This window comes from Lepisosteus platostomus, chromosome 21 (genome assembly GCF_059453375.1).
Source record: "Lepisosteus platostomus isolate fLepPlt1 chromosome 21, fLepPlt1.hap1, whole genome shotgun sequence".
NCBI classification, from domain to species: Eukaryota; Metazoa; Chordata; class Actinopteri; order Semionotiformes; family Lepisosteidae; genus Lepisosteus; species Lepisosteus platostomus.
The window spans coordinates 12,213,251-12,357,429 of record NC_142631.1 but is presented as its reverse complement, the minus strand read 5'-3'; positions in this window follow the sequence as shown (position 1 = coordinate 12,357,429).

The following is a 144,179-nucleotide window of genomic DNA, read 5'->3' as shown; positions in this document are numbered from 1 at the left end:
CAGATGAAAGCAAACTCCATAAATATAAAAATAACCCCACAGCTCCACATTCCTATTATCTTACTTTTGTTATAAAGTCATTACCTATTTTTTTATGCTAGAGAAATTTCCCCTGCAGAGCAGCAACAGCTTTTCAGTTCCATAAATCTTTATCTGTATCACTGTACGGCAGAAGGTGCAGTATAATGTGGTGTAGAAAATATTTGTTCACTTGTTCATTTTTTCTACCCATAATCTGTATGCCCATTAGATTTACAGTAAATTTTAACTTCCAAGTGTCTTTACATGAGTAACAATGTGAAATTATGCTGAGTTACTGTATATCTACACCTTTTGCAAAGATTTAGCTGCAAGGTGAAGATGGGATGGAGAAGGGATGGGAAGGGAGGCGCTTCAGTTCAGTATATATAGCTAATTTAGTTATGATGGCGATTAGATACAACTGTGTGAGACTGAACTGTTGTTGCAATCCTTACCGAACTTCCATTTCTTCACATCTGGATATGGAGTCTTTCTGAAGATTTTGTTTTTATAAGAAACAAAACAAAAACAAAGAACAAAACAAAGAATCACCCGGTGGATCATGTATGTTTAGTCGTTATTGACTTCATAAGCCTTGGTAAGGCCTCATTAAATGTTCTTGGCTTGTTGTTTTTGCTCTCTCAGACGTGGACAATTTTTAAATCATGTCAAAATAACTGTTGCATACAGTATAAAACCTCTTAGTCAATTTTGACAATTTTAGGTGTCACTTCATTCATTGACCAATAAATGGTTAATAAAGTAGTTAAGATATTTTGAGCCATGACACATACAGTATAAGCATGGTAATATGCAAATAATTTTATGGAGATATTGTGCTTTGTGTTGTTGATATACTTGTCATTGAAGTATATAACTGCATTTATAACATAACAATAACATATTTGTAGACTTTACATTATTTATTAACAACTGTTATAAAGCATTAATACTGTATTTTTAAGCAACACCTACAGATACTGAGAGGCATTAAAAATACAGCAAAGTCTATGGTTCGAATGCTAAATTGTAGCGTATTAATGCCTCTTAAGTTTATAAAGCATTACAATCTTTTATCTAATCACTTAGGCCTATGCTATGCTAACAAGCCTCTCAGTTCATTAGGCCTAGCCTACCGAAGACAAGTGAGATGAGGTTTACTTTTTTATATAGCACAGGCCACATTTATGTACAGTGTAGATCGCAAACACATGGTAGCGCTCAACATTAATGGTTGCACATTCTGTTTATATTTTTATAACCTGTAATATTGAAATAGATAATTCATAGAATGTCAATTACTGGGTACAATTTATTCTGTGTTAATGGTTAACTTCATGTATATTTATAATACTCATTTTTCTCATATATAAATGTTTATTAATACACATTTGAGTGTTAATAGCTTGTTTATTATCCACCCTTACCATTTCATTTGCATGCTCACAAAGGGTAAATAATGATAAATGGACAAATGGACATTGTATTTTATCATTAGCACACTACAACAAACAAACCAAGGCACCTGGATCAGGCCACCATTCCAAACTAAGTTAACAGACAAGCAGGTAACTTTCAGATTTCAAATGCTCAGGGATATCAAAAAGATAAGACTTGCTTGACAGTTTGTTTATACAGTAACTGTGATAAAAAAGTCTCATCAAACTGATTTTTTGAGGGATGCTGAAGGTTTAGCAAGAATGCTATAACAAACTAGGGATGTAGACAGAAATTACCACATTTATCCATGACTGTTATTTGTTCATGTACATGAAATTCAGGCATGAGAGAATTGCATATCTCTGCAGCAATAAATAAGATCATTGTCACAAATGTCTTTCTCACTGTAGCAAATCCATGATTTAATTCTTTATGGTTCCTCAAGGTCTTCATGCTTAATGAGATTTAATTAAATGTGTTTTCTGAAACAATTCCATTTGAGGGCTATTTTAGATCCATGCATTGGTATATGAGGAATTAAGTTAGAAAGTAAACTTTGTAAAATGTTATGCCTTAAAGGGGAACTGCAATGCTATATTCATATTTCGGAGTTAGAAAGAATCAGCATTGATGAGTGCATTTCAAACTACAATAAAAGTAAAATGTTCACAGTAACTTGTAAAACTTCCAATTTGCACAAAACAAAAATAGATTAAATTTCCAGGTATGCGCAGCGCCATGATCTGCGATTTAGAACGAGGCAACAAAACTCCCTGTGTCATGTATGGCCCAATGAAATTTTAAACAAGTAGGCTTGTGAATATGTCTCTTTAAATCCAATAGAAGTATGACTTTCGATTTCAACACAGTTTGGCCAACAAATGCTATGCAGTGAAGTGCTGAATGCAGAGAACAGAACTGTAGTTAACCATAGAACAGAGCAGAACCATAGAAGAAAATATACATCAGTGTGCTTTCCTCTGACACAAATTTTGACACACATTCTAGATGGCTGCATATGTATAGTGCTTAACTACAAACTAACACTTTTAGTAATTCTCTACAATGTGATACTCAATGAAAGGTCTTTGGCATACAAAAAAAAATATTACCTTGGTTTATTTACTGCATTATTTTGAGCAGGGCTAGCCTATTGTTTTCTTGGAAAGCTCCCACTCTTGCCATTTCTAACATTTTTCTTACTTTCTGCTTCCTGAGAAAGCCTTGTTACTGTAGTTAGTGTGCTGTTTGTGCTCTATGCTATACCCCGAACTGCACAACAAAAAATGGGTTGCAAAATGCAGTGGGTTGCATATGACTGAAATCAACCTCCATCTGCCGGGTGAAGAGCAAACTGTTATGGGTCTGTTCAGTGCCATTTTTCTTGGGACATTTGCACTTCAAAGTTCCACTACTTTCAACATCTTAATGTCCAGGTTCCTGAGTTTGGGGTACTCATGATGATATTAAATCACAATGAATGTGGCACTATTATTGGCATAAAAAAGTATCAATGGCATAAAAAAGTGCATAAGTTAACACTTGGCACATCCACTGTGACTGGGTAGAATCATATGGTTAGTACCAGCAAGAGTAGGCAGGGTATTTTTATGTATTAATTTCAGTCAAGCACTGCTTTCTGGAATGCTGCAAGTCACAGAGCTTAATTGAAAGGAGTGGAAACTTATTCTTGGTAATCTGCAAATAACACACTGCTATGCTTCTAAACCATTAAGAAAAAAAGCATAGAAGCCATTATTGTACAAACATACTTTTAAGCTCCCTGGTTACCAAGTGCTGGGCCATGAAATTCAGATTTTTTGCAAAGTGCATGCGTTTCCATGAACTGATGCGATCACAATAACCATGTCAGCTCTACTTCTCTTCCAATTATTTTCTAATAAAAATAAACTGAAACTGGGGGTCTCTAGAGACCTGTAAAAGCTCCCTTCTCACTTTTCCTCTCACAGTGCTGCTAGCAGCAGAGACAGATGAAATCCAAGATCAAGCAGTCACAAACAATCAAGTATGTAAGATCACAGTGCCCCCGGTCGCATTGAAAAGCAGGTTGTTGGTGACTGATGGATGAATGTTTAGAGTCAAAAGACACACTTAGCTGTTGTCTGAGTTTTGTGAGGACAACAGAAACAAAAAGGTTTAAGGTTTCATTATTTAACATGTTGCTTACCATGTTGTGCTCCACGCCACACACAAAAAAGTTAAACCTTAAATTGTGTCACAATGGCATGTTAAACTGAAGTGTTGTTGACACTCTTTCATTATAAAGATGTATTGCAGCTCTGCAAGCTCATAAATGTCAGTATTCATATGGATAATCTGTGAATTTGTGTGATTGCACTTAACAAAGCATTTCCCTAATTTGAAACTGATCTAGTCCCAAGGGAAATTCAAATACATTTTCTTTACTTCAGATAGTTAATTAAACAGATGTTGTAAGGGGAGATCATCAACTTTACTTCAGTACTTGGCAAGGAAGCTTTATCACTTTCTACATAATCAGAAGCAATTTAAAGAACTTGAATGACAAGGGATCAATGTTGTCTTATTTTGTAAAATAAACTCAGCATTATGCAGCATTGATCTACTACTGAAGGGTATAATTTTCCACAGCATATATTTATTTTCTAAAGTTTGGATCTAACTTTGTTAATACACAGTATTTAAACACTTTTTCAGTTAAACTCCCTTATAATAATTCTGATCGTCTGATAGGTCAATCCTAAAGTAAATTGTTATTCTTAATAAACTAATATTAATCTTTCCTATAGTGACATAAGTGTTCACTGGCATATAATTGTTATGATATGTATTGCTGTGATAAGATTACCCTCTTTAGAATCAGCTCTAGCCTTTAACTAGTTTTTTTTTGTCATGCATAATAAGTTGTTTGACTAGCCTGAAAGAAGGTCATATAAAAAAACAAAGGGACAAAAAACATAATGTGATGAAGAGAAGAATCCTAATTTTTTAGATAATATGAGACATTATTTTGAAATGCTTTAATTAGTTATACTCAACTTGCATGTAAAAGGGTTATGTTTTCATCATGGAAAAAATCCAAAAATGCATCATTATATTTTTCTTATTAAGATTTTTTTTAGGTGTATTTAATATTATCTCCAACTGCAAAATAACAAAGAAATATGTCTGGTTCTGTCTTGCAGTGACAACATTCAATTCTCCAGGGGACACGTACAGAATGGATGCTAATGGGCCTATTTATTTTATAAGCGCCATTGACCACAAAACTCTGGGTACTATTTCTAGGACCTTTGGTGTTTATACTTCATTACACATTTATGCATAATTATACACAGTCATTGATTGCCTATACTTATTAAAAAGAGTTGAATTAAAAAAAATACTATATGTAAATAGGAAGATGGAAGACAGAATGTCAGAATATTACTGTAAAACAAAATATTTTGAATTTTATTTCTGTCATTGATTTAGCACATTGGTAATCCATCCATCCATTTTCAAACTGCTTTGTACGGGGTAGTTAGGGAACCAGAGCCAGTAAGCAATGGATGCGAGGTAGGATACACCCTGGACAGGGCACCAGTCCTACGAATGGCACATACAAACACAGATAAGCACAGACCTACACCAGGGCCAATTTTCCCAGAAGCCCATTAACCTACAAGTATGTATTTGGACCGTAGGAGGAGAAAGGAGCAATTGGAGAAAGCCCACAAGAACACGGGGAGAACATTCAAACTTCATGCAGTTAGCAACACAGGTCTGGAATTGAACTCAGGGCTCCAGTGCTGTGAGACAGAAGCATATTGGTTATAATATTACTTTGCATATTAATAGTGTACATAGTGGTAGTACATTCATAGTGTATTCTATGAATTACATAGTCCATTTTAATAGCACATTCAAATTGGTAATACATTGCAAGTACTACCAATTACTGGTAAAAAAAATGGAATGGGAAGCCAGTTTCCTACTCTAAGTACTGTTGGTGGACCAGTTGGTGGTACTCTTTCCCCTGGACCAGTGCTGTAGGAAGTGGTATCCTTTAGACCTTTTCGATAAGATGCTTAACTGATAAGATGATCTAACTTCTTATTAATAAAAATCCACAGGTATTATTTATAAGAGTAGAAGTGTTTGTTTTTTTTCGGTGTCCTGGCTAAATTCTGCCAACCCACTGCATAACCTGGCCCACCTAAAGTTCTCAACGTCCAAATGGTAAACCATTTTCTTTGCTTCATTACTTAATGTGCTGTCTAGCTGGGTTGCTGGAACAGAATGCTAAACTTCAGTGGGTAGATGAAGTGGGATCCCCCTATATGTAAAGAGCTTTGGAATCATCCAGAATAAAACCATATTAATGCAAGGGGTTTTGAATTTATTCAAAATATCAGTTATAACTTATATTAAATAGAGTGGTTCTATTTTCCAGTACTATAATGCACTTATTTATTTTTACATTTAAAGCTACATAAGAAAGCTTGGACTTGTTATTTCTTTTTCTTGGAATACAATTATTTAAGGAATTATTAATACTATTAAGTGTTGCCTTTCTGGCCAAGATGAGGTGACCAGAATGTCCAGCATTACAATCATGGAATGGCCCAGATAAACTACTCAATGCAACTGTTTTACATTGACTTCAATTAGCCATTCCTCTGGTATCACCATCCCTCATTCTTATCACCCTTTACAACAAGGGCAACACCAATCTCTCGGTGTCTTTTCACCAAACCAAAGAAATGTGTTTGTTGTGAAGTGGAGATGAGGATGTTTCTTTGTAAAGCTTCTAAACTGAAGTCTCAGCACGTTAATTGTGACCTCTTTAAACCATAAATGAAACAAGCAAGTAGTTATATTGCGGAGTTTAAAATGAACTCAAGTGGAAAAATTCTAAAAGATTTTTTGGCGTAATCTCAAACAGTCCTTTATCAGTCATACTATCTTCTGGCATAAAAGAAAACTAGAGAAGATCTACCTGGTCACTGTTTTTTGTGTGTAGCCAATATTTCATCATTCTCTTTTATATACTGAGAGTCTAAGGCCCAGTTACTGTAGGCGTGTCTCACAATTCCACATGTCTGCTATGAACAGTGTGGTAATTAATGAGTGCCATCACAAGTAGGAGCTTTGATTTAGGAGGAAGCTCAAAGACAATGCAAGAAATTGGGAACCACTGGCCATTCAATAATAATTAATATTAATTGCTTACACTTATATAGTGCTTTTCTGGACACTCCAATCAAAGCGCTTTACAGGTAATGGGGACTCCCCTCCACCACCACCAATGTGCAGCATCCACCTGGAAGATGCGACGGCAGCCATAGTGTGTCAGAATGCTCACCACACATCAGTGGGGAGGAGAGCAGAGTAATGAAGCCAATTCAGAGATGGGGTTTATAAGGAGGCCATGATTAGTAAGGGCCAATGGGAAATTTGGCCAGGATGCTGGGGTTGCACCCCTACTCTTTTCGAGAAACGCCCTGGGATTTTTAATGACCACAGAGAGTCAGGAGTCAATGCAAACTTAAAGTCAACATAGTCCCTGATGCCTGTTGTTTCACTACCCTTTTTCCCCACTCTGTGACACTATCTGTTGAAATGTGTCTGCACCATGTATTTCCATTCTCATAGTATTATTATGAACCAATTTGCACATTCTGAAAGCAAAACAAAAGCATAAAGAGCTTGCCACAAAAAAAAAAAAAACATTTTATCCACATTTCTGCTCTTCCAGCTCTTTGAAGTGCAACTGACAACATGAAAACAGGGCTTAAAATCCAACTATTTATATTCAGTGTGAGGCAAAACCTTAAATTAATTTAACATCAGCTGGATAAACTGAAAATGATGATAATTTCAGTTTCTGTGTATTAAAACCTGTAAGTTAGTTGAAGAGGAACTGCTTTTCAAGCTGTCTTCCTGGCTTTTCATTGGTTTTTTTTTGCAAATGAAAGTCGTCTCACACAGAATTTAAGAAATGTATATGCTTTGCTAGTAGCTAGATTCTAGATCCCAAACAACTAACACTAAGCAATGGTTTTGGAAAAAATGGAAAGGCTGAGAAAAGTAAAAAAGCTGCAACATGAAAAAAAACTACACCCATTGCTACCAAGCAACTTTCCCTGCTCAATACTTTTCCTTACTGCCTAATGGCCCGTTCTCAGAGTGTTGGGAGAGTCCCTTAGCCTGGAGGTCAGACTCAAGGTCTTTATATTCACTGACTTGGACTGGATAAGGCAATGACAATGACAGCAGGAAGCTTGGCTGAGCTCTGCAGATACTGGGCAAGGTGAAGTTATCTGAAGTATTTTTGACTTACTTCTCTCTTGTGTCATTATCATCAATACCCGTATCTCTTCATGTTGGCAACAGAACTGAGAATTTCTGTTTTATTATCACATTGAAAAAATAATCAAGCAGGTTGGGTTGTCAATGCTTCTCATTTCAGAAGACATGAACACCTTTAATGTCCTCTGGGCTTTCACAGCAGTAGTTCCCCGTGAATAAATACTTTCATATTGAGTTCTCATATTGAGTTGGGTCTCATCTTTTTTTTTTTTTACTTTGTGATGTACTTCATTTAAGTCTCAATTTCTTTTCAATTCAAACTGGTATCACTTGATGGGCTCAAATAAAGGAAGACATTTTTTGTTCAAATGTTGAGAGGGTTTTAAAAAAACCCATGCACATATATTAAATCCAAAGCTCTATTTGTACTCATAATTGCTTTACTAAGTATGACCACTGAATGATCTTTGCAATTTTAGATGTTGTTGTAAATCAACATGCTGTTCTATTATGATGCTAGATGGCAGCGACTGGCTAAATCATCTTAAATAAGAGATGTTTATTAGTAAGAGCTATTGCTAAAATTCAGAAAAGGTAATTACAGGGCTCTTCTTTAAAAGACAGGTCCTGAATCTAGACCACCTACTATCAAAATTGATTAGTGGAAAAAAAGCACAGACTACATCCAATTATAAAAAATAAAAATTTTCTGAAACAGCCGTGAGACAATACACTTACATATATGAATTATTTCAATCATATAGAAATAACAAGTGAACTGAAGTCATTTAGGTAGATTATTAGGAAGGTTGTTCCTCTATAGATATAACTAACTTTCCCACCTTTTGAAGAAAAAATCTTTTAGAAAGCCGACATGAGGCTACTTAACATTTTGTTTTTGTCCCATTGTCACATACAGTATAAGATTTTTTTTTCTGTGAATGTTGTCAACCTCTGTGATAAATGTGCGCTGCGTTTTAATTTTCAAGGCTTTGCCAGCTGTTTTCATTATCATATTATGATAATCTGTCAAAGCTGTGGATGTTTTTTGCAATTTAATCAAGTCTTTTTTTATCACAGTGAATGTGTCCCTTTGCCCAGCCAAGTGCAGGTGCAACGTCTTCTAGTTTTTGGCTCCAGCTAGGCTGGTGACCTTTACAACATCAGAATATTTATTTTGAATTGAATAAAAATTGCCACCTGTTTCTTATGTGGTGTTTCCATTGTGACACACAATAAAACGTAGCTTTCTACCATAATCTTTTCTTGACTGGTGTTACCAGTTTACTGTATATACAGCACAATGACATTATTGCTACTGGGTTACTCATATGTCTGTAAAGACCTGATAGAAATACATCGTGTATCTGTAGAAGAAATCAGAATCATGTTCTTTTTAATTTGCGTCTTTGTGTATGGGTGCTACAGAAGCTTTTCACAGACAATACATGTAAAATACATTACAAATGCCATTTTTTGTAAGATCTTTGCTTGGCAGCATGCCCAGATGAAAAAAAAACGTTTCCCAAGTGCTAAGTATTTATTAAAGGTTCTACATAAACAAATGTGAGATTGGCATATTCATTAAATTGTACTTAGGCTTTTGTAGAAATAATTTATTAAAACTTTTCATGAGTTCTTGTGGGGTATTTTACAGACAGGTTATACATTAAAACAGTGGCATATCAAACACAAGACTGTTTAAAATAAATTGTTAAAATTTTTATCACAATCTTGGGTTTTATGTAATTAATCCATGAGCAAACCTTAATTACCTTCTAGCATGTATCACTAATCTCCATTTCTCATTGGTTAGATACAAATTACACAATTGTGGGATTGCTGCAATTTTTTAAATGGCATTGATTGTTTTAGAGCTGTTTTAGGTGTTTAATGAATATGTAGAAAGCAGTACCAATTTTGCAATCAAATATAATCTACATGCTCGAACAAGTGCCACTTCTGACATTACTCTGGGATTAATAATTAAAGAATTAAAACACAAAGGTTCTGGGAGGCTCAATCAGTAAAGGTGCAGGTTGACTTCTAAGATCAGAGTTTGAGCTTTGGCTATGTCAAAAGCCAGCTGTGACCAGAATGTTGCTAAATGGTGGAACACAATTGGCTGAAAGCAGGTGACTGTAAAATGGTATAATATAGATTAGTGCTAGAACTCTGAGATACAATAAGAGACAGATGCCATTCTCTTTTGAAAGCTTTTCACATCACTCAGTGCATTCAAGTGTTGACAATGTAATGTACAGTAATTCATTTAGGGTTTAGATCATACAATTGCACATTCTAACAAGAAATCCTGAAAAAGAATAACTTTGAAAACATTTGAACTAGAACAGCAGGGGATAATTCAAAAATAATATGCCAAAGAAATCCACAGAACATAGATTTAGAAAAAGAACAGGAGGGAAAAATAAAACATTGAAGGACCAAGTACAGATGTATTGAACAGGGAGGGTAAGAAGTTGTTTTGGTTTTGGCTTGGATGAAGGAATTCTGACCAAGTAAGGGGAGTTAATGAGACCAGGCTGGTTTTCAGTTTGTTTGAAGATGAAAAACATTAAACAATTACTTTTAAACGTTTTAAAAAATAGGAAAAGAAATTACTTAAAAATAATTATAAATGTCCTGCCAAATTATATAATTCATTGGTAAGCACAGGTATAAAAAAGATTTTAGAAACCCAAAGGCAAAAGAATAAAATAATATTACAATGCAGGCTAATTAAAAAGTTTTTAGTGCAGGAAAGCACTAACAGTTTAATAAACATTTAATACTGTACTGATTTCTCTGCCTACCACACACAGCTGTGGTATTTTAAGGATTCAATGCACCACCTGGCACTTTAACAGAGTAGTGCAGTCCTGCATCAAACACCATGATTTGGTGCTGTCTGTGATACCACGGTGCTCATTCTAGATAGCTTCATCTACAAGTGTCTTTGAAATAAAAATAAGAAAAAGTGAAGAGAAAACCATATATTTTGAATGGATATTTTACTCAGCTGTTTAAAAAAAGAAATTAACAATATGCATCAGTCTGATTTACGACAAAGTTCTACATTAAATGAAAATGGCAGAATTGTTACAGGTCTTAAAAGCTCTTAAGTTAAAAACACGTTTAATGATACTCTACCAACTGTACAAAGGAAATGAGATGGATATTTTGTTACCAGCCTAACTTTTTTTCTTAAAAGTTTGGTAAGATCCCCAGATCAATAAGCTATTGACATACAAATGCACTACAGTAGATTTGGCCAACTTCCTCTTTTAATTTGTAAACTTTCTTATGTAATTCTCTTGCTTAAGATACTTGAATAAATTGTATGCGTAAATAATTTGATGTCATTGCAGTTCACTAAGAGATAACAGTTCTGGAACAAAGCATAACATAAAAAGCAAGGAATCTCAAAATATTAACTTTATATAAAAGTAAAAGGGAAAATATAGATTCACAAATTACAGATTTTTGTTTGCTACTTTGACACAATCTTTAATCAACATTACAGTTCCGTTTCTGAACTAACTCTGGGTTGGAAACATAAATAACAGAAACATGGGTATGTCTTAAAGTCAAGCATTTTGGTGGCTATTTAAAAGTCAAACAGGTTTACAAAATCAGAGTTCCAAAGATGTATGCATATGTAGCGGAGCTAGTTCAGATATGGTGATGTAAATGCAACATGGCTGACAGTTGACATTAATCACTCATCCCTGAATTTGACTCAAGTTTTTTGAAAATTTGTCGCAAAGTTTCCACAGCTCTTTTGCCATGCTCTAAATTTTGTGTTCTGAATCCTGCATTCCTGCCTCAAAGTTACAAGACACTACAAAGCCATAGCAGGTCGTCACAGATGCAATTATAATAAATAACACTCCTTGTTAGCAAACCTATTTCTTGGCTCAGTTCAAATTGCATTGACTTGCACCTGATTGCACTGAGTGATTGTCAGACGAGGATGCAATTTGAGTTGCTATTTCAAAAAATGTTATTAATGCCTGGCACTCTTGCGAAATAAAGAATACTTAAGAATAATTATAAATGATCACAGAGTCGTGGTGTTCAATCTGTTGTCATTGTGTGCAATTAAATCAACAAGAACATCTTGAATGCTCTAACAAATGTGTGCCGCACTAAGTCAAATGCAGCAATTAAAAGAAAATTAGTGAACAGCATGAATTTAAGCTTGTTTTAATAGCTTTTGAACCAGCAAATAAGAAGCGAATGGATGCATACCTTAGCAGGATACAGCAATTATCAACATGCATTCTGCATGATAAATTCTCTCCTCAATGCTGTTAAAGAAAAATATGTCATAACGAGAACTTGAGAAAAAATATACAAATATTCCCAGTTTAATCACTGGAAGATTAGTCATGTCTTACATCAGCTATGCTTAAACCTTTGATTGCACTGCATGTGACAGTAGGATAATTATTTCATGCAACTAATGAAAATTTTCATGAAAAAAAATATTGTGAGAACAGCAGAAAGTTGAAGGGTGTTAAAATTGGCAGTCTGGAGTGACTTGAAGGCTGTCACAATATATAAGCAAATCATTTCGAGCTCCAGGAATGCACAGTCAAACTTTTAAAATTGGGAGAAAGGGACCTGCACATTACCCCTTGCTTGTTGTTCTAGAAGCTCTGAACTCTGAACTAAACAAGAATGTTTCATTACTCACTTCTCTCGAGTCAGCTGCAGCTAATACTAGCTTTTGTTTTCCATTCATCAATCCATTCTCTCACTGCTCTCTCTTGGAAAGCATCACGGTGGTAACAATTTCCAGTGTGCCCCCAGGCCAGCTGAAAGATATAATCCCTCTAGCATGTCCTGAATCTCATCTGGAGTCTCTTCCCAGTGGGTCATGCTCAATACCATTTTTTTTTTTGTATTTTTGAGAACTTTGCTTAATGCAGTACAGTAATAATTAAATATCTTTATAAAAAACAATGGAACAATGTCTTCCAAATATCCATAGCCTTTTAATTGTGCAAATGATAGAAATTATAGTAGAACTTTCTAAGGGTTATAACAAGCTAAAAATGTCTGCATTTTTTGCATTTACTATTGAATATGAGCATTTCATATCTTATATACTGTAGGTACATTAGTGCCACTGTTTCTGTTCAAATTACATGTGTGATGTTCTGTCAAGCCATAGATGTAAAAGGTACTCAGTAGGACTTGTCCACCATTTTATTTGCTATTAGGATCACTATCTCAGGATTTCTTGTAATATGCTAGCATTACCAGTATTGATCTATGGGTATTTAAACATGTTTAACTTTATGATGATGATACCTCTGTTGCATTCAAATACTTCTATCCCTATATCTTATGTTACACACAAAATAACTTTAGTGATATCTCTGGATTTAAATAAACTGGTGAAAATCAGTTCTTATGCCTCTGAATCCTACTACTTTGATAACTTCCCCTCCACCTCATATTGCATTAAATGTATATTCCTCGGGTCTTATACGGTACCTGTATATTTGGGGTTCAAGATCCTCACTACTAGTTCAACTATTTGTGAAGAAAATGAGATGTGGTAGATTTCTTATTAACAAGTTTGATTGCCACCTACTTGTTGTTTTCTTGTTAATAAACTTACATGTGTTAAGGTTATGTATTTGTTATGTGTTTTAGATTATGTTAGTAATAAAAAGTGTTTAAAGTGGAAATATTCTAAAACATAACATAAATGTTGGTCTATATCTTTCATTAATTTAAATTCAGTAGCCTTTAAAATACTGGAGAATATGCTTGACTGGTAGTTGCCTTGTAAAGGCCCTCTAAATGGTAATGTACTTGGTGTTTAGCTTGTGCAGCTACTGTATAATGAACATTTAGACTTAGAAGAAGGCTCCACAGCAGAAACGTTTCGTTTTCTTTCTTCTCTTTTCAGCATTTAATAAATCTATTACTTGTTCTTTTGAAGCCTATGCATCCTGATATAGCTTCCCACCTGAATTACTATATGAACATGTATTGACTTCATTGTTCAAACAAAAAATGAACTACAATATAAACAAGACTGTAACTAAGAAATATATTCAAAAGTGGTCTTTTCTTACTGCATTCATCATCCTCTGTTCCATTCTCGGTGTTGAAGAAAACTCTTTACTCAGGGTCAGTATGGTTCAGCAGAGTCCTTTATTCATGCACATGGAAAGGATACAATCAAACAGATATGAGAGCAGCCTCTGATGATGATGTCAAAGGCAATGTGTTTTATACAGCAGGTTCGTAGTAGCATATCTCATTTTAAATTACCATATTAGGAGTTGTTTTCTCATACAAATACTTCTCTGTAACTGACCACTTTATTCTTAAGAAATGCAATTTTACCTTTTATTTGGTCGGAAGGAAGTATACAAATAGAATGTGTGAAGTTCAGCTAAACATTCTGTAGTTATAGCATTAGTACAAAAGATCAAATGATGTGCCTGCAATTTATTCCTTCTTACTCTCGCTAGGCAGAAAAGGCATGTTAGCAAGAACAAATAGTTACTATCTTGTACACTTATAAGGTAAATGCTCAAATTCTTCCTCATCGGCAAAGGCCAATGGACTGATTCTATGAACTGCACAGTGAGATAAGAGTATTCTTGGGATATAAATGTGGCTGAAAGAAAATGGAAATGTACTTCCTCAGAGTGCTGCAGAAATGTATAGCTATTATTACATTATCAATGCAACATTTTCAATGATATACTTTGTTTATTTAATTTTCTTGTCTATAAATTTTATATAAATACAATACAAGTTATCTTACCCTTAGAAATCTCCATTGAGTGTTCAAGTTTAGAATAAAATGTGTACATCGTTTTGTATTTCCACATTTTAGGTCATCCTAGGAAGTATAAATACTTTTGTTAATGTTCTGTATGTCCTAGAAACCAGCACATCACAACAATATTGTCATGGAATTTGGAAAGGTATGCCGTGGAATGAGAAGGAGAGCAGTAGAGACCCTATGCGTAGCGGTAAAAGGGGCAACATGGGGGTTAGCCCAGGCTCAGGGGGTCAGACCGGAGTGACCTGGTGCTAGGCGGGTCTCAAGACATCCGTACCCTCAACCCCCATTTTGCCGCTACACAAAGGGTCTTTTTTGTATGCCTGTATAAATGCTGTGCTTTTACTAGTTTGTTTACCAGTTCTTTATCCATATACATAGTAGATGATTTGTTGTACTGTACCTATGGCTTTTAACTTAAGAATCAGCCTTTTATTAAAAAGCTTACTAAAGTTTTGAATTAAAACATATCATGCATAGTGTTATCAACAGACCTTGTTTTTTTTTTTTACTAGGAATTCTAGTGAGTTAAACAAGACCTTTCCTTGTAAATCTATACATACTGTCTCTTATCTCTTATTCATATCTAGTTCTATCATTTCCCTTACTTTACCAGTAACAGGAATAAGAATGAGTGGTCTATATTGTTCAGTTTTACTTTTTAAATGAACTTGTGAAGTATTTACTCTTGCTGCCCTAAAGTTATAAGCCCTACTTTTAGAGATTCAAATGATACATCAAAATATACCATATTATGATCACAATTACCTAGTGGTTTTATCATATCTCTTCCCTTAATTATATCTTGGGTGGATGAAAATATTAGGTCAATTAGAGCTCTTACTTATTTGGGGCTTTTACAAACTGGGTCAAGATGCAGACATTAACCATTTAAACTATATCTGTTTTAGTCTGTTACTCATTATAAAATCCTAATTTATTTATGGTGTTTCTAATGACTGTAATGTATTATTCAGGAACAGATGTAATCATTGTTATACCAAGTTATTTTTTCCAAAGGGGGAACTTTAGTGGCTTATTCCAAATAGTAAAGTCTGGATTAAACCTGACTGTAGTGAAGATGCAAGAACATCTTAAAACTTACAACAGAATTTGATTTAAGCCAGACTTGAAAAGTTACTGAAATAGTTAGGATGGAATTACATTTAATTTAAGGACACCAGAACCAAGATAAAGTAATTATTTTAATGGTATTTCAGTGGAATTACTCTTCTCAATTTCAATTTGTAGAAATAGAGTTGGAGTTCATTTTGTAATATACTGTAATTAAATTGCAAGGAATTATTTTATTAAATTAGAAGCAGACTGCAAGTGTTTGTGTTGTTATGGATAGTTAGATTCTGGGATCATGAATTTTCCAATAAACTTTATTGACAACAGAATCTGTTTTTAAGAACAGATTTAAAGGTTTTTCTGCGACAAGAGATATTACTGTATCATGCTGGGAGTTTCCTTTATATTAATATGGTCTATGAACAAGTGGTGCATATTGTCTGAGAAAAGTCTGGCTTTGATAAAACCAGTCTGTTTTGGATTTATCAAAGAGGGTATAACTGATTGTAATCTAAATGCTAATGATTTTCAAATCTGTATTGAGAAGTGACAAAGAACAGTAATTACTACATAAAGGAGGGTCGTTGTTAAGCTTTAAAAATCTGTGATTAACGGTGTGTTCATTGACCTACTGTAGGCTGAACCAAGGTAGAAAAGATTTCAGTGACCATTCTTTGAAGATATTGGAGATATAAAAGGCCAAAAATGCTTAAAGAAGTTGCAGGGTAGACATCACTCCCTTGAGGTTTATTGTTTAACATTGATTGTACTGCTTTTTCTAATTCAAAGATTGTAATCGGGCCATCCAGATTTTAAAATTGGGACCTAGTTAATTGTAGGTCTTCCATTAATTTATTTATATGGGTTTGAACGTAAAGCTGGACATGGCTATTTTTACAAAGTTTATTTTAAAAACACATAAAACTTTTTTTTTATTTCCTTTTCAACACAGACCACATTACCCGTTAAGAAATTGATATGGTATAACTATTATATTTTTTTATTTTTCATAACTGTTCAGATAAGAATTTTCCCAATTGTGAAATTCAAATTTTCTTTGTCTAAGTCTCATTACAAAAATACTTTTTTTCATAAATTAATTCTTCTAATCTATTTTTTGCTTTATGAACATTACAGTGATTTTCTAAACTGGGGTTAGTGATATACATACCTTCCATATTTTTCTTGTTCTTGTTTTTCTTATCTTAGATGTAGAATATGTAATTATACTTCCACAATGTAGTGCATTTGCGGTTTCCTATAGCAAAACCTATGAAATATTGGAGGTGTCATTATATTTAAGAAATGATGCCCACTCTAATTGTATTAAAGTTATTATTAAATTGACTGTCCTGTAGTAAGGAAGTATTGAATCACCACCTTGAAGAATAGTGAGACGACATCTCTAATGGCATAACCACATGGTCTGAAAGGGTGTTTGATTGTATTTTAGCATTTAATATTGATAAAATAAATGAAATTGGATGAAGGAAAAACATCTGTTTGACCAATGGTTTAATACATAGAAGAGTATTGATCATGTCATATAGGTACAGTATTTTGTTTCTTCCTTAACTTGATCATTATACATCTAACATTATTTTACATTTTAGTATTGTTTTAGAAAAAAATATTATTATTTGTATCCACCCGAAGAAGGCCCCACTGCCGAAATGTTTTGTTTCTTTTCTTCTCTTTCAGCTTGGAATAAACCTTTACTTCTTCCTTTGCAGCCTACACATGCTGATTCAGCTACCTACTTGGGCGTATTATTGAATTTTTCCTCAATAAACACACTATAATATAAAATGAGGTGAGAAGTTCTTGGCTGGACTATTTTTTAAATGTCTTTTATATACTGTATGAGTTCTATGGATTCTGCTGTGAGCTTGTTTCTGCCCAGAGAAAGGGTACTCAACTCAACTGATATGTCGAACATCCATGTGTTTGGCAAGGGCAAAGCAGGTGCTTTATTCAAGCAGTTCACAGAGTTTCCTCTCAGAATTCCATTACTTCCATTCCAGACCAAATACGAGTCAACATAAGACCATATTGACAATTATAGATTTCAGTGTTACCTGTTCATCTTTGACTCCACTTTTAGAAAAATATTCCAGCAATTATATTACAAAAAATAAAAATATTCCACTCACATGAACAGCCTTAGACTCCATTAGATAGGCCATCAGAGTATGCATCAGAAACATATTATACCATGCCCACATGGAATAGTACCTAGAAAGCAACTCTTATTTTTTCAGCTAAGGAGAGTTAACACCAAAGTATTAAGTACGATATCCATATATTTGTGTTTGCTCATTTAGTCATTTTAACTTGATTAAAGTACTGAATGTACACTTTGACATGTTAAAATAACTCAAATGTGGAAGAGTCAGTCCACACCCTCATTTTCCATTCATGCAACATTACAAACTTCAAAGCCGTGAGTTGAAAATAAAAATCAAATAAATGGAAATTGTATTTACTATAAATATAGCTTTTTCATGCATTACAATTTAATGAATACATTAATGATGAGGATTAACTGATAATTACAAAGATTTATTTCCTGTAAAAAACCCACAATAGTCCTCATTGGTCATTTTTTTTTGCGACTCCACCTTTATCATGCTTCTCATATAGAGATTACAGTAATGTACCTTGCAGTGCTCTTAAACAATTTTACCAAAATATTTAAGAGGAATGCATCAGTCTGTGGAAATACTGGAAACAATGTGACAACTATATAAACATGTACAGTATGATATGGATCTACACACACACATTCTAGCAAAAACATTGGAAAACCATAAATCACCAGCTACCAATTGGTACAAGTTCAAATTACAGTCTTGTTTTGCAATGGCAATTTTTCATAAAGGAACAAATTATGTATATACTGTGCAGTGAATTTATTTGAGAACACAAGGTGATGACCTTCAAATTCAATAATATTGCATTCTGTATTATTTTTTATGTTACAGTTCACTGATCTTGAATCTGAGTCATACAGTATAAAGCCATCAGCAAATATTGTACATGGATTTTACCAATATTAATGGCACATACCAGCATGCCCTAATTGACAATCAGAAACTTACTTTTTGTCCTGACAACTGAGGTTACAGCTTCTTATAAATTCAAAGAATCAAATAATATGTCCTTTTGGAGTCTGAAGTATTAATTACAGATTCATACATTAATGAAGAAGAAATTTTTAACTGCAGAAACCCACAATCCCACTAGATCCCTTATTAAAACTCCAAAGACCCTCCGATATTCATAGCTGACTATAAAATCAATCTGTAGTTTTAGAGATAAAAATCAGAACTAACCTTCTACTGTATCTTTTTATTTAACTTCTCAGGTCAACTGAATCACTAAAAAGAAAAGTGAATCATAAGAAACAATGCCAAACAATAAGAATAACATTGATTTTGAATTTAAATTAAAAATCAAAATATATTTTTGATTGTTGTCCATATTGTATCTGGAATTAATTAATTAAACTTGAAAGCCAGGACGTTTGCAGATCACTTGGATATGTACAGTAAGAATGAGATAATCAGGTTTAACATTGCAAAAAAAAGGTTTAGAATCATCATTATTAGTGGTACACATTGGTGGTTTCAGTGAAAAATGCACTGTGTAATTACATTTTGTCTGTGAAGTACACACTGAAAAAATCTATTGTTTTAGTCCAAATTACCATAATAATTGTAAATGTTCTGAAATGAAAATATAAATATCATGAATGCAATAATAAATAGTAATTGAATGTGAAATAGTTTAAATGGCAAGGATCCTGAAAAGGATAAATAATATGGAAATAGGTTTTAACAAACCTCTAATTTATGCTGAATTACTTAAAACATTTCATGACAAATATATTGATCCTTCTGGTGATTTGCTGTTGCCTGAATGCTTGACAATAATCCAGCTGCATTTAATTAATTCTACAAAACAACAAGAACAAAACAATTCATTTGTCTCAGTTGAAGGGCATGTTTGTGTTGAATCTGAATGTTTATTGTTTCAGCAGTAAACAGCAGAACATATGTAGAGCTGTCATAATTCACACTGAAGCAGATACCATCCAGCAGAGTTTTTCTACACTGTGCATTCCTCCCTTCACCAGTTTAATTAATGCTTTTCATTAAGGTTATTAGCTAAGTAGACACCCACACTCCAGATGTCCTGGTTTCACATTATTTTTAGCACTACATAGCCAAGTTAAAGAAAAGGTCTTTCTCAACAGAGGCACTTTCTGAGCATCACATTAATGGAAACACTCTGTACTTTTTGGCTTGTTAACGGCTGATAGACTGCCGATTGCAAATGTGCTCAGTGAGAGAACCAACTTCTATTTTACAGAGGTTCACGGTGTTCTCCAGCTTCCGAAGCTTGGAATGGCAACATTTATTTTAGCCATTTTATTTTCAGCATCTGTTATGATATAACAGCTTAGTAAAAAATATGAATAGGGAGAACGATAATCTGGAATATAATGTCTGAGCTGTTTGACTCTACATACAGTATATGCTGTACATGTACAGTATAATGGAAGATAATAATCTGGTGTTTCATTTTGCTTTACGTTTGTATTTCTGTTCAGTGTCCTTTTTATGAAACTAATCATTATAGAAAGATGTTTTTTTAATAAATGTTTTATTTATATTGCATCTCCAGGTTTTTTAATACATCAAACTAATTCGTATTTGTGATCATTAGCCACAATATAATGTACACTGTGACACCTTGGGGTGTTGTTGATCACTACTGCTGTATTCTCCTTGGCTTCTAACATTCTGTACTGGTTTGTATTCTCATTACTCTGCTGCTATAAGGACCCATGCTTAACTGTCATCATGGAAAAAAAACTACTTTCTTTTAAAGGCTTAACTTTACTTTTCCAAAAACCTTAATCCCAGAAAAGGGAAAAAAATCTGTATTTATTTTTCAGTAAATCAGTATTTTCTTGAAAATAACATTTTAAACCGAAAATAAACCTTATTTATTTGGCTGTTGGAAGAACTCAAGTTGATGTGCAAATAACTAACCTCAAACGGATTCCTCACTCCAATCTGCCACACCTTTATATGTATACCAAGCACAGGACATTCATTATCAGCAACTGCGCTCAATTAACTCAGGGCAGTTCTACAGTTGGCTCTAATTGATCCTTTTTGATGAGCACTTTTCTACTACCAACACGAAATGGGGAAAAGCTGCAGGGGGTGGACATTATTTAATCCTATTAGAGCAAAAACATACTTTGTGTTAAATCCAGAGATTTCAGGTGATGAGAATTATTGGTACACCTTGACTTTATAGTAACACTTAAAGTAATTAAAGATCATTCAAACCCATCACTGGAACTAGTTCATTAATCTGTATAGGTAATTTATATAATTGTGGCAGCAGTAGAATTAATTCTGACGTTTAAAGACATGGTTTGCTCTTAGAATATTTTACCCAAAGGATATTTTACTCTTTTTGTAAGTGTAAGAGATTTCAGATTATTTTTTCTAGATTTAAAAGAGAGGACAGGAGCCCAAGCCAGAATTTGTAAAACCTTTTTTTTTTAATTCTAAAAACTACAGGAATATGCCTTGTGTCCACTGCTTAGTAGGATAGGCTCTGTTCCCCCCACAACTGAAGTGATAACAAAATGGATGGATGTACTACTGGAATATAAATACAATACAGTCAATGCTAAAATAACATTTAGCACCTACAGGGAAACCTGTAGAAGAGGTAGTAGTAGAAGAGGTGTTCTTAGAGTAGATGCCTTCTCTCCTCTCTCTCTTTCACAAGGCAACAGTAGGTTTATGAACCCCAAATAATGTAATTGAAGCCTACCAATCTAAACCTGACAGCAATGTTATGATGTTTAAAACATGTGTGGTTTTCATCATATTAGGTGATGAAATATACCAAATCAGACATACACATTATGTCACTAACCGCATTCCTACGAGCACCTCTCACCGCCAAAACCCACGCACTAATTAATCAAGTGTCATCCCTCAAGCTCTTCCCTATACCCTTTCACTCCACTCAGTACCCACTCAATTTTGAGAATAACCCTTGGCTTTCTCTTGTGCGCATATACTACTCTGATTTCTGGCTACCCGAACTTGTTCTCCTTCTGACTTGAATTTGTCTCGTCTCGTTTTGAATTTGGATACTCTTGACCTGACTCTTGTGATACCTGACCTTGCTCTTCTACCTCGACTATGACTTTTGCCTTTGGGATTTGGACGCCAAACACCAGCTACCTATAGTTTCAGCGCCGCATAGGGTCCAATCAGGTGCTCCTAATGCCATTATACATTGACTAGTTTTTTTTTTTGTTTGGTGCACAGTTGAGGTCTAGTTGAGCTTTTCTCGTTAGTTTGTGTAATGGCCATGGCAGCCAACAGGGTCAGTACATGCCGTTTCTTCTACGTACGAAAGGTCTTAAAGGGTGGTGATGGTCTGGCGCACTGGGGTGATATCTCTTGGCTAGACTTCTCAAGGAAGGTCTTCCAGAATGAGTTAGGGTTTAAGGTTTTGGACGTTAATTGTTTGATTTCGTTACCTAAAGGTCTTGGGTTTGACATTAGCTTTGTGTCGCCAAAGTTATTGGCAGAATTCTGGGTTAAAGTAGAAGCAAAAAAGAATGTGAGTAATTAGCAAATTTGAATGGCAGAAACTGACAGATCTATCTAACAGAGTTGTGGTTATCCGGATGTTTAACAAGAGTGTGATGAAGGAAGATATTGTGACATGGTTGTCTAAATTTTGCTTCGTCAAAGGGGATCGTACAAAAGTCCTGGATGATGATGGCATCTTGACTTGTGCTTGGAGAATCTCCGTTTCACTACATGAGGACAGAGATGGGTACGGTGGATTCAAACACATTCCATAATTGATTGTTTTGGGTGAGAAGGGCAGCCCAAACTGTGCAGAAAGTGTGGTGAATTAGGTCACTTCGTGGAAGCATGCACAAAAATAGTGTGTAGAAGATGTAGAAATTGGCCATATGTACTCTGAATGCACAAAAGTTTGCGGGAGTGAAGACCACTCGTTTAAAGACTGCCCAGATTCCTTTGCTTACAAAATGAAACTGGGAAGGCCATTACAGAGACAGGAACTGTTCGAAGAAGCTTTTAAAGCCAGAACAGTAGAGATAGAACAGGAATCAGTTAAAAATGATGATAGTGAGAACAGTGAGAAGGTTGAGAGGGCGGAAACTCCAGAAAGTAGTGAAGGAGAAGGACAGGTTGAGGAAAAGTATGATAGTGAAATGGACTTTATCGATAACATTTTCCCTGACAGTGTGACTCCTAGAGTAGTAGAAGAAGGTCTAATGGAATTCACAATGATCTAACTCCTAGCGGGAAAGTGAGAGAAGATAACTGGCAGAGTAACCCAAGTCTGGGAGGGGTTGATCTCAAGATGCTCAGGAGGTTAATTCTAACAATTAGCTACCTGACAGGCCTAGAATTGAAAATACTGACCTCTGAAGACCAAAACAAAATTTCTGCCTGCTGTTTTTTGGGTTTTTTTTTCATATGTTTGTCTGCTGAGTGGACAAATTAAGAAATAAAAGAAATTTGACTGTTCACACTCGAAGCCAAGGGGGTTAGCTTCAATTTAAGATCTGAACCAGGCTCCTGCTATGTTATACTGCAGAGATATAACAAATTGTTTAAGGGGAGTAAATTCCAGGCGGACATTGGCTAAAAGGGTCTACAGCAGTAAGAGCAAGGACCGTGCTATCGGCCTTGGGTAAATTAGGTGCTGACATTGTATTATTACTAGAATGCGGGTTACCCTTTAAAATAGCTACAAAGACATGGAAGAACTATGGAAATTTGGTCCATCCATCTGGAGTGGATCAAACAAAAGCAAATCACACGGCGAGGCTGTTTTAATTAACATAAAAAAGTGGCGATAAATCATTACTTTGTAGTAAAACCTGGAAGAGCATTAGTAGTGCATCTATCTCTCATGAATGTCACTTTTAAACATGTATTGCCCAAACAATAAACATGAGAGATATATTTTAATTCAAGGTCTGAGGGAGTATTAATAATAATAATAATTGCTTACACTTATATAGCGCTTTTCTGGACACTTCACTCAAAGCACTTTACAGGTAATGGGGACTCCCCTCCACCACCACCAGTGTGCAGCATCCACCTGGATGATGGGACGGCAGCTATTAGTGCGCCAGAACGCTCACCACACATCAGCTCTCAGTGGGGAGCTTGTTCTTGTTCCAGAGCAGAGTGAAAGAGTTAGAACAAAGCAAAAAACACATGAGATTCTTTTTTTAAGAAAATCATAAAACAAGAGGGTATAATGGTGGGGCTGAAAGGTCAGGATGGCGTTTTGAAAACGTCATTTGAGGACATGTTAACAATAACTTAGGACTTTTATGGGGAATAGTTAGAAAAGAAACCAATCTCGAATTAATTGTTAGACTGTGTAGTGGAGCTAGTGCGGTGACATCAGTGCCCTCACTGCGCGTAGCAGGGTCCTCAGCTGCCTGGGCTGAGGGAAGTCTTGTTTAGCTCACGGGGTTGGTTCCCTGTTGCGTTACGCCGGAGACCCGGGTTTGCGCCCCAGGTGTGCGGGATGGAACAGGTGGCGGGGGGCACGACCCCACGCGGAACCGCGACGATCACAACTGGACGTTCTATCCTTCGAGTTTTACAAAACTTTCTGTGATATTTTAGTAGGGGACCTTTTAACCATTTTAAAACAGAGAAATCCCCACCTCTGGCAGTAATGAAGAAAGCAACACACCACCTGAAGGACTACTTTCTGTCTTATCGCAGAAAGTTGGAGAAAGAGAAGCGGCAGAATTTTGGAAAATTGCATTGTGGCTCAAATATGTGGCAAAATGTCTGTAAAGTGTTGAAAGCTTTGGATGCTGTCCTTTGTCTCGTACAGAATGAGTGTTCTTATTGACCCTATGTAGAATTTATTTGTAAATGGATGCTTTTGTATCAATAAAAGTGTTCAAAAGACAAGGAAGATGGTGGTTAGAGAGAAATCTTCTTGTACAACAGATTGCAGAAGGTTTATAGCTGGGTAATAGGGGTAGCAGCCTTGATTGTTTTCTGTGTCAGGGTGCTGGTAAACAAGAAGGTGGTTAATGAGTGTACCTGGCCAACCGGAATTGACTGAGAGAGGCTCTTCCCATTTTTATTGAGGAAATCGTACAGTTATGGTTCATGTGGTGGGAAAACCCCTTGTCACGCTATAAGAAAGGGGAATCTTTCACTGGCCTTTAATGTTTTCCATTTTATTAAAAATTGTGTGTGTGGGGGGGGGGGTACTTGTATTCATTAAGTTCTAGGTTTAAGAATAAAATAACTAATTAAAGAAATGCTATAGTTCACCATGGTACCCCAGTTAAACCTGAGGCTTCACAAATTCACATAGGAAAACGAGTTTATCAAAGCAGTATTATTTATGTACTCGTTGATGTTTAAGGTTCATCACAGTCTTACGTTTTGTCACATAGTAACATTTTCTATCTGTTGCTCAAACAAAGAGGATTTCATAACAACTACATAGAAAAAGTGAAGGGAAATAGATCTCAAGGGCCCTTGAATTAACTCAGTAAAGAATGTAGATTAGCTTTAAACATTGTAGGTATTTTTTATTTTAAAAAATATAAACTTGCCTGCTTATAAGCACGTGATAAGAACTAAAACATTATGATGCTAAAAATGTTGAAAACTGCACAAATAGCAGTAATTTCTTGATTGCTGAGATGTTCATGAAACCAAAGCTGACTGCTCTGAAAGTGTTCTAATCCGATTTGGGAATTGTGTTCATCCCAGTAATTAGATTCCCTATAATCAGAGATGAGCATATAGATAACCTCTATAATTCTTTACTTACATCTAATGTTTAGATGAAAGTAAACAGTTTTATCTGAAATGTCTGCCTATTTTACTTTTGTTGCTTGTTTGCTTTCAAGGACCGGTTTACTAAATAACACAATAACATTGACAAGGTACTACTTCAGAAGCATTACAAAGAGGGAGAAATTTCTAGATGGTTCTGATCTGCTTATTTGCATTGATTTTAAAAAACCCCACCAAGGTATTGTTTTTTTATCTTTTTAAGATTTATTAAATACATAAAACTGCATTCTGTCTTATGGATTTAGGCATTTAAAGAGCACATACAAAAATACAATCGTCTACTAATAAGCTGTAGATGGATGTTAAAAAAAACAAAATGAAACATATAGAATAAATCTCTTTTCCAAATAGACCATGATAGAAAGATCTTTACATATCCTATCTCCTTGCGGCACAGAGTTATTTCCTCTTCAAGCTGTTAGTGGTTTGTGTAATATTTAGTATGTGACTGTCAACAAAGTTAATTTTAACACAACATGACAATAAATAATATCTTAAACATGTTGAAGAAAAATGGAATTTCTGTTTTCAACATTTAAGCTACTGGTGAGCTCAAACTGTTAGTAATCCATTTTGATATCTATTGTATATTTCAAAGGCGTACCTTTCTATATTCATATGGATATACAATATAGCTGGTAATGTCATGGCAGGCTGTTGGGGGATGATATAGCCTCCACTGACATACTATTATGTCCATGCTAAAAAGGAAGATCTTGAGTGGTCTAGAGAATCAGATCCTTGTCATTATTTGCCCCATATGACCCTAATTGGCAGATCAGATCCTGTGGTTATGGCGTGCTTGTAACTTATCTGCCCATGAGAGCTGCACCAGTGAAGCAATATCAGTTCACAGCGACCTTGCTCAGAGCACTGGTCTTTTACAAAGACCACTGCATGTTCAGTTCTAAACTGAAGCACACATGTTCCATCTGGCTTTAACTTAACCTCTTACCTTTAGTGCTCCCTCTGTGAAATTCTCCTTTAAATGTATATTCTACTCACTGTTCTCTTCTTCTGAATCTTTAATGTATGCTCTATAGTAGTACAGCTGATTCCCAGTTTCCTGATGTTCTATACTCAATTAATGTAACGGCAAATTCTGATTAAACTATAACAGTAATCTATTCAACATAGATTTGTAGGATGAAAGATTTAACTTTTGCAAAGTAATCAATAATTTCTGTAATGGCAATCATGCAGTTCAGATTTTTGCCAATTATAATAATCTTTCTATTATATTCAGGCTTTTCTGGTTTTGCCTTCTTTCATGACTTTCTGGATGTGTCACATTCCACCTATCAAGTTGTATTTCTTGTGCATTCCTACCTGTTTAGTCTGTTTACATAACTCCAATAATTGCTTTGCTCATGTTGGACAAAAATAATAAATCTTTATCACTGCAGGGTAGGAACAAAAAAAAAAGAAAATGAATTGTATTGTTACAACCCTGCAGGAAATAGACCTGTCATCATCTCTCCTGCTTAGTAAATCCCTTATGGCACTGTAGGAAGCACTTAAGCAGACTCAAAATAAAAGATAATGAATTCAATGTGCCCCAAAGTGTAGAGTTTTACCAGTGGCTGGTACCAGTTAGTTTTTTTTTCATTTACCAACTAAAAAGTTTTGTTGTCTTTTAGACCCTAAGTAACAGGGGATTTGCTGGCTCAGCATTCCGTGAGTGGCAAATATTACCCACCTGTCTGTTGTAAGAAAAAGTACAAATACAATAATCGCCTTTGTGTGAGTGTGTCTAGTAAGATAGCTTCCAATCTTTATTGTGCATTTCTCTTTCAGCTCCAGTGGTCTAGACTCCCAACCTCCCAACTGGCTCAAGCAAGAGCAGGTGTCAGAGTTGTCTAATTGGTACTTTGCTGCTCTAGACTGAAAGGGATCTGCAGGGGAAGGGCACCTAAACAGAATAAAGAAGGAAGGCTAAAGTCACAGAATTTTCAAGCTTTATTCTAAAAAGGTGTATTTTTCTTACATCAATGTAAGACGAGTGTATTGTCTGAAAAGGCAGTTGTAGAGGCTCTTTGACTTTGGAAAAGTACAAAAAAATAGCAGTGAGTGCCTAATGCAAAGGGAGCAGTACAGTGACAGCTATGGAGAAGCTGAAGATAGGATTTTAAATTGGGTCCAGTGGAGGGTAGAATCATGGAAGATTGAGGTTGAATGTTAGTAGGAAGGTTATTCAGCAGGATAATGCTAAAGAAAGCAAGGCCTTGCAGAGAGAAAACTAAAAACCGTAGTTTATCTAATCTTTCTTCAAATATGCAGCAGTCCAGTCTATAAAGCAGCACAAACAGAAACTGTTACTATTATCACATATCACAAAAATAAAATACCCTTGAGGAATTAAATTATACTAACTCTTCCTTTGTCATTTTTTGACATGTCATTGATACATATTGGCCCTGCAGATTTAACATTCTGGGGTGAGGTTCCCAAAAGCATCGTAACACTAACAGCATCGTAAACACGATCTTAAGATCTTACCTCTTGCACCAACCTTAGCAACAGAGATCACCACAGAGCACATCACATTCACGTCACGACAATTCTCTGGAAATTGAGAGTACTAAGATTTTATATTAAGGATTTTGAGATTTTGTTGTATTATGTAAGAGGAAATTCGGAAAAATAACATTTAAACAGCAATGAATTTATTAGTCATCCTAGGTAAATTGACTAATGTATTTATAAGTCAAATGGTCCAATAATGCTCTGCTTTTAGTACTTTTTAGGCGGAGTTGAAAAATGCTAAAGCAAGGAAAACATTTGATACAGTATATGTAAAAATATAACTTGGTCACGTAAATATTTTCTTCATTATCACTGGCAGTAAATTGTTTTTTTGTTCTCTTTGTTTTCTTTTTTTATTTATCTGTATTTTCTCCTCTATTTGTATTTGTAAATTATATTGTAACGAATACACCCTAAGCATAATAGGGAGCTTGGCTGGCCTGGCCGATGGAGGTCTCTTAGCTTAGCTGGCAAGTTCCCTGTTGCGTGACGCCAGAGACCTGGGTTTGATCCCATGCAGTGGCGGGATGAACTGGGGTGGGAGCACTGAGTGCACAAGCCCAGAGAAACCCAATCTGTTACAATACATTTAATTTAAACAATAAAAAAGCTAAGATTTATACTTGACTAGATGATATGATTTCATGATGAAATGCAGTAATGCATTATTTAAATTAAAACATTGGGACTAATATTTATTTACATTTAATGTTCGAATACCGTTTTATGTTCTGTCGTGATTGTTGATGGTAACGCTTAGACCTACTTGTTTTTAAATTGATTATAGGCCCTGTATTTGTTGAGTGACACATGCCAAACTTAGTAGTTCATTTTTCCAGATATCATGTTAATAAGACCAATTAAAATGTAGTTCCAATACACCCAATAACTATAAATAACAGCAGTATTTTCTCATGAAACGCTGTGATTCAAAAACGCCGTGCAGGATGCATACACAGTCCACGCAGTCATTTTTGGTTTTCTTTTACGGCCCATCAGTCATTTATTTTATTTTCTCCTAGAAACAATAGGTGTCCAATTTGGTGCCTATCTATACGCTTTAGCTTAATTGGTTGTTAAATTATGATGTCATGTTTACTTCATATTTCTTTTCACAACTTTATTTAATTAAACTGAAGGACCAAAAACGACACCATATAATGAAAGTATTGTCAATCGATTGTTTTTCAATTGACTTGTGATGCTTTTTGCTTAGCGATTTCAGGGGCGGGGTTAACAAAGAAGTACTTTATATTCGCTCGTAAAATGACCGATTAAGAGGGGTTTTGGGAAACACTCAAAAAAGTAGCACGTACGTACATTGTAAAGTTGCGCGTTAATCTCTAAGATTAATTGTTTTCGGGAAACTCGCCCCTGGTACAGTAAGTATTGACTCATTTATTTGATATCTTTGATACAGGTTTCTATATTAAAGAATAATTACATTTGTGAGAGATACACTTTGGTTGAACAATGGAAGTGTTTTACCCCTAGTCATCTTGCTATAACATCTTTTGTAGTTCTTGGCTGCAACTTATTGGCTGAAAACACAAGTACCAGGAAGCTATAGGGCTATTAAAGGCCAATTGTTAGTTTCAGAGGGATGATTGAATGCAACTGTTTCCCATTATCCCTGAGGGCCTGTGTATATCAGGGCAAGGCAAAAAACAACTGCAGTCTTTTTGTTGGAGACCAGAACTGGCATGGTGGGAACAAGCCTTTGGGAAAAGAAAATATTTGACAGAAGATTTGTTGATGTGATGCTTGCAACTTAAATAACAGCAATCTTCTATCAAGGTGAAACATTGCCTAGGAAAGTCAGTAAAGGGATTAGCCCCATGACCGGTCACATGGAACTTGCAGAGCAAGTGGTACAGTAGTTAGGCCCCTTCTTGCTTTCATTTTATTAATATTATTTTTTGAATGAACAAATGTTGAAAAGAAAACACTGCTGTAAATAAGCACTGAGAATTCTTGGCCATGAAAACTTCAAGACTTGAGTCCTAGCTCTACTTCAAACAGGCCGATACTGTAGCTCTAATTTAATTTATAAAGTGCCTTTACAAACTCAAGGGTGTAGTACAAGTGCAATAAAAAAGTAAAAGAAAACACAACAACACATCAAAAGGATAAAAGATAAGGCAATCAGAGATGAGTTTTGAGTTTAGATTTGAAGCAAGTAAAAAACAATTGTCTCTCGAAGAGTCAGAGGAAGGACATAACAAAGGAGAAGTGACAGAAGAAGCATGGTCATCAAAAGTCATAGATTTACTCCTAAGTACAGTGAGCAGAAGACCGGCCTCAACTGAACGGAGTTTACAGGAGGAAGTGTAAACATGGAGGAGTTCAGAGGTGTACTCTATGAAATCACCCCTTGATGTTATATACAGTATGCATGAATCAGGCACTTCTCATTGGCCATTAAAAGAAATCTAACACAAGCAATATTTCTAAGGTGAGAAAGAGATTCATTAATGTTTTCACATGGGGCTCAAAACACAGAAGAGAATCGAGTGTGACTCCCAGATTCCTGACTATGGCTGATGCATGAATGGGGAAGTACCTTGGAAGCCCCTTTATAAATTCTCCTTCTGGTGGTGTCATGCTACATAATATTAGTTGGGGGTAAGCTTATGGGAATGTGAAATAAACACCTCATAGAGGATATGTACAATGCAATAATAAGTCATATCTCATATTACTATTGTTTGAAAAGTCATAACAGGTACATATGTAAGTATTGTTAATTAACATGAACAAACAATTTGCTATATCAAACGTCATAGCATGTGAAAGGATTAGAGCTTGAGGTGAGGTTTGTTTTTATGGGTCTTCTTGAGTAGTAAAGTTGTAGACACTGGAAAAATGGTTATAAATGATGATGTATGTGTGGGTTGGTAGCTTCCTTGTAGGTGTGATTATTTAACCAATAAGTCAAGACAACACAGCTGTACTTCATACTAGGATTTGAACCCACAACCATTCTCCTATGAGACAAATCCACACCTAAAATGATAAATTGCTCTTTCCTCAATGTGTAACACAGCTGGTAATACTACCAGCAGGGAGATAGTAAATTACAGAATCGTCATAATTAACCACAGGACTGTCAAATAATTATATTTCTCACAAAACCCTGGGCTTTTGAGAGGGAAAAAAAAGTCAATGTATCATAGCTGTAATTCTATGAATCACTCTTGAAATCAATAAAACAAGTGACTGAGAGTGCACATGTCATTTAAAGATGACTCTGGCAAATGCTAGTACAGTATGTAGCATTTTCCTGACTAATGGCAGACCTGTTTTTGTCTCAAGTGACTATAGATTTCCCTGTTCACGATTTGCTTTGTTTATATAGGAAAAAAGAATCCTTTTGAGAAATTGAGAGTTTTTAAAACACCATTTAAAAAAACACTCAAAAGTTGATTTTCCCCTCTGGATATTACTTGGCTTTTTTACTTTGCTGTACGTATGTACAGTAGAAAAACATGTCTATTTAAAAACCTATGAACGCTTATCTCTTCCACTGTCACTCTATTTGTTTGTGGGATTATTATCTGCCTACCTCTACTCAAAGATGTAGACCTTTAGCTTGTAATACTGTATATACAGTAACATGTATTTAATGTAAAACAGTTACCTAATAGTGTGTCACCCTAATAGTTATGGTGATCCTTACTGATAATTAATTGTATAGTTATTAACTTATGTCAGATATTTCCGTCCATCTAATTTTAATCAGGATCCTTGACTGGGTTCATGGCAAGGTCTGACAGGTGTTATTGATAAAATACTTTGGCTACTTTAGTATTAGAATAAAGCTATACCACTTTTCTTCAGTATCAATCCTCAAGCTCATGAAATTCGCATACAAAACATTCAACCCGTTCTTATTGTATAGGACAGTGCATGTATTTTATTAGCAGGATTAACATTGTTTCCACATAAATTCCTTTAAATCTCAATATTATAGTGTGCTGTACTGAGATACTTCAATGTGAATCAATTTAGAATGCAATGCCCAAAATCCATAAAAGGAAAATTGCATCTTTGATTTTGAAATACAGACACTACACAGCTGATAAGGTGAGGAAATAAGAAATGTCTTCACAAATTGAATTATTAAGGAACTTTAGTGAGGCCAGATTGTGCAAGCCAAAATGGAAATTGTCTTGGACCCCAAAGGTTAAACCTCAAGTCAATCGTAGAAGAATCTGTGGCAAACTGATACATGAAAAGAAGTGAATTGGACGTTAAATTCTAATAGAAGTAGAAGATAAAATAGATGGTAACTCTTGACATGCCATTTTCAAAAGTTTGCCTCTGGTCTGTAAATGCTTGATTCAGTTTTGTCACCATTGTGGAAGAGTTAACAATTAAGAATTAATATTAATAATTGTCCAGTCCATGGGTACTACTCCTATCCGCAGTGGCTGTTAGAGTTTCTTCATAAGATTCTGAATAATATTTTTGTAACTCTTTTTATTTTCTTAAGGTGAACATCAATACCCCCACCCCCAACCTGTGGCATTGCAACATATGGTCTTGAGTTCTAAATCTCTACGTACACAAAATGTTAACTAGAAAGTACTGTAGTGACCAAGGAGGAGTCAAGTAGTCAAGGGGGTGTGAAAAACAGGATGAATATACAGTTTGTAAGAAATGTCAATGCGATCAATTTATAAGCATTACAGTACCCATATTCATAATGATTTTAAAGTATTTTTCTTTCACTTCATTTGATAACAAAAAATAAATCTCAATGAAACCAGGAGTAGTAACAAGTAATTAAAGAAGAAACTAAGACAGATGCTGGAACATTATAGTATCTGAAAAACAAAGAAACAGGTTCCAGTTTTATTATATTACGCGACATCAATAACATCAATAAATTGTTTTTTAATAAACATTTTTAAATCTCACGTTATGTGGACTGCACTGGCTTTGTTATGATGGATACTATCTTGTGTCAGTATAAGAAAGGACACGTGCAATAGGATCACTAACAAAGTATATAATATAAAATGAATATTTTGAAAAAAATAGCAACTACAATAAAACACTTGCAGTTATAGTACTGAATATCTGTAGTACTAAATATCTATTAGCTGTTAAATAACATCCAAAGATGATAAATGACTTTCAATAAAATGCAGCACAAATTAGTAAAACTATATATTTCTTTGAGATGAAACACATTGCTTGCTGAGGTCTGATGATGATTTGATCATTAATACCAGTGTCTTGATTCAAAATTACCTGACCTTAATTAATTAATGACATTAATAGCTTTTAATCTTATCAGACAACCGCTTTAGTACAGCAGTTATACTTTTTTCTCCAGCACTCACTGTACTTTACTATCTTAGCCACATCTCTTTTATTTTTCTGTTGTATATTTCTTTTTACAACTCCTAATCTTCTGTAATGGAACTAATCTCCACCATTTACAATCGGATCATCTTTTGCTATAAAAAGGAACAGTCTCAAAATTAATGTATGCATATCAGCTTCACAGCCAATTTGATCTTGTTTATTGAACTATGTTTTGTGATAATTGTCATAGTCATCTGATATTGTTTACAGAGGACACACAATTATGTGAATAATTAGCATTAGATCACAGGATTTATCCTCCACACTTAATAACTATTTTTGTATGTGTCTATATGCCTTCTAATTAGATTCTACCGCAATAGACTCTATGACATACTGTATGCTGGAAAACTTAATGTGATGTTGAAAGTACTTGCAAAGATCTATTATATATAGTATTGATTGCATTTTGTTTTTTGTTGTTGAAAGATGCACATAATTAATGATTTCAAGACAAAAAATCAGTAATGTTTTCACAACTTTATGAAGTTTACATTGTTATGTCAAGGTAAAAGATGCAATATGACGAACTGGAGAAAAGCATTGTACAAACTTTCGGAAAACAAGGAAGAGGAAAGTAAACTTATAGGACACATAAAGAAAAAACAAGGGAACATGGCAAAATTACTATGCAAGCATACCATGGTAAACTTTCACTGGGCTATGACTATAACTTGAAGTCTTATAGGCCTTTTAAACATCTCTCTGCTTAATTCACTTGTCCTAATCATATCAGTGTCTGGATCACAATAGGCAGAAAAAATAATATATTTCAAACAATTGATTTCAAGCTTGTAAAACTGGGTACTATTACATTCAGAACAGAATTTTTATTGCATCACTCAGGCCTCCTCCACTGTCTTGATGTTCCATATAAAACAGAAGACAGGTGCTACTTACAGCATCAAACATCATTTTACAAAGTGTATAATACAAGTTACAAATGAGTTGCAACCATTTCCTACATACTGTACAGTAGTTGATGCAGTCAGTACCAGCCAATAAGAATCTTTGTTCAGGGTGCTACAGATAAGATGCCAAAGAGGTCGCGTTAAAGTTTTTTTTTTACTCTTATTTATTTCTCAAAACTGTATCTCTGCTACAGAAGCAAACCTTTAATATGAGCTTTTATACTTGTTGTTATTATTCTGGTTGCTTGTTTTAAAACATCTTCCTGTCTTTCATCCCCTTCAGACATCTATTACTTTGGCTCCCAAACAGCAAGACTGTGTTGCACAGTGGGCTGTCCAATGCACAGCACTGTTTTATGATCATTAAACCAGCATGCAACCAGAGTTAGACATATTGTTTCCACGTCTGTCTTACTTATTTCCCTTTACAGCAGTACAGGGTTCATTCTAGAATATTTTAAATATATTGTAAAGAAAGCCACATAAAATATGATAACCAGCAGCATAAACATGTTGCATTCTTACTTAATAATGAATTACTGTATACTGAGATGATTCCATTAGGAAATACAACTGTTTGATTAAAACATAGATTGCTTGGGAGGAAGAATGGGCTTGGCATTAAGAGTGGTCTGTCAAATTGTGTGAAATAAAATTGCTTGCTACACAGTATATATGACTTGAGTAACTGGAAAAATACAAAATCTTCCAAAAGCGCTGCAGACTTAAGTAGTCTGGAAGCACACTTATGGAAATAAAAAATACAACAAAAAGAAAAGGCCTCACTTTCTTAAATTGTTTAATGTTGGTTATTTGCAGGGCCTTTTGTTGAATTTAATTCATTTTCCAATTATCATATATTCCCAGTTCTCAGAAATATATATTTAATAATAATAATAATAATAATAATAATAATAATAATTATTATTATTATTATTAAATATATATTTAATGTAGTTATAACCCATAAAAATTAAACATATTATTATTACCAATTATTAGTATGAAACCAACTATTTTTTTATTGTGGTTTCATCAAAACCAGCAAAGTCATCCAAAAGATTTTGTTTCAAATGACTGTTCATGTTCACATCTTGATCAATTGGTCAGATCAGTGATATAATGGTGGTAAGGACTCAGCTTTAACATTTGGGCATCAGTCTGATGTCATATGCAATAGCACTGTCTACATGAATAATGTTTAATATTAGATGTTGCTCTTTACAATATTTTTTCCTCATTTCCAGAACAAAATAATGCAGGATATTCCACATACCACTTATAATCCTGGCTCTGGTGCCTTGAAAACCAACATAAATCTCAGGAATATTTACGTTTAATTTCTCGATTCATCAATGACGTATAGTAAATACAAACCAATGTATTGTGGGAAGACTGATGTCAAGATTCCGTTAAAAACATATTGCAAAATTTTCAAAGGTAAGCACTCCCTCCCCCATACACAGATAAAGGACATTAAAAAACAAACTACTGTTTATTATTACCATATGAGGGCTCATGAATAACAAAGATATAATTAATGATTAAGTTAATACTGTTGTAATGTTTATTAATGTATAATTAACTCAGTCAGTTCTTTCTGTATTTAACATAGCTATATATTATACCATTATTTGAATTTAGTAAAAACAAGTGTAGTGTATCACTTTGTGAATGACACCAATGATGGGCACCAAAGTGGCCTTCCACTGACAAGGCTGGTGGCCCAAAATCTGCAGACTTCTGGCAAATAAGCACTTGGCATGCTGATGAGTTTTCTTTTTCATTCAACACCTGTTGTTGAGTGTGCTCCAGTAATTATTATGCTTTTTTACCTTCGGCAGTTTATACTGCTGTAATCTCTCAAGGTTTAAGGCCGGTTAAGCATGTTTTAGTCTACCTCGACCTTCGTATATTAAAAACAAAGCCAACAACAACTAAAAAAGCATAGTATGTTGACTTCCCATTTATCAAAGGCCCTCATTAGTTGAGACTGTATTGATCTGAGACACTGAAGCAGAATGCCTGTGGGAACAGCAACCATCTCTGTTCAGCATTCTCCTCAGAATCCACGTTTATCCATCTAATTAGTGGCATCAGAGGTTGTTCAGGATGTTGGTATTAAGGTCCCAGTGCTGGAGTGTTCCTGGAAAAATCACAGGAGGAAAGTTTTATAGATTCAATCATTGATTTGAACATTATCAGGCACCACTGTTTGCCTGCAATATAAGGTCACTTGTCATCTCTTTCTGCAGAGCGAACAAAAGAGCATTAATTTGTCTCAGTGGCTGGGGTAGGAGATTAGAAAAATCCATTCAATAAATAATACTTGAGAATCACAAAGGCAAAAAAGGTAAAAAATCATACTCACAATTACAAGCTTCACCAGTGAGCCCAATCTTCAGCATAAATTGTTTACTCAAAAGCCAAGGATGGGTTGTTTTGAATAAGCTTCACTTTACAAGATTTTTTTGAAGGATTTCAGAGAAATATTGATAATCATTTTTTTCAGAAAACATTTTTAAAATTGTTTCCATTACCCTTGAATTTCACTTTAGTTCAATGATAAGATGCAAAATAGCTAAAAATGACATTGTAAGAAGGCTTCCTAAAATTCTGGTTGTTGTAAACCACAGGTGCTTCCTTGGTTTTATGCTAACCCTGTTCAACTTCTGTGAGGAGTTTGCTTGATCTGCCTACATCCTCATTTGCTCTGGTCTTCCCAAAGCCTTGTGAGGGTAAGTTTTTCTCCTCATCCACAGGGTATCCAAGCTCGCACCTTGTGCCTAAAACTCTAAATGCTCTTGATCACTTGAGGATAAAGCAGTTACTGGGTTGATGTCCAGTGTTTATTCTTAAACAACGCATTCATCTAGAAACAGTATACAAAAATAATGAATGGATATTGGAGAAAAAAATCCTGTAGCTTTCTTCAGTGTACATTAAGGATATTGTAATGCAATTAAATACCAATATGTCTACTTCAGTTGTATACAATTCTACTGCAATGGCACAATAAGGAAGGATTGAATGAGTAATTGAAAGTAACGTTTAATTTTAACCAAAAGGATGCAGAACTAAAAATATCCTTTGAACAATGTTTACCAGAAATCATTATTGCTGCATCATCACGTACGTACATCATATAATGTATTATCAGTAGTGAGGAAATTAACTAAAAGTTTTTACTAAAAGTTTGTATTGTATCTTGTTGGCTATGTATTTCTGTACTTATATTTTCCTAACCCTGTCTCAGGATGTCTTGTCTCAAAAGATAATATAGCCACATTGTATCTTTATGCATAGCTGGCATAGTTCTCAGGGAAATGACCGAGTGACCTTTCCTGGAACAAATGGTCTATTCAGCAGAAGGTGCTGCTTGTCACGCAAGCCAGCAGTAAAGAAAATGTATGTTCTGGTCAGCTTTCTAGAATGACCATATATAGCCACAATGCAAGCAGATAGTCATGTGGGAGTGTATCTTGTATCGTTTGTTTAACTGTATAAAAGAGCACTGTAAGGGTTGTCTTTTGAGTCTTGCGTACAAGAGCAAGACTCCCATACGCATATGAAATAAAGATGACTTTCAACACACAAACTCTCGGCTGATTTCCCAAACTGGGACCGCAAATTGCTAATCACCCAAGGTGTGTCACCATGATTTCCCTCGAATTCTGTAGACTCAGCATTTACTATTATTATTAATATTTCTTTACACTTATAGAGTGATGTTTTGGACACTGACCAGGCTCACACCTGCTGAGCTTCAGTGTGTGAGCCAGGGTGATATGGCTGTTATGGCTGCTCTTCTGCAATGTTTCATAGTGTCTATAGCATAGGCCACAGCAATATCAGAAGTGATGTGTCTCTCATTGACAAAACTGCAACCTCACAGGTGTCCAATAAGTCACAAGTAATCCTGCAGCAAACTGAGATACCTTGGCTCATTCCCAACTCCAGAGGCCATTTGAGCACTGCAGCCATGGGAATTCTAGAAGTAGTCAAGTAATTGCAAAGCCTGTTTGAAAAACTGTAAAGCTCTGTGGGGCTCAGCTTTACCTCAGAATGAGTACCTTTACTGATTAAGCCACTCAGTAGCTCCACAATACTTTATCAAATGCAAATGAACATTGTTCTATAAAAACCTTTCAAACAAAATGAAAAGCAAGCCCATATTATTCATGATGTAATTCTCAAGACCACAAGTCTTCATGTTCTCATAATGCACCTGGCTTTCACAGCAACTGCATGACATCTCCATGACAACTGTCCTGCTTATTACTGCTTAAATCCTGACATATGTAAATCTTTCTTTCTGAGATTAGGTTGAATACCCTGTCATCATTCCTGCTCTAAAAGCAGCAAAATACTTAAGAGTATATTAGGCTCCTTGTTTCATTATGGTGGTGTTACCTAAAGCAGTCCTTCCTGATATAGCTACAATTTTATTTAAGATTTAATTTAATTTATTTAAGGTGATACGTTTTTCTTCCCGAAATAATACCAAAAAAATATTTCCTTTTATCTGTAACAATGTATTTCTAAAGACCTACTGAGGAAGGGTTTGTTCTTGCCATAAAGGTGTTATTTTAAGGTAATTTGATTGTTTGAGACAAGAACAATGACGAATGTGCATTTTCAGTAGTATTGCAAGACATAGGAAATTTGTCTACATCGATACATTTTAAGGCACAATCTAAAACATGTGTCTGCTGTCAGGTTTGTCAGGGTGTATTTTAATGATCAGCTTTGTCTGAATTCAGTCACTTTCAAAATATTGTGGCCATTTTTATTATATTATTCTATAACATGATTTTTCAGTAATACATAAGTATAGAAATCATACATTATTTATGTCCTGTAATGTATCAATACAGCATGAATACAATCTCAATAAACTGGTAGGAACTCATTTCTATTATTGAATCAGTGCACAGCTATTAAAACTGGTCAGAATGATTTCTTGGATAAGTCACTTAGAAGATTTGAAATTTACAAAATGGAGCATGATCTTTTCTCAAATACAGAATAAAAAGCTCCATATTTTTACTTTTTTAGAGGGACAGTTTATGATCTGTATAATTTGTAGTTCTGTTAATTAATGCATTAGCTTAAAAACATTTCCTTTATTTCTCCCTCTGTTTTTCCAGGATGTTACATTAACCTTTCTGTGGTATTACAGAAGGGCTTGAAAGCAATTGTTTTCACTCTCACAGTTGTAGATATAAAATTACTTAGTAATTACTTACTTGTGTAACAGAAACTGGCCATTACAAAACCTGAAACTGATGATGTAATGATGTAATTTCAAAGATGAGAAATTATATAATAATTTTACAGCTACTTAAAAGCTGACGCGTGAATGTTATGTAAGCAATAGCCAAAGCACCATAATGGCCATATTTCATATTAATGACAGAGTTGTTGACAACCAGAGATGATTAGATTATTATAGTGAATATTATGATGAAAAGTAAAAAGGGAAATAACACATAAAAGTGTCAACATTTTAGAAGTAAGACTTCTTATACTTTACTACTATTTCTTAGATCTATCCATCCACCCATTTTCAGTAATTGATTTATCCTTTGAGTTCCTCTCACATTATCTTTGTTGGCATCACATCATCCAACTCAGACTAACAAGGCATGTCTTACTCTCCCTGTGCAGTCAAAGAAACCGCAGGAGAAGTGTTCCAAAGATGTCCTCAAGACCAGCATGAGAAAGTACAATATAAACTACAACTTGTGAAAGACTTGCAGCAATGCTCCCAGCATTTTTTATCTATGAAATACGAGGCAGAAAAACTAAGATGACAGAAATCATATTGTGGACTGATATTGTTCCACCTGCAAACACCTGGCACAACCCGTGACAGCCTGTTGATCCTGGATTCACTTCATTGTATGTAAGCATTTTTACACACAACAAAATAATTTAAATTATTATATTGTCATAATAATGGTTTATGGACATTGCACATGGATTCACAGGTGCAGTACTTACAATTTTTGTAATTATATAAGAATATGTATTTTTATAAGAATTGAGCTATGTAATTTGTACTTATGTGCATTATAAAACATATAATTATAATGTTTTTATAAAAATAAAAATATATAATTTCAAATGGAGTATGAAGCTTGAAAATAAAATAATAAACTGGATTACAAATATGTACAAACAGTTGATTATATGTTTTGGTAGCTGCTTTGTTTTGAAGAAAAACAAGTGGTTTTAAAGATTGTTTGCATTATTGTCCCTGACTTGTGCCATCAAAAACATTTAATTAACAGTTACATTATGAAACAATAATAATTGTTTCCCAATGTAAAACAATTATGGCAGGGGCAGATCAGTGGCTCTGTGGCTAAGGATCTGTGCCTGTGTCTGGAAGGTTGCCAGTTCAAATCCTGTGGCTGGTAGAGGAATCCTACTCTGTTGGGTCCCTAAGCAAGGCCCTTAACCCCAGCTGTTCCAGGGGTGCCGTATAAATGGCTGACCCTGCACTCTGAACCCAAGCTTCTCTCTCCCTGTCTGTGTGTCTCATGGTGAGCAAGATGGGGTATGCAAAAAGACAAATTCCTAATGCAGGAAATTGTATATGGCCAATAAAGTGATCTTATCTCTTATCTTAATGTCTTTAATATTGTCTAATCTTGTAGTGTCTGGCAGGTAACTGGTGGTTAACTTAAGTTCATATAGCAATTCTGTTTTTTAACCTCATGTGCCATAGAAGCATATGTCATAAAAATAGATGCAAAAACAAATTACTCTCTGTAGTGAGCTCATAATGTTTCAGCAAAAGTTTACACATGACAAATTGAAGTAATCTAAACTGCATTGGAAAGCTGAAGAAGACAAGACCAAGACTGCATTTAAGCAATTCATCGGGGCTCTTGCTTATAGCAATGACTCCAATCATGCCTCACTATTAATTAGATTATTGACAACTGTTATAAAATGACAGGTTAAAATTGAGGATGTCAAGTGTTCAATGACTACATCCTTTCTTGAATATAACATTGGTATGGTACCAAAAATATAGCACTACATCTGCTTCCATTCTTTTAGTTGCTTGCTTTTGTCTTGTGTTTATTATTTTTATTTACATAGTGGACACCCTTATGAAAGGGCACTTACAATGCTTACAGTTTCACACTAAGCATAAATAGAGAACAAAGGAAACAATAGATATGATTCGAAACAAGTAAATTAATATTATTACAATAACAAAAGCTCAATATTGTGGGGAATTACAACACAAGTATAGTACATAAATGAGAAAAGAAAACTAAGTAAAACAATAGCAGCATATACAGATAATATTTTGGTTTTGTGTAAAAATATTCCCTTTATAAACTATTACACGGCTACTATTACTATTACTGTAATAAAATCCCTAAACTGTTCAATTGCATAGTATTGACCACTATTGGTGATACAGCTCTGACACAAGTTTTCAGATTAACATCATGGACCATATGCCATATACAGTATATCACATCTTCTAGCTTTTCCTTGTGGGTTACATAGAGCTGATATTTATCTAGTGTTTTCTGAAACATCATAGGCTAGTTATGCAGTCATGTTGTGCACACCAATCGTACACAGAGATCGAGGTGTAATGATACTTTATTGCTTTAAAAAGCCAGCATGCTACTTGTTAACATTTATTTAAATGTTTAACTCCTGTCTGTAAGCAATTATGGGCCTGATTCCAATGAACTATTGGTACTGTACCAAGTAATCCCAACACTTGTGGGGTTTAATTCAGATGGGTGGGTTGTAAGTTCCCACCCAAGGATTAAACTTTCTTGTCTCTATTCCTATCAGTCTTTCACTGTAGTGGTGTGTCTTAGTTTAGCACAACAAATTCTGTCTGATACTCAATCCTTGTGTTTTGAATAAGAATTATTTGGAGCCAACATGTTGTAATCAAAAGTAGAAGAATTATTTCTTTCTTTTACAACATGGATAATCAGTTAAGTAAAATATACACAGCTGGAACCCTGAATAATTCTGCTGACAATGAAGATTAAAACACAATAACAGCACAACATACAGTAATAACCAATGATTATGCTGAAAAAATTTACTTGATTTATACCTTGATGTCCATGTAAAACAGGAGCACTTTAAGAATTGGTCTTGTTTTTACGAAAGCCCATTCTGATAGCAATCTGTTTATCATACATCATTTTCTAGAATCCTTTGCATTTTCTTCAAGTTATCATTCAAACAGATTGTACAACTTTTTGGGGAGGTATCTAATTATTTACTGTAAATATGCTTTGGACGACCATCTGACTAGCAAGTCACACCCTAATAGACATTCGTAAGTAAAATTGGCTACCTGCATACAGTATATTCCTTTTCATCTGACCTCTTGCTTGATTATAGTACTGTAGGTCTGTTCATTGTCCTTTTTTGCAGATATTCACAAGGATGCCAATTCAATTTCTGCAATATCATACATTGTGTAATTTAGATACTTGAAGACTGACAAAATGAAATGTCATTGATGTAAACAAATGTTAGGATTTGATGTACATAATCGTCAACAGCAGCTGTAACTCTGAGGAATGCTAAATAGTCACGATTCTACCATATGTATTGAAAGCTCCTTGACCCAGTGTTAAATTCACTGGTGTGTATCTACACTCATTTAAAAGCTTTACTTAAGAGTGCAAAAGATGAATTGAATTGCTCAGTAATACTTCAATTTAGTATATTGTTTGTGTTGAATGGTAAGGAAAAAAAAACTTAATCTGCATAAGTGTTTTTGTACTGTATGTATTGATGGAAACGCATGCCCAGGTAAACAGTGTATTTTTTTCATTATTTACTAAAATTAAAATGATATTTACCAGATAGGTACTCATCAGTATGTGGCACAAATTGTATAATTGTATGGCACACACTTAACTAATCCAAATCTTGTTTACCACATCAGTGATGCTTAGAAATGCAGTATGGATGAAAATATAGGCACACTAACAAAAACAGTTTACAGTACATTAACAAGTTGGTTATACAGGCAATAATGTATCATGTGTTAGGTAACCTACACTAATAGATTTTATTTAAAATACTACGGTAGGGGTTACGAACGTTTTTTGTGGTGGGTGTCACAAAATGTGGGGAAGGGACATAGAGGGAGTGTAGTTTGGGCTTAGAGTTTTGAGAGAACTCTACTCTCTTAGACCTTGTCTCTTTAAAAAAAAAGAGTAGTTTCCTCTGTGCAGGGCATGTGGAGATTTACAAATCCCAAGATGCTGTGGGGAGATGGCCTGCTCATTTCCTGTTTAAATAGTCTCAACTGTGAGGGATTAGCAGCCTTCTTCCTGGCTTTAAAAGGGCGTGACAAACAGAAGTTAGGGTCATTTGTTGGAGAAGGACCTGAGAGTTTGATTGTTTTTTTGGTGATGGCTTATTTTGGATTCTAAAAAGGACAAAGTGAGTAATACTGGAGTTTGGTGTTTATATTAGGAAAAACAATGGAATTTTTAAAAGAGTGAGCTTGGTTGTGTTTTTTATAATGTTTTTGATAAAGACTTGAGGAAAAAGCACTTTGCTGGTTTTTCTCTGGGAGTATAACCTTGAAATCCTGGTTGTTTGTGTCCCAGTAACCCCTGAAAATGTCACATGGGGCAGATTTGATTTAAAAGTACTCCAAGTGGTTCAAGCATACAATAAATGATTAGAATACTAGGTACAACCATTACATAATGCAGTATTATCTTTAGTGGTTTTTGTGTCTTCAATAGATGCCACTCTAGCAATACCTACTGGTTAACTTTTCAGTACAGAATTATTTAAATATTAATTTGTGATTTGTGCACTGTAGGGGGTCTTATACTGTACATCTTTAAAAATTCTAAAATGGGAAGATTTACTTGAATATGCCATCTAGGGTTATAGAGGATAAGTGAAGAGATGAGCTTTAAAAAGTTATTTGCATTTCCTTGATGTGTACTATTCTATGCATACTGTATGTGCACCAGTTTTACTTTAAAAAAAAGTTCAGTGGACTAGTTATTATACTGTAAATGTATTTATTTTTACAATTTATTGTTGACAACCTATTTAATATTGGGTGACTTTCTAGATATGAATGGATTGAGCTTTTACACATACCTGTACAGAACTAATGGAAACTTAATTCGCTTAGGCAAAAGCTTATGTACAGTTTTTGAGGAACGATCTTTTTGTAAATGGAGCAACTGGTGTATACGTCCATGAATTGGTAAATTACGAGACTGAAATGCATGTATTGTAGCCTCTGGTATCCTTGATCTGCTTCACCTGGAAAGTCTGTTTGAGGGGCAGGTTATACTAACATGGTGACTAACTCCATGATATCATGCGCAGGCTGCTGGTGGCTTGCAGCCCACGGTTGCCACAGGATCCCATAAGCCATCTCATCTGAACACTCTCAGGCTGTTTTTCAGTAATCAATATCCCAATTAACTATCCAGGTTGTCCTACTGTATATAATATCCAAAATACCACTAGAATGGTGTTCTGACACTTTAGCTTTCACTGGAAGTGCTGCATTAAGTCCTTTCATGGGAGCCAAGTCAGTCTGAACACCCAAAACATCCCAAGACCCAGAACTTGCCTGAAGAGCCGTCAAATCCGTACCGCTCCATAGGTGTCATTTCATAACTGCCTGTCTGCTGATGCCACAATTCTTTCCCTCTATCCTCCATAACTCTACTCCATCTCCTTTTGTCCTTGGCTATCTCGGGTGAGTCCGGAGTGTCTCTCCAACCTTGGCTTTCTCTGCCTCCTGCCAAAAACCAATTGGGGGAAAAAAACTGCCTTTTGACCTGAAGAACCTCATATCAACCATCAATACAATACAACAATAAGCCTCAATGTGTTGTTCCTTGTATGCATAAAATAAAGCTTGGCTTGATGAGTGAACAGTTCAGGTTCGAATCTCTTCATTTCTACAATTGTAAATGCTTAAAGAATCAATACACTGACTCATTTCCTGATCTTGCACTCTGGAGGTTATATACTACTTTGATCAAAATGTAGAACATAGGTAGATTAAATATCTTAAGAAAAGAGAAGTTCAAGATCATAGAAACGCTTCTTTTAATATGGTTAGGAATTTCCATCTACCTTCATGGAAAATGTATAAATAAAGATTGACATAGATGGCCTACTGACGCAATGGTAAGCATTTTTATCCTGGGTTCAATTCCTGAACAGATATACTGGTAGGTTAATTGGCTTCTGGGAAAATTGACCTGGTGTAAGTGTGTGCATGTTTGCACGTGCCCTGTGATGTACTTCTGTCCCATTCAGGGTGTATCCTGCCTTGTGCCGTTGCTTGCTGGGATAGGCTCTGGCTCCCCCATGATCCTATTCTTAAATTAAGTGGTTAAGTGGATGGCTGAATGGATATAAATTGGTTATGGTTAAAATCATGTAATCTTGTGTTAGCAGAAGAAAGCAGCTGTAGGCGAATTAAAAATTTCTGATGCAATTTGTATGCCCCTGCATCATAGCACCTGTTACCCATGTCAAGTGCTTACATTATTTTCAATCCTTGCATTACTTTTGGCAGATATACCAGCTTAAAACAACAAAACAGAAGCAGGTGTTTATCTTTATAAATACAGTATGTTTTGTGGTAACAGCTTTTGGGCAAGGTGTTTGGTTCAAACAGGGGGAAAAGTGTAACTGATTGCAGCACTCCCTGTGTCTGCTGGTTTCTGAGCTCTTAATCAGGTTTGTAATTTTGCTGTAGGTTTGTTGGTATGAAAAGTCTTAGCGAACAGAGCTTTCATCTTTTCAACCTGTTTATTAAAGGGTTGCTGCTTTATTGCTAATCCACTTTTAAAAATGGCCAATTAATTATATACAGGCACGAAAGGAAATAAAAATATATCAAATCCTCTCACAAAACAAACCATGGTCTGCTGAGGATTACATACCGTCCACATGCCTGAATAAGGGTAATTGTGAAACTAAGGAATTGTATCTGCTGGAGTTGTGATAACCACATTGAGAGTCTCAATCAGAAAAAAAAAAATCTAAACCATTTAAAAATCCATTAGCCTGATTTATTAAGAGTGATTTTAACTGATTTATCTGCAACATAAACCAGAACACATAGAGGCCCTTCAGGTCCAAGGCAGATAACAATTGGTATAAAGGAGATTCCACTGAGACTGGGGGAAATTTACCATTGATTTTTTTTTCCAGCTTTCTAATCAGTCCAACCCACTGTGTTTTTTTTTCTTCAATTGGAACAAAAATGAAATGTTCTGCTCAGTAATAGGTTACTTATGTACACTGTTGTGCAAAAGTCTTAGAGATCAAGAGTTAAAATATTTGTACATTGAATGTCAACAATTTACTTACTGTATGTTAATTAACATTTTCTAGTATTATAGCAAGTTTGTTGTTAATACCGTTTAGTCTGAGAAGAAACAAGGATTGCAACTTATCAAATTTTAATTCACATTGATCAGAACCCTCAAACAGTGTGATCACAACAATTCACATGAGAAGCCAATATAAAGGCCTCTAGCAGATTTTCCATCACGTTTGCCAGTTACATCTAGTTCTCATCATGTATTCCTCTTCATTAACATTATTGTCTACACGTCTAAAACACTACATCATTACTTTTGAGACAAAAAATACAGATCGATTAAATAAATAATAAAAACAAGCTGGCTGAAATCTTTCAGTTGAACATTGCTGGAGTTTTCAGTCAAAACGGTGAAATGCTGCTACAGGAATTCTGCTCAGCAAAATATAATTGGCTTACAATATTCATTATCTTTTTTCCTAGTTAAAATGGCATTTTGAGTACAGAACTTGAGGAATGTTCTATCATTGCCTGCTAGCAATAAGTCCTAATTTCTAAGTTCCAATTTACCTCACTTCAATGCTTTTTTATGTTCTGAATAATTAACATTAAACAAAAAGGAAACCTAGATGCCACTACCTAAAACAGTGGTGATGTGAAGTATGTGTTTATAATGCCATTGCAATTCCAGTCTATGAGTAGAACTCTCGTTTTTTATATTTATATAATGAAGTAAAATATTCAAAATAAGATAAACGTGGGAGGTGCATATACTCACTGTTTGACATTCCTGAACTTCGTGACTATCTGATAGTGAAGGAGATTGCAGATAAAAAATGTTCTGAATTGAATTAAACATTTAAAATGTTAGCATAGAATGTATAACACAGAATACATTAATACTGTACATGTCCAAGGCTGAATCAGTAATGTTATCTTAATTATTATGTAAATTGCGTTTAAAACTAAATTATTCTGTTACCATCACATTAGAAAACAATATTTCCAGCTCAGGTGGAAAGAGAGCCTCTTTTACCACCAATCATACTTTACTACATCACTAAATGAGTAAGGCCTTTCTCACAGGTTCAGAAAAGGTGTTGCCCAATATGTTGTTGATTGCTTCCTGCCTTTGTTTGCTTCAGGTTTCAGTCATCTCTCTAAAGCTGCTAATGATGTTCTGTCCTTCGATCCTGCCTTTCTAACCTTGTTACTCTCTATCCCGTTTGCTGTATATTTAATCCAGACACCTGTTATTCCCTGACTCAGTGTCTCCTGCTCTCTACCTTCTTCATCTCTTTCTTGAAGGCAGTGCTGTTGATCTGGTTTCTGTGGTGGATATGTGACAATTTAATGCAAGGTTTGCCATGGGTTAGAAAACCTCTCCTTTGTTTCTCATTGTAATCTCTAGTCTACCCTGTTCCATCCTCTCACTGACTCCCTTTTTAAACAAATTTGCCAGATCATATTACACCCTATGGCATTGCTACCTGAGAATATGACAGCAGAAATAACCCCATCCTTATTTCTTGTACCAATCGCTTAATGCCTACGGCTGATTTTGCCTATATGAAGCCCATGTCCATGACGCACACTGGGCCGTGTGGCTTGGATTCTTAAATTCATTAATCTCTAGTATTCTGCTGTTTGATCCCAAATCCTGGCTCTTATTTTCCCTGTGTTGCTGTGTCTCATTCTGCTTTACTTTGTTACCTCATCATAATGAGGGAAGCCAGAAAGCCTTTGATTCTTTTCCATGGCACTTTTTCTGGATTGTGCGTAGCATATGCAGGCAGCCCATTAAGATTCACATGTTGACATATTTCTTTACTGTAGTCTTCCCTTGTGCTTCCACAGGTTTCTACAATTAATTCTTTTGTGTCTTTTCTGTGTCTCCATGGAAAAGACTGTTGACCCATCTTCATCCTTCAAATTTCATTATTATTTTGATTCATCTTATTTTATCCTTGCTTCGTGAGAATCCTTTCTCCTGCTTGACTTCTTTCTTAAATTCATGATCTTGATCAGAAAATGTCAGCTTGTCCACGGGACAAGAGTCACTTTTTTTCATGTCTCCCATCCAGCTCTTTATGTATACCATGTTAAACCTGGGAGTTTTAATCAGTATATCTGTCTTGGCTCCCCCAATCAGCTCTGTTATTGGGGTTAATTTTATTTGAGATGGCCAGAAATCAGTCTTCTTCCATTCTTCAATTAAAGATTCAGCTGTATTTAGTGTATATAAAAGTTTTTCTTTGACTTTAAACTTAAATGAAGAAGCAATCTCAATGTACCCACAATTAAATACAATAACAACCATTGTATCACAATGAGAAATGGATGCAGATTAAATAATCCAAATAACCTAATATACACAGTACAGAAGTTCAAGTTGAAATTTCAACTTCTAGTAGCTGGGAAGAACCCATCAAAACTGCAGCACAGCTCACTTACTTACAAACACAGTTCAGTGAATTTCATGGTATTGAATCAGTTCACTGTTTGTTTAGTGTTTTGTGAACAAGCTACAGTTATAGATTGATCACAAGATCATCATTGTATGTCTAAATGCTGGAAGTAATCTACAGATATGTTTTATTCACTCCTCACAACCAAACAAGGGGCTTTGGACTCCACTGCCTCTAATAAAAAAGCTGAATAGGTATTTTTTTTAAACTATATCTCCAGTGATCTTTTTGGTCTCTTTTGATCTCTGCCACTGCTGAGGAGTATGAAAATTGTTAGGAGTTTGCTGACCACTTACAATAAGACTTTTAAAAGTCTTCACTGACTAACAGTTGACTAACAAATCTAAATATAAAATGAAAACTCCATAGAGTTATTTTATTGTGGCACTATGGATGTAACGTGGGGTTGTTCCAACTAGCCCTTAATCCTCAGCGCTAACTGATGTAAGTCATTGATCCGTTTCCTGGTTTGACTTTGTACACTTAATCCCTGGTTCCAAAAATACATACAGTAAGTATATTACTGACAGCTCCAGCATACAAAATATCCTACAATGCCTCCTTAGTGTCCCAACAAAGAGTTTGCTACCTTATTTCGGATGGAGTTTCTTTTAATAGAGAATTATTTCATGATCGACACAACTGGTATTGACAAAGCATCTGGTACTCCCGCAACAAATAATTTCATCTGAAAAGCAAGCAAAGAGCACAAGGTGCACTGTGTGAGGATCTGATGGGATTATTTTCTGAGGTTCATGCAGGCTCCAACTATGATGGCAACTTAAAGGCTTTAATTGATTAATTTAATTGATTTCCATGTATTGAATTTTGTAGATTTTATTACAACATTAAGATCTCTAATATGCAAAAGGTTTTGCAGATTATTTTACTAATTTAATTTAAGTGACTATTGCTGTAATTAGTTATTTTACAAAGGTCACCTTTACTGATCATATTACTATCGATTTTATTGATCGTCATTAAATGAAAGTTCCACTGGCAAAAAAAAACAGTTGAAATTAAATTTTTGGTTTTAAGTGACTGGAATTGAACTTTTTTTGACACAAGTTACTGTTGTGTAAAAGGTTACAACTGTACATATCTGATGTATTCAGTCTGTACTGTATATACTGTAAGCAAAACCCCTATAACTAGTAAACATTCTAACTATCTTTGTTTTTACCTAAATTGTAAATTGATAATGAACATTATTGTAAAATCATTACCAGATCAAAGGCTTTGACTACACAATCATATAATAAATCTTAATCTCCGTTTGACAGTCTTTGCTGCAAAGCATAGTGAGCTCACCTTCAAAAAATCAATCTGCCCTTTTATGTCTATGGCTGTTTGCTTTACAAGTATTACCAAACAAGATTATTTATAGACAAAACCGTCCAAACATAAACAGCAAATCACAGGGATACTCCCAGTCTCTTAAATCCTAGTGGTTTTTATTAGTACCTTTCCAGTGCCTGTTCTTCAATTGGCTTAGAATGACAGACATCCAAAATGTTTTGCTCTTTTAATTTGAAAAATACCTTTGAATTGAATTTTAAAAAAACTGTTGACATCCACAATTATGATTTATGTCTACTACTCATGTAAATATTTGTTCAAATACTCGTTTTGTTGACTTTTCATGCCTCTTGTATTTCTGTACTGTATGTATTGTATTTGTTAGCAGCAATATCACCTTGCAGCTCATAAGTGACAACCTACTGATGCTAAACAGGTGTGAGTGCCTGAATGGGAGACCTCCTGGGTTGCTGCTGGAAGAGGTGTTAGTGGTGTAAGTAGGGATCGCTTACCCTGCAGTCTGTGTGGGTCCTTATGCCCCAGTATAATGATGGCGATGCTATACTTTCAAAAAGGCACTAAGAGACATAAAACCGAGGACCTGGCTGTCTGGTCATTAATAAGCATTTCTCGAATAAGTAATAATAATAATAATTATAATAATTGCTTACACTTATATAGCGCTTTTCTGGACACTCCACTCAAAGCGCTTTACAGGTAATGGGGACTCCCCTCCACCACCACCAATGTGCAGCATCCACCTGGATGATGCGACGGCAGCCATAGTGTGCCAGAACGCTCACTACACATCAGCTATCAGTCGGGAGGAGAGCAGAGTAATGTAGCCAATTCATAGAAGGGGATTATTAGGAGGCCATGATTGGTAAGGGCCAATTGGAAATTTGGCCAGGACACCGGAGTTACACCCCTACTCTTTTCGAGAAGCGCCCTGGGATTTTTAATGACTACAGAGAGTCAGGACCTCGGTTTTACGTCTCATCCGAAGGACGGCACCTGTTTACAGTATAGTGTCCCCATCACTATACTGGGGCATTAGGACCCACATGGACCACAGGGTGAGCACCCCCTGCTGGCCCCACTAACACCTCTTCCAGCAGCAACCTTAGTTTTTCCCAGGAGGTCTCCCATCCAGGTACTGACCAGGCTCACACCTGCTTAGCTTCAGTGGGTTGCCAGTTGTGAGTTGCAGGGTGATATGGCTGCTGACAAGTAGGGATGTTAAACCTGGTGTCCTTGCCAAACTACCCCCTGGCCTTTAACAATCATGCTCACCTAATAATCCCCATCTCTGCATAGGCTTCATTACTCTCTCTTCCCCACTAATAGCTTTTGGGTCGTCAGCATACTGGTACACTTTGGCTGCTGTCACATTAGCCAGGTGGGGGCTACACATTGGCGGTGGAATGGAGTTCCCATTAGTCCACTTTGAGTGGAGTGTATAGAAAACAGCTCTACTAAAGTAATTTATATATAGTATAATCATGATCATAGTTCCTGGACAGGTTTCTGAATGTAATCACCATACATATGTTGATACATAAACGTCATCAGGTAAAACATCCAGCCTATTATTGCAAACTCAGGCTGTCTTTTCTTGTTTGTGCTCAAATCCAACCGTTCCTTTTTTTCAAAGCATACAGTACATTTACTCGGGAGTTCAGGGTCAACTATTGTTTGTAACTTTTACTAAGGGGCATAGCAGAAAATATTTGTATAAGAACTTGGTCCATATACAGTATTGATAATGAGAGTTGTTGAAAGCATGTTAAAATTGTCACTAAATTAACAAAAATGGGAGAATTGCATGGGTGTTTTGTATGATCTCTTGAAATTAATCTTTTACAGCAATGTAAGGGGAACACCTTACCTGTACGTTAGATATTGATTATATCTTTATTCTCTAGATGTGTGAATGCCTGGAGCAATTCAATTGGTGAGTTACCACTCACTTTATGGAATATACATGGAGCATAACATTTCCATTTTAGCACTTATGTTTTCATGGGTTCCACCAATAACAATCACCCACTAAAACGCCTACATTACCAATTCTTCTCTCAACAATGGACTTCCAGTGACATGGTTCCTTAATCACAGTTTTTGTCACTCAGATAATCAATATGTAGTTGATGTAGCTACAACAATTATATATTTTTTTTTGTTGAACACTACAATTTTCAAATGAGAAAATGAGACTGCAAAACCTAGAACAATTATAAACCAAAAAGATGGTTTATACAACAGGACCAGTAAATAACCATATTGTAGACAGTATTGATGAACAAATGACTTTCACAAGCACAAAGAATGCACACAGATTTTTTAATTAGGTATAATAGAACCTCTTGAAATGACCATTCAAAATATTAGTTGAAAAGACAAAGGGTTTGTCTACTTTCCTTTCCCTAAAAAGGATTTTTAATCCAATATCTGCAGCATTTTCTGCACAACAGTTTGAACCATCTCTAAAAACAATACAGCTAATTATTTCAGTTTTCCTGTACATGCTAATTGCTCAATATGGTATCTTTATTGGTCCTGTTGCAACAATTCAGAGCCAATTATGGAATCATAAAGCACAAGGTTGGATAAAGAAAACAGAACTAGTATGTCTACTTTTTTACATTTTGAGCGGATGGGCTCTTTTTCGTGACCTTAATTTTGTGATTTTTGTGAGCTCGCAGAAAAGACACTTCATTGCCAACAACTACTGCTGCATGCTGTATTGTTGTGTATTTGATAAATAAACTTTGATTAGATTTCAGGCCCCTCTAGAATCAGTTTGTTCAAGGTGTTGTCAACACTGGGAAGAGTGCACAGGTCCTTCTTGGTTGCTCTTTACTACATTCTTTTCACACAAGTTGTTAGATCTCACCAAATTGTCACTTGGTTTACATAAGTCACGAAGTACTGTGCATGCAAACCACATTTATTAGATCAGCTCCTGACTTATCACAAGTAATTTAATTAACTTCATGACAACCAATTCTTAAATACTGTCAGTTTTAACCCAATCAAGCACTAGAGTAAAAAAAATAAACTCCAATGTCATTCAATTGTAATAATCACTTACTCACATCTGTGGAGTTGTGCTTCACCAAACAGCAGATCACTAGACACAATTGACATAATTTGACCAGGGATGCTTCTTTAGAAAGATTTGCATCCCCAATACAGAATCATACTGTGAAATGGCTGCTGCTGGAACTCCACATCTGTCTGATGAAGGCCACAGGACTCGACCTGTGCCATATAGATTCCTCTTACTGTAAATGAGGGGAGAGGGTATTCACCTTCCCAAGCAATAACCCAATCCTTCAGGTATCAATACATCTAGTCAGCCCTGTTACTCAGGAGTACAATTCATCCTAATTGAGCCTGAAAACAATCTAGTAAATGGCTTGCCTATCCAACACTTGGAATACCCCTCAGTAGAATATTTTCTTAAACATGCCTGCCTCACTTACTCACTAAATCCCAAAGTCCTGTAAGCTAACCCAATTAATTGCTAAGGAGACTTCGCCTCCAGAATTTACTGTCTCCTTCCAGGTTCAAGCTTGGACATACACTAAAATCCTTTACCTCCTACCCCTGCTCTCGTAAGCCTCTTAATTAGCTTAGAAGAGTTCCTAATTCCACAAAGCCTAGCTCGACAGCTTCTTTCCCCACACAATGAATTTCACCTGCCACTGTGTGCTAATTACACAATCAGATCAAGTGTGGCTCATTTGTATACCCCCCCCCCCATTTAAAAGGTGGTTCTCTGCAATTTCTCATTGCATCATTGCATCACAACACCCTAGCTCCACATTGAATGCAGTAGCTCAAATCCTCTGTGGATTCTGGGAAGCTTAAATGGTTATTTTAACTACAATTAACAGAGGTGAGAAAAACATTGAAAGAATCAAGAAAGTGAAATAAACCTTAAAGAAAGCAATCAACATTGATCACTGTGGAGTACAGGATTCATTAAAAACAAAACATTTTAGTTTAGGGTCTCAAAATTAACATTCAATCAAAATTAGTAACAAAAATAGATGGTGGTATCCATCAATGTAGAATTTATTAGATCAATCTGACTTTTCTAATAACCATGCAATTGATCACTACTAGAAGTCAAATTTCTACTTACTAGGCTGTTAATCCTTTCATGATCTTTTAACCTGTTTCTTCTACTAAAGAAATTATAAATGGGATTTGTGGTTCCCAGCCTAATGTGGTATCAAAACATTCTCAAGATAGCACAGTAGTGAATTAAACAACAGGATGAATTTGATAACATACTGTTTACTCCCTTCCTAAGAACTTAATTGTACCAAAGAACCAACAGTGGCTCTTTCTGACTAATATGGTGTCTGACATATCTTTCACTATCATTGCATATTCATTTAACATTCATTAACCTCCCACTGATGTCCTAAACACAGGCATCAACGTTAGCACCTCATTCAGTTGACATGCCTTTCATTAAGACACTTAACAAGCGGCAAGGAAAATATGTCTTCACTCTGTGCTTTCTTGCCTCAGATGTTTAGCTTTTGAAATTAAGCTGAAAAAACATATTGAATTTAGAATGCTGAAAAGGTCACATTTCTCAACAAATGCCAACCATGCCAGAGCTTTGAAAGACATTCTCTCCACAAAGCAGCATGTACATGGGGAGAATTTAACACTTTTCTGCACTTTTCTGTGATGTGTGCTTGTTAATAAGGGCTTGGCCTTTAATGAAATTACCAAGATTAAGACTAACTGCATTGGTTGGCACGGTGAGAATTGCCTCAGTGGGGCTCTGGGTTCAATTCCGTACCTGGGGTGGTATCCGTGTTGAGTTTGTATGTTCTCCTCCAGGTGCTTCAGTTTCCTCCCACAGTCCAAAAACTAATTCTTTAAAAGTGACAGCGTTTGGGGAAAAATAACATTTATTTTCCTGAGAACTTTGAATTTCTAAGTGATTTCTCTTGTAACTCAGTTCGTTTTACTGGCATTAGATTTTGTTTATAATATATTTACAGAATTCAATTTCTCTCTGAACTATGAGATGGGCCTCATCTCATAAACACAAGGAAGGCACCACCTTTAAGATATGAAGTTTGTTACAATTAGAAAAATATTTGGAAAGATATTTGTGTAGTAGTGAAACAAGCACTCTTCCCTTATTCTCAGACGGTATTCCAAGAATGTACTGCAGCATAAATAACTGTTTTATAAGCAAACAATTTGTTGTGCAATTCAATTTCTTAAAGATATATATATATATGCATAACCCTACATAAAGGTCTGACCTAATTTTTAAAGAAATAGAGCTGGTGCTAGTTAATCCATCGTATTGCACGTTCTTTCATCTTGCTTAAGTGCTTGTGTAAAGCATGCTTGAACACCTTTACAGGCCTGTAGTTTCATTTTTGTTCTAGCTTAGCAGATAGCTTCTTTCAGCCCTGTCTTCAAAAGGGCATGCTTGAACATTTGAACATAAGAAGGGTTATAAAAGAGTGTAAGCCATTTGACCCATCTTTCTTGTGTGGTTGTTAGTAGCATATTGATTTCTGTAATCTCATTAAGCCATTTCCTGAATGATTTCAGGGATTTAACTATAAAACTGAATGCTGGCAGCTTGTCCTCTACACCTACAGCACTTAGTGTAGAGACATGGCTTTAGAATGAATAATATTGCTAAATTCTTCATAATTTCAGGAAGTTTCAATATTGTTTTTCCTGAATTTATTCTGTAATTCAGTAAAGGTGTTTACTGTAAAAATCTCCCAATGTTCCTACATTTAGGTAAACCTCTTTCATCTCAGCAGCAGAGCACAGTGTGTAAGTGTATGTTAAAGAATATCAGATCCTCTTCCACTTGTCAAAACAATCATACGTAATGCAGCTTTGCTGGATCAAGACACCAATATCACACTCTAAAGTTTCAGTTCTGTAAAGGTTTTCTAGCTCTAACTTTCAATGAACTTGAATACTGTTTGGCATAAGGTTATGAAATACAAAAAAGAAAAAAGAAAGCTCAACTAAATCAGATACATAACCTACTTTCTGATGTCCTTCTCACACTGTTATCAAGGACCTTATAACTATGCAACTCCATGAAGCATTCATCAGAAACAAGCTTGTTGAGCAGCTAATCTAAAGCAGTGGGATAAAATAAACATACAATTTTGTTTCTGCTACAATCCATCCTGTGATTTTTCATGGAAGGTCACTCATGATCAGTCCTCTGTAATAGCTCAGAGCTTTTTATTTCCAGAATTAGGATCAAAATGGTGAACTTGATTGGCTTGTTCAGAATGAAAAATAAGGTAATCACCAAAGCTCAAACATACTTTAAGTTGAGCCCAAATAATCTACCTACAGTAGGTGACTCTGGTTCTTAAAAAAATATACTGTATCTCTATAGTATTTCTACAGTATTTGGTAAAAATTCATTTGAATTGTGCTGCAAAAAGGTTTTATAATCCCTTCTTAAATGCTACACAAGACATTATCATCACATGCATTCTGCTTTATATGGACATGTACAATTGGCACTATACATAAGAGCTCATGGCATTTGATGGTGTGATGCGTGTAACATTCACTTTATGTAATGTGACATACACAAGTACATAATACATACTGTACATTAAAGGATAACTCTGTACTGTATGTCATGTCACAGTTAATTGTTTACGCACTACGCAACCCTTTCATTGGTGCACAAATGATGATAGCTCCCCTTCTAGAAATGAGCTGATGCTGGGACAAAAGACCATCATAGGATGGAGTGGCACATTTGCCTTTGTCTTTTGTTTCCTCCTTATGGAACTTGGACATTTTTTGCAACCACATACTGTACATGTAATGGTGCCCTACAATACCAAACACCAGCTCAAGTGTCAGTGAAATTGTTTCTGAAAATGGTATCTTTGCCAACATTTCTCAAAGAGCCATAGATGGCATAACGGGATTTGCTTGACCCATTCCACTAGACAGGTTCCACATTCCAACAAACTCACTGTTATAAACCCTTAATCCAGTGATATTTATACTGCTGCAGGCACTGTATATAACAGCTCCATAAAAGGTTTTGTGTAATTCAAATAAATACCATAGGATTCAGCTGTCATATCATTATTATAAACCCTTATACACCACCGTCATCACAGGGGGAAAAAAAAACAGATTTCCAATATTGTCAAACGTTTTATTGCATCATAATAAATTAAACCAAAATTGTCCAAGTATTAAGATGTTGAAATAAACTTAAACAGCTGTGCCATAGAATATACAGTAACAATTACAAAACAATTCCATCCAACTAGGTGTTACAATTCTTGATATTTGCTGCAAATTGTTATAAAATAATTTACAAAAAGGCAAGATTTCATTGAATGGTACTTTTGGGCATGATTAGATAAAGCAAGCTGCATATTGTTTTCTTCAAGAACAAGCGAGTTATATTTATCTGAACCTTCTAATGTTGTGAAACAGCCTTTCTTGTATTCCACTCTTTAACCAGGGATTCTATTATCTTTAGGCGATGATTAAACAACTTATTTGTGAAATTGCTACGGTGCCACCACATTGCACCTTAATAGACTTCCATCCCCTGCATTTAGTCTCTCTAAGTGTGCTCTATGAACCCCAAGTCATTGGATCCACAAAATCTATCATATTCCAAACGTCTATTATTTTCCCCTTCCGTGGATTACCAAATATTCCACAAGTATAATGAAAATCCAAGAACAAAATTATTTCACAAAAAATAAACAAGCTGTTCCAGTAAATTGGTGATGGTACAGTGTGTGTACTACATACTGTACTATATCCCACAACGTGTTACTGGGTCAGTGCGTACTGTAAGTGCCCTGCAATGTCATTCTGTCCAGAGTGCAACCTGCCTTGCACCCATCACTTCATGGAAACAGTTCCAGGCATCGTGACCCTGAATTGGATAAGTGGTTAATGGAAGTGATGTGATTGTTACATATTGTAGAGAGTTAACTGTTGCAAATGAATTGGCTACAGTGTTTTCACATCAGTGCAATGTGATAAGTATTTTTGTAGATATAGTTGAGATAATTCTTTCTCTTTTGAGCAAATTTCCTCTCATCCAAGTCGACAAAATGACCAGGACCACCAACATTCATGCTGTGGCTGTGAATCCTCAGATGAGCTTGCTGATATAGAGGACCTGATATAGTAAAGAAGAACTGTAACATAAACTGTAAAATAACTATTTTTGTGATTCCTAAATCAAAACAATTGCATTAGCATAACAAATACATATTTTAATGTTCTATAATTTTAGTATTGTCAACAGTAATTATAAAAAAGATGTATCTAAAATTTACTGTAGAGTAAGTATTCCCACACTACTTAGACTCAGCTCAGTGGTGGATATAGGGGCCCCAGTGCACTTTAAAACAAGATGCATAACCTACTTATAATTTGGTCCTATCTTCAATTATTTTTCGGAGAGTTTGGATGCTTATATGCTATATTACACCATTCAGTAATTGTACTTCAAAACTGAGTCAAATCAAAGGTTGTTCTTTTGATTAAACTTTCTTAATCTTGTCATTTAATATATAACTGGAGCCAACACTTAATGGTTCTCGTAAACCTAATCCTATTCTGACTTTAAATGCATGCTAATTTAAAAACCACTTTCACAGCATTTTTCAGCTGATGGAAAATTTGAAGATGGATTTCCAAGAGCTTTTATCAATGGCTCTGATTGTATCAAGACTCGTATCTTTTGGTTTGAGGAATATTTTCAAATGTGATGAATGGAGGGTTTCAGGGACAGTTTGCAGAATTGCTCAGTTGAACCTCAGCTTTGTTTGGGTTAGCATTCCCACACTACTCAGACATTTGTTATGCTCAGTGCTGGATTTTCTGGCCCAGGTGAACTTTAGGATGAGTGATGATTTGCTCCTATCTTCAATTTGTTTGGAGGGTTTTGGCTGCTTACTGCTTAAGTGTTTATTTGCCTCAGTAACAGACCTAGAGAATACAATATTAACATTACAACACTGTATTCTAGATTATTTTGAAGATCGCATGCATTATTATATGCAATATGTGTTCATGAATTTTATGCCTTACATTTTTGTAGCTTTTATAAAAAAAGTGTCTAAAATTTTGTTATAAACATTTACATATCAATACATTTTTGGAACATGTTAAGTAAAAATTGACTGCTTCATTGTGAGATAACAATGGGTTTGTTCTCAAAATCTAAATGTACTTATCTGACAAGAATTGATATACTGTACATATACAGTATTAGTCAGGTAAGTAGATTTGACTAAATCAAAGGAAGGAGCATAATATGCTCTTGTCAACTGTGCCCAAATACCCTCTAAATGAAAGACTTTATATGGACGTTTGACACACAGGAAAAAGGGACAGCTGTCAGCTGACACCTTCCTAGATGTTTTTTTTTCCATGCACACACCAGAATAAAAATAACTGTTCTTCTCACAGTACTTTTAAACTCTAAAAGTGGGGATTTTATTGGTGTGATAGACTAAGACCCTGATGGCTTTGCCCTGAGAGTGTTCATTCTGCTCATCAATCCTGGGCTTGACAGAAATAGCACCTAACGGGTTTCCTTGCAGCTGTTGCCAAGGGTTAGTGTTGTATTTTAAGGGATCTAGGCAACTTCAAAGAAAAAAAGCCACATAGAATATCATACACCCTAACATTCAGCTATCAACTCAGTGTCTAGTGTCTGCTAAGTGACAACTGTGACCAACACTACAACATTGCCATTGACTTGTTTTAGTTATTTTTTCCCCACTTGTAGAATGATGATGCTGAGGCCTGAGACTGCTGGGCTGGGAATCTTGATCAGATAGGAAGTTATAGATTATCACTTTGAGGTTGAGATTAGTGTTATTCCTGTTTTGACCAAAGTAAAAAAAAAAGTTTTCTTTGATATTGTGTACAGTCCTTGCCTGCTTCATTTAATAGCCTTAGTGTTGAATTTTCTAAGCTTCTCACTTCTCTGCCACATTGACTAACCTTTATTAAATGTGCATTCATCAATATGCTATGGGGATAAGTGTAATACAGGATTCAAACAGTCATCTCTTTGTCACCTTCAAGCACTTGTTTTGCAGAGCCCAGACTCACAAGTGACAAATCTACTCCACAAAAAGGTCGCCCCCTTTCTGTGGTGGGTTTTAAACACTCCTGAGTGACCTGGGAATTAAAGTCTCACCTTACACTATAGAATTTATGCACTGTAATGCATCCGTTAGGATACTTCGTCAGGTACTATATGCTCTTGAAGCAACATCTTGCGCACATCATATTTGTTAGAGAAACTAATTGTATGTCATATTGAATACTGAAACTGTGATGGTTGAAAAAGTTCATGTTTATTTCTTATCCTTATCTGTGCAAGTATCTGCTAGAGATGTTTGCATTGACAAGGGTAGAATAAGAGGATTGTGTTGGGGTGTAAATCTCTTAAAGCTTGTATTAGGATTTACAATTTTAGAATAGCAGACTATGAAGGAATAAGGTAAAGCTCATAGGCAATGACTGTGAACAGAGAAATATAGAATCTATAGATGTAAGGTAGATTAAAAAAATATGAAGCCTAAACATTCATTTATCCATTAAACTGATAATTCCATGTCCAGGAAAATATATTGTTTAAATAGTGTACTAGAGAAATAAAAACATCAGGAGGAATAAAGTGCAAAAGAGTTTTAAAAAATACACTGAGCTAAAGGCTCAATTGGAAATGGACATCAGAACTTCGTAAGAGTGGTTAAAGGAAATTATTCTATTTGATCTAGAACAAAGGAAAAGGAGTGATGCATTGATCAAATCATTATCCTGTAAGATCCTTAGGAGTATAGATAAGGTTTAACCTAACATAACATCACCTAATCAGCCCTATACAACCTTCCAGCCACAGGCGCGGATCCTTAGCCACAGAGCCACCGCTCCGCCCTTAACAATGCATAAAAAGACTAGATTTGAATAATTTGAATATTTATATAAATCTGCTCCTTAGATTTGTGTATTTGTGTAGACCTACTTGTCTACCTCAGCTTCATATGGCCTTACAACTGGAAAACGAAAAATAATGTATGACGGACAAAAAGAAACTCTTCTTTACACAAAGTCATGAGTGTCTGGGTCAGGCTTTCCAGACAGGTAGGTGAAGCCCAGACACTGGGGCTCTTACAGAAGCAATTGAGCAAAGTTTGGATTTATTTGGCTCTTTAGCTGCCAAATGAACAAGATAGATCATATGGCCTCCCTTCATTTACGAGATTTACCTATATTTCTTAAAATGTAACAGCTTTCCTGCTTGCAAACATTGAAGAACACTACAGAACTACACAATTCTAAGGAGCAGATTTATATAAATATTCAAATTATTCAAATCTAGTCTTTTTATGCATTTTTTTAATTTACATTTGAATAAAGGCAGTAATATGTCTCTTCTACCTGAAGTTTACATTTTAACAAGTCAGTTTAGCTCCAATAAGCTCAAAATCATTTACATGAATCATAAATGAATAAATCTTTACACTAATAATTCCTATAGCCGTTTCTGTTGCAGTGTCGCAGAAATAAGAATTATTTCCCAGGGATTCATCTGTGCTCTGCAATTGGGCATCCTTGGTCATATATTTTCTGGTCTTTAATATCAAAATCATTTCACAGTGCAGAATCCATTTTTGTTGAGTATTGAATGATCCCAGACTTGTAACCACTCTCTTCATTCATGTTCCAAAAGATGGATAATTCTCAATTTATGCACATAAAGGAAATAAATGTCTACATTTTGATCATTCTATTAAAAAGCTAAATACATTATTTTTCTCTGTTTATATGCTCAGTTATAATGGCTTTAAGCTAAACACTGATGTTTGTAATATAAACTAAAGCCTGTTTGGTAAACGTACTTGTATTCGAAGGGGAAAAATTATTGACTTGTACAGTTTTTCTGAAACTATATGCACCAAACAAGAATTGTCATGAAATTTGATTAATATTTTAATTTGAAGTCATACTTGTTACAGTCTAGCATTTTTTTGTTTACTTTTCTGCACAATATAGAAACATTTACTTTTGAAATGTGCCCTTACTGTATGTATTTAGCGTTTTTATAAAAAAAACATCAGTTTTTAAATTATCATAAACATCTTAAAATCTTGTAACTTTTGGAGAAGACTAGACCTGTTATTGATCACAGTTCATTTATCTGATTTGCATGCAACTGAGATGGTCAGATAGCAGGACCTAAAAAAAACATTCTACAGAAAGTTAAGTTTGGAAAAACACAATCATGATTGGAGTATAGGTGGCCTTGTCAGGTTCATTTGACAGATTTTGGAAATGGATTTGTATGGGTTTTTTTTCTGTATTGTGAACATGTTCTGCACTGCAAGCAGGCTAAGCTTAGTTCCAGCTGGCCCTTTCACTCTGAGAGACTGTGCACAGACAATATCAAGATCACAGTGAGCACACCTGGTGCTAACTGTCACTTGACAACTACAAACACTGTTGTGTCAATTAATGACAATCACCTTGTTAGATGGGGATGAAAGACCAATTGCTTGGCTTTGGGGAAAAAACCCAAAAGAAAATAAGAGGTAGTATATTCACTAAGCTTTCAGATATTGGCCAACATATAAAAGTATTAAACATGATATCCATTAATAATTAATTGCTTACACTTTTATATAGCGCTTTTCTGAACAGTCCACTCAAAGCGCTTTACAGGTAATGGGGACTCCCCTCCACCACCACCAATATGCAGCATCCAACTGGATGAGGTGACGGCAGCCATTGTGTGCCAGAATGCTTGCCACACATCAGCTATCAGTGGGGAGGAGAGCAGAGTAATGAAGCCAATTCATAGATGGGGATTTTTAAGAGGCCATGATTGGTAAGGGCCAATGTGAACTTTGGCCAAGACTCCGTGGTTACACCCGTACTCTTTTCGAGAAATGCCCTGGGATTTTTAATGACACAGAGAGTCAGGACCTCTGTTTTACGTCTCATCCAAAGGATGGCACCTGTGTCCCCGTCACTACACTGGGGCATTAGGACCCCCATGGACTGCAGGGTGAGCGCAACCTGCTGGCCCCACTAACACCTCTTCCAGCAGCAAGCTTAGCTTTTCCCAGGAGGTCTCCCATCCAGGTACTGACCAGGCTCACCCACTTGATTTGTGAACATATTTAAAAAAGGATAACTTTTATCGAAAACTACTGTAGTCCAGACTTTGCAAGCTATTGATTGCTTTATCACTCCAGCTCCAGATTTATTAGTACATAATTTGAAAATGTTCTGTGCTATTTTTCTTAACATGATACTTTTAAATATTATTGAATGTTTACTATAGCAATAGGTTTATTATACAAAATGTTGCACATTTTACATTTGATAAATATTACACACTTTAAGGGACAAAGTATTTCCCCTGAATAGGAAATGCATTATATAAAAGTTATCTGATCATTGTGCAGGAAGAAATAGAATTGCACAGCAGTAGCTATTGTTAGTAGAAGTTACACATGCAGTGCCTTAAAAATGTTTTTTTTCCAGTCGTTTTAATGCCAGCAAAGAGGAATGGGGTTATGACCAAGGTTTTTACTCATGGTTTATTTTTAGAGAGCCTTTTTTACCAATGGTAAGATCCATATTTGTAAATGTATCTACTACAGAGTCTGGTAAAACCAGAGGTGGGGGAGTGTGCATTTTTAACAACAACGCATGGTGCAACAATGTATCTACCATCACGAAACACTGTTCACCCGCTCTGGAATTTTTAATGATCAAGTGCCGCCCCTTCTATCTGCCGAGGGAATTTACAACTGTTATTATCACTGCTGTCTACATCCCGCCTGACGCTAATGGCAAAGAAGCACTAGAGGTACTGCACACTGCAATAAACAAACAGGAATCTGCACATCCAGACGTACCCTTTATCGTCGCGGGTGACTTTAATCAAACAAATCTCAAATCTGTTCTCCTAAAATACCATCAGCATGTCTCCTTCCCAACAAGAGGAGAAAACACTCTAGACCACGTTTACACCAAAATTCAGAATGCTTACAAGGCAGTACCCCTCCCCCACTGTGGAAACTCAGATCACATTACTCTGTTTCTTTTCCCGGCATACAGACAGCTGCACAGGCAAGTGAAACCAGTGGTCAGAACAATGAAAGTGTGGCCTGAAGGAGCTGTATCAGTCCTGCAGGACTGTTTTGAATGCACTGACTGGAATTGGTTTAAAGATGCTGCCACATATGGATCATACATCGACAGACAGGAATATGCATCGTCAGTCACCAGCTACATCAGGAAATGTGCTGATGATGTCACACTCACAAAAGAAATAAGAACTTTTCCTAACCAGAAACCATGGATGAACAGTGAGGTTCGCATGTTAATCAAAGCAAGGGATGCAGCATTCAAATCGGGCAATAAATCAGAACAAAGATCAGCCAGGATCAATCTAAACAATGGTATTAAACATGCAAAAAACACACTCAAACAGGAATTAGAGGAACAATTCACCACGAATGACCCAAGGTATATGTGGCAAGGTATACAAGCCCTCATAGACTACAAGACGAAGAACATCTGTTCACCTGCCAATGATGCCTCCCTGACTAATGAGCTCAACACCTTCTATGCTCTCACTGTCTGCAGATGAGGTGAGGAGATCTCTGCTAAAAGTGAACACACGCAAGGCTGCAGGACCAGACAGCATACCCAGTCACGTCCTCAGAGCCTGTGCCAATTAAGCACATTAAGAACACCATTCCAAATACACTGGACCCGTACCAGTTTGCCTACCGACCCCACAGATCCACAGATGACGCAATCTCCATTGCCATACACACTGCCCTATCCCATCTGGACAAAAAGAACACATACACAAGACTGCTATTCATCGACTTCAACTCAGCTTTTAACACTATCATTCCAGAAAAACTAGTCAAGAAACTCAGTGTACTGGGTCTCAACACCACCCTCTGCAACTGGATTCGGGACTTTCTGACAGGCAGACCTCAGGCTGTCAGGCTTGGAAACCACACCGCCGGCACACTAACTCTGAACTCTGGGGTCCCCCAGGGGTGTGTGCTTAGTCCATTACTCTACACCCACAACTGTAAGGCCAAACACAACATCAACCCCATCATCATCAAGTTTGCCGATGACACCACAGTTGTAGGTCTGATCACAGACAATGAGAGGGCCTACAGGGAGGAGGTCAATCTCCTTACAACGTGGTGTGAAGACAACAACCTCACCCTCAACGTCAGCAAAACCAAGAAGCTGATCATTGATTTCAGGAAACTGCAAAACGGACATGCCCCTATCCACATCAACAGGACTGAAGTGGAAAGGGTCAGTAACTTTAAATTCCTTGGCGTCCATATCACCGAGGACCTCACATGGTCTCTCAATGCCACCTGTCTGATCAAGAAAGCGCAACAGTGCCTGTACTTCCTAAGACGGTTGAAGAAGGCTAAGATATGTCCCCAGATTCTCACTAACTTTTACAGATGCACTACAGAAAGTACACTGACAGGCTGCTTCACAGTGTGGTATGGCAACTGTAGTACTGCTGACCGCAAAGCCCTACAGTGAGTGGTGAAAACTGCCCAGTCCATCACTGAAGTTGCTCTCCCATCCATCCAGGACATTTATGACAGACAGTGCTTGAGGGAAGCTCTAAGCATCATCAAAGACCCCACACACCCCAGCTACAGACTGTATGACCCTCTACCATCTGGAAAACGGTACCAGAGCATTTTGCACATTGCCTGTGGTCTCTGTCTTTCTTTTGCTATACAGTTGTATTGATGTTGTTTTTTTCCTTGTACTACTTATCGTCCGAGAGCTAGCTAAATAGCATTTCGTTAAACCATATACCTGTATATGAGCATAATGACAATAAACGTGAACTTGTATACTGTTGGTGTGAAAGAAGAACTTGTTTCTGCTATATAAAATGCTAACTAGCTATCAGTTTGTTTGGCAATGAATGAATGGAAACTCTCACCCTACATTTGTGTACTCGTCTCCCTTTTTCCCAGCCTTTACCACTCAAAATTGGTATGGGACAAATAGTGTTTCTAAAATAGTCCCATTATCTTAACTGTAGTGACTGTTCCATATCCTTTAGTCAGTACTGCAAAGTAGGTGGAAGGAAAAAGTGTTTCAGATGAGATAGCATCTGTCTGAAGCTGTCAGATGGCACCCTGAAGCCTAAGTGTTTGTAGCAAAAGAGAACAGAAATAAACAAGAACAGAGAATCACTGGAATTAGGACACAACCTTTTGAGGGCCTTTAATTTCAGCATTGCCTTGAATGCAGCAGACATCTTCCAGCATAACCTAGTTGTCTCTTCCTGTGCTATTTCTCTAAACCATTTATCACTTTATATTTTTATGGTGTTCTGTGTCACACAATGCAGTATTGTATGCAGACTTGTTAATTCTGAACTCTTAAATATGCTATCATATCTTACATGATTTGTCGAATGACCCGTTTATTTCAGAACATCAGATTATGATAGTATTTACTCTTATGTTATCATTAAGAAGCACTTCTCCAGTTTTCTTATCCCCTAAGACTTTTTACAATGAAAGTAAAAGTTTAGTTTTGTTGTTGGTAGTGTATGCTTTCAAATATTACATTTTCCAGTGATCCAGCTATGAAACTTATTACAGTTATGGGGGATCCAGTCAGTGAACAAAACCATCTATCTAGTCAGTGAACAAAGGGGATGAAAATGAAATCCAGTAATAAATTACAGCTCTTGAATGTCATTGCATTGAAAGACTGAGGTCACTTTGCTTCTGTTTAATTATTTTTTAGCTTTGTGGGATTATTGTAAATTATACCCTAACAAAAAGTTGGAAATGCATCAAAGGACAAAAGGCAAAGGATCATTTAACTCGTTGAAATGCAGACTAAACATCTTTTGTTGTCACATTTTGATAAATAAAAGCTATTGTTCTCGAGTCCCAATGGGAGAGTTTCAGCTGAGAATGGTGAGCCATAAAGTATGGCTCCCCAGCAGTAATTAGCCATATTTAAACTGCTCTAGATTCATAACACTTTCAATTAAATAATACGGGGTAAACCATAAAATAGCAGTGATATAAGTTATTGTGTTTTCACATGTTTATTTTCAATACAAATACTACTGATAATTACTAACAGTACTTCTGAGATAGTTAGCAGTTATAACAAAAACAAATTGCTTCTGAAATGTAGTTTTGTGAACCATTCTCTATTTTTCCCATAAGGTCTTAAGTTCCATATTCATTAATTTACCATTCGTGTAATCCTCAAAGTACCTAACCCTCACAAATACCAAAGTTGTATTGTATAATATTATGTAATATATAGTATAATAAATATTATACAGTAGCATTGTATTTAGTATGTTGTAAATAATATACTGTAAAATTAATATTAAATTGTACTACTACTCAATGCGATCTGATTTGTAAAACATAGATATGTCCATTAATTCATTATTTTACAATTACGAATTTAGACTACCTGTGAATGAAGGCATCTGTGTCAGTGAGGTGGTGTGCTGTCAGTGTAGAAATAAAACAACTTCTGGTAAATAACACAAGGACAAGCTGCACCACACTCTGAATATAGCTAGCATCATTTTTCAAGCATTCCATTATCATGTTAAAATAAGAAGCCCTTCATGCAAAATGAAATGATTGTATGTCTTCACATGATAAAGTTAGAAGAAATAGCAGAACATTAAATCAGTCTTATCTCATTACATTTTGTTTCTGATTAGAAGTAATAGCCTACTTCTTTAATATGGGAGTGCTCATTCATTTGAAGGATAGACCCTATGGAAACAAAATTGCAATTTTAGGTTCTGGTTCAGAGCACTGATCTGATATTGTGACACTCCTACACATTACAGTGTCAGAGCAGCTGGCTAACAGCCCATTACTGTAGAAAATTGGGAGTGTTTAGGTTTTCAGTGTAATGTGCAAACTTCAGGCAGAATGTTTTATTGCATCTGTATCATTTTATGTACATGAAAAACCTTTAGCCCCAGGTTATCAGCAAATATTGGAAGAATGTTCCGCAATAAATGTAAATTATAACTTTGTCTTTATAATTTAGTTGTCTACAGTACGCTTACTCTGAGTTCTGATCAAATACTGGGTAATTGAAACGTAAGCATATTTGGTAAATACAGATCCTGAATTTCTGAATAAAAACAGAACTACATTAAGATTGATAGCCATGAATTGCTTGGTCCTTCTCTATACATCCTCAATATTTTGTAAATACAGTATATCAGGACTGCGATCTTGAAAGTAATTGTCAGCCCTCAAATCCTTAATAGTTTCTTCTATTGTTTTAAACTTGTCTCTATCTAGTATTTTTTTTCTTAACTTTCAGCTGAACGTAGGTTTTGTTAGGAAATGTTCTAAAATGTGTGATTGTAATGTTATTTGCATAAATGGTTGTATTGGATGGCTGTAAGAATACTGTTATGCCCAGTTGGGTGTGCGGTGGCTCACAGTCCTCAGTTGCCCTGGGAATCTGGATCCACGAGGAATGGTGGGTCTCCCCTGGAGCGGAGGACATGTGCCGAGTGCCTCTTTGTCCCACCCACCTCCTTTCAGACAGGTGCCCTATCGTGTCTTTCCAGGTCCCTATAGATTTTCAAGCCACCACTCTGAAAGTGCTCTGACATGCAGCCCTGTAAAGGATAAGCTCGCTGCGTGTCCATCTGTCCACAGACTGTGGTCCTGACTTTCTGCCTGTGAGAGCCTGCATCCCCTTCAGGGCCTGACGAATAATTTGCTTCAGCACCTTGGAGCACCTCCAGACACTTTGTGGCTTTGTGCATCACTGGCTTCAGATGCCGAATCGGAATTTCTTACGTCTCTACCTTCAGGCTCAAGCTGAGCCTCCCCATTAATTCCCAAAAGCCCCAAACTTGGGTTAATGGCTAAAAACCCTCAGCAGCCGCATGCAGCCCACAGCTGTTTTACAGCCATGGATCTCTGCATTAAGCCTGTACCTCTCCACCATGCACTGTAAGAAATACATGTTATATTGAGCTCTGTGGCATTACAACAGTGATTTTAGCCTCATCGTGTAAAGCTTTTTGAAAATAACACTCCAGACAACTATGTTCAGAAAATATAAAAAGAGACAAATGAAAGTCTGTGACATCATTTCAAAACTGAGGGAACTAAAGTGACAACAGGACAGGACTTGCTCCGGAGGAAATAGTGTACATCGGTGAGATCAAAATGGCATTCAAAATCCCCCAAAATAGTTCACATACTGTTCACAAACTGCAATTGACCACACAGCCCAACATGCAGTAGTATCATTTTGTGTATCATCAGTCTGTGCTAACAAGACTAAAAAGTGTTTCAGCAGTAAGACTACTCTACACAGCTTTTCCTGTAATGTTTTATTTTCTTCTGAGATTTAAGTAGCACACATTTTTAAGTAGCGCAGATTTAGAAGCAATTTGGAAAACTCATTGCATCTTTAATTGCTGCTTTAGTATATGCAGTTTTAATTGCAGTACTTAAAGTGCCTCATGCACACAGTACAGACATCCTGTGAATTGTACCTGTATGGGTGCTACTTGTGGAAATCAAAACACCCTCCTATTGGTGTTAATTAGCGCCATCTAATTTACATTGTAACAGGCTATCCATTTTCACAGCTTGGCATGAGTTCTTATAGGCTGCTGTTGCTTTGTTAAACCTTTTCAGTTTTGTTCTTTAACTGTCAAAGACCTGCTTATCCCAGTCTTACAGAAAATGCATATTCTTGTTTTAGATGCAAGACATTTTTATTCTTTTAATGTTAACTTTACTGATTCTGAAGTTTCACAGGTGCCTGAAAACTGAAATAAGTTGTTTATAGTAGAATTTGATTTAATTAGAGTAACAGAGATATAGTTTTTTTTCTTGGTTGCTCTAGTTTTGCACTATTTTTCTTGAATTCAGTTGTAACATCTTAATGGTCCAAATTTGTCTTCATAACACGCTCTGAGCGGGGCATGATGGCATTAGTGCCTGTGTAGATTTTGTGTGTTCTGTCTGTGGGTGCATGAGTTTTTTCCATGTGCTCCAGTTCACTTCCATAGTCCAAAAGCTTCCTGCCTGGTAGTCTTCTCTAAACTGTTCTTCTGTGTGTCCCCAAAGATGGAATTCCAGATGCAGCCACTCAGAACACACATCATTTCTTCTGTGTGGCATCTGTAGTGCAGTGCATTATGTTATGTAATTCACTGGCCAAAGACAATTGATAGGTTGCACTCTTGGTGTGTTAAATGTGAGTGAAACGGTTGCTTCATTTAATCTGTTTCCCTACTGATATATGGAATATCGCAACTAAAGGGAAATTTTGATAGCTGCCAAAAAAAAAATAATAGAAACGTCTCTTAAGGGGCCAACTTCACGTAGCTAATTCCCAACTTGATACAATTGGTTCTTGACTCATGAAACCAAAAAATCCAGAATTTTATCAACATATTGACTAAAGTTATCTGGCTGAGTTATCTAATTGTGTTAAATGTCGCCCTGTGTGCTCACACAATCTGTAAATTGTATTGTAAATTGCAATTGTGTAAATGATTGTATCCTAGTGTTAATCTGATCCCTATAAATTCTTGTCTTTCTACTCTTCTATCCCTTTTAACAAGTTTGTGGACAAAACATTTCATTGCCAACAACACAGCTGTATGCTGTACTGTTCATACATTGATAAACACACCTTGATTAATTGATATATTTAATTAAAATCTTAAATGAAATCATTATTTTATAATTAAATGAAATTAATACATATGCTATATTGATGTTTTGTTGATTTTATATATCACAGTATGTTAAGTATTAATTTTACATTCACAATCTCTCAAACCTATAGCGGTACTTGGGATGTATCAGATGTTAAATTAAGGAAAGGAGACAATAACTTCAGCCCCAGCCCCCATCCCCAGATAGGTTGATAAAGGTGTTCTATCCAGTCAAAAGGGTGCAGTGTTGCAGAGTTCAGTGCATTAATTGAGAGGCTTTGAACTGCAGTAGCCCCAGTGTCGATGTTAGTGCTTTTATAATCCAATAAGATTAACTACAAAACATCTGCTTTTTCTGTTTCAACTAAATAAGACAAATAGAAAGTCAAATCAGTCAGGATCTTGGAGTTTAATAAGCGAGCCAATGAGTCTAAAACATTTTGCATAATAAGACCATCAAAGAAGCAGACCTTAAGTTTAGATCAGATGTCACAGTGTAGCGGAGCTAGTGCGGTGACGTCAGCGCCCTCACTGTGCTTACTTTAAAGCCACTACAGTACAGTACGTGTGAAATGTTTTTATAAACAAAATTTAAAGTAAATGTTTCCTGATTACTTGTTACTTAAATTTGCATTAATACACAAAATAGATCTCAATGTGGGTGTAAACCTGAAAGAAGCACATTGCGTTCACAACAAGCCATAACAAAAAACATGTTATATCTAGCTGACTAATTTTGTTTTTGTAAAATAGCCCTACTTTCTTTTTAAAATCAATTTAATATTGAACATACTGTAATATTCAATATAAAATAAAAGTCTAAATACTATACAACTTAAATTCTATACTTGGAAAAATTGTCCTAAGAGGCTCAGCATTTACCAGGATGCAAAACCAGGCATCTTCTGGAGGCAGTCCAAGAGCTTCTACATGTTATGTTAAGCATTCACGGTGCCACCTGGCAGTTTTACAAAGTAGTGTAGACCTATAACAGAATATGTAAAGCACAGTGCAGTGGGATGTGGTGTGTGCACTGCAATCAGATGAATTATCCGGCATGCATTCTGAATGGTTGGATCTGTATGTACCATCCAGGGTGAATCCTGTTTTGTACCTACTGTTTCCCAGGTTAGGCTCCTGTGACCACAACTCTCTATTAGACTAAGTTTATTCAAAATGGATAGATGTGCTTTGAGATCTAATTTAAATATATTAAACAGTATATGGTATTTTATATTAGATTATTAGACTGATTAATTCACAAAGGTGCTATTGCAGTAAAACTAGAATATTGTTGCTGAAGAAAGTAGGAACTTGTAACAGCAGCTGCCAGATGTGCTTCTTTGAAATTTAAATTTGAAGCTCAAAATTTGTTACAAAACATTTTGGTCTGATTGATATCTTTTATATTTTCAGATCAAAAGAAAATCATTAAGATATATCTGCATGCAGAAATAAACAACAGCTGCAAGAGGCCCTTTGTAATGTTTTCTTATTCTCTTTCAAAAAGCACAGATGTGAGAATATTAAATTAGAAATGTTAATTTGATGGCCTTCAATTAAAAACAATCCTTTTGCTATTATGGAGTCACATTCTTCTCCTAATTATTATTATTAGCAATTTTTGTTATTGTGTTTTCATGTAAGTAGGTAAAGGCAGCACAAAATTAGTCAATATGAACATTTAAAAAACACTAATGAAATAATTTCTGAAGCAAATGAGCTATAAAAGAAAAAAAAGTACAAATTAATTGTATAAGAAGGCATTTCCTGTGCCTACCATGTTGACACTGTTAGTATATAATATTTTATTCACTTTTTCATTTACTGGTAGCTATCAAAGATTAATTTTAAGAGGGAAATTGCACTGGAAGCTAATCTTTGCTTTTATTTTTATTTTTAGAAGCTAATTCAATGTGCCCCCTATAGTGTAGTCTCAACCGCTCACCACTGCTTCCAAACACAAGATCTTGCTTTGGATCTACAGTATACTGTATGCTGTATGTGTGAATAACTTAAAAAAAACTCTGAACTTATTTCAGTTCCTAGTAGCCAATCAAAGGGAGGAATCTGTGCATTATCACTAATTTATCCATAGTCCTCAACATCAGCAGATAACTTTCCTTTATCAATGCAACGTTGAACTGGTATAAATCCAGTTGTTCTTATTGGGCAGAAGAGAGATCATTCCTCTTTCCTTTCAAGGTCTAGCTGGAGGCTACCTATCTGTTGGGCTCCAGGAGATAATTGATATCAAACTCCACGACATTAAGCTGAAGACAAAATATATTCTTGATTAACAACATCTTTAATATTAATCTGAACACGCCAAAAGGGGGCAGAGTGAACAGGATGCTCCAGCACTTACTGTAGGTCCCTCCATCATACTGCAAAAGGATTCAGGACCTGTTGTTGGCCAGTGCCACGTTGACATTTCACCTTTTTTACCATTTTTGTTCTCCTGCAAACAAGATCAAACCCTGGTTTTAGAACAAGTGGTTAGTTAAAGTCCAGTAACTTCAAAAATATGTCAAAACATGCCCTCCAGTTATTAATAGTTTAAATTCGTGCCTAGTGCTAAGGACAATTCTGGCAGAAGTGACTTTCTAGTCAGGCTAGAACAATAGTACTTTCTAGTACATAAACTAAAGATAGACACATGAGAAGTGACAGGGACTATACAAATCTAAGCATGAGTACAAGTTAAGCACAGGAGTCTCCCATGATTTGAAAAAATTACACACAGTGGAAGGAGAATCAGATTTCAGAGATGCCATCTCTATTCTGATAATATGAAAATAGTTCTGCTCTTCAAATGGCAATCTTATATCTCCACCCATCAAGCATTCTCTAGACAGCATTACCAGTAGCCCTTTCATTAATGGCACTTACACCCCTAACATTTTCTGTATCCTTGCCTACCATTTTATATATATATCCTCCATTCTCACACCTCTAAAACTAGGAACCCCCAGTACTCCCATAAACCATTATCATCCCATTTGCTACTGAGAGATTTCTAGCTCCATGTCTGTGTGTGCTGAATCCTTGAGAATCTTGCCAACTTAGAACAAGATGACTGATATCACCGTGTAGGTACGTGACTAGTTAAAGTAATGTATCATGCTATCAACAGGAATGCTTTTTCTAGCAATATAAATGTTCTCGAAATTAAATCTATATTCTATTATCCTAGCAGGTACTTAAGACACTTAAGTAGAAATGATTGTTTTTATTTGTCCTTATTTAATCTCTACAGAGATAACAATATACAGATTCACAGTCACTGCAAAAAGATAAAATCACCCTTAATTCTGAAGGGCTCTAAGAAAAAAGTAAAAATAAATCCAACTAAATATAGCTCAAAAAAGATCTAAAAGAAAAAGTATTTTGCTTACTACAAAACTATAATCTGTGCATAAATGAAACTTGAGTGTGACAAAAGCAGAGTATTCAGGCAGGGTGAATCCTGGCAATACAGGACTGCACAGTTATCTTATGGGAAAGAATAAAAATGGAGGACTTAAATGCATGTTATTTCACACACAGTCTCTTTACTCCCCACAAACTTTCGCTTGCTGCTTCACCTTAACGTCTCTACTGCTCAACATCTCCCTTGCCTACACTTTAAAAATGGAAAAATTCAACATAAATTAGAAATTGGTAGAAATATCTTCCAGTAGTAATGACATAATTATGAAGAAAAAGACTTCTCTTGAACAAACAAGGCTTTAGTTCTTGACTTGAATCCCTAAAAATAAGTATTTCTATTAGGCCATTTCTATAGATTCAAGTCTTAGTTCTGTTATAAAACTCTTAGGTTTTTTCATCAGATCGCATATGACTCTTGCCTCTGTTGTTCAAAAATAAGTCACAATTCAGATGAAGTCAAGAGAGAACAATACAAGTTTCAGAAATCAAAAGATCTCAGTAGGCACAACATGTATGGACAGCTCTCTTCAAAATGATCAGATTTTTGGCTTCCTCCTAAACTCTGTTTCTTGGTTTCTGCTAGAAAACACTTCTTTCTTCAGGTTTGCTGCACAAGCTCTCCATTTCCCAGTTCTCTAAAACTCTTAAGCAATTCCTATTGATACAACTCTGCTTCAAACAGTGGTTGACAAGATACTGTACATTTATGTAACTAGGTACTGTAAGCAAACATTTCTTTCCCAGTAATGTAAGAGTGGTGGTAAATTTTCTATTAGGTTATAGAAGTAAAAAAAGGTCATTCAAAAGTAAAATGTACATTTATAAATAAAACAGGTATGAATTCATAATTCAGAGATCCAGACTAAATAAATTCATATTCTGTATGTCAAATTATATCATAAGCACATAAGAGAGGTCATATACCTCATCTATCTTGTTTTGGCTGCTGTTAGATAATTATTCATCATTATTTATTACTCATCCATTTTCCAAAACTTCTTTATCCAATACAGGGTCACAGGTGGAGCTGGAACATAACTGGCAAGCAGTGCGAGCAAGACGGGATACATCCTGGACAGGTCACCTATCCATTGGAGGGCACATACTGTACAGACACACCTACTCACACCAATTGAGACAGAATTTCGAAAAGCCTTCAGAAGCATTTTTATGATGCAATAACAGAATAGAGTTACTTAAGAGTTTTACTATCTGTAATGAACACCAACAAGGCCTGGGAAATGATGTTTCTGCAATCTCCAGCACCTGTGCGACAGAATGCTAGATTTGCAGTTGTTTACCTTTGTATGGAGCAGGCTTTAGTTCTGCTTCGCATTGTTTTTAGAAGCTCTTTGAAGTTTATTTTTTATGCAATGCGTGTTATTTATGCCGAATACTGTTTGCCTCAATACGAACTAGATCTTCAACATCCTGTGATAGGAACCTGAGAACTCTGAGGACAATGTCTCTCATCCCCAGGGAGAAAATATACTTTTATTAATTCAGGATAAACTAACAGTACTTGAGGAACAAGTAAAGGTTTATTCCATGCTGAAAAGAGAACGCAAATGCAACGTTTTGGCACTGGAGCGTTCTTCTGGTGTGAGGGTGTAACATTACTTGATGCAAAAATGCCATAATACAGTCCCTGAACTTGAGTTCCACTGTGCTCAGATTCTAGGTTATGGAGGGGGACAAAACCTGTTTGAAGATGTTTATTAGGAATGGGCACCTCCGTGAATGTAGAATTCAGCCATTCCTCAGTTCCTTTTCCAGTGCATATGCCTATTCAAAGAGGATCTATAGGATTTGTTTTTTTTTGCAATTTCCACAGTCAAAATCCACCTGTCCACAAAACCTTTTGTTTGCCATATCAGTTACTATACTGTAGGTACTATGTTGCTCCAGGTGGGATTTCAGATGTTTTTTTCCCCTATACAAGCTTTGTGAAGTGACTAGGAAACTGTAGATCCATGAACATTTTCCCCATCTCAGCAACTGGACTTTGTAACTTTCATAATTGCTGTCAGCCTCACAGCTACACTGCAAACTTAACAGCCTCAGTGGGTGCTTTGTTTGGAGGACCAGCCTGATCTAAGCAGTGTTTTGGGTGCATTCCACTTCTTAATGATTGATTTCACCATGCTCAAAAAGAGCATAAGTATCTTAATATGCTTTTATACATTCTCCTGATCTGTGCTCTTATACAGCTTGATCCCTACCCTGTTTTAAAAATTCCTTAGTCTCCATGGTTGAATCTTTGCTTGAAATTCACTACCTCATCGAGTTGGTGTAATTGTTAAAACATGTGAGTCTTTTTTGGTGCACAAACACAGGACAGTCAACAAATTGAGTTAAGGTAGGCTATTTTTGTGCACCTAATTTGAGATAGCAGGTGGTATGGTCGTGCAGTGGTTAACATTGCTACTAGGTGGCCTCTGCATAGAGACTTTATATTGATGAGTTTGTGTGGGTTTACTTTGGGTGCTCTGGTAACTTCCCACAGTCCAAAAACTGGTAGGTTTAATTGGTAGGTCTGCATTTATGTCTGGACTGACACCCTGTCCAGGTATTACCTATCTCTGTTGCTTGCTTGCCTGCAACCCTAAATTAGGAGCAGCGTTTAGAAAATGGATGGATAAATTAATTAAGGTTTGAATACTTATAATATCATGGCTTTTCCATTTTTCATTCGTAAGTGTTTTGCTCTGAGTAGGTTATATCTATGTGAATATAAAAAATAATTACTATTTAAAAGTGTCATGACTACATGCTGTAATGCAACAGAATATGAAAACTTTGCAAAATAATTTTACAAGGTACATATATTTATACCTAATTTCTGTTTAATATTCTGTATATTGTATTTAAGTTGTAATGTCAAAATATAAGAATGTATTTAATGGAACTATTGTAGCAGTTTTGTACCCATGTACAATGCAGTGCTAATTTAAAACAGCATAAATGAGGCCTGAGACTGCATTATAGTCATAATTCAAGCATTATTTGAAACCAAAATTAATTTTAGAAAGGTTCCCTTGCTTTTTTCCAAACTTGGTGTCTGTAATGGGCCATTTTATCAACATAATGCCAGGGTAAATGGAGTGCGGTAATGACTGCACTTTGTGGTCTGAGGAAAGTACTGCTAGCTGATGTGAAATTTTGCTGATTCAGAGCTGCTCCTTAAGGAAACAGTATATATGCCTTGCTTGTAACGTGCAGTGCCATTTAGTATCTTGTGGTCATTTCTGAGTATATCTATTTTTATTCTTTTGACATGAATTCCTGTAATACCTTTATTCTTTTCATTGATGTACAGTATTGATCATCTTTAGGGGAAATGTCCTACTGACAGAAATACTCAGCTTCTTTTATAATTCTAATTATAACATCCAACTCACCCCCTTTTTTCCTCTTAATCTGAGTTTGGAAAAATTACATTATCATTACAAAATTAAGTGTTATGAGACTAAGGATCCAACATCAGAGGACTCCTAAAAACATTCCCTTCTAATCACCTCCCTCACTCCCATTATTGAATCAACTAAAGTTTATCTTTAAACTGTTCTTGCTGTTGCTTTTATCTTTGTTCATTTAGACTAGGATAAAGGGGTGTGCCGGTTAATCACTTTAACAGATAATAACCTCTCATGCATACCAGCTTTGGAGCAGCAGAATCCATTAAGACACTCTGAAGCCCATTAAATCCATTATAAGACATTAATACCTGTGCATGCATTGTATAGTGAGGATACAACCCACAGCCAATACAGGTTACCTTGAGTGCTATTTGAACTGAAATGTATTCTTTTTAATCGACCTAAAATCTCAAATTGAAACTATTGGGGTTTTAGACCAATGGTGTGATATACTTCTAGTGAATACATCTGAATACAGCAATTTCTCTTTTCAACATTAGAGGAATAAATAGACAGAATTCCTATTAGTATTTATATTACTGTTATATTAAAATTTTAAATATTTTAAGTTAATTCTTAAAAAATTGAAAAAGCAGTGCTAAAATTGCTACTCCTAATTTGACCATCTGAGTTAGCTTATGTGGGGACAGGTCTCTTCCTGATGAGTTTTGCTTTGAAGATTTTTTTCGTAGCCCTGGACTCTGGATTCCTAGTAACAGGAATTGATACTTACAGGATGACTGCTAAAATGCACATTTAAACATTTAAAATGATTCATATTGTGTGCACAAATACAGATACAAACACAAATTTGGTGTGGGAATGTGTGTTTTGGGGATTGGTGTAACTTACTCCACATTAAGCATACTTTAAAGCCAACTTCTGAAGAAACAACATATCAGAGATCTGTGCAGTAAACTTGTGCACATTGTAATGTGAGACAAACCATATTATATTTTATGGGAAAGCTATAAAGCAGCATTCACTCCTTGGTATAATTGAAAATGCCCCATATTATTAGAAGTAGTAAATTGATGCATTTATATTCTATATGGAAATTATGATTGTCGATAATGTAAGACGTACAATGGCAATTTTGACACTCTAATAGCTGAAGAAGCATAATGGCTGCAAATAGCAAAACCTATTTCCTACAATGGGACATAACTATGGCAAGCACAAACAAAAAACTGCAGTTCATCAACGATCTCAGATTCATCATCATTCTTTTTAAATGAAATGCTGAAACCTGAATGTTCATCCTTCATGGCTTTGCCTATCATCCTTTCAACATTGTAGACTCAAATTCCAGAAAAGTAAACTTCTCAAATACGAAGAAGCAATGATGCTACATTTAGTATGATGCTCTTATTTTTTAGCTTCCACCATTTCTTTCTTCATGAACACAGCAAAGCTCCATTGAAAACTGACATTGATTCGTATAGTTACTGAGCTGTTAGGACAGACGTAATTCATTACATTATTTCACAGCTTTATCTATACCTAACAAAATGTCACTGTCAGCTTACATACATCTGTAATCTCCAATTATAAAATTTGTCTGTTAATGTCCAGCTCCTCACTTTGATAATAAGATATTATACAGCTGAAAAGATGTGTATTCATATGAATCCCATTTTCTCATGTAAACAGAACGTTTCCAAAAACAATTCAGCTGTTTGGTTAGATCCTAACAAACTGCAAGATAGAGATGGAATATATTAAATATTGTAGCAACACGGAACTGGTAGGATTGCAGAAAAAATACAGAAATGTGAGAAAATAGTGCTGCAAGATTCAAATCAATGAGAGGAGATTAGTACCTGCTTTGTAGTGAGAACATGCAGTATACATAGGGAGTTATAGGGAGTAGTTTAGATGCTGAATTGAAGCCTTTTGAACCCTGAATTTGAGCCCTTTAAATTGAAAGGTGATATGCAGATGGGTTCAATTAAAGCAGGGGTTTAGTATTTTAGGACAGGTCAGTAAAATCAGTAAGAAAAATCTCCACTGTGCACAGGTTGTTGGCTCATCTCCCTTGCACACTTTCCTACTGTAGGTGTATGCTATCATTCCAATAGATCATACGGGCTTTATAAAAGGCATCTGAACTCTGGTAGTATTCACCTTCTTCTCCATATTACATCTGATAATGGATGTGTTAACAGATAACGTTATGCCTGTGCTTTTTTTTCATTAATTGTGTAGAAGGCACATGGTTGAGTGAGAAGACCTATAAATGATTCAGGATAATAGGTTTCAACGATATGGCTAAATAAAAATAGATGCTAATCCTTCATTATATATGAAAATATTATACATACAGTAGAAAATATTTCTTAATCCTAGCCTCAATTGCCAGTTATTTTTATTCTGACACTGTATCAGGATATAAAATTAATTGGTCCAAATGTCATTACATTCAGGTATGGAAAAAATGCAAAGGGTCCATTCCTGGGGTTCTCTCTGTAGGGGGTTTACTGTATATAGTATCCACAAATACACACACACCTGGGCCGATCTTCCCAGAAATCAATAATCCACCAGTTTGTTTTTGGACTGTGGGGGGAATTTCAATCACGTAGTGAAAACCCATGTGAACATAGGGAGAACAAACTCCATCCACATAGAAGCCTGGGAATTGAATCCAGGGTCTCAGTGCTGCAAGGCAGCAGAGCTAACTATTGCATCACTGTGCCGCCATGTTGCCCTTTAACATAGAGTAAAATTAATTTATTACTTGATTGACATTAGGAGTGAATATCTGTATGATTTCTTTAAGACATTAACTGTTTTTGGAGGCCACTGACAGTCCATGAACACTGCAATGCAGACACTTTCTCACGTTTTTTGCAGTACAAAGGACAGATGTCACTGGCTTTAGTTACACAAACTGTATCTAGCAAGTAAAGAAGTCAAGTTGATTTATTAAGTGCTCTGTTGTTGATCCTGTTTTATACTGTTAGACATATTTATTAAAGCTGCTAAAGAAAATCACAATTCACAGCTACAGACAAAAAAAAACAACCTATGCACCCTTACGTGGTACTATGTTTGTAATAGGGTTTACAAAGACTGTGAAATTTAATATAGGCTCTATAAATACATAACTTAATTTTACTCCGTTTACTCAGAGATCTAATTTTAGTTGGCCAATTTAATTTGTCACACATATATTATATAAACCTATTTTAGAAACAAAAGATTTTAATATATTTTCAGAGTATCTAAGTAGCCTTTATATTAAACTTTATTTTCAATGCTAATCTTTCTATTTTTGTCAGCTCTTCAGCTAGGACTGTGCATCTTGGTTTTTCTTCACAGTTTATGATATAATTCATCTTCTGTTAAAGTTGTGATCTATGGTTTCATTTGTGATGCTCACAAAATTAATTTAGAAATGAGAAAAACAACATAAATCAAAAACATCCAGTGGCATTGCTTTTTATAAGGTACAGTACAGTATATGCACTGGCAATCAGTAACTAAAAACATGTTATAAAAATGAGTGAAAGCTAGCCAGACAGCCAACAATCAATTTGAACATAATGTAATGCCATCCTGGGTGGGGTGCATTCAAGGGGTGGAGCCCTTGTTAAAAGTGCATGCATAAACAGGTTACTTCCCAAATGGTTGGACCAAGCAAGACCCCTGTCAGATCTCCCGTATGTGGATACTCGGCACTGAGAGAGCCTGGCAAAATCAGGACAGCAGCGGGTGTAAGACACTATTGTTCATGGTAATACCAAAGAGCATGTTTGCATTTTAAAAAGAGGAAAATAGATGAAGTGGCATTGGCTAAAATCCAGAAAAAGGGGAAGCATGATTGACCTGTGCTGGAGGGTGCTTTGTAAAGTGGAGAGACAGCCTTCAATGAATGGAACCTTAGATGAGATAAAAACAAAGAATTGGTTTGAGAAAATGGCCATTGGGGAGTCTGTCGTATGATTGTATTTGTGAGATTAGTGATAAATATCTGATATAGTGATAAATGTGATCAGTGTTGGGGGCAGTAGAGGGACCCTCCCCCAGATGATGTGGGGTATCAAGGGAACGGGTAGAGTCTTTCTGATTACAGATCTCTGGTGTTGAGCATGGTGGCTCCTTACAAAAGAGTGTCATTGGACTTGAGGGAGAAACTCGTTGAGACTGCTTGGGTCAGAGAGTCTGCAAGCCGAGGGCCAAGAGATCTCTAAGAAGTATGTGGTGCCACCTGGCCTGAATGCCCTGACAGGGTTTCCCTGGAGTCTTTGAAATTATGTTTATAGTAGAAAAAAAGGTTTGTCTCCATAATGAGATTATAATAATATTTTGCCTATAATTACCCCTGAAAACAACAATAAAATAATTTAAATAATTGCTTACACTTATATAGTGCTTTTCAGGACAGTCTACTCAAAGCGGTTTACAGGAAACAGGGACTTCCCTCCATCACCACCAATGTGCAGCATCCACCTGGATGATGTGACGGCAGCCATAGTGCGCCAGAACACTCACCACACATCAGCTATCAGTGAGGAGGAGAGCAGAGTAATGAATTTATAATCAGGGATTATTAGGAGGCCATGATTGGTAAGGGCCAATGGGAAATTTGATCAGAACGCTGGGGTTACCCAGCTACTCTTTTCAAGAAACACCCTTCGTGACCACAGAGAGTCAGGACCTCGGTTTTACGTCTCATCCGAAGGATGGCGTCTGTTTACAGTATAGTGTCCCCGTCACTATACTGGGGCATTAGGACCCACCCGGACCGCAGGGTGAGCGCCCCCTGCTGGCCCCACTAACACCTCATCCAACAGCAACCTTAGTTGTTCCCAGGAGGTCTCTCATCCAGGTACTGACCAGGCTCACACCTGCTTAGCTTCAGTGGGCTGCCAGTTGTGAGTTGCAGAGTGATATGGCTGTTTATAGTGATAAAAGGCATATCTAGGTATGCATTTCCCAACAGCTGCAAGTGAACAGTGGAATATCTAATAAAGGGAGCTCAGATAACAGACTATTTCATTTAATTAAAACCCTGTAGTAGTAAAACATTTTTTTGTGAAAAGACAATTACTCTTGTGCTCTTTGACACTTCAGGTAGGTAATGTCCTTATAAAAACTGAAAAAGAGGAAAATATAAAATGCACAAAAAATGACTATTAATATTCATCAGTCTTTTTCAAATGCCAGAAGAGATCCACACTTTCACTAGCTTAATGCTCAACTCTTCTAAGTATAAAAAGCTACAGCCTTCAAAAAGATTATAGAAAAAAAAGAGTATAAAACACTTCTTTGATTCTATAAAAGAACAAAAACAAGGTGAATTAAATGGAAATGCATTTACACATAGTCTTTGAAAAATAATGGTTCCAAAAGGAAATGGATGCTCTACTGGACAATGAAAAATGCAGGTATTGATGTAACCTCTGTGACCAGATGAGAATGTAACCAAGAAAAATGCAGTATGTCAAGGAAAACCACACACCGCTAATTAAATTAAATCTTAAAACCACACAAAACATAAAAACTTAGCTGTGATCTTAATATCCAGTGTTTGGTAGACTCAAATGAGTTCCTAGCATACACAAAGTCAGCATCAGTTACAATTTGCAGAATTTACAATTACAAATGATTAGATAATTTCATTAATGTCATAACATTGCCAAGAAAATTTTAAAAAGCCTAATACAATCAAATCATTTTCAACTAGGAAATGGACAATGGATATGTATGAAGAATAAGTGTAAACAAGAAACTAAATTGCAAGCATTTTAAAATTACTCAAGTTGAAAGCAATGTAGAAATCTCTAATTGAACGAAGGATTTTATAATGTAACATATATATATATAAAATTGACAAAGAATTCTGACCTTTGAAATGACTCTTTTTTTCAAAATGCATAACTCTTCAGCATTACCTCAATAGGTTGTCTATTTTTTTAATAGTACAAATATGATACTTTGGTTTAGTTTAATTTCCTTCTAGCCCTCTCTCTCACTTGCACATACAAACGCAAATCAGAGAATGATGGTTGATATGAGAAGCACCAAGATTTAATCACGGCATAAAACTGTGGTATTTATTTTCCTACACTTCATTTAACAGAAAGGCAACAATAATGACATTTTTGTTATGAAAGCTATCAGGCTGTTCTGGCAGTACTGGTTTTGCAGAAGAAATAGCTATGAAGAGTGTTGTCATGCTGTTAAGAAATCATTAAGCAACTTTAGTACACCCAAGCTGACATGTGAGCACTATGTCACTGCTCCTGAGGACTTCTGTGCAATGATAAATGCTCTGTGACTGTGGTGACAGCTGGAAGAGGATCTGTAAATCAACAATATAAGCTAGATTCTGGCAAAGATCACTCAGAACGGTCCTGTAAGGCCTGTTAATGCTAATCATAACTTAGTTTGGATTTTGATTGTCATAAACTACAAATGGATTTCTCAGGGACAGCACTACTGTCTGTTACCAAGATCTGTCTTGACTGACAGGTGAGCTGAGTTGGTAAAAGAAATAGTCAGGACCAGCTTGCTTTGGTTTTGAAATTAGGCAGGCTGTTTGCTGTAATTCTGATGAGCTGCATGTTTAGAAATTAAAAATTCAACTTGAATGTTTCAATGCTCTGCACGATTACTGCTGCAAGGCATCTAGAATCAGAGGAGCTTTGAATTCCATTATATTTTCAAAGATGTGTGCTTAGAAAAGGCCTCCTGTTTGGGCCACTGTTTTCATTATGTTAATATATAGAATTACAGCAAATCAGTTTTTAAATACACACTCTAATTAAACACTAAAAGTTTAGTTGTCTAATGGGAGACAAAAGTAATGAGGTTTTAATCTCAGCTAAAAGTTTTGGTAGCTCTTGGAATGTTTACAATTAATTAATACTTAAGGTACTTACATGCTATTAGACCTATTTTATGAATACTGTATATATATGGTCAGCATGTTGGCACAGTGGATAGCATTGCTGCGTCACAGCACAGGGACTCTTTGGGTTTACGCGGGTTTCCTCCTGGTGCTTCCTCCAATTAGCCTTGGTGTGAATGTGTGCATGTGTGTGTCTGTGTGCGGCTTATGATGGACCATTGTCCTGTCCAGGGTGTAGCAAATGCTCCTTATACTCCACCATTCTTGTACATACCAACACTTCTTTGGCTACTCACACAGATACTAATCACACTCTTCTTACTAACTGTTCACTCTGTTTTCAACTCCAATAACTCCGTTGCCAAATTCTCAATTTTACCTTCAAGTAAACTCTTCATTCTCACTCTGTACCCATTACCAGATATTACCTTTTAATCACAACATTCTTGGCTGATCCTGTTTGGCCGGAGGTGCCGATCTGTAACAAATCCCTGCATTCTTGACACAGCAGCAGTCCGGTTTGCTGTTTCCATTCTCTTTTGTTTGAGATTTCCCATCTGTCTGCTGACTAATGGTAAGATAAAATGAGGATCACCTGTTCCTAGACTTTATTCTCAGAACTGTGTGGAAAAGAAATGCTGCTACCTTGCAAAGCAATGCTCCAGTAACACCTTGAGTCAGTCCTAATCCATCAAGCAAACCCTGTTACTCAGCAGAACGCTTCATCACCATCTGTGGAGAACCCTCAGTACAGCCTAATTAAAATCCATTACCAGCAAGAGCTCACCTCTGGTGCTCTTGCTGTCATTTCAAGCTGGATTGTCTACAGAGACGGAAACTCTTTTCTTCCCAAATAGACTTATAAGCCACTTAGTTAGCCCAGAGGAATGGTTATTACTACCAAGAACTTATCCTGATGGCCTCGTTCCCTCACGTGGAATTTCATTCCCTCCGAGTTCTAATTATTCATTCAATAAATAGGTACAGTATGCCTCATTCTGTAGGTTTTCCCAATAAACAGGGCGTCATCTTCTTTCAAGGGCACACCATTGAGCCTCAGTTTTGAACCAAGATGGTGGCTTTCTCACTATAAAAGACTCTTCTTACTATTCTTAGGGATAGGCAGCTCTGGTGCTAATACCACATTCATCTCTGATTTTCATTCCATTTCACCTCAACTGTTTATTTGAACAAATTAAGTGGATGAGAAGGAAAATCAAATGTACTTTAAGCAGAAGAAATTTGAAGAAGAAGAAGAACAAATTTACAGGTTCCTGTAAAAACCACAGGAACCCAGTACTTGAGCAGCTGGGTTGCCTAAACATTTGATATACTGAGAGGCAATAAAAATGAGATCCTCTTCACTAATCTGAATTAAAAATAAAGGCTTTGGTGTGTGGAAAATATTCTGTTAGAAAGCTCACATAGGCACTCATTTGTGCATACAATGTTCAAGTTGGATTGGCCTTCATACAGTAACTGCATGATATGAGCCCAAGATAACTGTACAAATGAGTTGTGTTGTCATTTCTGACAGTAACATCCTCAATCAAAGACCATCAGAGAGCTGTTGCAGAATTACCGGACAGTTCTCCCACAGACATATGTAAAACGTGATACTATGTAGACTTTGGGATGAATCTTGTCAGGACTCAAGGTCATCAGATCTGTTAAAGGCTTTAATGCTTTTCTTACATTCTATGAACTTCAAAGCACTACCAACCAAAAATAATACTGGAAGTCCACAAAAAGGAGAAAAGAAATTCTGAGGAATATGATAGCTTCATTTTATGTATTATACAAAAAACTCACAGATGATTCATTGAATAAAAAGCAATGATCACTTCACTGGCAATAACGCCTTCTTCAAAACTAGTAGAGACCAAAGGAGTATTTTTGAATGATCAGTCTCTATGTTTGCAAGTCATTCTGCTTAAATGTTCTTTCCCATGACTAATATAATTCTTCTTCATCTACAGTATATTAGTTTCCCTCCTGTTTCCAATACGTACAGCTCTTTAATTTCTCAAGCCATACATGATAACAACAAATCTAAGGTTTTGCAAAATATTTTTTTCCAATGCATCATGCTGTGTTATTACGGAAAAAAAAAGAACTTCTGTAATGTATTGGAGAATGATAAAAGATAAAAAAGAAATAGAAAAGCCGTACTGTTGCATGACAGTTCATGACTCCAGCACTATAATGTTTCTGTAGTGATACACACAAGAAGCCTATGACTTCCCACTGGAAGAGCAACACTGCTCTGTGGCTGAGTTGCCCATGCAATGCTGTTACTCTTTCAGTTGTGTGCACCAAAACATCTTGCTCAAGAAGAACACACAATCAAATACTATCAGTGATGTTTAGATACTATATGCTGTGAGTTAGCAGTGCAGAACCATAACCTCTACTCTGTTTTTATATAACATAAATAAAAATTTAAATAATGTATTATTCTGTAAAACACATTTGCTGTAAAATATTTAGTTTTTCATTCATAATTTGATAAACCTTTATTTTGATCCCTGATTTAGTCTCAAGCCTTTTCCTTATTTATTGAACATGTACTGTATAGCATCAAGGAACTGAAAATTAGTTCATAGATTATAAGGAATATCTTATGTTTATCTGTTAATTGGGTTGCAATTTTAAATGATTGATTAAATGATTAACACATTAATTGTTACAATTACTCCATTGGTAAATGAAATAACATGTCATTAGTCAATTTTTGAATCAACTGTTATTTAAAATCACAAAGGATATCGATGTCAACATTATTAGTAGTCGTAACTGACCTTTAAACAACTGGTTAGACAGTATTCACAATGGATCAATTGCAACAAACTTGAGTATTTAATACAAAGCAGTATACAAAGATAAGAACTACTGTCTTGGAATCATTCCTGGGATTAAAGCTACGGTACAAAGCTAGAGATCAGATTGTCCCTTTCTTAGTACAGTATTAAGAATTAAGCTGTTGTTCTACCAAGCAGAAATGGAAGGGGATCACATTCAGAATATTTGAATTATTTGGATCTGTTAGCAATTATGTGGACAAACGTTAATATAGAATTATTACTTTGTCATATACTGTACAGTATGTATAACTAAATGCTTATGATAATTTAACGCTAGTTTTTAATTAAGAAAAATATGTATACAAAAACACTCCAGATAAGGGCACATATGTGCCTGTGCAATATTCAATCAATTTCAATCAATGTCCCATGAAATGAGTACAGCTGCAGTGGATATGAATTTGATCATGCAGCACTTCACAGTGGCTTTGTTTTCTGTAATACATGAATGCTAGGTCTTGACCATTCGGGGTAGTTGGGTCTCACAGTTCTGTTAATAATGTCCCTGTTTTTCCAAAGATTAAGCTACTGGAGCCTCAACTGTAATCCCAGGGAAAGGGTAGCACATCTTTGCCCTATATTCCAGGTTTTGCTGTCACAGTGGGTTTTGCCTCTGAATTGTTTCTTTGTTGTGGTGGTGATATTGTGAACATACACGAGAACACTAGTTACAGTGTTGCTCACAAAGTCTAAATCGTCCTAGAGTTGTGAAACAACAGTCCTAAAAAAGCAAGAACTCACCTTGAGAGTTAGAAGTGTTTTGCTTTTCTTTCATTTGGTTTGCATACCAGCTCTGTAAATCTAGCAGTATCAATGTATCATTTACATTTTCACCAATCTTGCTTTGGACTTGAATGGACCAACTGTTCCATCTCTAAGACGTTAAACTGTCATAAATAATCACTTCTGAAATGACCCAAGTAAGAATGTTTTCTTAAATATACCCTTACTTTTAACTACATAAATTAACACATTTTACGTGGTGTATCCCTATTCTTTAATATCCTTGCTGCTATCTAAGAACCACCAATATGGAGTCCCATCACAAATAATAATGGGACAAACGGACTCAAGTGACGCTCATATGTGACTGAACACATTTAAGAGTCATGCCCCATTGACTTATAAGCATTTGCTTAAATAACATCTACCCACAGAATACTATATATAAACAGTATACAGCTCAAAAACAATCAGATTCTATAGACTGTGCATTAGTAGTTGTAATACCAATGGCACCTTCCTTCACAATTAGAGCATGAGACGTAGGTCTATTGTACCATGGTTGCAATGCAATTTTAGCTAAAAATTATAATTAATTTCCAAGCAATGAACACTAAACTTATGTTTTGATAATATTACTTCAGTAATAAATAGCATCTACATTTAGAACTTTTTCTTGCGATCTAGGGTTCTCCTTAATTACGGAATTAAATTACTTGGTCTAGAGCATAAGTTGTACTGACTTATACTTTAGGTACTTTAGTATCCTCTCAAAAGCAGCAGCTGTTACTTTGGGTTCATTGCGATTGAGAACACTTTCAGCATGGACCTGGGGACTGAATTCAGAAATTTCAGAAAAGTTCATTGCAACTGGTACTGTAGTTACCTACTGTACTGGTTTAGTGCTAGTGCAGGATCATCCCCTGTTAGTACACTTCTTTCAGTTTGTTGTAATCTGCCCGATCTGCATGCAGTTAGGTCTCATCACAAACATGGATCCATATAATAAATAAGTGAATCAATAAAACCTGGAACATTCTTTGTTATTTACAAAACACTTGTAGATGATGCACTGGCTTTATGTTCTTGTTTTGTTATGAATGTGCTGTGAAGTACATTCTTTTGTTGTTTATCTCTAATGCTAGCTGTAGTTAAAAATGTATGGTCCCAGATTAGAGTTAAAAATATGGTGGATTTGTTTTTTCATTTTATTTAAACTCACATTATCCTAAATGGATGTCTGTAAGCACGAGAAGCCGGATACCTCTTGAGAAAGCAGTGAGGTGATTGATGGCTAGGGCCAACAGAGACAGCAGATACAGTTTGTCTGGAGATCCATATGGTTTGTCAAGAGGTAAACCTACAGTAGGTAGAGTGACTCTTAAAGGTAAGATTGTTTGTTTTTGTTGTTGAATTGTTTAAAATAAAATGTGAGCCAGGCTAGAATCCATGTTTTGTTCTAAACTTAAACCGTTGATATTCTTCATCTTTTTATAGTATACTGTATAACTGATTTCCAATGGAACAGAATTAAAATATGCTTGGACATAGCCTAAAATCCATCATAGAAAAAAGAGGGCTTTTATGACTTGGTAATAGGCAAGACTTCGGGATTTAATATTTAATTGTTTTTTACTGTTGCAACTCAGAAATAACTCAACCTTATGGGAGAGGAATAAATATTTGCAGCAGAGACCCTCATCAACAATACAATTTATAACCAATTTCCTCTGTATAATTTTATTCCCTTAGAAAGCCTGTTACATGTCATCGATTTCAGAGATGTTCTAATAATTTCCCTTCGGAGCAAAACACCTCCCAATCTTTGCTTAATTAGTGTATTCTGTAGCAATCTGCTATTTCTCATTTGAATACTAAACATGTAGCTTGTTGCATCTTTAATTACAAAGGCCCTTCTAGAGACTGTCATTTAATATGCTTGCAAGGCTTTGTAATATTAGATTATATCTCTTTTATTAACTATTTTAATTTCTTTTTACCTCCTTTTTGTTATCCAGTTAATGATTCACCTGAGTAGCATAATCCCAAATTAATCCCAAATTGTTTTTTTGGCACTTGGTGTAGAATAAAATTGATATTTCTTATTATTTCTTCATTACTGTTTTTGAGGTGGTTTAAACAGTGAACAGCAAAACCTCCCCTGGGTTACCTATAGAATCAACTAAATGGCTGAATTGGCTCTTATTGCTCAAAAACTATGTAAAGTGCACACTCTTAGAAGTTAAGGACATACACATACTTTAACAGTGCAAGAAGCATAATTGCTCCAGTAAATGTCCTGCAATAAAACTGGGTCTCCAGGTTGTCATTGTAAATTAGTATATTTGTTCAGCTAGCAGTATGCGGTCTGTTATGCCAAGAAAGTAATGACCCATTGTCAGTATAAAAAATGTCACTACAACATGGGAGGTGCATGTCAGAAGCAGGTTTTAGTGTGATTGAGCCTGCCAAACTTGGAGTCACTTGGAGTAACATTTCTAAAGACAAAGGTAGGTTACATCTTACAGTTAGCTGTGGGTTGTAAATTGGCAATGAAGAAAAATGTGGTGGTTAGATGACAATACTGGTTTATACAGGAATGGCATTTTCACATATGTTCATCCTACCGGTATTATAACTATACTGTACATATTGTGATGCCACCAGAGGAAGGGTCATTTAAGTGTGTTACTACCCTACCAGGATGACTGACCAAAGCTTTCAGGGAAAGCACCAAAATGGAGGACGGCATGCGACTGCCATAATTGGGAGCAGCTGTGTGTCCTTCCCCTTTTGTTTCTTTAATAAAAATAAACAGCAGCGGTCTGAACCTTAAGGCTTTTTTCAGGGCATGTTATTATCTTGGACCCACCTACTGTATATGAAAGAGCCCATTATGACATGCTCCATGGGGTATCACAATATCATTTGAATTTAACTGACCCAACAGTTTTGAGCAGTACCACTTTGAATTATGGAACTGCATTAGTAAAAAAAAAAAAACTTAACTTATTTTGGGAAGTTTACAGGTTCAAAATGTTGAATGTTTATAAAATCTGCCAGGTTCCAATTTAATCAGTGCAGCAGTTATATACAGTAGACTACCAAGCATTATTGCACATGATATGTCAAAAGTTGGAAGGTACTGTATATTTTCATATATATATATGTATATATAATCAGGCCTATACTGTCATAGTTTTGTATTGTGTATTTATTGTATTGTGTCTGTAACAACACAACTTTGCACTATAGGATACTGAAATGTTATATTATAATAGATATATAGAAATTGTGTTGCATATATTTTTCAGTTTTTTTTTCTTTTTGTTTTCCACAACTACAAACGTTTACTGTAGGTAACAAAGTAATATAGAAGTAAGAATGAAAGCTGAAAGAAATGGCATTATATTATTTTTCTTTTTTTACCTAACAGTGAGAAAAGTAAGCAAAGTGCTATGACAGACTTTGGAGTTAATTCTGGTAGCACCCCACATCTGAGATTATTTACAAATGTGGTCAGAAAAAGGTTTTTGATAATTAATTTAATACAATGAACTAAGCTTCCATTTGGGGTTCATTTTACTTCTAAAAAATCAGAAGTACATTTAATCCAATATAGTCCAGTATCCTTACAAACCTTACAAGAATGCTGGTTCATCAAGGCTGCCAATAGTTTTCTGAGTACATGCTTCCTAGCAGCATGCCTCATTATCAGCACTGGTGTCCTCCTGATCAACTGTCTCCCACACACATCTGCTGAGTTCATTTTATTGAAAAAGTCAGGCTGTTTCTAGTTTAAGGATGCATGGAGACAACCCCTTTCTGAGAAACCAGTGGGCTTCATTTCCCATGGCTTAGCCTTGCTTGACAACCACCTCAGGACTTAGAATTGAATTCTAAAGAAATGAGATTACAGACTTTACAAAGCACCTCCAAGTTCACTGCAACATTTAATTTCATCTAGAAAGTGCAAAGTATAATATGCAAAAAGGAAGAATATTCTTAAAGGGGATAATATTCTAAATACTAAATACACTGAAATAAAAAAAACAAGATTAAGCAACTTGATTTAAACAATTGTCTTACACAGATTAAAGGACAATTCCTATGGGTTCTAGAGTTTTTTTTTTTAAAAAGACAATCAACTAAGTGAACTATTTGTGAAGATTTAGAACATGGAGCTATATTGCTGAACCAGATACCTTGGTACTGTATGCATTGTCACTTTTGAAACTGCTTGTGTTGAAAAACAAGGCAGTGTAGCAGTTAAATTCAAAATGGTCTTGAAGAAAAACTGGCTACTGGACTACTGGAATTTGGTACTAGTGTTATCATCATTCTAGTGTGTATAGTTTGTATGCTTTCCCCATGTTTGCATGGGTTTCCTTTGAGTGCTCTTGTTTCTTTGCACATTCCAACGTTAAACAGATAGTTTAATTTGCTTCTGGGAAAACTGGCCCTGATGTGAGTGTGTCTGTGTTTGTGTCTGGATGTGCCCTGCGATGGACTGGTGTCCTGTGTTCTGCCTTGTGCTGGTTGCTTGCAGGGATAATCTCCAGCTCCCTCATAGTCATGTATTGGATAATGTTGTTAGAAAATGAATGGATGTGTGGATGTTTGTCCTGTAGGGAACCAAGGATCGGTGGAGACAGAGCTTGTGTTCCAAAACTGCCAGCACTTTATTTTTCACTTGGTCATAACATACATCTCAATGGCACAAAATAGCTACCCATGCCTCTGGTACCTCCAGTCTACAGCAAGCCGATGAGCCCAAAATAAGCAAAAAGATTTATTTAATAATTTAATTTAATTATCTCCTTATTTCACAATACAACATCCTAAGTCAGAATGATTGGTGGCAGTGAATATTTCTTCACTTTATTTTTGTAACATTATTGTGTTATCATCTTGTCTCATTACTATGACTGTATACAACAGGGGTGAACAGTTCACTGGTCCTTATCAGAGTCAGCTGTTCTTTTTCATGTTCTGATTCACATGGTGCATACAGGAGAGCTAACATTAATTAGAAGTGATGCAAATGTCATGAGTAATATCAATATTTAGATGTTAGAATTGTGGAAATGATAGGAAATTGGCAAAATCCTAACAATTGAAACTAATACAAATAAATAATAATTACATAATAAAGTTGTACTAGCATTGAGATATTTTAATTGGAATATGGCAATGCTTTTAAATATTGCACTTTATTGTCATAGCACAAGATATGACAATAGTGAAACTTTCTTAAATGCAGCAGTGAATGTTTTTAATACAAATTTAAATCAATACATACAAAAATACAAATTCTAAAATCAATGATAATATACATCTATTCTTACTGTTCATTAATAGCAGGTTACCCTTGAGAATTAAAGCACTGGACATGAGAATTTCACTCAAAAGTTCAGCAGCTCAGGCTCTTAAGTGGTTTTTTAATCTGCACTGTCCTGTATTAAAAATGGCATCCCTTTCATTAAAAGATTTTTGTTTCTCTGATCTAAAATTACCCAATGAAATCTATTTACTTCTCTACACATTTGACCAAACTGTGTTTTTCTTTTCCCTTTAACTTTCCCAAGGTTGGCACATGCTTGCCAACTTTCCACCCCTTACAAATTTCACCATTACAAATTGTCAGTCGAAAGCACAGATGCATCACTGTGAAACGAGCACAATTAAGTCAAAATTTTGGCATCTGTCAAAAGAGGAAGCTGGCCCAATAAGTTCATGACAGTTGATGACCAATTACACTTGTGATTTATGGTATCATATTGTGGACTGCAATTATTTTTTTTCTCTGTAAATTAGGCCAGAGAGTCACTTTAAATTACACATGTATATTTGTCATCTGGAGAAGTAAAGTTTGGTTGAAAGCTCACTGTAGCCAGTATTTCACTATCAGTGTTCAATTGCTATAGCTGCCTATCTCTATGTGCTGTAAATTAGGTTTAATACTGTGGCGTTCCAAAAGCCAGTTTTCTGGGAGCTTGAGCACATGACTCTGAAACCTTTACATTTGCAGACTCATTTCCCCTTTTCTTCTCCTTTACAAATAGGGTCCCCTTTCCCTTTTACCACATTCTGTTCCAAACCCCAAATTGGGCAATTTGCTCCATTAATCCCTCTCTTCGATTCGACACCTTCCCTCCCATGCTGAGTGACTAGCACACCCTCAGCTACTATACCTAAAAAGGGCATTAAACTAATAAACTGCAGTTCCAGTCTCCCGCCTTTCTCATTATACCACAGCCCAAGCAGAGGGAACCTAAGGGGGGCCACTACAGTACTATAGTCAATGGAGGGTGGCACCGTAGCACAGTGGTTAGCATTGCCCCTTACCCAATCCTGGGCTCATTTTCTAGGAATATGTGTGGAGATTCGCATGGGTTTCCTCCAGGAACTCTGGTTTCCTCCCATAGTTCTGCAATTTCCCTCACGGGATCAATACAGTATCTATCTATCTAGTCCAAATACATACTGGGAGGTTAATTGGCTTTTGTGCAAAATTGACCCAGTGTGAGTGTGTTCATGTTTGTGTCTATATGTGCTCTGCAATTGACTAGTGTCCCTTCTAAGGTGTCTTGTGCCTGTTGCTTGTCAGGATAGGCTTTGGCTCTCCAGCAACCCTCTATTGCATTAAGAGGTTAGAAAATTGATGGATGGTTTTGATTCCCCACTCTTAAAATAACATTCTCTAGGAATTAGTAATTCAGGTGGGTATCTGCATCAGCATGCGTAGGCTGCAAAGCAACAAGAAGAAAGAAAACACGTTTCGGCCGTGGAGCCTTCTTCAGGTGTGAGCCTTCTTCACACCTGAAGAAGGCTCCATGGCCAAAACGTTGTGTTTCCTTTCTTCTTTTTTTCAGCATTAAATAAACCTACTACTTATTATCTAGGAATGTCAACATCCAAAACCGAAATTGTAGACATGGCTAATGACTACTTTCTTACCCTTTCTTATACTGTATTTCAATTACCTACTAACTACCACAAGAATTAGATGGATTAAATTTGTAACTGTTCTTATGCTCCTTAGGTAAATAATTATAACAATACAATGCAATTGACCAACTACATGAAAAACATCTAAATGCCTTGACCACCACACCTGTGTTTTGACTTTATTGCTCTGAACAGTGCTTCCAATTAACTTGTCTAATTCTATTGCAGCCCTTTACACTCACAAAACTTGTAATTGAAATATTTTTATTAATGGGAGGATCCTTGATTTCAACAATACAATGAAATTCATTAGCTAATAGCATATTAATGATAAATTGCCTGCTAATGTTTTGCAGATGTTTACAACTGACATTATTTGTATCCAATTTGCATTGGAAAGCATTTTATTGTATTTTGTTCCAGAGATGATAATACTCAGTGCTTATTAATTATGCAATTATGCAAATAGTAGATTTTGGCATTTAAAATACAATTAAAGGAATAGACAAAACTCATATTTTTTTCTGGCAAAATGATTTAACAGCATACTATATGAAGACGTCAAGAAAACAAATTAAATACATTTTATATTTTAAGGGTCCATCTTCGTATCTTATATCTTTTGACTAAATGTATTTCATTTTCCATCCATCCATTCAACCATTTTCCAACTGCTTTATCTAAAACAGAATTGTAGGGGAGCCGGAGCCTATCCCATCAAGCACCGTATACAAGGCAGGATGCAAGTCGTCAATCCATTGCAGAGTATAGACAGACACAAACATGTGCACACTCACACTAGGGTATGTTTTTCCCAGAAGCTGTGGGAAGAAATCAGAGCACTCAGAGAAAACCCATGCACAAATTACTTACATAATCCCTCGGAATTGGACGCAGGGCCCAGCACTGTGAGGCAGCAATGCTAACAAATTTACAGAACAAGAGTGTAAGTCACACTTTGAAAGTCATTCACATCAATGCTAACCTCTTTTTTACATGCTTATTTGCTTTTAAATACTAAAATCAAAATACCTGTATAGTGTGATAAAAAAAATGAAAGATTCTGTTATTGTCACTGTGCACTATGGTTGGCAGAGGAAAGCACTAACGGGTTAATAAACATTTAATTATTATTAAATTGTGTACACACCTCTGCAGTAAAACAAGGATTCACTGCAGCACCCGGCGTTTTTTTAGAGTAGTGTTTTCTTGCTTAAGAATCGCAATATTATTGCAATCACAATAAAAATCACAATATCTTTCAGCATACTACAGCAGTTGTTGTGGATTACTGCATGACAATTTCTGCTCTGCCCTGTATAGGACAAACCTTAGTGGCCATTATGTTTACCTTGTTATACTAAAACATATTTTTATAGGATGCAAGGTTGCAAGGCAGGGATAGAGAGGCAAATTATTGTGAATATACAGTATTATGCTTTGAAGTATATTTTGATACTGTACTGGTTGAATCTAAATCAAAAGTTTATAATTTCAGCAAAGCAGACTGATGGAGATGAACTGCATCCTGCTCAGTTAAACTCAGACTGTTGTCATGCTGATGTCTCATGGAGAACATTCACTTGTTATTCTTCAGAGTATCTCAGTCAAGGGTATGCTGATCATCAAATGATGATGTTTATGGAAGTGAAGCCATTAACTGACCAAGACAGGGAGCCAGAACACCACTTCAGTCATCAACTCTGAGCAAAAGGACTTTGAAGGAAAGAGATAAGAGAGAGCAAACTAAATTGTGAATCATAATCTTAGCTTGTCTTCAACATAGCTTATTTTTGGAAAAGCCAAGTATTATTTGAGCATGAAAAAAAACTTAAATGTACTTTCAGATATTAAGCACAGTAGTTCTGAAAAATATTAAATCAACAAGTGATTAATACATACTGGTATACAAATAATATTACTGAATTAATATTGAATACATATTTTTTTAAAAGATTTGAATAAATGGAAAAAATGCTTGATAATTATACAATATTTAACACAGAACAGTTTAAAAACTGTCAGGCAAAATAAGAGCCTGACAGTTTTTAAAACTTGAAGTGGATCAGCCTTCTCTGCAATAGTAGCCTCATCAGTTTTCCTGTATTATGGTTCTTGTATTATAGATTCAGGAATGTGTTGCATAGCATTCATATAACTACAATGTGGTTTTTAACTCAGTGCAAATGTTTTGTGCTTTCCTTGCAAATTCTAGTATATTAAAAGACCACAAAAGTATTTTGCAACTGGTTCCATTTGCCTTATGACTGATGTCCCAGGAGGAGTCATTGATGTACTGTAAGTCATGGCCCACCCTGCTTCCTCATTTGGAAAATATAGTTCATAGCAGAGCTCTATTCACCACTATCCTAATAAAAATTGACTTCACAAACATTCAATATTTAATCACCAAGCATTCAGTGGGATTACAGAATGCATATAGTACCCTCTATATTTATTTTCTTTTTCTCAAACAAATTGTCATGAAAATGGAGCATAAGTCAGGCTTTCTGTTACTGTACACATTGAGTTGTTTTTTTCCAGTGTCCCTTATATCTTTGGCTGTAGAGAAGTTTTTATTGGGTTCTTTAGTCTAAGTTTTGGTGGGGATAAAAACATTTATTGTTTATTGAAGCAGTAGAATAATTCAGTTTTGTAGGCAGCATTGGTGTGAATACATGTGGTTCCACCTCCTGCTACTCCTCACAGTGAAAATATAGCTCTTACTGAAGTTTGAAGATGTCTTCATACAGTGAAGGCACAAACCATTTAAACAGACATTAATTCTGTCATCGTTCACAGATCTGTAAGTTCTTTATTTAGAAATAGTCTTATGTCATGAACCACCTACCTAGTTAACCTAGTGAGCACCTTGTAAACTTGCTGCTCTTGAATCTTCAAAATTGCATGTAAGCTCCATATTTTGTGATAAACCATTTTCTGTTCCTGATTTTTTTTTATTAAACTGATTTTCATAAACTGGTAAAACCTTTATTAATGAGTAAATCCAGCTTTGAGAAAATTGTGTTGCCCAATTTGCTCATTGGTGCAGTTTTCCAAATTGAGATAATCTGTCTTAATCTGTCTTAATCCTTCAAGAAAATAATTGAGCAGAAGTTGAAAAATTCTGTGCCATTATTTTCTTACTTTATCCCTCACATTTATACTGCTTATTCATTAAACCACCATCATCATTAACCATCATTAAAGTAGTATCATTTGTGTAAATATGGGGCAATAAATACTCAAAATCCTCAAAGGTAAACAGCAAAAATGACAAAAGTGGAAACTATGTGGAAGTTCTGTATAATTAAAACTGAATACAGAAGACCCTTCTTTATGCAAAGTGTTATAGGAAAATGGTACCTTCTACCCAACCATATTGTTAAAGACTGTTCCTTAGCTTTTGCTAGTACGTTTTGAAATGCTTACATTAAATTATTTGCAAACTACCAAATGAGCTAGATGGATTGAATGGCCTTCTCTAGCACATCAGCTTTCTTAGTTTTTTGTTTGTAAAACAGCTCTAATATCAATAGATTTTTTCTTTCTGTTTGCAGTCATTTAAAGTTAAAGTTCCAGTTACCTCAAGAAGTTTACTATAGATACTGACAGCTGTTTCTTTTTTGCTTTCATGGAAAGCATGTTTCTGCTGCATGTTCTCTACACTATATCAGCTAGTATCAGCTGTTGATGATGTTAAATAAATATAATACACATTTGCACTTAATTATACTAATCCACTACATAACAGTATATTAAAATGGCAGATGTAAACATAATGTTTACATGACACAAAACAATTTACAGTGAACTTTCTGGTGCTGGGATGAAGACTTAATTAAAATAACAACATGGTTAATTAGACTTTTTTAGTTGTTTTCTCCTTCTAAAAAAGATTAGTTGCATATGATTCATTATAGATTAGATAAGGACTTTTTTAGTTACAGGACTAAAAGCAATTCAAAATGGTCTAATTAGTAAGTTTATTTGAAAAATCAAAAGCTCATTTGTAATAAAATAATCAAAAGTATAACTTTGACGTGTGTCAGTACTGGAAAAACATAGTGAGGAAAAACAAAATTGATTCCCAATTCATGTTTCTAAATGGCAGGTTTTGCACTCTGAGAAAAGTTGTGTGCAAATCTTAAAACCAATTTCTCTTCAAGGCAAACCCTTGCACAATACCATGAAGAAAAAGTTTATAGTTACTTTTAGTCTGTAATTCTAAAAAAAAAAGTGTGATATCACATTTTTAAAGAATGTGTATACCAGATTAGTGTCCTGTGAAGTCTAAAATTTCATTGAGAGATGTGCCTTTGGATGCTGAAGAGGTTAGTACATAAAATATCTGTCCTGTTTCTAATAAGAATATGGGCTTCTTCATTCTCTACCAGCTGGAGTCTGCTTATTGAACACAAGTGGAGTCCAGTAAGTGGTGCTTTGGCATATTCCAGGCTGGAAGAGCTGTAGGCATTACAGAGAATCTTGACATCTGCAAGACAGAGATAGAGCTGCACCCTCTCAATGATTCAGATGCAGTAGAAGGTGAATTTCACGGTAGACGAGATGTGCATGTCAAAGGCAAGGGTGCCAGATATTGCTGGAAATAAATATTTTGAAAAAATATGTTTTTTTAAAAAGTTCATCTTACTACTTTATGTACCCATTACTGTGGTCAGGTCATATTAATTTCATCATTTAAAAATGTTCTTGCTGTGTAGGTCTCTTTGCAAATGTATCAAAAAGACATTATTTTTAATCACAAGCAGAGTTATTTAATTACACTTGCCAAATACACTTAACTCACCAATTTCAGGAACAATCTGCTCATTGTTTCCTTATTGTAAACTTTAAAAGTTTTCAACCGTGAAGCCCCTTTGAATATTTTAAGTCAAAGTCCTTTCTGTGTCCTAGAAACAGTATCTTTATGGAATATAGACTCCTGTGTGGGTAATGTTAGGCAGAGGACATGTAGTTCCTAGAGGAGGGAAAAGGTTCATTATGTTAAGGCTGTGCTTTAAAAACTAGCAGTCCAAATGTATCAAGTGCTGCTTTCCCAACCAAAAACTTGGGGTACACCACCCCTTCCTCATAAGTTTTTAGCCATTGCAGTGTAGTCACAAATAACAAGGTTTGAACATAAAAAAACCCAAATCAATAACTTTTGCTCTTACAATTTATTCTCCTCACACCAACACAACCCACTCCTGACTCCAACAAGTATTTTCCAACCTCCTATACAGAATATGGTTTAGGACATACCGTTATCAGTAAAATAAACAACAAAAAACACACAAGATTGTGTTAAAAATACCACATAACATTGTAGTATGGTCTATTTGGACACACAGATACATACAGTATACAGGAACAGTACAGACAATAATAATAACAGTTTTCAGTTTTTTAACATATTTAATTTACTGTTCCTCCTCCTCAACCTAATAGGAATGGAATGATCCTCTGGCAGGTTTAACTAGTCTTTTTTCTACATGTGCCCCCTTTCTTAGGACTCTCCCCCTCATACAAATGGGAACTGGGCTTTTCCTACACACACAGAGCTGCTTAAAAGGTAAGATTACATTTTTTACATATGCTGTGCTTCCCTTTCCTTTGTATTAGCGCTTGTTGGTTTTAGTTGAGAATTGTCTTGTCTACCCTTTCCCGCCTTTCTTATCCACAACTTGCATTGAGAAAAAGACTCCGCAATTCGCACCCACCGTGACTATACACGTTTCGATAGAAACAGTGGCAGACTACTCTATCACAAATGGGTAATTCACATTCATTCCCAAGATGGAAATGCTGCTGAATAGGCCCTGGGAATAAAATTACCTTGCAACAAGAATACAGGCAGGGATTTATGATTTGAAAAGAACATGGTTATTTGAGATGTAGGATTGGCCTACCTTGCTAACCCAATTATTGTGTTGCATTACAGCATACTAATAATATGTGAAAAACCAGTGGTTACCTTTCAGTTTCCTTCACTAACGATATGTGCCATCTATCTATTGGCTCATTGTGCAATTTGGTTCACAGTTTTAAATACTGATAAATACAGTGAGTGTGTTGAAAGCATAGATTGAGCATTATTACTACTCAGAGAAAGTAGTCTAGTTCTGGAAAATCCAAAAATTCTTCCTCTTGAAAGAAAAAATGGAATTCAGTCAGTTCAATACAGAATGTGTCTTCCAGAAGTAATGTAATAAAAATAGATGTGGCCAAGAAGACGTTTGAAAGAAATGAAATCAGGTTTAATACAAAATCAAAAAAGGTAAGATTCTGAGGGGTTAAAATCCATCAACTTTAAATTGTGATTCACCACATTGATCAGCACTGTTTGCTCTCCTGGTGTGTGATGTCAATCTGAAATCACATACTGTGAATTCGAATGAGTCCCTAATAATTTAATGTCAATTTAATTAATGCAGTGGTAAAAAGTAATGTTAAGTTTAGTTGATAGTGCTTACTCTATGGTAGCAATCATTCTTCTTATAGGACCTTGAAAAAACTTAATCACACAGTCTTTTGTATAAAATCAATAATTGAAAGCCAGAGGGTTCAGCACAACAAAAGAAAGGGGGCACTCTACCAACAGGGTAAAAGAGTTGAGCAAACATTGCTCACATCCAAACAAAATGTAACTTGATGGTGCCTGATATCCATGGTAATATCTTCAGTATACACTTCTGGTTCAGGTGTTATGACTGATGCAATCAATAATTTAATACCTGTTGTACTACGCACTGTGAAAGTGCTGGTTTTAATCACCAAGACAGCTAGACAGGAAGTGGTCATTAGTTACACTCTCAATGCCAAGTACAATATCGATCAACGTTTAACATGTAAAGGTACTGTAAAGTAATAATATTAACTGGCAAGGCATCTATTACCCAAGAAATACAGAAATGTGGTAGTTTTGTCTCAAGTATGTTGGTTTTTGTTCAGTTTTCTACTAAAGTGTTATGTGCATGAACTCAGACAATCAGTCTTTGTCTACACATTGCATTGAAAATGATCCGAATTGAATGACATCTTCTCTAAGCAAAAGCGAAGACGTCATCAGATTCAATCACACTTTTGCTTGTATACTTTCCTATAACAAAATGAGAGGATTTTGAAAAAGGTGAATCCTCTTCCAGTGGCTGTAACATTGTTTAGCGCATCAAAGCACTGCCTTTATTCTATACTCACAGATGTCAGTGGAGATAAGGGACCATGCAGCCAGCAGCAGTGGGCAAAGCTGTGCATGAGATATGGGTAGTGGTGTAAGTGGATGCTTCTTGCTGTCTAATTTGTAATTACTTTTTCCTTCTTTTTGTCTGTGAATGACTGCCTGTAAACACTTAAGGCTGCCCGAACTGACACATTCACACGGTCTACTGTTGCTCTCAGCAGTGTGCCAAAGATTAATCCTCTTGTGAGGTCGCTTAGATCAAATTTCTTTCCTACAGCATCTTTGCTCAAAAATGACTGAATATTTTATTACTGTTTAATCCTCATGAATCATGCAGTAGACCAGGAGCTGGGTCATTCCCACTGTTGTATTTAAGTTTTTTCCTGTCTATGGTGGCACAGTGGCACAGTGGTCTGATTTGCTGCCTAGTAGTACTGGGGACCTGTGTTCGATTTCATATATGCCAGGAGTTTGTATGTTTTCACTGTTTCCTTGGGGTGCTCCAGTTTCCTCCCACAGTCCAAAAACGTACTTGCAGGTTAACTGGCTTTGGGGAAATTTGGCCCTGGTTGTAAGTGTTTGTGCCTGTGTCTACCCGGTAGTGTACTGGCTTCCTGGCCAGGGTGTAACCTGCCTTACGTTCTGTTTCTTGTCAGGATAGGCCCCAGATCTTCTGCAACCTTGAAGTGGAAGTAGGATTTAGAAAATGGAAGGATTAATGGTTGGAATTATAACAAAACAGTTAATTTAGTGAAGTTGTTAGGAAAAGGGGGTATTCCTTAAAAAAAAAAGTGTGAAGGTTATGTATTATTAGGTTTTGGTTGTGTAAAACGAGTTAATTTCTTGAGCACTTTTATATCTTAGTTAAAACGTTTAAATAAGCAATTTAACACTAATGGTTTGGAATAGATTAGTGGGCAGGCCTACATATTGCCACAGTCTGAAAATGGTTGGAAATTACTTAGTCTTACATAACAGCCAAACAAATGAACAGTGAGCAAACATAGTTATTCAACAGTAAAGAGGCATTTTTACTTATACTGTATGTCTCTTTACTGTTGAATAATAAATACAGGATACATTTAAAACGATTATGAATGAAGTTTAAAAGTTCCCTCATTTATGTATAAAAAATAATTTTTGCACAGGTTATTTTCTGGATTTGGAGTTTGGCTCTCACCAGATACAATGCAAGTCTCATGTGACACTTCCTGTTTCCTTCTCTCTGAGAATACCAAACTCCAGTGCTTTCACAAGAAAGCCACAGAACTCCAGTTGTTTTGAAAGAAAATACAAGCACAGCACTGTCTTCTCACATGTCTCCCAGCAGTCAGCCTCACCAGACCAAGCTTCATGTATTACTCTCCAGCTGAGGCTGTTTGCTCACAAATTCTCCTGCAGTTCAATCCATCTTCAGTCCTGTGTTTCTGCTCAAGCCCATCTTTTTTACCAAAGAAGCTTTTTGAGTCCAATCTCCTCAACCATTATAAACAAATGCTGGAGTTCCCATGATACCCTCCTCCATGTGATCCTTCTATCTTCCTGACCAGTTTTAACAGAAATACAGAACAGCTGCCCTCCTGTCCTATTGTACCTGCCGTGAAGAGAAAGTTGTATTAAAAGTCACGTTTTATTTTCCATCTTACTATCCTGCATTTGTTTTCACAAGTAATAGGCATTACACTGTGTGGCATAGTGTTCTTCCAAGTTAGCAAGTCACTGAACTCAACCTGATTTGAAAATGCAAATTTCTCCACATGACTTTATGGATTCACTGTCACGGATGTCGGAGAGGCAAGCTGGGGAATGGCAGGAGACCAAAAAAGACCCTATGCATAGCGTCAAAACGGGGGTTAGCCAGGGCTCAGCAGGTCAGACGAGGTCGGGTAGAAACCTATGCCCTCAGGCCGCGGAAGAGATGACCTGGTGCTAGGCGGGTCTCAAGACATCCCAACCCTCAATGCTGAGCGAGGAGGAAAGGGTGACCCGGAAATATATAGCCCCAAACAAATACAAACCGGAAAGACAAGCAAAGCACAGGGAAACTAGGGACAGGACAGAGAAGGAGCGCCCTCTAGCTGTAGAGGGCATGACAATAGTCTGTTTTTTAACACTATGTCACATGAGTTTGTTATCCAAATGTTTATTTTTCCAAGCTGGCAATCATACTGTAGATCACAGTTTACCTGTTTAAAGAAGCAGGATGAAATGCTTAGCTTGGCTGGCCTGGCTGCATTAAGACACTTCTCACGGCTACAGTATCTTTCTTATTCAGTGCAATCTAAACCTCCTCAAACACTTAAAGTATGCAGTGCACATTGTCCCATTGTCATTTATCTTTTTTACCTTGCTTTTTCTGTGCTTCTCTGCACCACCATGTTTACATGGATGCCAACTGCATGGTAGAATTAAAGCTGGGGCTCCTGTCCCTGGAACAATGGATCAGCATTGCTTCTATGTTTAAAGAAGACGTTTCACAGACACTGCACAATTAGCTTTATTGACTTGTACAGAAAAGAGTTTATGGTCCCTTGGTATCAAGAACTTTCTCAGATTCCCTATAACATTCTACAGATTGTACCATTTTGTCATTTTTACTCTTCTTTGGGGTTCAACCTGTGCTCATTCACTGAATTGTACTGTATACAGTATATGTTGTACACATTATAAATAAAATTAAAATTTCTGTATACTGCAAGCCTTCCATAGATCTCTCCATGGTTACTATTTGTGATGATTTTTGAGGGCTAACCCTTTTCAGAAATTCTGGACCTGAACTTCCAATTCTACACCTTTTCAGATCTCATATTCCAGTATATCTTTCTCAGTGTCACCTTCTTTACATACTTTCTACTCATTCATTACTTCAAATCAGTCTCCACAGTCTCCTAATCACACTCATCTCTCAGACAGCAATCTTTTCTAACCCCGAATTACTCAGCAAAAATGAAAAATTGATGACATGCTACCAGTTCCTACATTTCTTCAGTGCCTTAGCTAAGCTGGCTTCATAACCAAACTCTCTCTGGCGATTCTTTGGATTGGTGCAGTATCCTTCACTGCTCATTGCAGAATTCCAGTCACAGCATTTGAATCCCCTTGATCGACAGTCACGATTAAGCCCTTGACTACTACTCCTCTGAAGTTATGGAACTTAGATCAAATCCAGACCCAATCAAATTTAAGCATGCTCACCATGTTCCTTAATTAAGGATTTTGCTTTGGGGTTATGTAGTTCTCATTCATTCCCCTTCTTTGCTCTCACTCAAACATTATTCTCCAGAGCTGAGTGTCCTGAACAATTATCTCTCCGGCTGATTTGGAAATGTCACACGAGCTTCATTTTACATATCCCTTTAATACATTTCATCTGCTAACTGTATCCTCAGTTTTTCAAATTTTGTCTTTAGTTTTTGTTACTTACGAGTTGTGCTTTACTGTAATGGAATCTCTGTTGTTTTACAGTACCTTCACGTTTTCAACAGCATTGTCTTAACAGACAGTTGTTGTTCTTCTCAGACAGGTGAGTTACCCCAGTAAGACTCACTTATTTAAATTGTACCTCTTCTCAGTCTTAATCACAGTTTGACAAAACTACTGAAATGGAGCATAAACATTTAGAAAAAAAAACACATCTGCCTACTTCCATCAAACTACCTACATACAGTACAGTAAATATATTTGTATTTTTTGCTTATTCAGCTTACGAATAAATGTTGTTCTCCTCAGAAATTATTTAGGGTCACTAATTTGAATCACACCTCTTCTCAGTCTTGGAGTCTGATTCAACTACTGACCTGTTAATAGTATAATTAGTCTAATTGAATGTCCAACAGAGTAGAATTAGTCATCATACAGATCTTCTGATTCTGATCATTTTATTTATTCTTTTCACTGTTCTGCACTGTTGTTTGTAAGGGAGTTTAAAATTCTCCAGGAGCACGATCACACGCACACACCAGCATACAAGCAACACAAGCCAAAAGTTAAACTAAAAAAATTAAGGAAAAAAGTAATACTGAGAATAATTAAATACCAGTTAAAGTAATGCACTACCCACACAAACAGCTAATAGCAGCAGGAGAAATATTTTTTTCAATAGTTTTGTTTTTGAGAGTTTCTATTCAAAGTTTAAAATTATTAGGCTTTCCCTGCAGAAATCATCAAATCATGTGGTTTCACACTTTTATTTCTCAGTATTCTAATCAAATCCACAGCTGGCAGTTCAGTCTACAGAGGCCACTTCAATTTTCAAAATTCATTTCCTAGATAAACAAGGATTAGGGGAATTGTATAGACTTTGTAATAATCAGAGTTATGGTGTATAAAAAATATAAATGATACAATTATATAAACTGTACTAATTTTAAAAATTTAGTACCAGAAAAGAGACATCATGAATGGATTGTTATCTGTGCCATCAAACTGGATCCTTCAAATGAATAGCAAAACATGAACTGTTTATGACACCTCCTGATTACAAGTAGAAATATAACCAACAGAATTCTGATTTCATATCATTGGCTGTTTAATTACTGTATCACACATAAACAGAAATGTAACTCAAAACATGTTGCTATAAATACTAATCACAAACAACTTCTACTCCATAGTATCTAGACTGTGTTTTTTAAATGTTAGGTGACAATGGAAGTGTATCTGAGCATCGAGATAGTGAGAATCTAGAAGTGTGTAACACCTTGCAACATAAACATTTTCAGCTCTAAAGTAAAGGGATTTTTGCTGAGATGTACAATATGGGATCCATATTCAGTGATCAAAGCAATCATAAAGTTTACCTTAATTAAGTTCAGGGTAAATGATAAAGTGTCAATCAGAAGCCCAGAAAGACACCATATAAGATGAAGGATAAGCCCACAAGACAGAGATTCAAGGTGTGAGCTCTTTCTTCGAGATCATCCAGAAAGACCAGATTGCATCTAAGCATATGAACCTTGTCAAGAGAGCTTGCTATTGTGTATTTTTAGGGAACTCTGATTCCTGAGTAAAGAATCCCATGGTTAAAAATTGGCCTCTGCTAGTTAGTGAGTGCATTTTAGAATTGTGAGATAGGTCCCCATTGATTTGGTGACATCTGGTTTTAAAGAGAGAGAGAGATTTAACCTCAGGTTGTATTCTACTTAGTTTAGAAGGCAGCTTATCTCTTCTTTTGGATTTTGTAGGCATTATTTAAGAGTCAGGTACTGTACTTGGTAGCATTTTTTCAGGGTGGTTAGAACATTACTGTAGGTCCCTGTGATGCTTTCTTTGTTAATTGGTACATATGGTAACTTGCGCATTGTATGTTTATGTTGTGTGTTGTTTAGTGTGTATGGTCACTTTTAATAAATGTGTGTTTAACCTACTGTAGCATACCTGAATTCATATTCCTTTCATCAAAACTTTGCCAGAGAATTCAGTATTATTGACTATTCAGTATTATTCAAAGCAAGCCCCACTCATGTCTTTATCCAGAACATAAAATCTAGTTCTGGATTCAGTCAACTTTACCTTTAAGATTGAGTTGTAAACGTGAGTCCACCTGTACTGCCTTCACTCACTTCTTTAAAATCTAGATAATTCAGTTGCGTTGAAAGGCTGGAAATCAACCTTGCCATAAAATTTGCCCCCAATATTCCATGGCAAAAAATGCGAAATTTCAAGTTAATGTCACAATGCCATTATTGAGGTGTCATTTTAAAATATGCATCGACTCAAATGGTAAAATGCTATATATATAACCATGGACTCTATATTTGTTTATATAACCACAACTTTAAAAGTTATCCTTATAAGATACATACAGTATGTATATATCCAGGTTTCCTAGGCTTAAATAAGTTATGCTGCATTGATAAGTCAGATGTAAAATGTACTGTAATAGGCTGCTTCTGTTTTTGGAACACTTCCTATTCATAGATACACCCCCATAATCCAAAAACTGATGATAGGGATGTTGAAAATGTGTGATAAAAAAGAGATGGCTGCAATGACTCTGTGTACCAGTGGGGTGGAAGTAGTGTTTGCATCTCATCTTTCTGGGTGATTGTGAGGGTACACAGAGTGACATGGGTAAATGGAGGTCTGAGAAGCAACAAGAATATGAAAAATAAAGAAAGGCCATTAAGATGTAATGCCACTTTTTCAGCTGTTCGTTAACAAGAAACTATTATTGGTGCCAGATGCTGCTAATTGCTATAATCATCACGTTGAGGTGGCAACATGTGAAAAAAAATTGCTGTAAACCTGAGGGGGAAAGACTATCTTTAAAGCACAGCATACGTCTAATTAAAAATAGTTATCTGGTATCTTAACCATGCAGGTGGTAAATCTGAGTAAAGTAAGTGAGAACAGAGACCTCTGTAGCCCTTAGCAACAAGTAATACTTCTCCCTAGCAACACTACAATTCGGTGTTATTTAATTTTTTAGTTTGTCATTCATACACTGTACTTTACATATTCAAATGGAAGTTAATGTGGTATTATTTGTGTATTTCAGTTTTATATTTGTGCTTCTTATTATGTAGTTTTATTATGCTTATGTGCACAACACTGCCTGGCAAGAAAGCTGTCTTCTGCTCTTTCAGAATTCAACCAGTAATAACATATTTTTTGTTTGCCTCAATTTGTTTCAATTTCATTTTTAAGGTAGATCACATTTTTAAACTTCTTACCAAAGCTAAGACTGTTAGTCCACCTGCATTTGATCTGGGCAAAGATGAAGGCTTTTTCTTACTTTTCTTCAGTAATTTAAGTATCAACACACCCTGTTCTGGTGATATCCTCTCCTACATATTGCAGCAATTCTGCAAGTTTTATAGGGAACTTAAATTGCTCAGTGGCTAATGGCCTGGAAACAGAATCAAGAGAATTAAAATATGAAGAATTAAAATATTAATTTGATGAAAACCAGAAGACCCTATCTGTCCACCAGCTCTGAAATATACATTAATGTGCTATTTACAGTAGCTCAATCTTAAGTATCTACAGTAAGCCTAAGATTCCAAACTATATTTTGCCTTTGTGAACAGAAGCTCTGTAAAAAGAAGAAAACAAAGTACAATAGTGTGCTATTTTCAAGGGCATAATTAGTTTACATATCAGTCAGCACTAAAAGTGATCATAAGATGTTAAATGTTTGAGCAACTGTCATGTTACATGACATGACATTTTATTGCCTATCTTAGTTTACTGTACATACATATCCTTAGCCTGTATAACCCTCATTCATAAAATTAAAGATTGTACAAAAAAAGTCAAACAGAAATATTGAAGTTAAATTTATAAGCTCAGCCCCCTGCATGTCATAAAATAGAATTTCAAATAATATTAAATAACAATAAAACTATCAAGATCATTATGGAGTCAATCAGGGCACTATTATTTTCTTAAGAACTTTAATCTATATATGACTCCTATGGGGATTTAAGCACCTAAGTGTTTTATACAGTATATGGGTCTCATTAGTGTTTTGTAAAATGTGGATTTCAACATTTGTAATATATTTTCTCTGGCTTTAATTTTTTGCCAATATTTTTTTTTCACAAAGAAAATCTGGTGTTTGTGTTTTCAATCTGAAATCTGATGACAATAGTTGCTGGTAATGTAGTTCCAGTATATAGAATTATGTTTTGAAATACAGAGTGAGTACACTAACAATTACACAGTTTTATGAAAAAAGGAAAGAATATGAAAATGCATTGAAAACTCTTCATAACTTTAGCTGCGCTGAGAGCTTTTTTTTACAGTACATTCTGTTTCGTTTTAAATAGGTTGACCTTCACAAGCGCTGCTTAGAGGCACTTCAAACAAAGTTTCTTTGCATGGAAAAACAACCTTCATTTGGAAAAGAGATGTATTAATCAAATCACTTCAGTAGTTCCAATTTGGTCTTCAGAAGCATTTTAACTAAAGCTGAGGCAATAAATTGTCCCTTTCGTATTGTGCCATTATTTCTTGTAAATATTTCAGGTCTTAGGTGAACAACACACTGGAGTTTTCCGTTAAACAACTGAGATTAAGACGAATGTTTCTGTTTTTCTCTGAATGTGTTTTATCTAAAAGCATATACAGTAGACCACAAAAGCAATCGCTTTAACAGGACATTATTTCTGTTTCTATAAGGTCCATGTTGAGTTTTACTGGTTACATCTCAGAAACCCAGACCAGTATTGGACACCCTTGTAATTGTGCAGCAAAATATTTAATGCAGTGTTTCCATCAGGGGCACTTAAATGCAAGTTGGAAGATAATCACCTTGCGATGAGTTATGTGATGGTAAATAATAATAATAATAAATAATAATAATTAATAATTGCTTACACTTATATAGCACTTTTCTGGACACTCCACTCAAAGCACTTTACAGATAATGGGATCTCCACCACCACCACTGTGGATGATGCGACGGCAGCCATAGTGCGCCATACACCACACATCAGCTATTAGTGGGGAGGAGAGCAGAGAGTAATGAAACCAATTCATAGAGGGGGATTATTAGGAGGCCATGATTGGTAAGGGGCAATGGGAAATTTGGCCAGGACGCCAGGGTTACACCCCTACTCTTTTTCGAGAAACGCCTTTTTTATGACCACGGAGAGTCGGGACCTCGGTTTTACGTCTCATCCAAAGGACGGCGCCTGTTTACAGTATAGTGTCCCCATCACTATACTGGGGCATTAGGACCCACATGGACTGCAGGGTGAGCGCCCCCTGCTGGACCCACTAACACCTCTTCCAGCAGCAACCCTAGTTTTTCCCAGGAGGTCTCCCATCCAGGTACTGACCAGGCTCACACCGGCTTAGCTTCAGTGGGTTGCCAGTTGTGAGTTGCAGGGTGATATGGCTGCTGGTAAACATGTGACGTTTTGAATAAAATATGTCCCTGAGGCCCAGGACAATTCAACAGATTCATTCCGTCATGAAAAAATTTGGTGATGACTTTAAACTTATATACAGGTGTATTTTTAATTAAATTGTGAAAAATAAACAGAAACTTTGGTCCCTCAGCCAAAGTATACAGTATCGTAATGATTACGCTTCTGCACATAAGAGGGAGCTTGGCCGCTTGGGCCACAGCAGTTCTCCTTTCGCTTAGCTGGCAAGTTCCCTGTTGCGTGACGCTGGAGACCCAGGTTCAAGCCCCAGTGGTGGAGGGTCGACCAGAGGTAGAAGTGGCAAGGGCACATACCCAGAAAACCCAAATCCGTTACAATATTTTGTATTTTTCGTACTGCACTCTTCTATACAATGTACACTATATACTGTATAAAAACCATGAAAAGAAAAGGAAGTTTATTTTGCTTAAATAATTACAAACCACTCTTGATTTAGGACATAGTGGCAGCCATTATGTGCCAGCTGCCCAGATTTGGTGAACAACTTAGAAATGAGAAACTTGTGCAAGCCAAGAGTAGTGTCAGGACATAGGGACTAACAGTCATAGTCTTATGAACTATACTATAGGATCTTTAAAGACCTTGTTGATAATCTTTCGTTGGACTTTGGTTTAATGTTTCATCTGAAGGACGGCACCTCCTACAGCAGAGTGTCCCTTGTTCACATTGCTGAAGTGCTTTTTTGGAAATTCTGGTCCAAAGAAAAGATTGCTAGTTACTGCTTCACTAACTTTATAGCAGCAATCTGTTACTTTTTGGTGGTCTCCAACTGCAGTACTAATCAGTCCTATTCTTGCTTATATTTTGAGATCTGATCAGCAGTTGAGAAATTTGCTATTTTTAAAGAGTACATATGTCTTTTCACAGCCTACCCAGCGTACAACCATATTTAAGATCAATGAACTTAATGCTTACTGTATTACTCCACCATACTGTATGTGTTCCATCTCCAATCCCTGGTTTATACCTAAGCTGCCACTCATGCTCTCCATCATCTTCTGACTGCCTGGTTGTACTTTAGCTCAGTCTTCCTGCTATTGCATATTCTAGAGGTTACAGAATCAGAATAGTCTCTTTTTCCATGAGCCCCAATATACCTTTTTCCAATTGTGCTATTGCCAGGGAAACAACTACCAGCTAACTTTAGGACTGCACCATCTCTTTACACTTTCCAGAACCTCTTTACCTCTCCAGGTTGTACTTTGTATCCCTCTGCATTGCAAGCTATAATCTACTATCACCACATCCTCACTATATCCACAACACAAGATGACATTTAATGAGCACAAGCATGGTTCCGAAACACATTGGCTAACACGGTTGCAGTCCAAGCACGTTGTGTTGTAACCAATCTCTTCATTTGTTTTAGTTTGTGTAATTTTGCTTAATTATTACTCTGTGTTATTAGGAGTATATTGTATCCCATATTTGTGCTAAACCATATATTATTAATTCTATTTCCAAAGGCGTGAAATGAGAAATCTATTGTCTGAAAAACGGAACATAACAATATTATTTTTCCTTCTACATAATATAGAACGAGTCAGAAGCCCTCTCAAAACCTTAAGAAATGACCAGATTTATGTTAAGATTTACCAAACAGAAATCAAACTGTTTTTTCAAACATTTTTGTTAATCTTGCTTTGTTTATCCTGTCATATAGGACTTGAAAGCATGCAGGCAAATGTTAGTAGATATTCTTGATTTCCAGCAATTTTGTACCAAAGAAAGCAAATAGTGAAGAGTGACAAAATGTAAATGGAAAAAAAAACTGATCCAAACTTTTACCACCTGGATGACAGCCTCATCCAACAGCAGATCAGGATGTGTAGCCAATACATAGGACTTGCCAGTAGCAGATGTGAGTTGAGATAAAAATGCTTTGTCAGTAGTAACTCATTGCCAATTGTGGGGAACGAAAGCCATGTTAGAAAATATAAAATTTGTTGTCTATGAGGTAAGGAAATGGTACTGTATGTAACAAAGGTGGGGATAAGAAATCACAAAAATCAAGATTTGTTTGATGAAATTAAGAAGTAATAAATTGCTCAGGGAAATATCTACACTCTAAACAACAAAGATATACTGAGAAGACCAGAGGAGGCTGAAACACACGGAAGAAATAGAAACAATTACAAGAGCTGAGTGACAAAGGAAGATCTGATTTATGAGGAAGGGAGACAGGTAATCGGAAAGCGGAAGTTAAGCTGCTGTAACACAATGATGAACGAGCACGGACAGCTGCTGAGTGAAACAAGTGACATAAGAGTCAGTTGGAAAGGACATATAAAAACATTAAATATTGTATTAGAGAAAAGTTAAGGAAGAATGTTTTTATTTATATATTTTTTAAAGTTTTAAAATTAATAGTATCAAATTTACTTTTTAAAATGGACAGTGAGAACATGTTTTTAACTCTAAGTTACTACTAATGAGTTATGAAGTACCAGTTATTTTTTGTGATCTTTTAGATCTGTTAACAGTATCATATTTACAGTACTTTTATGCAAAGTTGTTTATTTTTTGCCACTTCAATGCTGCTTCGAAAAGAATCATTTAAAATACTCTTTTTGGTGCAAATTCCACCAGAAACACTAAAGGTTAGTCTTTATTGGTAATCATCCTTCATTAAAGTTTGACTTTGTTTTGAACCTGATGAAAACCATTGCCTGTGATAGCCTAGCTAATGGATGCCACTGCTGGGAGTATTTGAGATTTATCACGCTGGAATTTTTGACACTTAGGAAATTAACAATGTGCACTTGATTTCTTGGATTGATGAATTCCGTCATTTAAAAATCTAGCAATTACTCATCACAGACATTGATAAGATGTATCTTTAGTTCATGGTTATACTGGAGTCCTACTCATTTGAAAACTAGAAACAAATGATGCTACTATGAAACTATTACAAAAATTACAACATTTTCCACATTCTGCTTGTCATTTTAAATGTTTGTTTTAACATTGTGATCAATGCCATTTACACACAAACACAAGTTTGCAACAGAAACATAAATGTGGCAAATACTATGAACAAAAAGCAAACATAAAGATATACAGTTTTGGAGGATGCGACAACACAAATATATGGCATAACAACTTCAGCTTATTTGATTTATTTTTTCAGTTTTGAATAGTTTTGTATTTATCATAGAATATAAAGACACAATAGGATGAAAATGTCAAGGTAATTAAAGCACATGCACAATAGCTGCTTAATGCTACAATACACAGCTGAGGGTCTAATGAACTGTGTTTAAAATTAAAACCACTTTTTCAATCTTCAACTCTATGAAATGGAAGATGTAGATTCTCTTATTTTCTTTAAAAGATCTCCAATTATCTATTGAAAGACAAAACTTGTTAAATCTTCTGCTGGGCTGCAGTTTCTGCTTTGCTAAGAAAAACAAGTACCATTAATATGTCATGTGTCTGCATATTTTAATTTGCCTGGAGAATAATGTTAGTCCACCTGGAAAGAAAAATAACATTTAATGATTGATGGCACCTAAACTTCAATACACTGGATTTAGATCTTATATTATATTTTCAGTATGTGAATATATAGAAACCAGGGTGCTACTTTCATGTACAGTGTCATAAAGGAACTGATATTATTGTACTGTAGCCAATTTTAGGGGTTTGATTGTACAGGTTATTATTCGAATTCAGATCTTAATGCTTACAATGGCTAAACTGACAGCTTCTCATAGCTCTTAAGATGCTGCTGCATTAAAATGACCTTGGAAACTTGGATACCATACATCTAGGATCAGGATTGGACATCCATGTGCTGTTTTCTTTTATAAATTGGTTGGATGTTGCTTTTATCCACAGCAAATTACATGTGCACCTATATATCTAGTTGAGTTTTTTACTTAGGGGCACAACAGGAGTGCCTACCTGGGTTTTCAATGCACAGCATTCCTTTTAAAAGGCTAGAACCCTAATCGCTGCTTCATAATGCTGCCCTTTTTAATTATAGCAGTTTGTTAGCTACTAGCCAGGACAAAAGACTTACAATCTCTTGTCAAACAATTTACAATCTCAAATGCAGAATGCATACATTATGGTATGTTTACAGCTGTTTATATGAGTGTATTTTTATATAGGAACATACAGATACGGTGCCTGGCAAAAGTATTTAGACCCTTACAATAATACTACACAACTGTATAATATACTTTGATACATTACAAGTCCATCCATTTTCTAACCACTTTATCTAATACAGGGTCATGGTGGAGCCTGAGAAAAGGGTGCAATGCAGGATACACCCTGGACAGGACACCAGTCCATCCATAGCACACCCTGATACTCACATGCACATACTACATGCACACAAGGATGTTGATAATTCATGTCTTGCACATTGCTCCAAACTGAAAATCTCCAGAGAAATGGACACTATGTCATCATTATGCTCTCGATAACAGATGCAGTGGATGCTGCACATTTCATGTTGCCATCTACCAAAATGTCTGTGAATTTGAACAACTCCCTAGTAGGGATTGTATTGGAGAATGTCATTATTACATGTTTATGCAATTTAATACTTGCAATCTATCATATTGTTCTTGTTTCTGCTGAGTATTTGCCGTTGAGATGGGAGGATTCTTGATATACAACATATTTGGTACTCTGTAGGTGATCTGTATCCATTCAGTGGGCTATTAGCTTTTTGCATCTCCACCAAAGCCTTGTTTGCCAGCTTATGACTGTCTATCTTCCACAATGTAGAAGTTAGGCTGAAGTGTAACTGTAAGGCCTTCTTCGTGTGCAAGAGAAAGTGGGAAGCAATGAGAATATAAAGAAAATGGGTTGGTAAGGTAATCAAAAGAAAGTGTACAGTATGTGCACAACAGGTGAGAAAGATGATTTTGTAAGAGGTATTTTGTATGACAGGAGGGTAGGGGGTACTGCACGTGGGGACACAGACAAAAACATGCACACACTCACTCCAAAGCCAATTTTCCCAAAAGCCAATTAACCTACAGTACTAGAATGACTGTTGGAAGTACATGGTGGAAACTTATGTGAGCACGGGGAGAATATACAAAACTCTATGCGTATAGCACCTCAGAAATTGAACCCAGAGCCAAGATTGGTTCTTGTTTGAAATTTGAAAACCTGTTCCAGTTTTGTTAATTGTCTCTTAATATCAAATGGATATTAAAGACTAGAATTTATTTTCTCACAATGGACGCTGATTGACGTACCTGTACAATGCCTGGGCTGTTTTGACGTAAAGGATTTTAATCCCAAATCTTCACTTTTAATATTCAGATAATTAAAAATATCTTAGTAGCTTTAGCATTATTAATAATATTGTAGCGCATTCGCCTGGCGCTGCGGCTGAAGAGCGCCCGGCTTCGGTACGTGGCGAGGGGCAGGACGGGAGTAGTAGTGGTCAGGGCGGGGACTAGGAAAGCCACTGACCAGTGCAGGTGACCCATTTCGAAATGGGCATACAGTTTGGTGAGATCGCCCAGATTCTTGTAAATAGTTCCCTTGTTTCACACCCCTGTTATACCTGTACCCAATTGCCACCCTATCCCTGTGTGACTACCCGAATAGACCCCAGTGTGTTGCTCTCTCTGACGTTCGCTCATGCTCTCTTTCACTCTCTCTCTCTGCTGGCGTGTGGGCGCGGGAGTCCTGTGTCTTTCTGTGCTGAAATATAAAGTGTGATTTTTCAGTCAATGAGTGTCTGAGTCACTGTGTCCTTCCTCGTCGAACGCGAAAATACCACAATATTAAAACGATATGTTAATAAACTGGAAGTCTTTTCATTTGTTGAGGTTAAATTAGTTGAAAGTTTGTAGACTTGAAAATCACAAATCTGGTATATGAAAGCAGATTTTGATTTACCTGAGGTGGCTTCTTTCTACACAATGGGAAATTTTCAGTTAAATTTGGCAGGTTGGCTGCAGTATCAATTACATCGGAGCCAAATTGCATGATGTCTAAAATCGGAATAATATTTTTTCACTAAACAGAAAACTAAAATCTACAGTAATTGTACTGACAGTGTGACCGAATGTTGGGTAAAGGCCTTGTACTCCAAATGTAGTTTTAAAGCTTTAAACTCCTCTTCCAAGCCAAGCTTCTCTGATGCAGTATCTGTGGGGAGTGCTTTTAAAGAAAGTGACTGTTTGATTGTAATGTTGTAATGATACTGTACATGGTGCAGAGAAACTGTAGAAATGGAAGCTGCTCCATACTTGCTGTCTAGGAGAACTTGTGAAACACTACTGAAAATAAAAAAGTAAAGTCAGCAGATGAGTCCTAACTTTACTGGTGCAAATCAAAAACAACCTAAATGTAATTTTCACTCTTTGTTAAATGGTAATTTATTAATATATTATTATTTTTAAAATTCTTAGCATCATCAAAGGTGCAAGAAAAAACTTTAGTCTGAGAAAATAAGGAAATTTCAGCCTTCATAATGCTGGCTTGCTCTTAATCAACAATGTTAAACATAAGGAAAATAAAATGAGGTGTTTTTAATTTACCCTACAAGGAGACTAACTTGGGTGTGCTATATGTTACATGAAGTAGAATCACTTGTTCCTTTCTATAAGAGCTAAGAAATAATGCTCTATTGGATAAGCTGTGATCTGTTTTCGTACAATCCACACACTGGTCACAACAGTTAAGAGAATCAGGGAAACAGCAACGCAAACAGGGTATATGTTCCAAACTGAAAACAGTATTGTGCCCAGACAGTGAAGCTGAGTAAAGCTGAGTACGCAGGTAGCATGGTGCTGTAGCAGGCAGGAGGAATACAGTACAGGTTTGTTGTCAAGCAGGAGAAGATCAAAGCTGGTGAATGAGACACAAAACACACCCCATGGCTTCAAGGGGAATCTGTAAGAGAGGTCCAGGTCAGCAAAACTCAGGGAAGCATGGTAGCAAAGCAAAATGAATTTCCAAATCAGTTTCAAGTAACAAGCAGGGTCAAAGCCGAGTAAACACAAAGAGGTAACAAGGCAAGGATGATCTGGGAGGAAGGTCGAGAACACAAGCAGGGTCAAGTAACAAAACAAAGCACAGTGAAGGAACAAGCTTGAGACTTGGGAGGCTCAGAATCCAAACTACATGAGACACCTGAGCAGTGTCAGAGTTGTCTTAAAATATTCTGCACCACCTGTGGGTGTATAAATTGCCCACAGAGGATGCAGATTTCCTGTCAGAACGTATTTCCATGGTAACTGGCACAGAGTGACAGGTAAGAGGATGTTTGGCCAGATACTATGGCAAATGCCAGCTCGCTCTGCTGCATTGCAGCGGGGGTGAGTCTGACAGTGTACCATGCAGATGTCCGTTTTAGATATGGCATAACTAAAAGGGTTCAATTAGGATGCATGTATATTAAATGCACCCACATGCTTTTTAAATGGCCAATGCTGTTTTTCTAGGTTACCGATTTACAGTGTTTCCCACCAATACTCATTTATGAGCTGAATATAGGAATTATGCAAAAAAAAATATTTTGTATCAATATTATGAATGTCCAAAATACATCCAACAGAGCAAATATGCATATTTCTGTAATAGCTTATTTATTTAAAAATATTAACAGCTAAAAGAAAAGAACACAGAGCAACTGGCACAATCTCCTATGTTTTCATTGAAAAGCGATATTGTACAGATGACACAGACATTTACTGTATCTCAGGAACCCACAATATCCTGCATGCGATTAAACTGCAACTCTGTTGATGCTGATTAAAACTGGGTACAAGATTGAAATAAGTTATTGGAGCCATAGGAGTTCATTCAAATAAAAGAACTCCTGAGACTTAAATGTGAAAGTGTGCAAAATGAGCAGGTATGGATCATTGACATACTAAATTATTTGATACTGTAGACATTTCAGTGCACCTATAGATATGACCTTTTGAGTGGTCAGAAATATTAGTATGACATGAAGAATAAAAGTATTTGTTAGTATTCTGTATGTAGGGACGTTTTTTTTCTTGTTTGATGATATTGTGTTTCCTAAACATCTGTTAATAAATCCTGAAATGAATTAAACTTAACCCTTTCAAAAGGAATCCCTGATTCACAACATCACTTTTTTTTAACGTAAGAAACAATCTCCTTGATGAATCTGGAAGACAGGTCATCTATTTTCCAGGAATTCAATTTTCTCATCCTCTCCTGCAGCCCATGGTAACTTTCCCATTAGAGTAAGACCTCACAAACATTCTCTTCATTACATGCTGGGCAGTGACCTTGCCAGGTGGAGGTACTAAAAAATGGTATATGGTAATTTTGCTTTACTTTCTGTAACCTCTGTCGTTTTCAGACATTAGCCTTTGTGGTTGGGCTGCATTTAATATATGCAGCAAGGGAACAGGTTTTATGGAGAAATGAGACTTGACCTCATACATTTTATTTATGATGCTCATTTTTTTCTGCAGAACTTGTAATTAAGAGAACAGCAACTTTGCAGTATTTCAGGTGCAGAGAATAAGTAGTCGAAGTGGTAAACAAAGTGCCTCTTTTGAAAACGAATATGCATTAGAGAAAACACCGTCCGTCACCTACAGTAGCAGTAATCCCAAATCATTCTTTAAACAGTTAATCTGAATGCTCTGTCGGAATATTAATTTAACCGTTGAAGTAATACAAATAATTCCAAACAATCAAAAACAAGCAATAACATAGACGTGGGCTTAACTAGCACAGCTTTATCTCTATAGCTGTTTGTTGCCACCATCAGAATAACTGTTGCCTTTCACAAAGATGGTTTATGCACTCTGACATGCAAGGACTTGTGTCTGCAGATGCTCTCAGGAGGAAATGACTGGCTCTACCCAAAAAGGATCAAAATATATTGAGTGGAAAATTAATATAAATGGTGGTGAAAATCTCTGAAGGCAAATGGCTTCAGCTGTGAAACATCACAACTATAAATCTCGGAAATTAAACTTATCTAATTACAGCAGACAGCTATTCTCAGGCAGTGAATTTTACCATCTGAATCTTACTGAAGATTACCTTTGAATTTCTCCCATTTGCACTAGTAGCACAAATTTGATCTGTTACCAGGAAACAGTGATTCTTAATCCAATTTATGACAGCAAAAAAACTACAAAAAGTCGATTGCCTTTGGCATATGAGCTCATGTCCCACTAATCCTAAATGGCACTCAGAAATGAAAAGCCCAACTCTTTTAATAATTTATGGTTGCAAAATATTCTAGGGTTTAAACAGAGTAGCACTGTAATGAATGGTGATGTAATATTAATCTCAAGAATAATTTATAATAAAGCAACATATCATACTCTTATTTCAACATTCCAATTTGTTATGTGATGTAATGATCAACAAGTCTTGTGAAGTAATAGTTGATAATTTTGATTTTGCAGAAAAATGATTTTATTGAAATAAATTACTGTACAGAATATTCCAAAATGTTTATAATAAGTAGTATGTGCTACACGATTAAGAATACAATTTTACCAGCACTCTTTTTTTTTCTCATGAAGGTTTTGTAATAAAGAATTTCCATGAATAACACAATAGAAAAGGGTTTCACATTCTGGAACAATAGTTAACAAAAAATAGCATTAGATTTCCTTACTTTACCTTATTTTTGGGAAATCGGTGCTGTTGATGGTGGACTAGTTGATGATTCTATGCCCTCTGGAGCATAATTTCCCAAAATTACTACAGACAGAAGACCAGAGTCAGAGGAACAAAGGTTGCAAGGTGGGGAGTAAGATGATAGTTTAAGTTCAAGTTAATTGTCATTATACTCATACACAGGTATATGGTACAATTAAATGCTATTTAGCTACAGTAGCTCTCAGACGGTAAGCAGTACAAAACAAAAACAATACAATTGTATAAGAAAAGAAAGACAGAGACAGCTGGCAAGGTGCAAAACAACAACAGGTAACGGGGAATGTGCAAAACAACATCAGATGTGCAAAATCATACATCAGCAGAATGAAATAAAGGATATAAAATTATGGGGAGTGAGCTTCTTGACATGTGAGATAGAGGTAGATTTCAATGTGTGTTTGAGTTTTGATCAAGCAAGAAGGCACTGTGAGGTTTCAGATCGTAGGCAAGAGAGGCTGGGAGTTTAATAGTTTAATAGTGCGGAGGTAAAACTGTCTCTGGTAGTCCGACATAATAAGTCAGACAAGTACTGAGATGCCGAGCCACATAGGACCTTGTAGCATGAAGAGCTACTGTATACCTTTTAGCATGAGGAAGTTAGCATGAGAACTGAAATGAAGCCAGTGCAAGGATTCCAGGAAAGGAGTAATGTTATCACTTGCACAAGACCTGTTCAGGATTTTGACTGTCAAATTCTGGACATACTAAAGTTTGTTCAACATGGATTTCGATACTCCAGCAATTAGGGCATTACAGTAATCCATTTCAGAGAAGACTAAAGTGTTGACCAGCTTTTCAGCAGCTGTTTACAACAACATAGGGCTTCATCTGGTGATATTGCTGAGGTGCTAGAATGATGTTTTTACAGCATGTTGCACATGTGCGTCAAACATCAAGCCTGGATCAAATATCACCCCCTAGTTGTTCAATATAGATTGAAATTCAAGTACAGTGCCATCCACAGATAGGGTTACTGCATGGGCTTTACAAAGTTGATGGAAGGTGCTGAGAAACATGACAGTTTAAATGAAGGATATTTTAAGTCATCCATGTTTTTATGTTAGAGACAGCAATTAGACAAAACAAGAATAGCCATTTCAGTGTCAGGTTTAGTATAGATGTAGATTTTGCTATCATCAGTGTTGAAATGATAATTTAACCCATGTGATCTTAATAGCTGACCAAGTGGGAACATGTTCTGTAAATGCTAAATAGAAGGGAGCCCAGTATGGAACCCTGGGGAACACCAGGCTTAATGAGTCCAACTTCAGAATTAAAAGCCATGAGATCGTTAGTTAGTAAACCAGGGAAGTTTCTGTTTTGTGTAGTTGTCTGAAACCAAAATGGAAAAGTTCAAAGACATTATTTGCAATGAGATGGTTATTTAACTGAATTGTAACAACATGTTCCAAAATCTTTGCAAGAAAGTGTAGGTTGGATATATAGTAGAGCACAAATTGTAACCACTGTATCACCATGACTCGCAAAATTGCCTTATCTTATATTGAAATAAATAAAACAAAACAAAATTCTGCTCAGGATGAGACAGAAGCATAGGCCTGGTACAGTACATTTTGGTATATCTTTTGATCCACCTGGATATATCCTTTTCTACATATTTTCACCACTTACAGTACTGAAATTTAATGTAAATTTTCTTCATGAACATCAGTCAAACTTATCCCCTTTTCTATCAGTTAGCGTTACCTGAAGATATACAATAACTCTTCATGGCTGCAACCCTAAAATGGTTAGACAGAATAATTCTTATACATTTTTCATTGTTGACTTCACTGCTGAGTGAGGCTTCTGGAATGAATGACTTTGATCAAGGTGATACAAGAGTCTACAGTGAATCAAGCCTTCAATTCTCCATACTTCCCCTCTACATATTTGTGTGAATTAGTTTGTGAAAATCAGTTTCTCCAATTATTTTATAATCATTACAAAACGCTATCTCACCATTTTCTGTCTTACAAATGCTTAATGCATGATTTGTATTAAACATTACTTATTGAAAATGATCTCCAAAGTCATCAGCTGCCTGTCCTGCCAAATATGCCATAAATAACATGGTGGGAGCTAATTCAGCTTCTTTAACTACCATTCATAATTGTTTATTGTCAGTCATCATACATATATTTTTTCTCCACTCTGTATAAAATTCTATCATTATGTCCCAGTGTAATGCCACCTGTCACCCCAGTGCCATCTCCTAACTAAATTAAGGGCAGTGAATATGTGTTGAACTACAATACACCAGTGTTTGACAAGACAGCATCTGCTATAAAATAGATGCCAACAGAATTAGCTTCTTTCTCTGAAAATGCTTAAATGTTAGAATGGTTCAGAATACTACAACAAGCAACAACTATCTCTCCTGCTTAGCTTAAAAGGTTTTTGTTTGGATTAATTTATAAATTCACTCAACTCAATTTAGAGATCTGAGATGGAATGCAAATTATTGGAGAATATATACAAATATCCTGTAGTGACCCCTATGAAAATGTACCATAGTACCATATTGCCATCTGTTCAATGGACTCTCAATTTTCCTATGAACTACGAAACTTTTGTGATTAATTTAGTTAGTTATAATTTTCTATGAGGTTTTTCCTGCTTTGACCCATGCAATGGGTACATGGGTGTTTGGATTGTATTACCTTTACAAACAATTTTACAAGGAAGAAATGCATGCTGAGAATTTATATGGCCTTTAAAACCACACACTTCTTTTAGAGGTTGGTTGTAGTCCCCAGATGTTCATACCGTCTATGCTTTTTCCTATCTTCTTTGTATCAAAGAATTTTGTTGCAACTTGGGATAGTTGCATTGTAATTACTGGTCTATTTATGATGAAAAAAATGCACAACAGATATTGATATCATATACATAAAGTATTTCCTTTCCAAGAATCTAATTTCAGTATAGACTTGCACAAAGTTAATTTGTCAAAAACTCATAGGCTACCATACCAAAACACTTCCCTTCTAACTCATCTGCATTATTGGTCTTGACAGGAGACAAAGAGGTCATTTATTTACATATCAACCCTTATATGTTAAATGGCTTTGATTATAAAACTGCCACAACACTCACCTAATGATTAAGTTAAACCAGTACAGATGTACATTAGGGTCTTCTTTCTGATAAACCTAGTTACAGTTAAGTAAACAAGAGTTGGTCCAACTCACTGGAATTGTCTGAATATAATACTTTTCCAAAAGGTTTAATCAAAGGCTTAACATTAAACTTTAACTTGCTGAAATGCAGTGTGAGTTTAAAGATTAAGACATAACACTTGAAGAGATGCAATTTACTTTAATAATGTCTGTGTAGCTATGACATGTCAAAAACTGAAAAGTGAAAACTATACTATATAATAAATAATAAAGAAGTACCTCCTTTTCAGAAGTCCAGTTTGTTAATGACTTTGAGAATTTTAAAGACATGTACGAGGTCCCTTTGTAATCTTCTTTGTTTAAAACAAAATATGTTCAGTTCTTTCTGCCTGTCAATCAGTAATGTCAATAGGTATGATGTTCCTTTACATACAGAATCCATCTTTAGCAGCAGTTTATTTCCTATAATGTAATGGCTGAAGTTTTTACACAATTAGGCCTTTCTAGTGCATTGGGGAATTTAAAGCTAACATCTCTAGATGTAAATTCTACACTTTTGACTATTCGTATTTCATATTGATTTTCCACTTTGTCTATATAATGTAAATGTGTCAACATAAACACTACTTACTTAAGAAGAAACATTACTTGCTGCATGTACAGTAATTTAGGAAATTCCATGGTAAAAATTTAAATATTTGAAAACTACAGCTCCTGGAGAGGGATTCCTACAGTACATAACAAGACCATAGAAATTAATGATGAAACTTAAAATCAACTTTTTTAAATTTTTATAAAAGCTCCATTGAGATTATTTTCTAACGATTTATATATTTTTTTTCTTAAAGCAACTATTTGGTCTTGAAGAACTATGAATTTCTGTACTTGCAGCATGAGTATTGTCAAGATATATGCAGTATCAAATATCAGGTGGAGAATTTATGCTGAGGATGTAGATATCAGTTGTTGTTTTGTTTTTTTTCTGGAGGGGAGTCAGTTGTTTTTTACTTAACCCCTTAAATATGCAATATAAATATATAATATAAATCATAGAGTATTATATACAGTACAACACTGGGTGAAGCTGGGCTGATGATAGCACTGGCCAGTGTGTTGTCTGACATCCAGTGACATTGTATCATGCCAATTTAATACAAGAAACATTTTAATTTTATACAAAAGCTATTATTTTTTATTTGGAATCTGTGATATGCACCATTATATTCATTTGTTTCTATAATTGTTTCCAATACAATGCATACAAACTTTATAGACTTAAGTATTTAAAGAGTTTTTTAGTCTGGAAAAAAAAGTGTACCTCATGAATATGTTATTTTGTTCCTTGGAGTATAATCCCATGATTGTAAAAATGGATTAGGTATACTCCCGGTAAACATCTGTTGAACTACTTCAAACACTACACACCAGACCATTAGTGACAGTAGCAATAAAGTCTAAAGATGATATGCTTGACAGTAACTTGACCAGCACATTCTTAATAGTGCTAATTCTAATTGAATTTATCATTCTTTGGTCTCTGTCATGCATTTCTGGTCTTGAAATTTCAATCTTCAAGGCAAAGGAATTGTCAGTGTCCAAACATTCAAAGATTCTTCGGCTGAAAGTAAAAATCTGAAGTTGAGTTATGCTGTCCAGCACAGCTGGTAGTCTGAACAACCTGACAAGTCAATTTAACAATGCGCTGGAAGAACACAACAGGATATGTCCCTGAAATATTTATATTCTGTGTTGTTGGCCTGGTGCATTTCAGGCTCATGTTCTTAATTTATTTTAGTCTTCTTGTTGTTTAAGTCAGTGGACAAGTCACATTTGCAGAGCGATATGCATAAATATTCTGTGTTAACTAGCCACATTGTTCACTAGACAAATGAAGTGTGAGATATATTGAATATGCACAAAAGAAGGGACAGTATGGAATGAGTTCTACAAGGCAGTTACATTATGTTATACATATAATACTATTATATATGCATTCACCTTATATTTATGTTAAGAATTAGGGCAATTTGCGATATAAACACATATTACTGCCACTTTTCTAATTATTATTTCAGTATTCACTTGTTATATTTTAACATTAAAAATATTGACCAAAGAATATGTTTTGATTGTACAAGCATTCCTTAAAATAATCTATGAAAATTATGCATGACTAACATAGCAAAAATGAAAAATGACTTGGCTCCTGATATATGTTCAGGAGACACTTTAGATTAATGGTTGGAGATTACATACTGTATATAATGTCTGCATAACAAAAATATATCTAAAGAGTATCAACAGAACCTAACAGTTAGATCTTTTATTTCTGATTTACTGGATCTAAATAACACTTGTCTACTGTCGTTTTTGGATCCTCTGTCAATTTGCTCAATCATATGTCACGAACACGGACTGAAATCCGTGTCAGATCTTGTAGAAGACCCTATGCGATGCGGTAAGAGCTGGAGAAAACAGGAGGCGTGGTAAAAAGGAACACACAGGGGTTTAATAGTGCACAAAATAGTGACAGTCTGTGAGACAGTGTACGGGGAAGACAAAACGGCATCCAAATCCAAACGGGTCCAAGGGCAGGTCAAAGCACAGTCCGAGAGTCCATCAACTAGAAATCCATCCTGGGACGCGACAAAGTTAAAATCCCCGGGAGGGTGGAGCACACGGACAAACGAAACATGGAGGTCCAAGGGTGACGGGGCGAGATCCTCCAGACCCCGGGCTCAGGAAGCGGGAGGTGTCGAGGATGAGGCCTATGCCCTCAGGAGACGGACTAAGGGTTTCCTGGTGCTAGGCGGGCCTCGCGACATCTTACCCTAATGATGAGCCCCGAGGACTGGAGGAGCTGGTCTTTAAATAATAACACTTAAAGGGTACACCTGGAGAGCTTAATCACACGAACAATAATGGGAGCAGTGGAGCGCCCTCTAGGGAGGGATGTCGGGCGTGACAGGCAATAGTTAGAAACGTTGATTTAAGCTTTAGTTATTTCCAAATTTAAGTTTATGATTTCCAAACATCTTCTGAAAATGTCACCTATATTAACTGATATAAAAGGAAACCTTCAAAATATACAATGCTTATCACATTTCTATAACCCCCCCATACTGTACATTCAAAATGACTAAATACGATTAGAGTTATAAATATAAAAGAATAATAAGATTAATAAAATAAACATAAATACGATTAGAGTTATAAATATAAAAGAATAATAAGATTAATAAAATAAACATAAATACGATTAGAGTTATAAATATAAAAGAATAATAAGATTAATAAAATAAACATTATTTTACCAAATGTTCTGTACTGTTCTGTGCATATCATTAATGAGCCTTATATGTGAAAGCTACTGCATGTTTTAACGATTTAGTAATGAGGCAGTGTCGTTTAAGCTTTGTGATATGTGTAAAATGTGGTACAAATCATGGTTACTTAGTACTTTTACAGGCATCTGGTATATAAAGTTTGGGTATACTCTGTAAATGAGGCATCCTTAGGAAACACAAGCAAGACCACTGATCAGACAACAATACCTAAGACTATTTTTCTATTATGCCTTTCAAGAGTATTCATCCCCTTCCAATGGTGTCTCTTCACTTAAATTATGGTACTCATTGCATATATTTTAGGTAAATCAACATGAGAAATGGGCGAACTCAACATCTTTATTGGAGAAAGAAATAAAAACTGAGGAGACAAATCAAAACTACAATTTGTGGGTTTCATACACACGGTAGTCAGCCCCTTTCTTTTGGCAAACCTAAATTATTTCAGGTACACAAAATTACTTTTGCCTACAGAGAATCTGTGGAAAGATTCTGTCCCTAAAACTACTTGATAGAGTTGAGCTCAAGTTTGCAAAAAAAAATGAATGGATGAAAATATACCATTGTGATGTGCAAACATGTTAAAGAACTGCATAAAAAGACTCAGATCTGTAATTGGTGCCAAAGGTTCTTTTCATTAAAGGTGAAAATTTCACACAAAGAAGTATTTAGTTTACATTTTTTACATTTTGGTTAAAAATATCCACATTAAAAATGTAAGAAGATCATTGGAAGAAAGGAATTTCTTGCAAGGCACTGTATTTATTTTAAAATGTGCTGATGGGAATACTATTTAATACATGAAGGAAAAAAAATATTATACAAAAGCAAAAAGCTGCAAAAAACAATATATTTTGTAAACATATTTTAGAAAAATTGAGTGGATCTGGAAAACATTAAATCCTTTTTTAAATAATTTTCTTTTTTAATAAACTCCACTACCAATCCTTTCCTTTTAATGTAAATGGCTATTACTTCAATACAGAAATCAAATGAAATTAACAGTTTGCAAAGTTTCAGCTCCCTGTAATACTGTTTCATTCAATGGGTCCCAAGGGTTAGAACATAAAAGATTTACCAGCCTTTTATTTGATGATCCACTGGGAGAGACTCACTTTGTTCCTGAACCTGTATTTTATAATGTTTGTGTTTCTACTAATTCCCATTGAAATCTGAAAGAAACTGTTGTGCAACCTGTGTACTTGGCCACATCTATTGTACATCACGTTCATACAGGGTTTGATTTTTGGTATAACATTTCCTCTTTTTGTTTTCTGTTTGAGTGACCTTGACTCTTTTCAGAGAAAATCTGAAAAAATGCACATCTTTATACAAACGCTCTGTTTCTAACAGAGCTTTCCTTCCTCTTTTCTTTTGTTCTCCTTATCAGATATATTTCTAAGTGAATTACATGACCAACATCCAACTTCATAATCGGTTTACCATTTTACTAATTTCTTTTTATTCATGTCTCCCAGAACACTGCTATAACCCAGCCATATGAAAGCATGAGGTAAAGAGTGAACAAAATAATAAATTTATGATGTTGCTCAATAGAAAACCCACATGGACTCTTTTATTCAGAGAGAATAAAACCCACATAGGTCGAATGAAATATGATGTTTTTTTTTGCATTCTAGGCTATGAAGTCTGACAGGCCTTGAGGGCATTAGGCTAATGAAATAATCCAGTATATCATAAGCATGCCATTAACTTTTCTGGGACTTTGAGCTTCCTGTAAGAGGTGCACACATCACTGTTAGTGTCAAATTAAGTTTAAAATGGCCTGTGTTCAATAACTACAATCCTTTTTACAAATCCAGACTAAATGTCACTTTCTTCTTAACTACTCAGAATTGTAGATTTAGGTGTTGTGCTCTTTTGTATTATATCCAAACAGAGTCTTACAAAAAATATATTTGGAAAATAATTGTCAATTGTCATGTCATTTCTTCATTACCACTGTTTATTCCTGTTTATTCAAAAATTTTCTTTTATAAGGATTGGCCTTGATTTTGTTCCTGGCATAGTTTTTGTGCTGATTCTGAAAATAAATTCTGTCTTCATGTCTGTAAAGAAATATGAACAGCAAAATGTGACTATAAACTTTGGAACATAAATGGACTTAACAGAATTAACTTAATAACGTCACCAATCAAAACAAGTTGGTTTGGATTGAGATCAACCTGCAACCTTCTGGGCAGTGGCCCTGTGGCTAAGAATCTGTGCCTGTGGGTGGAAGGTTGCCGGTTCATATCCTGTAGCCAGAAGAGGAATCCTACTCCGTTGGGCCCCTGAGCAAGGCCCTTAAGCCCAACTGCTCCAGGAGCGCCATATAAATGAACCGGCGTTCTGACCCCAAGCTTCTCTTCCTGTCTGTGTGTCTCACGGAGAGCAAGCTGGGGTACGTGAAAAAAAAAGACAAATTCCTATTACAAGAAATTGTATACGGCCGATAAAGTGATCTGATCTTATCTTCTGAGTGAAGAACTTAATGTGTAAGCATTCATATACTAATAAAAAATAAAAGATTGAAAACCCTGGTGCTCTGTACAGAGAAGAAAATGATTTGTTATAAGAACAGCAAGTAACTGTTACCTGGGTCCTCCTCTATCACAAAAGGGGATGAGTGGTCAAGAGTCAGGTTCTTCAGATAGATTGAACTTGACAAGTATGGAAAGGGCAGACCACCTGCTCTCGTGAGAGGGTCAAAGTCTACTCTGAGCAATGCTTATGCCTTGACTGTGTCTAAAGTCAGCCTGAAATTTATCAGATAGGTAATGACGGCAAAGGTGAGGCTGCAGCTGTGAAGTCGCTTGCCTCTAGCACCTGGTTCCCATGTTATTATCTGTCATGTCTGTATGCACACCTCTTGCCAGCTTGCATAGTGTAGTCTGGTTAGATTCACATTAATTACTTAAAGGCCTTGCTTTGGTTTTATTTTAGAGCACTGCAGCCAGTGATTCATTCAGACTTGGTGTAAAGATACAGTACATACCAACACCGGACATAAAATATAATACGTACAATATAATAAAATGTGTGTTCGTTATAAGATTTTCTGTTATGAGGTTGACCTGATTTTACATCTTTCCTCAGAGCAGCTACCTCCATTCCTGTGTTTTCTGTTTTCCATTCTCATCCTTGTACAGTACATTACATTGCCATGTAATGTAAGTTCCAATCTGTAAGAACTTACAAAACAAGAGGTGGCCATCGGTCCAATCTGGCCCATTAGACTTTTAGTAGCATATTGATTGAAGGATCTCACCTAGCTGTATATAGTATAAAGTGAATTTAAAAACATGGCTGAGGATTTTGTTTGAAACCGCCATCACCCTTTAGCTAAAGACGTGGCACCTGTTCTCAGTTTTGAATGCACTTTCCTTTAAGAAACTACTTGTGCCCTCCACTTTGCATTTCACTCAGAATCAAGTCCACTGGGTTAACTTCCTCACTACCTCTGAGGATTATGAGAACGTGAATAACATTGTCTCATAATCTCCTCCGTTCAATTCTAAAAAAGATTTAGTGCTTTTAACCAGCCACAGTAGAGCATTCCTTTAATCCTGGAAATATCCCTGGTTGTTCGTTGCTGGATTCATTCCAGAGCAGCAATATGTTTTTCATGATGACAAAAATGTACATTCTAAATGAGGTATAACAGGTGCATTGTACTATGTTAGCATATCGTCCCTTGATTTGAATTCTATTTCTCATTTTAGATTTATAGCTTTGTGTATTTGCTACCTGCATGTAATGCATAACAGCATGTCTGAATGTCAGTTAGTGGGTTTTTGCCCTATCTTAAAATGTATCTGAATATTTTGAATTTTGTTTGCAGCTTCTACAGTGTGTGCTATTATGATTTCTTTAGTATTATCTAAATACTAAACATTAACTAGTTTATGAACTATGCCACAATCTAGATCATTGAAATAAATTAGAAAGAGCATTAGTTCTAATACCTAGTCCTTGTAGTAATTAATTAGATCATTCCAATTAGAGCATTCATACCTCTTCTGCACTATATATTTTATAGACACATTAACTACTTTTTAATCCAAGTTTATGCTATGCTTTTCCTAAAAAAATGACTATGATAAATGGAATATCTACCACTTTAGAAATAACCCATTATGAGGAACTGATCAAAAATCTTTTGAAAATCTAAATGTGCTGCTTTGCTTATTCAAAAACGTTTTTCACACCCATGTTAATTATCTCCTAGAAACCTATTTTGATATTAATTATTCTCTAGTTGCAGTTTTAATTTTCATAATCTTACTGTACTGTATATGCAATAGAAGTAAGACTTACTGGTCCATAATTGCTTGGTTCAGTTTTGTCACTCTTATTATGGATGAGTTCTACATTATTGATTTTACAGTCGATGGCTACTACATTTGTTCTGAGTTACATTTTGTAGAGTTTTGCTAGCGGTCTACAAATAACCCCTCTTAATTCTATAAGTACAATTGAACCAATTATTACCTTAATTAGCCAGAGTTAAAAAGTGCTTGAATATAACTAAAACTATCCAGGCTGTAATCCATTATCCTTAGGTGGTTTGGAAGCTGTTAAGCAAGTGTAGGTTCCACAATGTTTTATTGTTAAAAAAATATATAGGAACAAGTAAAGATTAATACTACACTGTTTATCATAAATAGTGTTTCTGATCATAATAAATAATGGAGCATTTAAATTAACAAATGCATTTTAAGTATTGTGTGACTAAATGTTACTGCAGTTAACTGTAGTGTTAAGAGGAGTACTAAAGAAATAATCCAGCTTTGGTCTAACATGGAAAATGCAGGCAACAGTTTACCTTAATTGACATGAACTCCAGATAAGCTCCTATGAACATAAATTAAGCATTGAAACATTCTGAAACAGCATGAGAAGTGTCAACGCTAGCAGGTGTCCCTTAAAAAACCTGAAAATAAGGAGGAAAGTGTTTGTGCAATGTGACAGATGGCAAGATAAAACGCATGATACAGTAGCTACAACAAAATTACCAGGTTCCTTCAACATGCACACATACAATGAGACCCTAAGGTATAAAGTTAAAATGGGCATGAATGAGCTATTTTTCATGGAGAATTCACTATGGTAAAACAAAAACAACACAAAAACAGATGGCCTTATATATAAACAGTATTTGCTTAAATTCTTAGGAGCACAAAACTAGTGTAATTACAATGCCTTTCTTGACAGTTAGGATGCTGGGAAATAATCTAGATTGAATTCTATAGCCAAAATCTATGCCTGGGTCAAACTGAACTAATACTAAAATACAAATGAGAAAGGAGGAATCAGAATAAAATACAGAGTTATGTGCATTTTCTAACGATCTAAGGATACTATAGATTGTTTTGGTGTCACTTTACAGCAAACTGTTCTCATTTCTTTTCAGAAAAAACAAAAACAGCAGGACATCTTCTTGAGAAATTTAATGCTGTCTGTTCTTGTCCTGTCAGTCTGAGTAATGTTTTACAAACAGGGAAATGTGAGGTCCCCTACAAGGAGAATGTTTTAACATACATGACGTACATGATTTTCCTGTTAAGATTTTTCTATAGTCAGTGATTTCATGTGCAGTTTTGCATTGCATTTTATTTTTTTTCCTTACTGTACATTTAATAATATATTATAAATATATGATATTTATATATATATATCATATATCTATATAGGGATTATATTTCTGGTTTTCATAATGAATTTGAATCATTAGTATGTGAATGAATCAACCATAGATAACAGATGATAAAATACTACCCAATTAATCTGGCATTAAATGAGATTGACAACAGTTTTTTTATTTTATTTTCTGGTGGCATTCAAAATCTTTAGTGATATTGCTTGGCCTTTAAATCTTTTGGGCCTGTGCATTGATCCGTATATCGGAGTAGTTCAGTTCTCCTCACCTTGGATGACCCTGTTGAAACACATTTGAAAATAATTGTCCCAGGTTTGCCACTGTACAAACATGAGACATAAGTTATCTGCCAAACCATCTACTGCCTTGATGCTTGTAAGAATAATGAAGAGACATACATGGCATGAAACCAATTGGAAATAGTCACCTGTGTCTTTGAAAGAAAATACAATATTTCAGACATAGTGTCCACTTCAGCTTTGATACTATGACTTTTCATTGGCTTCAATATTGTCCACAAAAGCTCTGTGGAGCATCAGAAACCAGGGCAGCATACAAAGATAATCTGTCAGTATTATTGTAAATGTTTATCCTGCTGAGGTTAAGATAATGATAAGATTTCTGAATCAACTTGTGTTGATCAGGAACACATGACAACAGAATTCCACTAGAGTGAATAAACATTCAAATTTAGTATTTCCTTCATATTGCTTTTTAGTAAAAAGATTAAATTAGTATTAGCACTTCTAACCAACAATCACACGCATGCTGTACATGTAGATTATCCTTCAGAAAGTATTTACCAAAACTTTCATAATATTCCCTGCATCAACTTTTCTAAATCATGTCACACAAAACTAATTAAGCATTTCCTCACTTCAATAGTGGCCAACTCATTTTGAGTATGGAAAAACATGCTGTTTGTATAAAATGGACTCAGAAGCATGAAGGGTATGTGTGATTGATTTCAGAACTCAAAATAATTTCACAGTTGATGGTTGCTTTAAGAGAATGGCTTTTGTATCAGTTGTCTTTAGTTCAAAGGCTTTTTTGAAGATAATTTGTTCCATTGTAACTTCACAATACCAAGCTGATAGTGACTGTTTTGTGTGTGGAAGGCGGTTCTAATAGGGTTCCAGAGTGAAAAAGTTAAAGCATCATGTCTGAGGCAAGATTGAAGAGGTATGCACTCAGGAGAAGACAAGGATGATCTAGAGCAGAACTCTCCAATACTGGTTGGAATACCACATCCAGGTACAGTATATTTTACATGTCCTCCAAATTCTAAAAATTTGGGACATTTGACCTCGGATGCTCTGGTTTCCTCTCACTGTCCAAACACAGTCCAAAGACATACTAGTAGGTTAATTGGATTCTGGGAAAAGGGGTCCTAGTGTGACTGTGTATATTTTTGTGTTTGTGTCTGTGTGTCTGCTCTGCAATTGACTGGTGTCCTGTCCAAAGTGTATCCCGCCTTGCACCCGTTGTTGGCTCCAGCTCACCCACGACCCTGAATTTAATTAAGTGGTTAGAAAAAAGGTGGATATATTTCTGAGGAGTTGGAATGTGGCTGGGCCTAATTAGTTCAGGTCTTATTAATTAATTCACTCATGTCCTAATTTCAAGCTATGGGAATCTGTGAAGTGATTAGAAAATGGATAGATGGGCACTTAAGGCTTAAAGGATTTTAGCAGCAAATGATCTCTAACTTACATAATATTAATTAATGCTTAATTGATCAAAAATCAAACTGTTCAATCTATAATTTCCTAATTTAATATCTACAAAACCTGCAGGGTTGGCACTCTCTAGCACTAAGTTTGGAGAGGTCTGACCTAGAGCATGTTGCTGCTAATGAGTTATTTGAATTATTGGCTGTAGCTCCATTTTAAATGCCATAATAATATAACTTTTTTTTTAAAACTGTCCATAAAAGAGATACTGTAAAAAACTTATTGGAGTGACTAAATCATGAGTCAGCAGATCTGAGAAGCAAAAAGAGGGCAAATAAATCCACCCACTTACAAGGATACTTGTTAGATATTTGTTTTAAATAAATATTCTACTGGTCAAATTGTATTATTTTTAACTGATTCACTTAAGTTGTGTTTGAATTGAAGTTGTTAAGAATGATCACTTTTAAGGTAATATAACAATGGAGAAGATAATTTTAGAGAAACTGTTTATGATCATGTTCCTCCCAGAGAAAGACTTTTCCAGACATACTGATAATATTCACGGGGAATCAGAACAAAGGTGAAACAATTTAGGACAGACACAACCAGTGCTTTCTGTTCAAAGATGATTTAAACCATATATACAGTACTGTTAGTAAAGATGCTGCAGAAAAAGAAACAAACAGCATTTGATTATTTCTAATATAGTGATAAAATGCCCATTTTAGTTGCATTTGATAGTTATGCTATTTTAACAGCTGTTTTTCATTAAAGAAGATGGCATATTAAGTCTTGACATGACAAATTCTCTAATATGCCTTAGAAATGTTAATATTTAACCTATTTTGGAAGCTGTTGCTAAGGAAATTTTCAGAAAGCAGTCTGTTCAGAAATTAAACACTGTTTCCAATAATCTGAGTCATAAAGGCTGAAGGACTATTACTTAATATACTGTATCATCTATGTTATAAAGAGGGAATATTTGTAACTTAATTCTCTCCTAGAAATGGAAAACTAGGTACTGGACCAGGTGTAAAATGAACGGTGGCTTCTTATTAATGTTAGAATGATGGCATTACATTAGTTTTTATTGCATTAAATGTAGCTTTGGCATGATCTTTTTTTGCAGTACATTTATGGTACATTTTAGAAGACTTACATTCAGGGTAAACAATGTAAGTGAACTGATGTGGAGAATTCTCAAAGACCTGCTGTATGCTATACTTAAAACTTAGACTTTGCCAATATAGAACTTAAAATGTATAGAAATGAAATGAGAGATTATATTAGGAAACAAAATGGGAATAAGAATTGAGCATGGCCATCACTAGCGAGGAATGGGAGAATATGTGGAAAACACAATGTAGTTCCACAAATTCCAACAATTGGCGGGAGTTTTGCTGGAAGAACTTAACTTGATTCTTTATAAACTGATTATAACATTTTCTCAGCTTGGTTTGCCACAACCATGTTGGAGAGATGGTAGTTATCGAGAAGCAGTACTGTACATTCCAATATACTGTGTGTGGGCAGTGTCTGAGATTTCATTCTTATTTTGAAGAATTGTGGTCTTTGATTCAAGATATATTATATTTAGAAATTGCAAAACCTTGTTCAGCCCTGTATGTGGGTAATCTGCCTGACAGGGTTGAAGAAAGAGATAGATACTAGCTAAAAGTATTTTTGGCGGCAAGCAAGAAAGCTACAATACTGTATAACACATAAATGGCTACAAAGAGATCCCCACATCCAAAGAAAACTGGATTGTTATTGTTTCAGAGATTTCTCAAATGGAAAATGGACAAATTACCCATCAGTTAAGATTCCAGAAGGAGGGCTTTGAGAGATATTGGGAGAGGTGGATTTTGTGCACCGCCTAATAATGATTTTTTGTTTTTGAAGTTTATTTTTTCTCCAGCCTTGTTTCTCCCCAGCACTACAGTATATCCTTTGTCCAAATGGAAAGGAATGATATGTAGCAGACCTTATATTAACTTAGAGTATATCCGTAATACTTGATGTTTTGTGATGACTGAAAACTTTATTTTTGATTATCATTGTATTTTTATTTTAAAAAGAAGCAAAGTAAAAAAAAAACAACAAAATTTTAAAATGGAGAGCACACTGGTTTATTTGGTTCTTCTACTGGAGCTGTTTTGCTAATTAGAATATGCTTACAATTGTACAGTAGTTGTTACCTCGGAGGAATACATACAGTACACTTTTCACACAAACGTATTTCAATTCCAACACACATATATATATTATCTATTCAATTCTTTCATCTTACTTGAGTGTCAAACTCAAGTGACCATTTATTATTTTCTTTATCTAATTGATTGGGAGGCTCTATAAAAAGACACCTTTATTTATTCTGTAATCAATAACCTTTTTGTTTTTTGTTGATGAGTGTGTGGTTCAATGGCAAAGGAATGTGTTAAGAACAAATAGTAAGTGAAGAGACTCCATAGTTTTTTCTATTTATTGGGTTCAATCAGCTTAAAGTATTTTTGTCTACAAGCAAGAAAGCTACAGTACTTTATAACGGAATTGTATAAAGACTCCATACAGTACTGTGTAAAGGATAATCTGCTACTCCTTTACCAGTACCATCTAACTATTACTAATCTGGACTCTCATTATTCAAGGAGTCATTGGAAAATGTTGGAAATTATTATTTTGTTATTTTATACTTAGTGTGTCTAAATTCAAAAGCAGTGTACAGTACTCTGCCTGTCCATTTATACGTATTCAGAAAAATTGAAAGTGTCTGAACATTTGACTTGACCTGGTTTGGTGTGTACGTTTCTTCTGAAAGTGAAATAAAGAAATGTAAGTTGTCATACCACTGACAAATAGGAGTATTACAGTCATCACTGTACTTGTGGTGCTGATATTTTTCTTACTTTTCTTACTTTTTCTTCCAGTTTAGGGTAATATTCAATCACTGGCAAAAGGTTTTATAAAATCACATTGTCAGAAATGTAAACTTGTAAACAAATCAATATCTGGTGTAAACCTTATCTCTAATGGAATCAGACTTTGGTGTGTAAAGTGTATTAAAGGCTACTAATTATACCTTGGCTTTGAAGAAAGATATAAGATGTGAAAAAGTGTTTAACTGATTTCTTTCTGCACAAAGATTTCTTGTGACACAAGACATTCCATGCTTAAGCACCTTTGAGTTATGGCAGGGATGGGAGTTAACTGATAAGAAATTAAAGTGCAAGCTAGAGACCCCCTAACTAACGAAAGATAAAACCGACCATTAGAAGTGGTCAAGGTCTTGGGAATGTCCAAACACAGGTGACTCCCCATTACCATGGTAACAATTTGCGTCAGAAACAGCTGAAGTTTGCTATATAAACTTGATATTTTGTACCTATATTCCAAATAATACTTTGGTCTTATTGTTCCTTGCATGCAATAAACTCAGTTGTTTAAACTTCATCTAGGGATCCAACACTAATTTGTCTGTTACAACAGCTTCTTGGATTGAATGTTGCATTTCATGAGGATTTTTTTGTTCTTTGGAATTTGTTGAAGAAAATGCCACAGTGAATAATGATTTGTTGCTGTTTCTTTCATAAACATAAACGCTGAGTGCAAAAGCAATAGTGCTTTATATTAAATAAACTTCTTAATGCCTATCAACCAAACATTGTCGGTAAATCTGACATTAAGTTTTTACTTGAAGCTACCAAAACTCATCTTCATGCAAAGTGCCCTTATTTTGTCTCAGAAAAGAACAAATTGTACAGGAAAAATGTTTTTCTGCCTTGCTAGTCAGTGCACACTACCTGTTTTCCTGAAACAGATTAATAGACAGATTTTTCAACTGAAAAATAATCCATCTATATAACTTCAGGCTAAATCTGAAAGGCCTAGAAAGACTAACAGATAGTGCTTGAGAAGATCATCTGTTGACCGTTTAAGGGAACACAAACGTGGAGAAAGCTGGACAGCACCACGCCTGAGTCACTCCCTGTACCATCTCAGGAATGCAGCCAGCCTGCCAGTCTTTTATTAGATCCTGACTCCTTTATCACTACACTGAAATGTCAGCCCTGAAGCCAGAACTGTTTACATTTCCCCAGATCATGACAAATGCTGCAGCTGCTCCCTACCATTCAGAGAGTGTAAGAAAAGCCCAGACAGACCACCAGCTTCATTCCTGACTTATCTCAGGGCTTAAGAGCTCTCTGTCAGACCAACCTTGGAATTGGCACATGCAGCTAAAAGGGTTCAGCTGTAGGCAGTTATTCCTGTGTATTGTCTTGGTGGCAGAGACAGTTGGGAGAGACTTTAACCGCATTTTGTCATTTTAGGTCGTAGTTTCAGTTGAGCTTTCTTTTCAAAATGCTTTCATATACTGTACATTTTCTCCTCTCCCTTGTGTCTTCCTTCAGTATTGGTATATTTTGTTTTCATATCTGGATTCACTACTTGAACTTGAACTTGAACTTGAACTTTATTGCCATATGTAACCGGTACTGGTACAATGGAATTCTTACTTACAGAAAGTCTCTCGATTGTAAAATAAGTGTAAAAAACAAAACAAAGTGCAAACAGTGCATCAAGACAATGTACAAACAAACAATAGACAATGTGCAAGTCAGTAATTTATATATATATGATTCAATGAGCACACTTTCAAACATTAAACAGCCTACATCTGCCAAACTGCAGGATGAATGAAAAATGTAAAACCTATTCATTAATCCTTACAATAAGTATCCTTACAAATATGTACAGTAAAAGTGTCTTTGTAAGTATAAGGAAGAAGGAATATGAAATATTTTTCAGTACTATCCATCCATTTATCTGTTTTCTAATTGTTCTATCCAATATAGGGTCATGGGGGGGCAGGAGCCAATCCTGGCAAGCAACAGGTACAAGGCAGGATACAACCTGGATGGGATGCCAGTCCATCTTGGGGCACACACAGACACACACAATTATGTCTTTGGACTGTGGGAGGAAACTAGAGCACCTGGAGGAAACCCATGCAAACAAAGAGAGAACATACAAACAAAGAGAGAACAGCACCCAGGCACAAAATTGAACCAGGTCCCCAGCACAGCAAGGCAACCATGCTGCCCCTCTTCAGTACAAGTACAGTAATTCCCAATAATGGTCTTAGGAATTCTTAATCTTTTCACAAAATAATTTGGCATTAGATTATAATGCAACATTAGAATTTTCATATTATATTCATAAAGACAGTAGTGTGGTTTCCTTTACTACAGTCTCTGTTTCCTATTAAACAATCTGTGTAGGTCATAATACTTATGGTGAAACAATGGGACAATGTTATCAATTGTGTTTAAATCATCTGGCTTAGTTTTTTATATAGAAATTATTCATAAGAAGCTTTCATTGTGTTGTGGCAGGCAGTGTAGGTACCAAGCTTGTGGAGATTTAAACTCACTTAATGAATGTATGTAAAAAACAACATTTGTAATGTATAATCTGAGTTGAACATTTTATACTGATATTTTATGCTTGAAGATTAGGTAGCTGTAGATTAATGGAACAAATTAAACTTTACGGTGCTCTGTCTAATGATTTCCATATTAATTAAATGGGATTTCATTTTATGAGATTGGTTGTAGGAGAAATGCACCGCCATTAAAAGCCCTAGAATGACGCAGAACCTAAAATTTACAGGATGTTTTTACAAGGGCTGGGAAGCAAAAAAATACTGCAGCTACAAATTTGAAAAGTTTTTTTTTTTTACAGTGTCATTACATCTTCCATTCAGAGAGAGAATGCATTCTTACCCCCAAATTGCATGTTAGAAACAAAGAAACATTAGAAAGGTTGCACATGAGGGGAGCCCTTTAAAAGCCTGTTTTGCTTTTTTGTTTTGATAGTTTTGATTGAATCAAGGATGGTGTATTTTTGTAAAACCATTGAAATGATTCCCAAACCCGCCTATAACTTTAAGTGCTATTACTTTCAAAAGGGAGATTTCTGTCTTGGGGTTTTGGAATCTCTTTTTCTTATTATTAGAATTTATTGAAAATATTAAAATATATCCATTTTTTTGGCACGTATAAAAATAATCAAATTAAAACCGGTTAATTGATTAATTCATCTGAAATACTCCCTTAAGCATAAGAAATACTGCTGCTAATATATCCCACTACTTTGCATTTTCCTGATTGTTTTCCCACATTTTGTGTCTCACATGTGATTGTTTATTTTGTTATTTTTTGATAATGATGTTTACTATGATGAGATTTATATTCTTTGCACAAGTTTCCATCAGTAATGATAATTAGTTGACCATGTACTGTAGCTATGCAGACTTCCAAATATTCTGCTAATAGTGGCAGGAATGGTCCTTGAACTAAAATGTGTTTTAATGAATTTAATGCTGATGCTTTGCAAGTTCTCATCCTCATCACGGGAGCTGTATAAAAGCACTGGATTTTGGAAGAGAGCCATCTGAATATACCAAAAGGCTGCATTAGGGCTGCTTTAACCAAGGATTTTTTTCTTAATACCTTCAGGGTGAAGATAAGACCCCAGCATAATAAATGGTCTCATTTAATTATTAATTTGACATTAACAGCTGAAATAATTAAAATAAATATTGAAACATCCAGAGATTCACAGATGCTATCAAAACTAATATCTCTGGGAATTAGTCTGCATAATGTAAGCTTTGACAGCCTGAGCCATTATCTTCTTGGGCTTCAGCAATTGATACACATATGCATAGAAATGACTGCCTGCCAACTTCTTGCATAATTGTAAATGTTGTGGGTAAAACTGCCACAGCTCTGTGTATAACCATGAATTTTTGGTATTTCCTTAGTATTCAAACAAGTTAAGTTGTGCTACTGAAATGCTCATGTGTGCCATCAAAGTAAGGGAGAGGAGGGCGAAAGCCAGTTTGCATTTCAAACAACTTCTCCATCCTTATCTAAAATATTTAAGGAGGTTGGTATGATCTCTTGAGCAGAAGGTAATAGATAACATGATCTTAAAAAGACACACTGAGACTGCTATAATCTCAGATGATAAATTGATCTGTGTACGCGGAATGCAAAAAGTAACCAAGAGATTAAATTTTTAGAGCTAAAGCCCGCATCATAGTTTATTAACTTCACAAATATGTGAAGTACTGTCATGGGAATAGTAGAGTTTTAAATCAGGCTCAACATACAGTATGTCTATCCCATTCACCCTCTCTCAGTCTTCAATAGGATAGACTTTATTAATTAATAAAGCAGGACTCTGGGAAATTAACTTATCAGGCAGGTGAGTGCATCACTCCTGCAGTGAAATAGATAAAACAAATCTTAGGAACATTTATATTGTACCAAATGCATTTTTTGACAGTAATGGTAAATAGCTGTGCCTTTCTGAATTGTTATTAACAAACCTGCGGGATATTAAAACTTCTTTTTGCTCCTCCTTATATAGCCTTTAACCCCCAGAAACTGTATATAGAGACACTTACTGTAGCTAACAGGCATAAACAAACACAACTACACACATTCATGCCCGACTCTGAAGATAGGTCACCGATCTCATCTCCTGTGAACCCTGTAGGTCTTTAAAAACAGTCCACACCATGTGTAAAAAATAAGGTTCTTAAAAAACAAAGAAAAAAATGTAATGCATTTGGAATAACTGATTCCAGTAACATTGACCCCCCTAGAATGGGTCAAGGTTGCCTTCATGAATGTTCTGAAAAGCAAAAAAAAAACTTCCAGCAATCTTTAATGACCACAAGAAATGAAAGGTTGTGTTTAAACCTCCAATAATCTCTTTTTCTATATTGTATATATATAATTGTATAACTAAGTTTGACATTGGTTGTGAATGTTATTCAATAAAACTAATTTATAAAGTACAAAACCATCATTTTTGCTCAGTTACTGTATGTATTTGCCGGTTACCTCTATGAGGTTTTTTTAAATATTCACACTAGAATGCGAGTCACAATCGACAAAAAAGACTGGTGCATCAAACCACACACAAAGAGAATCAAACCACACACAAGGTGTTCAACTACCAGATAAAGAAGGGACAAATTCAAAGAAACTACAGTATTTAACTCATTGATTCTTGAGTTGTCTAGCCAGTATTTCAGATACACAGACCTCCAGATGATCAGAGTAAGACTCCAAAATACTCTGTAAGAAAAACAAAACTCTCTCAGAAGACTTTAAAGATTCAAAGCAAAGAAAAGTAACTCATATTAAGTGATTTATTATTTAAAGTGAAGTTATTTGAATTTGTTTCTAATGTAATGGTGCTGCTTTTATTTATAGCCCCAAACAGTTTCACTCAGAATAAAAAAAAACAGAAAAGTAAAGAAAACACTAGCGATAATTGAAACAAAAGACTGAGGCCATGTTACCACAAGTACAAGATGTCGGGGTTGAAAAGCAATTTTCATTTTCTAACGCTCACATCAGTTGCATATCAGTAATGGTCATAATAACATTTACTGTAGCTCAGACAGAAACCAGGAGAGGAGATCTAAAAGCAGCACATGTCCTTTCTTGTACATTAAAATTGAAAATGTGTACTGCGTGTTAGATTTGCCTTGTTTCCAAATGTCTAAAGAACTATTTTAAAAGGGTCAGAACTGCAATATTGGAGATAACTTAATTGAAGAAGTCATGTACAGAGACTGTAATCATTAATGAATATATTGTTTTGCACAATAGTGCTGATTGTGTACAATAAACCTGTTACAGTGATGCTACAGTACTGTATATTGGCTTTTTTAAAAGCATCCATATTCCTTCTGTCAGCACCATGGAGATTTGAATGCTTTTCTAATTTTGGGTCAGTACATATGCAATCAGAGTCCAGATACCAGAAGATTCCTCAGGATCAAACTCCTGACTTTAATCCTTCTAAGAAATTATGGGAAGATTTGAAAACTATTTTCCATGTAATCTGAGAAAATATGCACAAATCTTCCGAACAGAAAATGAAATGAAAATCAAAATAGAAATGGACAAGCACAACAGAAGGCAAGTGTTTAATGTGAGCATCTGAGCTTTGAATACAAGTTTAAGTATAAAAATTGCATATGTATCATATTGTAATTTCAC